This window comes from Mustela putorius, unplaced genomic scaffold, assembly GCF_011764305.1.
Source record: "Mustela putorius furo isolate JIRA1106 unplaced genomic scaffold, ASM1176430v1.1 tig00003869_pilon_pilon_pilon, whole genome shotgun sequence".
In the NCBI taxonomy this organism is placed as follows: Eukaryota; Metazoa; Chordata; class Mammalia; order Carnivora; family Mustelidae; genus Mustela; species Mustela putorius.
The window spans coordinates 2,547,257-2,649,752 of NW_025422021.1; the positions used below are offsets into that span (position 1 = coordinate 2,547,257).

At 36.3% G+C, this 102,496-nt stretch overlaps 1 protein-coding gene across 2 annotated transcripts; it reads left to right on the forward strand.

Moving 5' to 3' along the window:
- Positions 1 to 31,464: 31,464 nt before the first annotated feature.
- On the forward strand, positions 31,465 to 90,986 carry CWC22 (CWC22 spliceosome associated protein homolog). Of its 2 annotated transcripts, none has more exons than XM_004768957.3 (20): positions 31,465 to 31,597; positions 49,615 to 49,755; positions 54,284 to 54,351; positions 56,126 to 56,236; positions 59,033 to 59,278; positions 62,129 to 62,257; positions 63,177 to 63,345; positions 63,740 to 63,793; positions 65,776 to 65,911; positions 66,008 to 66,214; positions 66,313 to 66,375; positions 70,589 to 70,693; positions 72,203 to 72,284; positions 76,110 to 76,170; positions 79,797 to 79,874; positions 80,542 to 80,694; positions 82,119 to 82,246; positions 84,574 to 84,675; positions 84,771 to 84,988; positions 89,495 to 90,986. In XM_004768957.3, exons 2-20 carry the CDS (start codon positions 49,729 to 49,731, stop codon positions 90,079 to 90,081), a joined length of 2,724 nt encoding a protein of 907 aa, XP_004769014.1. In that variant the 5' UTR covers positions 31,465 to 31,597; positions 49,615 to 49,728; the 3' UTR covers positions 90,082 to 90,986. The 2 variants fall into 2 exon arrangements, with proteins under 2 accessions (XP_004769014.1, XP_004769015.1); XM_004768958.3 differs by lacking the exon at positions 31,465 to 31,597 and adding an exon at positions 31,649 to 31,868.
- Positions 90,987 to 102,496: the final 11,510 nt, after the last annotated feature.

Genomic DNA, 102,496 nt, shown 5'->3' on the forward strand with positions numbered 1-102,496 from the left:
CCTCCACCCTAGCCCCCTGATGACCCCCACTCTACTTTCTGTTTCTATGAATTCTATTATTTTAGATACCTCATATAGAAGGAACTGATTTTATGTGTCTTTTTGTGACTGGCTTATCCCACTTAACATAATGTCCTTAAGGTCCATCATATTGTAGCATGTGAAAAAAATGTAAAAAGGATCCCCTTGCTCTTTAAGGCTGAGTAATGTTCCATTGTATGTATATACCACATTTTGTTTATCCATTCTTCTGTTGATAAACATTGGGTTGCTTCTACTCTTAGGTACTGTGAATAGTTCTGCTGTGAACATGGAAATGTAAATACCTCTTGAATAGCTGCTTTGAATTCTTTTGGATATACAGCCAAAAGTAGGATTATTGGCTCATATGGCAGTTCTGTTTTTAACTTTTGAGTAACTGCCATACTGTTTTCCACAGCAGTTGCATCGTTTTACAATCCCATAGTGTACAAGGGTTCCAATTTCTCCACATATTCAACCAACATTAATTACTCCCTGTGTTATTTTAATAGTAGGCACGTTAATGAGTACAAGGTAATAAGTCATTATGGTTTTGATTTGCATTTTTCAGATAATTACTAATGTTGACCATCTTTTCAAATGGTTGTTGGTCATTTGTATTTCTTCTTTAGAAAATGTCTATTCAAGGCCTTTGCTTATTTTTAATCAGGTCATCTTTTGTTATTGTTGAGTTGTAGCAATTCTTCACTTATTCTGGATATATTAATCACTTATCACATACGTAATTTGCAAATATTTTCTCTCATTCTGCAAATATTTTCTCTCATTTTCGCTTGCCATTTCATTCTGTTGATTGAGCCCCTGATACCCAAAAGTATTTCGGCTTAATGTAGTCATATTTTTCTTTCCATTTTGCTTGTGTTTTCTGTGTTTTTGATGTCATATTCCAAGAAAACACTATCAAACTCTACATGATTAATTTTTCCCTCTTTGTTTTCTTGTAGGAGTTTTATAGTCTTAGATCTTTAAGATGTCGTTAATCTAGTTTAATTTTTGTATATGGTAAAAGATAAGGGGCCCACTTAACTCTTGCGTACATATACCCAGTTTTACCAAAAATATTTGTGGAGGAGTTTCCTCCCCACACACACTGGGTAGTCTTGGCATGCTTTGCAAAGAACATTTGACTATATAGGTAAGAATTTACTTCTGGGCTCTCTATTCCATTGATGTAGTTGACTGTCTTTATAAAAATGCCACACTGATTTGATTACTGTGGCTTTGTGATATGTTTTAAGGAAAGGTGAATTGGGGGAATCGAAGGGGAGATGAACCATGGGAGACTGAGGACAGAAACAAGCTGAGGGTTTTAGAGGGGAGGGAGGTAGAGAGATGGATGAGCCTGGTAGTGCGTATTAAGGAGGGCATGTATTGCATGGAGCACTGGTTGGGGTACATAAACAATGAACCTTGGAACACTGAAAAAATAAAATAAAGTTTTTAAGAAATAAACAAAAAAATAAAATAAAATCAAGACCTATGAGTCCTCCAACCTTTTTTTTTTAAATCTCAAAGTTGTTTTGGCTATTCAAAGTCCATTGAGAATCCATTAAAATCTTAGGATAAATTTTTGTATTTCTTCAAAAAATTCTGTTGGAATTTTGATAGAGATTGCATTGAACAAGTAGATCAGTTTTAGTACGGACATGTAGTATGGACATGTTAACAATATTAAATCTTCCAATCCATGAGGATGAGATGTCTTTCCATTTATTTGTGTTCTTTTAAATTTCTTTTAGCAGTGTTTTGTGGTTTTCACTGTACAAGTCTTTCACCTCCTTGGTTAGATTTATTCCTAAGTATTTTATTCTTTTTTTTTTTTTAAAGATTTTATTTATTTACTTGACAGAGAGAAATCACAAGTAGATGGAGAGGCAGGCAAAGAGAGAGAGAGGGAAGCAGGCTCCCTGCTGAGCAGAGAGCCCGATGCGGGCCTCGATCCCAGGACCCTGAGATCATGACCTGAGCCAAAGGCAGCGGCTTAACCCACTGAGCCACCCAGGCACCCTATTTTATTCTTTTTGATGCTATTGTAAATATAATTGTTTTCTTATTTTCCTTTTTTTTTTGAACTCTTCATTTTTAAATCTGATAGATTTTTAAATAATTTGCCATTAACTGTCTTCCTTCTTTGCCATGATTCTTTTTTATAGTAATTCCACTTATTCATGAGGCAGAACAGGATGCTAGGGTATGTGTTCCTCTGATGTGTACCCATTTCACTGTCAGTATTCTCCATGTTTCCAACTACAGTAACTTCAGTACTTCAGGAGAACAGAATCAAAACACAGAGTCAATCAACATAGTAACATAGGAGGCTCCTAAGATTTGTTCCTCCCATAGATATACCAAATATACAGTTACACATGGAGGAATTCCTCATGAAAAAGATCCAGAAACCAGCTGAGTTACTTCAGTGAAAATACACTGAAATGGGCAGGAAAGGCTGAGACACTCTTTTGTCATAAAACCCATGCCATATGATCAGAATGCAACTCCCAACTGCCAAATTCTTCTTGAGGAGGAAAGGGAGTTGGGACCCATATCTAACACTCCAGTCTTTCAACACTCCCACATTTAAGACAGGTTCCCAAACACCTAGTTCTGAAAGTCAGTGAGGTTTTCATCCATAAGACTCACAAGAATTATATCAAACAGAAAAGCAGTTCTTAACTGGCTATCTCGGTGAAGGTACAACATAGAGGAAACAGGCAAAAAATATCCATCTCCCATTTTTTTTTTCCCTGAAAGGACTTTATCTGTACATGTCAAAAGCTGCTGCCTGAATGTCAGCAGGCACCAACGGGCTCTGATCCTCCTCACAGACTAGGAAAGTTGGCACACATTTCCCCCATCTTCTTCCTCAGGCCTACTCCAAGTCAACAGTGATTCCCTGAAATAAGCTTGTATATACATCTGTACCTCATTTTTTGCTGCTGCTGATGAAGGAATGGGTCTCTGGACTGCCTGGCTCTGACAGCCAATGGAGTTTACATTCATGAGTTCCACAGGGATACAGCAAATAAAGAGGCAAATGTTAACTAGCTATCATCCCAGAGCTCAACATAAAAAAAGCAGGCAAAAATGCCCACGTTCCAGTCTTTCTCTGAAAGGGATTTACTTGCATATTTTGAGATCTGCTGCTTGAGGGCCAGGTTTCTAATTTAGCATGTCTCTTGTGGCTGGCAGCCATCATCTCCAGATACTGGGAAAACCAACAGATACCTCCCGTCTTCTCTCTCCAGCCTGCTCCAAGTAACTCACCAGTGTATCTCCCTGGAAGAAGCTTGTATACATGTCTGCACTCCAACTTTCACAGCTGTCTCCAGGGATAGATTCACAATAACCTCGCTCTCATAGCCAGTGGGGCTACCTTTCGCCAAGTCCCACAGAAGTATAGGAAATAAAAAAGAGGTCTTAACTGACTATCCCTCCAGGGCTCAACACAGAAGAAGCAGGCAAAAATGCTGCTCTCCAAGTTTTCCTTGAAAGGGATATAGCTGCAAACCTTAAAAGCTCATGACTCAGGCTTCTAATTTTAATACATATCTAGGTCCTGACTGTGAAAAAAATACATACTTTCTCAGTTTCGGCCTGAGATTCCAGCTTCTAATTAATCTACATCTAGGTCCCAACTGTAATCCTTCCTTTTGGAACACTGATGGCCTTTCCCACTGGGAGCCGCTAAAACAAAGAAAGCATATTGGTGAATCACAAATGTTTGAGAGAAAACCAAGAGCTTGGCTGGGCTGATTTAACAAGGTTGATATCCTACATGAGATATTATGTCAAGAGTGCAAGAGGTGTTGCCAAAAATAGTCTCTATTTTCCTATAGCCCAATGTGAAGGTATCTGAGGTCATAACATAATGAGCCCCTTCATGTCATCTCACCAACCTCAATCATTTTTTTTTCAGCTAGTATTTACTTAATGCTTTATATTTGTCAGCTATATGATCAACCAGGAAACATTAATAAATTGACCATCAAATTTTTAAGTAATCTAAAATAAAAAATTGTATGCCTAGCTCTGTTAGATATTCTAAGTGGGAGATACAAAGGCCATGTAAGATTTGGCCCTGAAATATCTTTGAACATACAGACATATATATGTAGGTCTGTATAAGGTTAGTAGAATCTTGTAGAATACAATCTAAGGCAATATATAATTCTGTGGTCCAGAAAATGCATACCATGAGAAATAAGAGTTATGATTTTTGAACACCTTCACAGATTGTGATTGTGTGAGGACTAAAAGTTCTACTTTGGTGACTACCAAAATTCTGCTTTAACCAGTGAAGAAATTTGACTTTTTTGAGTGAAATAAGTCAAGCAGAGAGAGTCAATTATCATATGATTTCACTAACTTGTGGAGCATAAGTAATAACACAGAAGATATTGGAAGATGGAGTGGAGAAGTGAGTTGAGAAATCAGAGGGAGAGACTGTGGACTTTAAGAAATAAACTGAGGGTTTTGGTGGGGACGGAGGTGGGAGATTGGGTGAGCCTGGTGGTGGGTATTATGGAGGGCATGTATTACATGGAGCACTGGGTGTGGTGCATAAACAACAAACTTTGGAACATTGAAATAAAATAAAATATTTTTTTTTTAAATAGTGCAACAGGTGGCTCTTTTATGTAATATACAGAAACCAACAGAGTCTAAGGAAATGAAGAACAGAAAAAAAACGTACCAAACAATAGTACAAGATAAAACTCCAGAAACAGACTTTAATGATATGAATATAAGTGATTAACCAGATAAGGAGTTCAAAATACTGGTCATAAAGCTGCTCACTTCATTCAGAAGAACAATTCAGTGAAAATTTTGACAAATAGAAAATATAACAGTGTCAATCAAAAATCACAGAGCTGAAGAACATGATAACTGACCTGAAAATTTCAACAGAGGGACCCAAAAGCAGAGTAGATGAAGCATAAAATAGATTAATAGGGGCACCTGGGTGGCTCAGTGGGTTACGCATCTGCCTTGGGCTCAGGTCATGATTTCAAGGTCCTAGGATCAAGCCCCAGCATTGGGCGCTCTGCTCAGCAGGGAGCCTGCTTCCTCCTCTCTCTCTCTGCCTACCTCTCTGCCTACTTGTGATCTCTCCTTCTCTCTCTGTCAAATAAATAAAATCTTAAAAAAAAATAGATGAGGGAGGAGTCAAGATAGCAGAGAAGTAGCAGGCTGAGACTACATCAGGTAGCAGGAGATCAGCTAGATAGCTTATCTAAACATTGCAAACACCTACAAATCCAATGGGAGACTGAAGAGAAGAAGAACAGCAATTCTAGAAACAGAAAATCAACCACTTTCTGAAAGGTAGGACTGGTGGAGAAGTGAATCCAAAGCGACGGGAAAATAGACCAGCCTCTCCCGGCCAGCAGCGGAGCAATGGAGCACAAAATCAGGACTTTTAAAAGTCTGTTCCGCTGAGGGACATCGCTCCAGAGGCTAAGCCGGGGTGAAGCCCAAGCGGGGTCAGCATGGCCCCAGGTCCCGCAGGGTCACAGAAGGATCTGGAGTGTCTGAGTGTCACAGACCTTGCAGGTATTAGAACGGGGAAGCCGGCTACACAGACAGAGCAGAGGAGTAAGCTCTCAGCTCAGGGTTACTTTGAACTGGTCGCAGACTGGGTGAGCTCAGAGCGTGGCCGGAGGCCAGGGAGATGGGAGTTATTGGGTGCTATTCTCTGAGGGTGCACTGAGGAGTGGGGCCCTGGGCTCTCGGCTCCTCTGGGCCAGAGACTAGGAGGCCGCCATTTTGATTCCTGTCCTCCAGAATTCTACAGAAAGCGTTCAGGGAACAAAAGCTCCTGAAAGCAAACCCAAGCTGATTACTCAGCCCAGCCCCTGATAAGGGTGGTGCAACTCCACCTGGGACAAAGACACTTGAGAGTCACTACAATAGGCCCCTCCCCCAGAGGATAAACAAGAAATCCAGCCAGGACCAAGTTCACCTACCAAGGAATGCAGGTTCAATACCAATGACAGCAGAAGAATTCCAGAGGAGGAGAAAGCAAAGAACTGGACTCATGGCTTTCTCCCCATGATTCACTAGTCTTGCAGTTAATTTAATTTGGTTTTGTTTTTTCAATTTTTTTTTCTTCTGCTAAATATTTTTAACTTTCACCCTTTTCTTTTTTAACGTTTTTTAACTAGTTTATCTAATATACATATTTTATCATTTTTGTATTTTTTCTTTATTTGTTTTCTTTTTTTAATTGTTTCTTTTTTTTTTTCTGAACCTCTTTTCATCCCCTTTCTCCCCCCCAAGATTTGGAGTGTCTTCTGATTTGGTTAAAGCATATGTTCCTGGGGTCTTTGCCACCTTTTTAGTATTTTACTTGCTCCATCATATACTCTTATCTGGACAAAATGACAAGGCAGAAAAATTCACCACAAAAAAAAAGAACAAGAGGCAGTACCGAAGGCTAGGGACCTAATCAATACAGACATTGGTAATATGTCAGATCTAGAATTCAGAATGACAATTCTCAAGGTTCTAGCTGGGCTCAAAAAAGGCACAGAAGATATTAGAGAAACCCTCTCAGGAGATATAAAAGCCCTTTCTGGAGAAATAAAAGAACTAAAATCTAACCAAGTTGAAATTTTTAAAAAAAGCTATTAATGAGGTGCAATCAAAAATGGAGGATCTCACTGCTAGGATAAATGAGGCAGAAGAAAGAATTAGCGATACAGAAGACCAAATGACAGAGAATAAAGAAGCTGAGCAAAAGAGGAACAAACAGCTACTGGACCATGAGGGGAGAATTCGAGAGATAAGTGACACCAAAAGACAAAACAACATTAGAATAATTGGTATTCCAGAAGAAGAAGAGAGAGAGAGAGTGGAGCAGAAGGTATATTGGAGAGAATGATTGGAGAGAATTTCCCTAATATGGCAAAGGGAACAAACATCAAAATCTAGGAGGCGCAGAGAACTCCCCTCAAAATCAACAAGAATAGGTAGACACTCTGTCACCTAATACTAAAATTTACAAGTCTTAGTGACAAAGAGAAAATCCTGAAAGCAGCCCAGGAAAAGAAGCCTGTAACATATAATGGTAAAAATATTAGACTGGCAGCAGACTTATCCACAGAGACCTGGCAGGCCAGAAAGAACTGGCATGATATATTCAGAGCACTAAACGAGAAAAACATGCAGCCAAGAATAGTATATCCAGCTAGACTATCTTTGAAAATAGAAGGAGAGATAAAAAGCTTCTACAACAAACAAAAACTGAAAGGATTTGCAAACACCAAACTAGCTCTACAGGAAATATTGAAAGGGGTCCTCTAAGCAAAGAGAGAGCCTAAAAGTAGTAGATCAGAAAGGAACAGAGACAATATACAGTAACAGTCACCTTACAGGCAATACAATGGCACTAAACTCATATCTTTCATTAGTTACCCTGAATGTTAATGGGCTAAATGCCCCAATCAAAAGACACAGGGTATCAGAATGGATAAAAAAACAAAACCCATCTATATGTTGCCTACAAGAAACTCATTTCAGACCCAAAGACACCTCCAGATTTAAAGTGAGGGGGTGGAAAAGAATTTACCATGCTAATAGACATCAGAAAAAAGCAGGAGTGGCAATCCTTATATCAGATCAATTAGATTTTAAGCCAAAGACTATAATAAGAGATGAGGAAGGACACTACATCATACTCAAAGGATCTGTCCAAAAGAAGATCTAACAATTTTAAATATCTATGCCCTTAACATGGGAGCAGCCAACAATATAAACCAATTAATAACAAAATCAAAGAAACACATCAACAATAATACAATAATAGTAGGGGACTTTAACACTCCCCTCACTGAAATGGAGAGATCATGCAAGCAAAAAATCAACAAGGAAATAAAGGCCTTAAATGACACACTGGACCAGATGGACATCACAGATATACTCAGAACATTTCATCCCAAAGCAACAGAGTACACATTCTTCTCTGGTGCACATGGAACATTCTCCAGAATAGATCACATCCTGGGTCATAAATCAGGTCTCAACCAGAATCAAAAGACTGGGATAATTCCCTGCATATTTTCAGACCACAATGCTCTGAAGCTAGAAGTCAATCACAAGAGGAAAGTTGGAAAGAACTCAAATACATGGAGACTAAACAGCATCCTTCTAAAGAATGAATGGGTCAACCAGGAAATTAAAGAAGAATTGAAAAAATTCATGGAAAATGATAATGAAATGATAATGAAAACACAACGGTTCAAAATCTGTGGGACACAGCAAAGGCAGTCCTGAAAGGAAAATATATAACAGTATAAGCCTTTCTCAAGAAACAAGAAAGGTCTCAAGTACACAATCTAACCCTACACCTAAAGGAGCTAGAGAAAGAGCAACAAAGAAAGCTTAAACCCAGAAGGAGAAGAGAAATCATAAAGATCAGAGCAGAAATCAATGAAATAGAAACAAAAACAATAGTAGAACAAATCAATGAAACTAGGAGCTGGTTCTTTGGAAGAATTAATAAGATTGATAAACCCCTGAACAGACTTATGAAAAAGAAAAGAGAAAGTACCCAAATAAATAAAATCATGAATGAAAGAGGAGAGATCACAACTAACACCAAAGAAATACAAAGAATTATAAGAACATACTATGAGCAACTCTACGCAAACAAATTTGACAATCTGGAAGAAATGGATGCATTTCTAGAGACATATAAACTACCACAACTGAACCAGGAAGAAATAGAAAACCTGAACAGACCCATAACCAGGAAGGAGTTTGAAACAGTCATCAAAAATCTCCAAACAAACAAAAGCCCAGTGCCAGAGGGCTTCCCAGGGGAACTCTACCAAATGTTTAAAGAAGAACTAATTACTATTCTCCTAAAACTGTTCCAAAAAATAGAAATGGAACGAAAACTTCCAAACTTATTTTATGAGGCCAGCATTACCTTGATCCCCAAAGCAGAAAAGATCCCCTCAAAGAAGAGAACTACAGACCAATATCCTTGATAAACACAGTTGCAAAAATTCTTACCAAAATTCTAGCCAATAGAATTCAACAGTACATTAAAAGGATTATTTACCACAACCAAGTGGGATTTATTCCAGGGCTTCAAGGTTGGTTCAACATCTGCAAATCAATCAATGTGATACAATACATTAATAAAAGGAAGAACAAGAACCATATGATACTCTCAATAGATGCTGAAAAAACATTTGACAAAGTACAGCATCCATTCCTGATCAAAACTCTTCAAAGTGTAGGGATAGAAGGCACATACATCAATATCATCAAATTCATCTAAAAAACCCACCACAAATATCATTCTCAATGGAGAAAAACTGAAAGCTTTTCTGCTAAGGTCAGGAGCACAGGAGGAATGTCCATTATCACCACTGCTATTCAACATAGTACTAGAAGTCTAGCCTCAGCAATCAGACAACAAAAGGAAATTAAAGGCATCCAAATCGGCAAAGAAGAAGTCAAACCATCACTCTTTGCAGATGACATGATACTATATATGGAAAACCTGAAAGATTCCACTCCAAATCTGCTAGAACTTGTACAGGAATTCAGTAAAGTGTAAGGATATAAAATCAATGCACATAAATCAGTTGCATTTCTCTACACCAACAACAAGACAGAAGAAAGGGAAATTAAGGAGTCAATCACATTTATAATTGAACCCAAAACCAAAAGATACCTAGGAATAAACCTAACCAAAAAGGCAAAGAATCTATACTCAGAAAACTATAAAGTGCTCATGACAGAAATTTAGGAAGACACAAAGAAATGGAAAAATGTTCCATGCTCATGGATTGGAAGAACAAATATTGTGATAATGTCTATGCTACCTAAAGCAATCTACACATTCAATGCAATCCCTATCAAAATCCCATCCACTTTTTTCAAAAAAATGGAACAAATAATCCTAAAATTTATATGGAACCAGAAAAGACCTCAAATAGCCAGAGGAATATTGAAAAAGAAAGCCAAAGTTGGTGGCATCACAATTCCGGACTTCAAGCTCTATTACAAAGCTGTCATCATCAAGACACTATGGTACTGACAGAAGAACAGACACATAGATCAATGGAACAGAATAGAGAGCCCAGAAATAGACCCTCAACTCTATGGTCAACCAATCTTCGATAAAGCAGGAAAGAATGTCTAATGGAAAAGACAGTCTCTTCAACAAATGGTGCTGGGAAAATTGGAGGGCCACATGCAGAAAAATGAAATTGGGCCATTTCTTCAAACCACACATAAAAATAAACTCAAAATGGATAAAGGACCTCAATGTGAGAAAAGAATCCATCAAAATCCTTGAGGAAAACACAGGCAGCAACTTCTTTGACCTCAGCCGCAGCAACTTCTTCCTGGAACCATTGCCAAACGCAAGGAAAGCAAGGGCAAAAATGAACTATTGGGACTTCATTAAGATCAAAGGCTTTTGCACAGCAAAGGAAACAGTTAACAAAACCAAAAGACAACTGACAGAATGGGAGAAGATATTTGCAAACAACATACCAGATAAAGGGCTAGTATCCAAAATCTATAAAGAACTTAGCAAACTCAACACCCAAAGAACAAATAATCCAATCAAGAAATGGGAAGAAGACATGAACAGACATTTCTGCAAAGAAGACATCCAGATGGCCAACAGACACATGAAAAAAATGCTCCACATCACTCAGCCTCAGGGAAGTACAAAATCAAAACCACAATGAGATATCACCTCACACCAGTCAGAATGGCTAAAATTGACAAGTCAGGAAACGACAGATACTGGTGAGGATGTGGAGAAAGGGGAGCCCTCCTACTCTGTTGGTGGGAATGCAAGCAACCACTCTGGAAAGCAGCATGGAGGTTCCTCAAAAAGTTGAAAATAGAGCTACCCTATGACCCAGCAATTTTACTACTGTGTATTTACCCTAAAGATATAAACGTAGTGATCCGAAGGGGCATGTGCACCCAAATGTTTATAGCAGCAATGTCCACAAAAGCCAAACTATGGAAAGAACCTAGATGTCCATCAACAGATGAATAGATAAAGAAGGTATGAGATACACACACACACACACACACACACACACACACACACACAATGGAATACTATGCAGCCATCAAAAGAAACAAAACCTTGCGATTTGTGACGATGTGGATGGTACTAGAGGTTATTATGCTTAGTGAAATAAGTCAATCAGAGAAAGACAACTATCATATGATCTCCCTGATATGAGGAAGTTGAGATGCAACATGGGGGGTTTCAGGCGTAGGAGAAGAATAAATGAAAAAAGATGGGATCAGGAGGGAGACAAACAATAAGAGACTCTTAATCTCACAAAATAAACTGAGGGTTGCTGGGCAGAGCGGGGTAGGGAGAGGGTGGTAGGGTTATGGACATTGGGGAGGGTATGTGCTATGGTGAGTGCTGTGGAGTGCATAAACCTGGCAATTCACAGACCTGTACCCCCTCGGGCTAATAATACATCATATGTTAATTAAAAAAAAATTCAACGTCCTTCCATGATGATAACACTCAATAAACTGGGTACAGAGGAAACATACATGAACATAATAAAGGCCTACATGACAAGCCCGCAACTAACATCATATTCAACAGTGAAATGCTAAAAACTTTTCCTTCCAGATCAGAAATAAGACAAGAATGCCAATTTTATTCAATATAGTACTAGAAATACTAGCCAGAGCAAGTAGGAAAGAAAAAAAAAGATATTCAAATTAGAAAAGGAAAAAGTAAAATCATTTCTATTTGCAGATAACATTATATCATATATATAAAAAAAAAACTTGAAGAATCTACCAAGAGCCTGTTAGAATAAACAAATTAAGTAAAGTTGTAGGTTACAAAATCAATACACAAAAATAAGTTTCATTTCTCTAATCAACTATCAAAAAGAGAAATTAATCCCATTTATAATAACATCACAAAGAATAAAATACTTAGGAATAAATTTAATGATGGAGGTAAAAGATCTACACACTGAAAACCAGAAGACACTGATGAAAGAAACTGAAGTCATAAATAAATGGAAAGATATCCTACATTCATTGATGGCAAGAATCACTAATATTAAAATGTGACTACTACTCAAAGCAATCTACACTTTCAGTGCAATCCATATCAAAATGCCAATGAAATTTTCTACAGAAATAGAAAAAATAATATTAAAATTTATATGAAACTGCAAAAGACCCTGGATAGCCAATGTACCTCGAGGAAGAAGAACAAAGTGTACTGCTGGAGGCATCACATTTTTTTTTTTATTTCAAACTAGATTACAAAGCCATAGTACTGAACACAGAACAGTACCGGCATAAAACCAGACACATAGATCAGTGAAACAGAATAGAGCATCCAGAAATAAACAATTACATAGATGGTCAATTAATTTCTGATAAAGGAGTCAAGAATATACAATAGTCTTTTCATTAAAAAGATGTTGGGAAAACTGGATAGCCACATATAAATGAAAAAAACTCTATCTCTTATACTGTACACAAAAATCAGCTGAAATGGATTAAAGACTTGAACATAGACTTGAAATCCTAAAACTCCTAGAAAACAATATAGGTGTGTAAACTCCTTAACTCTGGATGTGGTAACAGTTTTTTGGATTTCACACCAAAAGCAAAGGGAAAAAAAAGCAAAAATAAGAAAGTAGGACTATATCACACTAAAGTGTCTGCATAGCAGAAGAAACCATCAGTAAAAACAAAAAGTTAGGGGTGCCTAGGTGGCTCAGTCAGTTGTGTCTAACTCTTCATCTCACCCTAGGTCTTGATCTCAGGGTCCTAAGTTCAATCTCCACATTGGACTCCATGATTACTATGGAACCTAAATAAATAAATAAATGTAAGCTACAGAATAGGGTGGAAGAAAATATTTTCAAATCATATAGCCAATAAGCAGTTAATATCGGAGATATCCAAGAAACTCACACAATTCAATAGCAAAGGAAGGAAGGAGGAAATGGGTAAAAGACAGAATAGATATTTTTCCCAAAGAAGACATATGAATGGACTGTAGGTCCATTTCATGTAGGTACATGAAAAGGTGCTGAATACCATTAAACATCAGGGAAATGCAAACCAAACCATAATGAGCTAATAACCTCATACCTGCTAGGGTAGCTATTATCAAAAAGATAAGAATACTGACTCCAGGAGAATGCAATGCTTCATTGACCTTGCTCACATGCTCCTCTGGTTGGGTAAATAGATAGAGTTTCCTCAGGTAGAGAAGCAACCCCAAAGAGAAAATTAAAGTCTTCTATGAAAAGGACAAGTTGAGAAATTGACACTGGAAATATAATCAATAAATGAACACTCTAAAAATGCCACTCAAAATCACTGCCCGAGTTGTTTGTTACCAATTAAGGACGACATAACAAAAGTTGTACTATAATAGAAATCACTATGACACTAGATTAAACATAGTTTAGCTTATATTTATTTTATAATAAGACTCAGTGAAACTGACATCATGTGCCTCCTAACATAATGAACTGGGCAGGGGAGCACATCCTTACTTCTGGGGATTTCCTACAAAAATGCACACATTACCTAAATCTCATCATGAGAAAACATCAGACAAACCCAAATCAAAGGGCATTCTAGAAAATAACTGGCCCATACTCTTCAAAAATGTCAATGTTATAAAAGGCAAAAACAAAACAAAACAAAACAAAACACCTGAGTAACTATTCTAGACCTAAAAAGACAAAAGAGACAAAGCAACATGTGCTCCAGGACATCATTTTGCCATCAAGGATTGGTAAATTTGCAAAAGTTGCCTAAGATCTATAGATTAGACAGTAGTATTCTGAGAATGTTAATTTCCTGATTCTAATTATGTTATGGATACATAAGAGAATATCTTTGTCTTTAGAAAATAAAAGCCAATCATTAAAGGTAAATACACAATTTTTATAGCTTCTTCTCAAATTATTCACACACATACATACACACACACACACGCACGTACACAAGAGGGAGGTGGTGAAGACAGAGAAATATTTGTGCATATGCTTGTGTAGTGGAGAGAAAGGATGATAAAGTGTTAAATGTGAGAAATCTTGTTTAAACACATACACAAATTTGTTGCACTATTCTTATAAATTCCCTGTAAGACTGAAAGTATATTTACTTAAAATTAAAGGAAAATAAAATTTTAGAATTCATAAATAGCAGCAACAATACAGATGCTTCTATTTAAATATTCACTCAACTTGCTTAAAATGCACATGTAATTTTTTAGCTACTGCCTCAATGTCTTATATTTCTGGAGTATATAATTCAATATACATGTGAGCATATGTAAGAATATGAACTATTTGAAATAAAAATGTTTTTTTAAATAGGAAGCCAGAAAAACAGATATATAGGGACAGTCTTAGAGTGTGAAAAGTGAAATTTTAATACTGATTTCATGAAATTGGGGATTTTTAAAAAATTGTTTAATTTTTCAAAATTAAAAAAAAAATGAAATCCTGCCTATACCTCCAGAAAACCTCCTGAAAGCTTTTTAAAGATAATGTTGAAAATTTTAAATATCAAATCCAGAAGAAAAAAAAAATGAGTGCAGATTTACTTGGGCCCAGGGCCCTGCAGATGTCCAAAAGTCTCACCCAGAGCAATCTCCAGAAAGGCCCCATCTAATCTTCGGTCCATCACTGTAGAGATGCCCACAGGTACTTGACTTCTGTGCCAGACTTAAAGGCAATGAAATACTGGCAAACCTGGGGTCCTGCCACTTTAGCTGTCCCAGCAATCATTTTTTGCAATCCTGCCATCTTACTTTTTCTCCCAAAACAAGGCACCACCATTGGATGGGACCTAATTTCCTCATGCTTACAGATATTCACCTCCAACTTTCTCCCTATCTTACTATGTGAGCCTCTCTTCCCCCTCCACTACCCATTCTCCCCTCCGGGTATAACTGCCTGCAGAAAACAAAAGCCAGCAAAAATCTTAGGCCAAGGGGTTTCTATTTCCAGACCTATCACTAACTTTCCCTGAGGAAGGTGGTCTCTATCTACCTGCAGGCTTGAAATGGGGGAAGTAGAGAGTATAAGGAGAACAAATTCAGTACATTTTCATTTCATATTCATGAGCCTAGCAAGACCCATTTTTGTTGCAGAGAAGAATGAACATTTGTTCAGTAATCTTCCTGATATGCAGTTTAGCCATTTTTAACTCGCCCTGGAATAGAACAGTGCCAGTGACTGTTTCAAATGGTTAGAGCAAATACTGTTGACACTGTGACCATGTACCTGGGCCTCTGCAGAGTCTACCTTTATGAACTGTTCCCCTAAAGGATTTTTAGCACAAGCACTGGCATCTTTCTGCCTGAGTCCCTTCTCTGGCTACAGAAGCATGCTTAGCTGGAATGCAAGCCAGCGTGCCAGAAGAAATTAACTCCCTCAGGAGCAACTCTTAGTCAATAAAGGATCACACTGTCCCATTAGGGGCAATTACTAAGTATGTTCTCTATGCTGTCCAATACAGTAGCTGCCAACAAATGTGCTTATTGAGCCCTCAAAGTGTAGCTGGTCAAACAGATAGCCACTTTAAATGTAAAATATACACTGGACTTCTAAGACATAGCATGAAAAAAGATAAACTATATCATTAATATTTTTATTGATTAAATGCTGAAATTACAATATTTTGAACATATTTTTTGAAATAAAATATAACATCAAAATTAATTTTACCTTTTTTCTCACTTTACTTCTTACTAGAAAATTTAAAATTACGTATGTGGCTTATACTACATTTCTGTTGGACAGTGCTATATATAGTTTATTAAAGTTCTTTTGCAGAGATGAGCTGTAAATGCCCACACTAACAGCCCAACCATTTTGATTTGATATCTCCCCCACTTTTGTCTGCACTGAAAACATTAATTTAGAAACTGTGACATACTATAAAACGGTGGGGGGTTTTTGGATGGAGTCTTGCATAGATGAAATCAGATTTAAATCTATGCCCGTTGTAGGCATGGCAGAAAATTTGTATTTGGGGAAAGACAGCTCCATGGTAAAATAATATATTTTTATACCCCTTTAGGTTTAGCAAAGCAAAGGAGAAAATGATAATGGAATCCACGAGACAATGAGAAAGGAATCTGCTCTATTTTCCTTGCGGCTATGTGTTATCCCTGAAGAGATTATGATGATGTTGGCTGGTTTTTTGTCTTCCTTGAGAAAGCTTGAGACAGAGCAAGTGGGGGACCTTCACTCCTGAGAGGGGAAAGCAGGAGTGAAGGCACATCCATCCGGGGAAAATGAGTCAAGCCCAGAGCCACAGAGACAAAGCAGGGGAAAGGAAGGAGAACTAAGAGAGGTTCTTTGGAAGGCAACTCTATGAGAAATAGCACCCAGTGTTTCAACTTAGGTTTCTTTTCCTGAATTGCATTATCATCTCTTGAATGCTTTAGTAAAGTTTTATAAAATGCAAAAGCTGTGTGCTTTGGGCAATTAAGGGTTAGGAGCCATGTCTGTCTTTGGGGCAATAACTAGTCTTGTAAGAAAACTAGATGGAGTATGCATATGATGGTGATAAGCAGAAAAGCCTGAAGCAGTGATTTTGTGGGGAAAAGTGAGCAACACTTTTCCAGCTAATAATAATAATAGATTCATGTTTTTTAAGCCAGACACCTTTGAACTACTAGGTTCCAAGTATTTTCATAGATTATCTCATTCCATTCTCGCAATAACTATGTACACAATATTATTATTTTTCCTGTTTTATAGATAGGAAAACTGAGGTACAGAGATACTAAGTAACTTGATTGGGATCAAACAGCTAGCAAGTCAGGTACAAAGACAGAGTCAAGGTACAAATTCTGGTAGTAATGTTGTCTTAGGGCCTTAACCACTGTGATATTCTATCTCTTGGGACAGGTTTGTGAAATAAATACCTACTCCCTGTGGATTTTCAGAAATCAGGAGGGAAATCTTCTAAGAGAACTGTATGGCAAATCAAGCCCTTCACAGATGCTCTCAAGTAGATGGGAAAAAAATCAATTTTCACAAAAATCCTCAAAGAGAAAATTTGAAAGGAGAACACCAAGTTCCTAAACTTCACATACATAGTAATTCCTAGTTAGTGATCAAACACACAAATGTGGAGATGTCCTTTATTTCCTTTTATACCTAAACGTCCCAATATATTGAACATTGACTTTTAAGCTGCCCATCCAGTTAGAATTTTTTCCTAGTACAGCTTTGAGTGTATGACACAGTATCTGTAGTATTCAAATACAGTGTTCACTAATTTGCTAACTATAGATATATGACTTTAAAAATACTACCACGTGATATTAAATTTTAACTCAATATAAGCCTCAACTTCAGGCAGTGAAATCCCCATTATTGCTTTTCCAGGGTACTTTCATTCTACTTAATGCAAGGATTATCAAGCACATGCTGCAGGACTGAATGAGACTGTAGAGACTCTCCCTCTTCATTATTATAGTCTGGCCATTTTCCTTCACTGAATTGCTTATTCAGATGTCCACAATTTTTTTTTACCAAATTCCTTATTCAAAAGACTTAGAAAAAAAAGACCTTTTCAATATGCTATATACAATTTAAGCAGGAGAAAGCGCAGCCATACCACCCTTCCGTCCTTGGACCTGCTCTTTCCCTATGATTTTTCCCATGTATCTGTTCTCCATCCCAAACTTTCTGCTTCTGTAAGGATCTAGGCTTTTGGAAATCAGACCAGGAAGACCAGCAGGCCTGTAGCGTCCCATTTTGTCATATTTTACTGCTCAGGAATGAGCCAAGAAAACCAACAGCTTCCATGGTAGAAAGGAAAGGGAAATCCCTAGGAGCAAGAAACTGTCAATATTTCAAAATCATTATTCTGCATAAGGTACCACTTCACCTTTTTACATACATTATCATAGTTCATCCTTAACCCTAATGTTGTTTATCGTGTTGTTTAATGTTACTATTATTATTTATGCTATTATTGGCATTATTTATCTATCCTCATTATTGCTATTATTTATCCTCATTTTAGAGTGAAGGAAACTGAGACGTGGTAGTTTGGGCTACCTAGCTGCAGTGTAAGGCAGCCTCTGAGATGACCTCTGGACTTCACACCCTTAGGTCATCCCCTCCCACTGAGTTTCAGATGATCCTAGCGACTTGATTCTAACCAAAGGAAGATGGTCAAAATAATGAGATGTCACTTTTGAGATAAGTTGTGCCTTCTCACATCCTTTCTCATTTGTTTGCTTTGATGGAAGTCAGCCACCATATTGTGAGCTGTCCTAGGGAGAGATCCACAAAAATGTCAGGGAGCTGATGCCACCAGTCAACAGCCAGTGGGAAGCTGAGGTCTGCCAACCACCACACGAGTGAGCCTGGAAGGGATCCTCTCCCACACTGGGCCTTGAGTTGACTGAAGCTCTGGCTAACACCTTGACCACAGTCTTGTGAGAGACCAAGCCAGAGGACGCAATTAAACTGCACCCAACCCCTATCTTGCAGAAAATGTGAGATAATAAATGTTGTTTTATGCATTAAGGCATAAGGCATAGTGCACTAAGGCACTAAGGCTTACTTTTAAGCCTTAAAGTAATATATTATATGACAATAAATAACTAGGATAGCTGGTAAATTTAAACTCCAGTGATCTGGCTCTGGACATCATGCTTTAGCCAGCATGCTCTTCTGCTCCCTAGGAATTGTGATTGGTTCTCTCAGCTTCTGTCACGGAGGCCACCATGTGCAGCCAGTCCCAGTATGTTCCCTCCTGTCTCCCAAAGGCCCGAGCAGTGCCAAGGTGCCAGCACAGAGCACACACCACCCTCAACTCCTTCTCTTGTACTAAAGAAAGATTCCTCTCCTTTTGCTTGAACTAAAAAGTCACTGGTGGGGCGCCTGGGTGGCTCAGTGGGTTAAAGCCTCTGCCTTTGGCTCAGGTCATGATCTCAGGGTCCTGGGATCGAGCCCCGACTCGGCCTCTCTGCACAGCGGGGAGCCTGCTTCCCCCGCTCCCCACCTCTCTGCCTACTGTGATCTCTGTCAAATAAATAAATAAAAATCTTTATTAAAAAATTACTTAAAAAAAAAAGTCATTGGTAATGCCGGTTGGATTCTTGTATCCATTCTCATCACATTTCAGTTATTTCCCTCCTATTCCCTACTTTCTTTTTTTCACTGTTTTTCTGCTCCCTTTTTTGTTCTTCTTCAGTCTTAGACCTTATTTTCCTCTTTATTTCTACATTCTTCTGTAAACTCTCTTCTCCTGCTTCTATTTTCACTTACAGAAAAAGGCACTATTTGCCACCTGGAAACTTTACTACTTGTTTGAAAAGAACAGCTTTCTGGAAACATCAACAGAAAGAAAAACACAGGTGGAGGGTGGGCTTGGGAGGATGGTGCAAGAGAACCCTCTTTAGTGGGTTTTTTTGTTTTTGTTGCCACCCGTCTCTTTTATCAAAACATCCCTTAGGGCAGTTAAAAGCTGCTGGCCAGCCCAATTAAAGTGTTTTCAAAGAAACTTTCAGAAATAGTTCCAAGAGCACTTTTAACTTATTACATGTGGGTTACATAAGCACTGGAAGCTTGTTAAAACATTCAAAATATGATATGAATTGAGTCATACAACAGCGGGGTCAAAGCTTTAGCTTTTCAGTGTGACTAACATGATCGTCTGGGACTCAGGCACCCTGGACAAAAACAGATATTAAAGAAAATCAATTAAAGGATATCTTTTGCTCCTTCCAAGAACCTACATTGTAACTTTAAAAATATGCCTGTAATTCCTTTGTATTTGGGTTAACTATGCTTTTAAGCATAGCTGTAACAGGACTGCTCATATTACAAATCAGATAGGGGAAACAAAGGTCAATCTTTGATTTAAACGAATTTTACCTTCCTCAAGAGGTAGATTGTGTGGAAAGAAAAAACAAACAAAACAAAATAAAAACAAGCTGTAAGTTGCTCCTCTGAATCCAAATGAAGAGTGAGATTTAAACAGCCCCTTTCCTATTTCTCATGATAACTCAAGGGTCATTCTGGGTAGGACAGTTCTGCTTAGAGCTTGGCAGGCACTTACCACCCCCTCTCCCTCTCATCACCTCCTTCTACATAATGCCAGTAGCAGCCCTTCTTGGCATGCTGACAATCTTAACCATCCTTACACACTTCCAAACCACCACCATCTGGGTCAGTAAAGGGAGGGTCTGCCCTCCCTTTAAAAAATAACAAATCTATATGAGGAAGTGGAGATGCAACATGGGGAGTTAAGGGGGAAGGAGAAGAATAAATGAAACAAGATGGGATTGGGAGGGAGACAAACCATAAGTGACTCTTAATCTCACAAAACAAACTGAGAGTTGCTGGGGGAAGGGGGGTTAGGAGAAGGGGGGTGGGTTATGGACATTGGGGAGGGTATGTGCTATGGTGAGTGCTGTGAAGTGTGTAAACCTGGCAATTCACAGACCTGTACCCCTGGGGATAAAAATATATGTTCATAAAAAAAAAAATCTAAGTAGCGCTCAGAATTGGGTACATTACTTAGTGTACGAGACCCTTAACTTTCCCACCTCCTCCCCAAGATAGCATCTGGGCTTTACACAAAAAGGAACTAGCCAGGACCTTTAAATCAGTGTAGTGTTCCCAGGTCCTCATGTCTCCAAGACAACGGTCATTACTCAGCTGGCTGGCCTCCATAGTTAAAGTCAACAGCTAGTGTCATTCCTGAGCTGGTCTCCATATATAGTCAACCCTTGTTGATACATGATTAAAGGAGAATTATTCTCAAATGTAACACTTCAAGTATGACCCTGTTGCACAATTGATTTGTCCAATCATACCATGGTACAAGGAAGGAAATATTCTTTTTGATCCTATGTAAAAAATCACATTTTTGTGAAAGTAAAGAGACTCAGTAAAAATATTTGTTTCTCAATTCTTAGAAGTCAGTGAGCATCAGATCCCAAAGGCAGAGTCTATTGAAGATTTGAAATAGCTTAAAAAAAAGGAAAGGACTCTCTTATGTGTATGAGAAATACATTAATACCAATAATATTCTGAATAAAATAATATTCTGAATAAATTATCACATTAAAATTTTCCTCATTAATTGATTAAGTCCACTGTAATTAATATTTATTTTAGGGGTAGCTGGGTGGCTCAGTAGGTTAAGTGTCTGCCTTTGGCTCAGGTCACAATATTGGGGCCCTGAGATGGAGGCCTGTTGGACTCCCTTGCTCAGCACGGAGTCTGCTTCTCCCTCTTCCTCTGCCCTTCTTCCTGCCTATGTGCACTCTCTCTCTCTCAAATTAATAAAATCTTTCTAAAAAAACACTTTACTCTGTTTTGGATCAAGCAATTAGCTTTGATAAATTGCATCATCAGCTTTTGGACAGAAAAGAGTATTGCAAATTCTGACTTGGTCTACGGGTACAGACTGAAAGTTTCCTAAGCAATGTTACCTTGGAAGATTGTACCCAAGTCTCTATTCTTTGAACTGGCCATAGTTCAGAGTACTGACTCCAGTCTCTTTCCATGGAGCCCTGAGACTGTCTCTTTTTAAAAACATAATCACTAGCTTGTTACCTAAACTGAAATCTCAGGCAAGCTCCAAAGGGAAGCAGACACCTGTTTAACGATGAGACTGAATTGCTATAGACAACTGATTAGAGTACCAGCAAAATCAGAATGAAGCACAGTAAAATTCTGTATTGCCTATTTTGTAAGGGTTTAATCAATGTTTCCCATGAACTAAGAACCTCTTGTGGACAATACAGACAGTGAGAAATTTCCAAAGCCTTCCTTTAAAATCTGCCACCTCTGAGATTTTTACATAAACTTATTCTAGGGAAGGCTGAGATCTCTTCTGCTCTGACAATTCTTCCCATGCAATTATTACAATAGTAATACAGAACATACCAAACAAACCTAATGACATCTAGCATCTTTCCAGTAGTACCAGTTGTGTAAGATATAGAAATGCAGCATTCAGACATTCACATCCCTCTTCAAGAAAAGACTTATGGCCTCCAACTATTAACTCCTTTGGTTGTCTTCTGCTTTTGAGCTCAGGTCACAGTCCCTAGCTAATGGCCAATAAAGATGTGTCACAAGGTTCTAGAGTTTCACCCAATGCAAGATTCTTTTTCCTTTTTTTTTTTTTTTAAGATTTTATTTATTTATTTGTCAGAGAGGGAGAGAGAGTGCAAAAGCAGGGGGAGCAGCAGGCAGAGGGAGGAGCAGGCTCCCCACTGAGCAAGGACCCCAATGTGGGACTCAATCCCAGTACCCTGGAATCATGACCTGAGCTGAAGGCAGATGCTTAACCGATTGAGCCACCCAGGCATCCCTGGCAAGTCTATTCTATTAAGCAATCTTTACTCTAGACCTCTCTGTTGAGGTTTCAGACCCCTTGTCAGATCTGCATCATAGTACAGTTGACTCTTCCCACTCAGTCCTATTTCCTGTCTTCTTCCTTTCTCAGGTGTTACTATTGCATAAACCATTTATATGCCTGTCTTCATCTCAGTGTCAACTTCTCAGAAGATCTGACACCTGACACAGTGGTACCAAGAATGACACCCCCCCCCGAAAAAAAAGCAAGTGGTAAGTTGGAATTTTGAGACTGTATCCCTAACTGCTTAACTGGCAAAGAGGAGCCCATCCCAGATGGTATGTGCAGCACAATTAGTCTTTGGCACAGTACCTTAGCACAACTGTTAAGCATAACACTAGATAAAAAGAGTTTATTGATTTGGGGGTACTTTCTTGGAATACAGAATTGAACACTCTGGAAAGGATCCAAGGGTACAGAGCAAATTCACTGGTAGGGTGACTCCCAGACACCTGGAGAAACCAATGACTTGTCTTGAGTAAAAAATGAAATACCTAAATTGTCACAGCTGACCCCAGAGAAAGGAAATAAAAAGCCCAGTCAAGTGGGTATGGGAGAGTGAACATAGGAGGCCAGAAAACCTACCAGAAAAGTATTTTCCACAGGAGGGAAGAGAGAACATATCATTCCACAAGGCGAACAGGAATGTGCTAGCTACAGGGATATTAGTGTCATGAGGATGTCCACTGCTGGCTCCTCTTTACAGGTAAGAGCTGACAATAGAAAAGGCTGTCTCGCCATGTATGAAAGAAACCAAAGATAGCATCATCCTCAATAGTGAAATACTAAGAGCTTTTCCCCTAACATCAGAAACAATACAAGGATATCCACTCTCAAAACCATTATGCACCATAGTACTAAAGTCCTAGCCATAGGAATCAGACAACAAAAAGAAATAAAAGGCATCCAAATTGGTAAGGAAGAAGTAAAACTTTCAATATTTGCAAATGACATGATACTATACATGGAAACCCCTAAAATCTCCACCAAAAGTCTACTAAAACTGGTAATAAGTTCAATAAGGTTGCAGGATACAAAATCAATGCACAGAAATCCATCGCATTTCTCTACACTAATAATGAAACAGCAAAGCAGAAATTAAGAGAACGATCTCATTTACAATTACACCAAAAATAATAAAATACCTAGGAATAAACTGAACCAATGAGGTGAAATGTCTATATTCTGAAAACTACAGATATTGAAGAAGACACAAAAAGATGGAAGACCATTCCATGTTCTTGAATCAGAAGAATAAACATTGTTAAAATGTCTATACTGCCTAGAGCAATCTATACTTTTAATGCCATTCCGATCAAAATTCCACCAGTATTTTTCAAAGAGCTGGAGCAAATAATCCAAAAGTTTGTATGGAATCAGAAGAGACCCCGAACTGCTAAGGAAATGTTGAAAAAGAAAAAGAAAACTGGCGGCATCATGTTACCTGATTTCAAGCTTTACTACAAAGCTGTGATCACCAAGACAGCATGGTATTGGCATAAAAACAGACACATAGACCAGTGGAACAGAGTAGAGAGCCCAGATATGGACCCTCAACTCTATGGTCAAATAATCTTCAATAAAGCAGGAAAAAATATACAGTGGAAAAAAAGACAGGCTCTTCAATAAATGGCGCTGGGAAAATTGGATAGCTATATGTAGAAGAATGAAACTCAACCATTCTCTTACACTGTACACAAAGATAAACTCAAAATGGATAAAAGACCTCAACGTGAGACAGGAATACATCAGAATCCTAGAGGAAAATATAGGCAGTAACCTCTTTGATATCAGCCACAGTAACTTCTTTCAAGATATGTCTCCAAAGGCAAAGAAACAAAAGCAAAGATGAACATTTGGGACTTCATCAAGATCAAAAGCTTCTGCACAGCAAAGGAAACACTCAACAAAACAAAGAGGCAACCCATGGAATGGGAGAAGATATTTGCAAATGACAGTACAGACAAAAGGTTGATATCCAGGACTTATAAAGAACTTCTCAAACTCAACACACACAAAACAGATAATCATATCAAAAAATGGGCAAAGGATATGAACAGACACTTCTCCAATGAAGACATACAAATGGCTATCAGACACATAAAAAAATGTTCATCATCATTAGCCATCAGGGAGATTCAAATCAAAACCACATTGAGATACCTCCTTACACCAGTTAGAAAGGCCAAAATTAGCAAGACAGGAAACAACGTGTGTTGGAGAGGATGTGGAGAAAGGGGAACCTTCTTACACTGTTGGTGGGAATGCAAGCCACTTTGGAGAACAGTGTGGAGATTCCTTAAGAAATTAAAAATAGAGCTTCCCTATGACCCTGCAATTGCACTACTGGGTATTTACCCCAAAGATACAGATGTAGTGAAAAGAAGGGCCATCTGTACCCCAATGTTTATAACAGCAATGGCCACAGTCGCCAGACTGTGGGAAGAACCAAGTTGCCCTTCAACGGATGAATGGAAAAGGAAGATTTGGTCCATATACACTATGGAGTATTATGCCTCCATCAAAAGGATGAATACCCAACTTTTGTAGCAACATGGATGGGACTGGAAGAGATTATGCTGAGTGAAATAAGTCAAGCAGAGAGAGTCAATTATCATATGGTTTCACTTATTTGTGGAGCATAACAAATAACATGGAGGACATAAGGAGATATAGAGGAGAAGGGAGTTGGGGGAAATTGGAAGGGAAGGTGAACCATGAGAGGCTATGGACTCTGAAAAACAATCTGAGGGGTTTGATGTGGTGGGGGGGGGGGTGGGAGGTTGGGGAAGCCAGTTGGTGGGTATTAAGGAGGGCACGTATTGCATGGAGCACTGGGTGTGGTGCAAAAACAATGAATTCTGTTACACTGAAAAGAAATTAAAAAAGAAAAGACATTGATGAAAGAAATGTAAAACAACACAAATGGAAAGGCATTCCATGTTCATAGACTAGTAGTACAAATATTGTTAAAATATCCATACTACCCAACAATGTAATCCTTATCAAAATACCAACATTTTCATAGAACCAGAATAAATAACCCTAAAATTTGTATGGAACCAGAGAAGACCCCAAATAGTCAAAGAAATCTTAAAAAAGAAGAAAAAAATCAAAGGTATTACAATTCTAAATTTCAAGGTGTACTACAAAGTTGTAGTAATCAAAACAGTATGGTACTGTCACAAAAACACACAAAGAGCAATTAAACAGAATAGAGGTCCCAAAATAAACTCACTAATTGTATGGTCAATTAATCTTTGACAAAGAAGGCAAGAATATTCAATGGGAAAAAAGACAGTCTCTTCAACAAATGCTATAGGGAATACTGGACAGCTACACACAAGAGAATGAAACTGGACCACTTTATTACACCTTACACAAAAAAAAACTCAAAATGGGTTAAGGATCTAAATGTGAGACCCGAAACCATAAAATCCTACAAGACAGCACAGGCAGTAATATGTCTGACATCGTCCATAGCAAGATTTTTCTAGATATGTCTCCTTAGGCAATGGAAACAAAAGCAAAAATAAACTATTGGGATTACAACAAAATAAAAATCTTCTGTACAGCAAAAGAAACAACCAACAAATTTAAAAAACAACCTACTAATTGGAAGAATATATTTGCAAATGACATATCCAATAAAGGGTTAATATCCAAATATATAAAGAATTTATATAATTCAACACCATAAAGACAAATAATCTCATCAAAAATGGGTAGACGACAGAAACTTCTCCAAAGAAGACACAGAAATGGTCAAAAGACAAATGAAAAGATAACCAACATCACTCATCATCAGGGAAATGCAAATTAAAACCACATGAGATATCATTTTGCACCTGATAGAATGGCTAAAATCAAAAACACAAGAAACCACAAGTTCTGGTGAGGCTGTGAAGGAAAAAGGAAGCCTCTTGAACTGTTGGTGGGAATGTAAATTGGTGAAGCCACCATAGTAAACAGGATGGAGGTTCCTGAAAAAATTAAAAAATAAAATTACCACATGACTAGTAATTCTACTCCTGGGAATTTACCAAACAATATAAAAACACTAGTTTTAAAAAATGTATGTACCCCTACCTACATTTACTGTAGCATTACTTAAAATAGCCAAATTATCTACCATCAGAATGGAATCATATGCAGGCCAAGTAACAAATGGAGTTATGGCCAAAATGTGGCTCACACCGTGTCGACTGGGTTCACAGATCAACTCAGTGGTCATTTACCCAACCCCATGTGTATAATTAGAATATATATACCTCACATTTGGAGTCATTTCCATTTATTGTCCTTGGCCTATGGAGTAAGAGCTGTCACAGTGGGAAAGACCAAGCAGACATCTTTGAAACTGTCTCTCCTGGCTAAGAGAGTGTATCTAAAATAATATCACAATGCCAGAAGATGGTGGAAATTAACAACACCCTTAAAGATATAAAGGATGCAGGAACAGTAGTTCCCATCACACCTTCATTTAATTTGATACTCTGGCCTGTAGAAACCAGGTAAATTAGTAGAAAGACTGTTGACTACTGGAAGCTAAACAATGTAGCAATCCCAACTGCAGCTGCCATGCTGAGCTATCATTTTTAAAGCAGGATAATATGGCCTGAGGTACACAACCACCAATTTTGATAGTGGATTCTTTTATATGGCCATCAATAAATACAATCAGAAATATTAATATACAAATGCAATAAACAGGCAACAATATGCATTGACAGTTTAGCCCTGGGGCTATTTTAACTCTTCTTTCTCTCTCATAATATAGTCCAAAGAGATGTGGATCACCTGAAAATCCTGTGGGGTATCATAATGATCCATTACATCAATGACATCATGCTGATTAAACAGGCTAAGCAAGAAGTGGCTAGCATGCTGGAGGTTCGTGCTCCAAAAAGTAGGAAATTAAACTTATGAAGAATCAGGGATCTGTCCCTTCATCAAAGGGTTTAAATGTCCAGGGTTCTGAGGAGTGCTAGAACATCTCCTTCTAAGTAAAACACAAATTGCTGCCTCTTGTATCCCCTACAAGAAAGAAAAAAGCATAGTGCCTAAGAGGGTGCTTTGAGTTCTGTAAGCAACATACTCCACATCTAGTAATATTTTTTGGGCCTTCATGCCAAGTGACATAAAAACCTGCCAGCTTTACAACATGGCAAAAGAGCTCTACAGCAGGTCTGAAGTGGTGGCACAAGCGGCCTTGACACTTGTGGTGTAGGATCTGGCACACTCTAGGGTGTTAAGAGTTGCCACTTTTAGAAAAAGACCCATTGTGGAGTTTATAGAAATCATAGTAGGAGAATCACAGTTCAGGAGCCCAGAATTCCTAAAAAAAAAAAAAAAAAAATTAGATCTCAGCATGCTACTGGGAAAAGAAAAGGGAATATTTGACCATGGGACACTAAATGATACAAAATGAAATTTGTGTTGTTGAACCCATCATGTCATAAATTCTGCAAGGTCCCGCCATAATTCTTCATAAGATGAAAGTATTCTATTTGGGATAGAGTGCAAAGAAGATGAGAAGGCACAAACAATTCACATCAACAGACAGTCCAGACCTTGATGTTACCCTTCAGTTGCATCAACACCCCTCTCTCAGCTTGCAATGATGGCTGTATGGGGTAGGGATGGTGTCTTGAACAATAAGCTGAAGAAAGAAAATGTCTGAGCTTAGCTTACAGCTGAATCAGTTGAGTCTGTGGATGAAACCTGAAACTGGACAGCAGCTATAACATAGCCTCACTCTCAAATTGCCTCGAAGACAGCAGTGGGACAAGCTTCCTAACGGGTAGAGCCTCAGGGGGTGCAACTGGTAATCCACTTTGTATGAGAAGGAAAAATGGCTTGATGTCAGAGTATAAATAGATTAACAGGAAATGGCAAAAAGTTTGGCTGGCTGGTCAGAGGTCTGAAAAGAAAGAGATTTTAAAAATTGCAGACAAAGCGATCTTAAAGGGCTACATGTATGTGGATATGAGTATTGTTGTGGGTCAAAAGTGTGAAGATATTTTGAACACACATCAATATCCACAAGAAAGCATACATTATGGAATAAGCATTAAACAACCAAATAAACCAAATTACTCATCTAGTTGATGTTAGCCTGTCTTTGTTTGTGGCCACTCCAGTGATGGCACAATAAACAATTGAGTGAAATGGTCATGGTGACAAAAATGGAGTGTATGTATGGAACCCATGAGCATGAAGCCCATTTACTATAGGTGACCTACCTACTGCCTCATTTGCACATTCTGGCAGCAAAAGAATGCAATGTTGAGCTTCTAATACGTCTTCACTCCTTTAGGAGATGAACTAGCCGTTCCACGGCAAGTTGACCACGTTGAAGACTTTCATCCTGGAAGCGGCAGGAGTTCCAACCCATGGGAATAGATTAGCTATATTGGGTATGAGTTTACACTTCATACCCACCAGTCTATCCAGCACCACTATTTGGGAACTTATACAATGCTGGATTCACAGACGTGGAATACAATACAATATAGCATCCAACCAGGTAATCACTTCACAGTAAAGGTAGCGTAGGAGGGTGCCTGTGACCATGGGTTCCACATGCTGCATTTTCCAGAAGTTGGAGGCCTAAGAACACTGCTGAGGGTAAAATTCAAGCACCTAACAGGAGACAATACAAGGAAGAGGTGCTGTTCCCCAGGATGCAGGAGACTCTGATATGGGCTAAAGTCCCCAGTAGGAACAATACATGGGTCAACATGACAAGGGATTAAAACGGGATTAGCCCCATTTACGATCAATCCCACTAACCCATTCCTGCAATTTTGCACTTTGTGGAATTAGAGGTCCTAGTCCCCAAAGATGTTATATTCTTGTTATATGAAAGGACACAGCAAGATGAAATAAGCTTCATCATCTGCTGCATAGGCACTCTGAACTTCCAGAGTTCAGAGACAAATAGGCAAAAAGAGGACTCAACACCCTGGTAGGAGAGGTTAACACTGATCAGGAGGAGAATGTAGGCTTGATGTTACATAACAGGAACAGGTAAGAAGAATTTTGTGGCACACAGGTGATCCACTTGGGCATCTCTTAGTGCTACCTTGCCCAATAGCAACTATAAATAGGCAAGTACAGCAACACCTGCATGAGAAGACAGTTATTAATAGGGGCTCAAATTTCTCAGGAACTAGGGTTTTCACACCACCAGTTTAACTACTGAGACCAGCAGAACTGGTAGCTAAGGGAGGAATTTAGAATGAATAGTGGAGGAGAAAGGTTCAGCGACGGCTCAAGGCCACCTGCAAAGATGGGGACTGTAGTTTGTTCTACTAACTTTTCTAAGTTTCTCTTCAGGAAGAGAGGACACTGGAATTCTGGAGGAATTACTCTCTAAGTGTATATGCAGAGTGGATCTGAATGATGCAAGCAGTGGACTGTGACAGTTGAAAAGAGATACTCGGCTCAGATACCTTTTCAAGAAAAAACTCTGCTAGGAGTGTGGTTAGGTGACCCATTTCAACTGCTAACACTTCCAAGCACATCTCAGGTTTTGAATTGAGGCCACATTTTTCTTAAGGGGGCTCCAGCCAATGACTGAACAAAGAATGTGTTACGAGAGCTGAGCCATTTTATCACAGTGTAGGACTCTTCATCTTTGCTCTGGAGTTACCCGTGTCCAATTCCATTTCCTCCCTTTTCCTTTTACCATCTGACATTCTGAAACCTGTATCACAGTTTGCTTCCTGAAGCACATTCTGAAAGGACAAACTTGTCTTGTCCAGCTCCATATAACTCCCCTAGTTTCAACTCTAACTTTCTTATATCTATTGATAATTGTAAGGGTGGTATTATGCTTTTTATTGAGATACAGATACAAATGTTTATCAGATTCAGCTCCTGTGTCCTGTGTTGGTACAACTGAAATCTATTCACTTAAATATTTAAAGACACAAAAATGTGCTTTAACTATGGTCAAATATGTTAAATATGAAAAAGAATAGATAATACTGTTATGTAGTAGGAATTAAGTCACATACAACAAGCGTATCAACTAATTCAATTCTTGAAAGTATTCTATGGGGTAGGTACTAATTTTTTTCCCTACCTAACAGAAAATTGGGCACACAGTGTTGCCCAAGAAAAAATTATCCAGGAGTACCTAAGTAGAAAGAGTTAAACATAAGTAGGCCCACTCCAGTGTCTTTATCCGTAATTGCGATACTCTTCCCACTCAAAGAAAGGGTCAGTAACCTAAGTTCTCTAAGATTCTAATAGAGAAATATTCGGAGAAACCAGGCCTGATGTATACAGTTGCTATAGCAAAAGATAATTTTTAAAACAGTAAGAAATAGTTGAGCTTTGATTTTGTTACTACTGTAAAGACTAAGAAAACTATTTCACTGATTACCTCTGATCTCTGCACCGTCTGCTATTTCCAAGTTGGCAGGCCAGTCTCCTTACCCTTGGGATGTCTTGCCCCCTGGTACCGTAACCCAAACAGAGGCATCATCCTCTCTACAAAATTAGCTTCTCCTCATTACTTCACTTTGTTTGTGGTCCAATATTCTTCCATTCCCGTAGGCTTGAAATCTTGGAACATTAAAGATACTTAACACTTCTGACATTTTCTCTTATATAGATTCTTCATATAACTATTGAAGAGTCTGAAAAAGGTGTGTTACTTAATATTTTCACAGAAAAGTGACTAGAAAGGTCTATTTTTTGCCAACTGTAGAGAACTAGCTTTAGAGTAAATTTTGCCAGAACTTCATCATTACCAGTCTTCAAAGGAGTGCCAGGATGTCCCCGGCTCCTATCAAGAACTACAATTCCCGCCGTACATTGCGATCTTCACAGCCAGGGGAGGGGGGGGAGATTACAATTGTGACGTCATTTCCGCCCTCCCAGGCGGTGAATGCCGGACTTTGTAGTTTGAGTTAACTTCTCTTTTGTCGCAATCTTGGAAAGAGAAAATTAAGGCCAGACCAGCTGCTCTAAATTTGGTATCACGAAAGAACATTTAAAGTAAGTTAATAGGATAACGTTTTGAAGTGAATTTAGCGTCAGGTTTTTAATGTATTTCACGTACCGCCTTCCTCGTACGCCGGACCGGGAAGGGGAAGTGACGTGAATCCGGTGTAATGGCGGCGCGGTGTAGCTCCAGGTAATTACCGAACTCTAGACTCGCCTCAGGCAGCCAACCGAAGTGGGGTTGACGGGTTGTCGGTACGGGTGGGAATTTAAAGGGGACCAGGAGTGGATGCCGCCTGGCTGGGACCGCCGTCGGCAGCGCCAGGATATGCGTGGCTTTCCTCTAGGCGCCTGGGGGCCCGCGAGGCCGAGGTGTGAGAGCCGGTCGGGCGGAGGAGTCTGAGCGGGTGGGAAGTGCGAGCGTGAACTGCGGCCCTGACTGCGCGGACGAACCTAGCTCCCTGGTGAGGCTCCTGGAGGTGTCTCTCCGCGGTGTCTTTGTTGCGGAAGTCTAGCGCTTAGCTGGGCCTCTTGTCCTGTCGGCGCGGATTACTTAGAGCTTCTCCAGTCGTTTGGCCTTCCCAAGGCCCTTCTTTAGTGTCCGGTCTCCAGGCGGTGGGAGTGGGAGTAATGAACTGTAGTTAATTAGAAAATAGCGGAAGTTCCGCTCTTATGCCCCTTTCCAGCGTAATATACCTGTACAGCTTCTTTGGAATTTCATTAGTCGTTTCTTTTCCATTCATTTGCCCCATGAAGATGCTTTCTAGTATTTAGTCTTGGGGCTTTTCGTTCCTTTTTAAATGAGCTCTCTGCCCTCTTTTATCCTTCCATAAATTGATCTATTTCCAGTAAGGTGATACTCCCCAAGTTGGGTCTCCAATGTGTCCAGCCATCGAGCTTCGGATCCTACTATACACTTGTACATGTCGGTAATAGTTCATTTCGCTGAGTCTAACTCTAGTAACCACTTGACTTATTTTGACTTAATCCTCACAACGACTTTTTGAGATTGAGAAGGAAAAACTTTGAGAAAGAATATTCCAGATGCAAGACATAAGTGGTGGTTGAAAGCATAGTAAGAGTTCCTTTTACATTTTTAGGTGTCCCACAGACTGGCAATAGCAGATAGAAAAACGAGAAGATTTGGCCTTCAGAAAACTAGTTAACCTACCTCCTCCTTCTCCTATTTAAGTTTGTTTTAGGATTGTCTGTGAACTTGGGAGTTAACGTCAATTATGGTCCTACTGAGAAAAGCGGGTTTTTTTAGAATTGGCATTGAAAATGTGACTTCGTTCGCAGAAGCGTTGTGACAAGCATCATCTGTAGGAGAAGGAGACCTACTTGTGTTGATGCTGGATGATGGACTAGGAAGCCAAGACTTACTAGCCCTTACTAGGTCTGTCACTTGGGGCACCTTACCTAACATCTCTAGTCTCAGCTTCTTCATCTGAAAAATGTGAATGATAATATCTAACTTAGTGAGTTGTTTTGAGGATAAAGGAAAATGATGTGTATAAGGCACTGTGCACAGTGCCTGACATAGTGTAGCTATTATTGTTACTACTGTGATATAGTTGATGAGTTCTCTTGCCTCAGTTCTTGTCCTTTGGTTTTGAATGTTGCCCTTCCACTTTTAAGTGCTCATGCTGCTTTAATGGAGCATTTCCCACCTCATTTGGCTGGGATCTAGTTAACTGTTCTCCCTGATGATTGTACGTTGCCAGGTAGTATACATTAACTTTTTGTACCTGTGACCATCTCAGAGCGCACACATTTATAATGTTTGTGCCCTAACTTAAATATTATCTTCTGTTTGTTACCCACTTGTATCTAGAGACTGAATTTTGTACTACCTGATATGTCCCTAACTTGGTATAAGTTATGGCTGGCCTAGAGCTAGTTTAAGAAAGAGTTGGTTATTTGCAATATGCTGATCCTACTGATGACTCTGTGGGCTTCCTTGTGGCATTTCTCTACCATCTAAACTTTGAAAATTTTAGCATGGGAAGGTGATAAAACAAAAAGGCCTCTGGCATGTTAGTTTCAGCAAATTTCTGGACTTACTAAATGTGTAGCCTAAATATTTTATCCGTGTATACATTTCCCAAGTGGACAGTGGAAGAGATAATTCATTGCCTACAAGAAAGTGCAAATTTTCAAAGCATTTTCTTCAAAAATAATACATCAGGAGAGGAAGTGGTGGATTAAAGCAAGCCTTTGCTATTTGTAGCCAAGTTAGTAAGTCTTTTCCCAGAGAACAAATACCAAAAAGATAGCATAAGCTGCCTTGGTCTGGAGACATTAGGGCTCTTTGATTATAGAAGCTAATGGGAGCAAAATTATAAAAGAGCCCAAATGTCCACTGAGTGATGAATGGATAAAGAGGATGTATTATATATATTATATTGTGGTATATATATTACTCAGCCATCAAAAGGAATGAAACTTGGCATTTGCCATGACATGGGTGGAGCTAGAGTGCAATATACTAAGCAGAATAAGTCAGAGAGGGACACCTGGGTGGCTCAGTCGGTTAAGCCTGTGCCTTCAGCTTAGGTCATGATCCCAGGGTCCTGGGATCAAGTCCCACCTTGGGTTCCTTGCTCAGCAGGGAGCCTGCTTCTCCTTCTGCCTGTCCCCACTGCTCCTGCTCTCTCCCTCTCTCTCTCTCTCTCACAAATAAATAAATAAAATCTTTTTTTTTTAATATTTTATTTATTTATTCCTCAGAGAGAGAGAGAGAGTGCGCGAGCACATGCAGTCAGAATGGCAGGAAGAGACAGAGAGAGAAGCAGGCTCCCTGCCGAGGAAGGAGCCCGATGTGGGACTCGATCCCAGGAGGCTGGGATCATGACCTGAGCTGAAAGCAGCCGCTTAACCAACTGAGCCACCCAGGCATCCCATAAATAAAATCTTAAAAAAAAAAAAAAAAAAAGACAAATACCATATGATTTCACTCATATGTAGTATTTAAGAACCAAAACAGGAACATAGGGGAAGGAAGGTAAAATTTTATAAGACAAAAAGAGAGAGGGAGACATAGTTAAGAGATGCTTAACTATAGAAAAAAGCTGAGGCTTGGTAGAGGGGAGGTGGGCAGGATAATGGGCCAAATAGGTGATGGGCATTAAGGAGGACACTTGTAATGAGCACTGGGTGTTATATGTAAGTGATAAATCACTGAATTCTACTTTTGAAACAAATACTACACTGTGTGTTAACTAACTTGAATTTAAATAAAAACTTGGAATAAAATAAAATGAAACTCATCTTGAGGGAGAAATGAGGGAGGAAGAAACTCAGTGAAGATTCATATTTTTCTTAACTTTGGGCCTAATTCAAATGAATCAGGATAGACAGAGTGTAGCTCTTCCAGGTGAAAAGTCACCCTGTGACTTCTTCACTCAATTATTTTATCAAGACAGTTTTATTCTAGATTTGGTGACAGTTGCCTCAGTGATGGAATATAGTGTTTTGTATCTGGGGGCTTTGTATCAGTGGAGGCCACCACTTCCAGGCTTTCTTTAAAAACTTAGATTGTGGTTGACTAAATGGCCCTTTAATTAATAATCAGGCCACTTTCAAAGCTCTGCTATGAGTGTTGGCAGAATATCAGCCTATATACTTACTTAGGCAAGCAGAGGAACACATTTTTGGGGACAAGGAATAAAGTGGTATGAATGTTTGAAGGCGTGAAGTATACTCTATTTAGACATGGTTTCGTAAGTTGAAGTAACTGTATATTCAGGGCCAGATTTCCTCTTGCGGTGCCTTAAAAGGAACTGGTTTGGTTTTTGGTTTTTGTTTGTTTTGTTTTTTTTTTTGTTTTTTTGTTTTCATCTCAATAGGGAAGTTTATTCAGGGAGCTCTCCAGGTTAACATGGAGTAAAGACAAGGGATGATGCTTGATAATAGTGCTGTCTTGATGCAGTTGATGGCAAACATTTTGGGGGTTCCTCGAAATCAGGGTTGATAGGTGAGACAATTCTGTTGTATTCTTTGGTAAAGCATCTGTCAAAATACCATTATAGGAGTTCTGTGTAGGAAACAATAGGGATAATCATTAGAAGTCGACACGCTCTCCCCCCATATTTAATTTTAGAATTGGAACCTATTAAGTGGCAAGCACAGTCTTAGGTTCTCGATACACAGTAGTGACCAAGAACCTCAGAATCCAGGGGTCTCATGCAAGGTCTTTCCATGCTTTAGCTTTTTGAATCTCATGCTCCATCTCATTTCTGCTCAATCTTCTGTGTATACTCTGTACTCTGCTCAAACAGCTGAGAATCCCCTAAACTCTTTTATGTCTGGAGTCTTTACACATGCGGACTTTTCCCCTTTCCATATGGGAAGTGACCTTTCTTCTCCCCCACCCATGCTCCTACTTGTTCTTCAGGTTTCATCTTCTAGAACCACTTCTTTCTGTATGCCCTAGATCCACTTGGTTTCACTTCCTCTTTTCCAGAAGTACTATGTCTCTAACATTGCTACAGCACTTGGACTTTTCTTCTCTGCCTGAGGATAGGAACTTTCATCTCTTAGACATCAGTACCTTGTGTGCAGCATAATGTACGTATCTCCTCACTATTCACAGACACTGCCTTTAATCTCTATTCTTTTTTTTTTTTTTAAAGATTTTATTTATTTATTTGACAGAGAGAGATCACAGTAGACAGAGAGGCAGGCAGAGAGAGAGAGAGGGAAGCAGGCTCCCTGCTAGGCAGGGAGCCTGATGAGGGACTCAATCCCAGGACCCTGATGACCTGGGCCGAAGGCAGTGGCTTAACCCACTGAGCCACCCAGGTGCCCAATCTCTATTCTTGATTCCAAAGAATAGGGGATAAAGTAAACTAGAAAGAAAAAGACCATGACCATACTGCTCTTTCTCTTAACCTTATATGTTCTTATCTTTTTCTGTAAGTACTTTACTGTACAACTTCTCAAGGTGTCAGTTTTCACTCCATCCTCATCGTTTTTGTAGTCCTGTTTACCTGTTTGTGTTATAAAGTTTCTCAATTTTTATGACCTCACGGAAGAGTCTCTTCTGAACAAACTCGAACTTTAACACAAAATGAACAAGGAAGGATTCAGTGGCTAAAAAGAAACACTAGAGCTATTTCTTGACTACAAGTCTGTTCCTTTACTATTAAGTGGTGAGGGTTACAGTATAGATTTGAAATTTAAGGTTTTGTCTCTTTTTTGTATTGCTGAAAATTGATATAAACTTAGTTTGGTCACTAGACCAAGAAAACCCAGAATGATAATATTTGTTCAGTGAATGAAGATGCTGGAGTTAGTGAGGAAAGTTAAATCCTGTTGCCATGCAGTTGAATTGTGAACCAAGGGGTATATGGGCAAGATGAGGTGGGCTTTGGAGAATATAAGTACAAGTGATTAAGGGTACTGTAGGTGCAGAGAACTCCCTTAGGATTTGTTTTTATTCAATAATTAGAGGAGTGCTACTGAACAATAATTATATGTAGAAATAGATTGTTGGTAATTGGTCCATTGAGACAGAATTTCCATTTAAAAGCTTAAAAGGTAACTTGAAAAGCATGAAATAATATTGAATATATTGTGGTGGAATGTGCTTTTACTTTAAGGACAAGGTTTCCCTGTGGGCAGCTTTGCAGATATTTAAAGGAAACTTTTGTCCTGAATGGGTGAAATACAATGGAAATGGACAAGTTTGATGGATACATAAATAATTAATATTTTAGAAGCAAGTTGGAAAAGTTCTTACAACCTAGACATAAAGAAGACCTTGTGAGAAATGTTACTAGAAAGGTCAAAAAAAATTTGCCTTCCTCTGAAATGAGATTGAGGTTGTCTAATTATGGAAGCGTTTGAAACCGAGCCTTCCCCATATCTTCTTCTGTATACAGTAGCAGAGAAAATGAGGAGGGGGAGTAGATTTGATTCTATGTCCTATTTATAAACTTGAAGGTAGAAATATTAAGATTTGGTACTAATTGGGAGGAAGGAAAAGGAAATTGTCACTTAGCTGGCTTTGTAGGTAGTATCTTAGAGGAAGAGAGGTGGTTTGAGAAGAAGAGGAAATGATAATTACCAAAACTTCCCTAGTTCTGAGGGCCTTTGAGTCGTCCACATGGATTGATTTTTTTTTTTTTTTTTCCTTATAGACATTTGGACGTAAAGGTTTGGAGCTCTGTAGAGAAGAGGAGGCGAAAGTAAAAGTCATTCTTGTAAATGTTAGTTGAAAGTGTGAGGACGGAGATAGTCTTCCAGATACAATATAGAGAAAGAAAATATAAAGACTATTCATTTGTTCATTTAACAAATATAGATTGAGGGCTTTCTGTATTAGGAAAATGGAAATGAGCAAAACAGTCAAAATGCATAAACAAAAAAAGATTAAACTCTACAGGATAGTAAATGTTAGAGGAGTAGACAGGAGAAGAAAGACAAGGAAAACCAGATAAATGTGGTCTTCTCAAGAAGAGAGATTTAGCAGTACCAGTTGCTAGACCAGTGTCAGGTAAAAGAAGGAAGTGGCCCCTGGATTTAGCAAAAGGAAAGTCATTGTGTAACTTTAATAAGTACTGTGGAGTAGTGGGAGTGGAAAAGCAAACTGTGGAGTATAAGAGGGGTTAATGGAAGATTAAGAATTATAGGCATCAAGTGTAGACTCATCTGTCAAATATTAATAAAAATTTGACTCTGTAGGAAAAGAGAAAGAATGGAATTTGAGAGGGAGCAGGATAAAGAAAATTTGCCCCATAGATGTCATAATTTAGATTTAAATGAATCGGTAAAGAAGTTCAGTATGTAGAATTTTTCTTCAAAACCACTAAATTGGAAAATAAAGAAAAAGCCTATGGAAATTTTGAAACAAAAAAAATTGACAAATTCCTGTTCTTAAAGAACCTACATTCTGGTAAAAAGGAGCACATTAGAGAATCTTCCATGTACCAACAAAAGAATTTTTTTTTTAATTAAGTAGCATGCTGAAATGGTCATCTCACTTTTCGATTTATTTGGTTAAGTACAGACCATTTTGTGCCAGCTTCATGATACTGGGAAATGAATGAAGGATAATAACTCCTCATTTTATAATGAATAATTTTAGTATGGCTGTTGGTATCACTGAGTTCATTAAAATGTTAAGAAATTCTATATTTCTCTACACAGAGTCAGAAACTAATCAAAGTCTTTTATATTTTGTCCATTCCTATATAAAGAAAAACAGTAATGCGGGTGCTGTCTCCACAACTTTCATCCCTGTACTTGAACATGGGAATCTTCAGTCATTCAAATGGTTCTAAGTCAAAAAGCACACCTGATTTATTCATTGGCTAGGAAGCAAACAACAGAGAGTACAGGTCTCCAAATTCTTTATTTATAATTCTTGGAGCCCGAACTATTTTGACATTCAGAGTTTTTCAGATTTTAAAGAAATATAATGCACATGTGTTTATGAAGTAATCACTCTTTTGAGATCCAGGGTAACATCTTCTAATCAAACACATTAGTATTTCTGGGAAGAGTCACCTTAAGTCTCAGGTTGGTACCAGATGAGTTTCACTTGAGCTTAAGAAAAATCTTTGGAAGTTGTGCTGACCACAGCATAATGTATAGAGTTGTTAAGTCTATATGTTATACACCTGAAACTAATATAACATTGTGTGTCAACTATACTTCTATTTTAAAAAGGATAAAGAAAAACCTTTGTGTTCTCAGAGCTTTTCAGATTTTGTAATTGCAGGTAAGGGATTGTTACTTGTACCTGGTGACTTTTTCTCAAAATGATAATAGTGTTTGGGGGCTTTTATTTTCTTGAAATTGTAGAACTATGCTGAATCAAATCACAAAATCATTTTTCCTTATGTGACTTATTATGGGGCATATTTCTCACTAATATGTGCACATTTTTTAAAATAGCAAGAAAAAACAGTAGGAAAGCTGTTTTCTTACAAGATTTTTTTGTTCAATAAAGATATGTAAAGGCCAGAGCAATCTTGTCATAGTTATAACATATATAAGTTAAGAAATGTGGCCAACCTGTTTTCATATCTGTTGCCTGGGAAGGAAAATCACCATGTGGAAGGGCCAGGGGCTTGGGTCCTATTTGGGGATTTTCTTGAGGATCCCATTGCCACCTCCTACCCCCATTCAGTTTTGCATTTAGAACATATTCAAACTAGTTTTTCTTTTGAATACTGTTTAATTTTATCATTTTCCCAGTTGAACAACTAAGTTGGGTTTGTTTGTTTTTTTTTTTTTAACTCTTTTACAATGGTTGAAGTTTGCCAAGTGTGCTGCTATGTAGAATGCAGGAGAGCAAACTAAAGGGAATCTACTTTGTTGGCTCCCTTTTAATTTTTGATAGTAAGTTACAGCAAGTTCCTTTAACATTGATTGAGGACACCTAAGGGCCAATGGTAAGAGTATTCAACCAAAGTCTTTGAGAAATCAGTGCATTTCAACTATCAGTTGAGTATGAATTTTTGAGATAATTGCAGAATTTACAATTTCATAGTTTCCAGTTAACAGCCTAAATTGCATCCTACAGTTGTTATGAAATATTTTGCATTCTGATGCTTGCTGAACTGATAGGAAAATTATTTCTAAACTTCATCTCCTTATTATAAAATACCCTTGTTCAGGGGAGCAGGTGTGGTTTTGCTGAGTTGCTTACTTGTGACAGGAGAGAGAAATTTAATAATTCATCATAAAATCCACACAATGATACTAGGAAGAGCAGTGAGAGCTATAAACTCTAGATAAATTGCTCTCATTGCTGGAATTTCCAATTAGTCTAAGTATCAAGCATGCACATGTTGAACTCTCAGAATTTCCCTATGGGCATATTCTATATAAATCTGGACGATGATAGGACTTTATGCATTTTGTGTTAGAACTGTAGTAGCAGTCTACTTTATAATATTGTCAATTTCACAGTTACATTTTGGGACATGGAAATCTAACAGATTGTGTTTGATTACCAGAAAATTACTTGCTGATGATGGGTGAAGGATAGAAAGGGAGAGACGATACACACTGATCAGAAAGAAAACTCACCAAGTTTAGATAAGTAAGGTAATTTGAAATAAAATACACAGAAGATTGCTGTGTGTATATATGTTTAGGTAAGTTGAGAAGAGAAGCCAGGTTTCAGAACCAAGGAAAATTAAATTTTACACAATAGAGTTAAACTTATTTGCTTAAAGAGTAAATTCTAGCTATGTTGATTAAATAAAGGGAATCTTTAAAATATTATTTCGCATGTTTAAAAAGAAGTAGGTAGGGCCTTATATTAATATCAATACCTTTGCTCTCTAGAACTTTGGACAAATGGATCAGTTTAGGATAGGAAAATTTTCTGTATCTGTTTACATTGTGTAGTTTACCAATTTGGTGTCAGTATATTAATGTTACCATTTTCTTTTTTTTTTTCTTTAAGATTTTTATTTATTTATTTGACAGAGAGAAAGAGATTTCAAATAGGCAGAGCAGCAGGCAGAGAGGGGGAAGCAGGCTCCCTGCTGAGCAGAGAGCCCGATGCTGGGTTTGATCCCAGGACCTCAGGATCAGGACCTGAGCCACCCAGGTGCCCCATTGTTACCATTTTCATTGGGTTGCAATATCAGATGGTTTGGGCATCAGAAAAACCTTTTGGATTTTAGCTCTGCCATTTACTAGCTATAATTGACTTGGACACGTTGTTTTAAATCTTCCAACCTCAGTTCTCCCATTGAAAAATGAGGTTAAGGGGCACCTGGGTGGCTCAGTGGGTTAAAGCCTCTGCCTTCAGCTTAGGTCATGATCTCGGGGGTCCTGGGATCGAGCCCCACATGGGGCTCAGCAGGGAGCCTGCTTCCCCTCTCTCTCTCTGCCTATCTCTCTGCCTACTTGTGATCTCTGTCAATAAATAAAATCTTTAAAAAAATAGAAAAATGAGGTTTAAAAATAAACAAAGCAAGATAATTATGAAGATTGAATAAGAAGATACAAATGAAATGCTTAGTGTTATATCTTTGTTGCTGCAGTAATTTATCATTCTTTATTGTTGCTGTTATTATCTTAATATAAATTATACATTTCAGAATTCTAAAATGGGAAGTATATGTACTTAATTGGTTAATCTCTAGATATCTCAGGAATCTTACTGTAATATGCTTTATAGTGTCAATGGTAACTTAGTTTGTTGAAGAGCTACTGTATACATTACAGCTCTCCTATTGTCTGGTTTTGAGCAGTAATGGTTAGCCTACATTCACCAGTGCACATCAGCTTTGGGACACCAACCATTTTATTATTTTTAATTGACTTTTGTATCAATGGAACACGTTTATATAGTTGAGGAAAATACTTTAAAAAATTTTTTTAAATTTATTCATATTAGAGAGCCCCCATGCGTGAGAGTGGGGCAGGGGCAGAGAGAGAATCAGCCAGACACCCCCTGAGCATGGAGCCTGATGTGGGGCTTCATCTTACAACCCATGAGATCACAACCTGAGCCAAAACCAAGAGCCAGATGTTTAACTGACTGAGCTATCCAGGCGCTCCAGAAAATACTTTTTAAAAGTTTGCATATTATTGGCATTAGAGCTGAAAGTATCTCCATTATCAACTTGGGCACAGTACTTAGGTAGCAGGTGATTTTAAAATGAGCCTTATTTCACATACATACTAAGATAAGTCCTCACAAATAGAAAATATGTAATAAGGATTTAAATAATGCCAAGAGTCCATATCCAACCCTATCTTTTCTTCCCCAAAAAACCATGATGCGAATATGCTAATAATTTCAGCAAGTTCACAATCAAGTTGGATTAGAAAATGTTCATTCTTTATGCAGAAATAAGAACTTCAGCTAATCCCCCATTTTAAAAGGAAAGTTGGGTAGAGTTTATTAGTTCTTTGAGTTAGTACTGAATTCAAGTTAGTAACTTGGGTTCTACATATAAGTACATCCCATTTTAGAGAAGGGAAATTGTTCAACTCGGGATCTAAACAAAGGCCGCACATTACATTAACTCTGTTAAGTCTCTTTTGTTCTGTAATAACTATCCTGCTTTTTTTCCTTCTTTTTCTTCTTTTGTCCCCCTAGCATTGAATTGTTTGAGAAACTGGGTCATTTGTCATATATGTTAAAGCTCATCAGTGAGTAATCACCAGTAACATACCTAATTAGTAATCAAAGTCAAATTTATTAATTTGATGCAGCAAGGGAGACAACAAACATACTCTTAGGGACCATGGGGTACCTCAAAAAGGGGGTTTAAGAAGGGAACTACACTTTGGAGAGTAGAGGTAGTTATCAGAAACTCCCGTGGACAGTGAGTTACTGATTAATTTATGTGATAATATTAGAATATTAGAGAATAGAGTCCTCCATGGAAGTATAATATAGTATCAGTTTTATAAGGACTTAGTAATTGATTATCCTGGACATAAGAACAAATTAAGGACACTGACAATTCTCCAGGCTTTTAATTTGTCCATAAAGTATTAGGAAGAAATTGTAAACTAATGAGTTGCTAGAACAGTAGATGGTCATATCTTTAGAACATGCAGGTTCTTGCAGACATTTCACAATCTTACTTTGGAACAGATGCATCTAAAGTAACTAGAATTAAGAACTTGACCATAGATAATCCATGATAAGTATATAATGACTTAAACTGGCATATTTCTGATTTGCAGATTAGTGGAATCCATTTTACAAGTAGTGATTTACATTTCTTTTGTTAGTTCTCTCTTCATAGCTGTCATCAGGGTTATTTTAAAATTTTATTAGTACCCCTGTTTACTCAGCCTAAGCTGCAGAGTAGACCATTATCTTCTGGAGATGCAATCAGGCCATATCTACACTGTTTTTCAGTAGGTCATGATCATGTATCATGTTTGTGATTGTCATAATATCTCTAGTGGCAGATTTTCTTGGTGTTTATGTTAAATGATCATTTGACATTATGGTGACTGCACTGCATTTAAGACTCTGGAGATCCCATATTGGTGATTGCAACATATACCAACTGTACCGGGATTATTATATTGTCTCTTATTTTCCAAAATCTGAACCTTTTAGAAAATAACCAAGTGACTTTTCCTGTAAATTGGGTATGAGTTATTTTGCTTTGTCAGTATCTGAAGAATTAACACCAAATCTGGAGATTGTCAAGGACAAGGATCTTGAAGTACCATGAGGAAAAGGCCTAAATGTCTAGTAATCATTTAGAAATATGTTGTCCAGTATATAAAACTCTTACAAAAATGATTTTCTCAAATCCATTGGACACATTTGGAGTGCTCAATAGCCACATGTGGCTAGTAGCTGTTGTGTTAATGAAGTGGTGACTGACGGTGTAGAATATGAATTTTCCATCAATGCAGAAAGTTCTGTTGTACAGATTTAGAAGCATCAACCAGCAGAAAGGGAAAAAATAAATAAACAAGAGGACGAAAACCAAAAATATGCAAAGAAATAGAATTGCTAGTGTCAGGGGAGGGAGAGCCTTATTCTGATAGTGTTAGGCAGTAGTAGTTTTCAGTGTTTTCTGCTTCGGGACCCAAAAAGTCCTGGAAATCAGTCATGGGTGATGTGTGGTGGTGATCACAGCAGCAGTGTCCATCAGGTTATTTCCTGTAAATAGTGAACAGTACTGAGTAGAGTCTTTCACACAAATCTGTATATACGCTGTATATATATATACGTATATATCTGTATATACGCTTTGATGTTCCTTCTGCATAATTCAATTCTTAATGTTAGTTTATAGAAGAAGTATTTAGGTGAATGTAGGGAAGCAGAAACTCCTGTGGACAATAAGTAACTAATTTGTCTGATAATAGGATATAAGAGAGTGGAATCCTCCATGGACGTAAAATATAGTATCAATCTTATAAGGACTTAGCACTGATTATCCTGGACATAAGAAAAAATTAAGGACACTAACAATTCTGTAGGCTTTTAATTTGTCTATAAAGTATATTCCAGATCTCACTAATTAATAAGTATATTTAAACCTATAGGCAAAAAAAAATTTTACAGGAATTTTTTCAGTCCTTATATATGAATATATGTGAAATTTGTATCAAGTTTACCTAGGAAGGTAGTTAATATAGGTTTTTTTCTCTTGTCTCAATTTTTCATGTCTTACATTCATTTTAAGAATAATAAAAGCACTTTATAAACATATTTTGTCATCTAAATTACTCCATTTCAGTGCTTAAATTTGTGCTCTTGCCCATGTTGCAGTAGATAATGTTACTTAATTATTATGGCGTATATCTTAAACTCCCAAAGAACCTGTGCTGTGGTTGTCATTGCATAACCAGTGAGAATTTTCCCCCTATGAGTTGTTGCCAGAATGTCTCAGATTTAAAAATCACTGATACTGATACTCTTCTGCATCCATATATACGCTTCTTACTAGTGAGTTAGTATGGATTTATACATTTGGAATGTATGTGTCCCTTTCCAAATGATTGTTGACTTTGTATTTCACTGTTAGGTAGGCTATGAAGTCTCTGTATTTTATCTAACTAGTTCATTGTTTACAACAAATTGAGAACCAAGATTTCTCATCCAAAATTGGAAAGCTGAGGAAACCTGGGGAAGAGATGGATACTGGAAATACCTTGGCGATGCTTTCATAGAATCAGCGTGCCTAGGCATGCCCTCTGCCCACGCATATGTATATGCATACACACCTGATGTAGTAAGTCAGTTGAGCCCCCATATAGGTACTAGTACTTATATCAAACAAATGTTCATGATGTGATATAATGACTTAGGGAACCAGCTTTACATTAAGTAATGATTTGAAACTTGCATGTGCACCAAAAAAAACAAAACAAAACAAAAACAAACAAACAAAAAAACCCACAAGCCACTGTGCTTGAGCAGGCTTAATTAAGCTTTACTTATCAATATAGATTTACTTTTTATAACTAGAATATAAGCTCCATGTAGGGTGGGGATTTTGTTATGATTGCTCACCACTGTCTACCCCGTATCTAGGAGATGCCTGGCAAAATAATAGAAGTGTAGTAAATATTACTTGTTGAATGAGTGTATATAGAAATAATATTGGTTGATAAACATGATAAGGATTTGTTAGACATGATATGGTGATTGTGGTGGTAGGGGTAAAAAAAATAACCATTACCTTTAGGCAAGAGTTAATTGAGTAAAATTTTGAATTTTATGGCTCTGTACATTCATAGCCATAAAAATAGGACCTTTGAAGAAAGTCATGTAAAAAATGAAGAGTCCTGTGATTTGTATAATTTGGCACAAAGTCATCTTGTTGTGGCACATGGGATCTAAAACCCATCCCAGACAAGGTCTGTGCCTTTGGGGTTGCCTCCACCTGAGAGGAGGGAGAACTAGCTTCTGTTTGTTAGACATGTTTGTTTATTAATATTTCATATAATTAGCAGCTAGATTTAGGTCTGCCATCCTTTTTTTTATTTGTCCCTTCTGTTTTTTTGTTCCTTCTATCCTGTCCTTTGAAAATATTTAAATATATTTTTTTAATTCCGTTTTAATTTATCTACAGAATTTTTGACATTACTTTTTTAATCATTGCTTTAGGAAACACAATATGTATCCTTAACTTCCCACAAGTGTCTTAGAGTTGATATCATCACTTCACAAAAAATTTAGAAACTTTAGATCATGTAGGCCTATTTTACCTTGTCTTCCTATATGCTACATATCATGTATACTCCCGTGTACATACACTGTACCCCTCAAGATACTAATTTTTGCTTTAAAGAGACCACCATATTTTTTTTAACTTTATTTTTTTATTTGACAGAGAGAGATCACAAGTAGGCAGAGAGACAGGCAGAGAGAAGAGTGGGGGGGAAGCAGGCTCCAGCTGAGCAGAGAGCCCGATGCAGGGCTCGATCCCAGGATCCTGGGATCATAACCTGAGCTGAAGGCAGAGGCTTAACCTACTGAGCCACCCAGGCGCCCCAAGACCACCATATTTTAAGTGAAGGAAAAAGTTAGCCTTTTATGCTTCCTGAGAAAGTTACTGTTTCTTCGTTCCTTTTTCAAGTCTCCAACTGGTTCTTTTACCTACAGCTTGAGAACTCTTGCATTTCTTGTAGTACAGTTCTGCTAGTGATACATTCTCTTATTACTTTTTCTTAGTTTTCTTTTGTTTCTTTTAATTAGTAAATGTCTATTTTCATTCTTAAAATTTATTTTTGCTGGAATTGTAGGGTAACGAGTTTTTTATCTTCAGCACTTTTAAGATTGTTTGTCTTCTGGTCTCCCTAGTTTCTGATGAGAAGTCAGCAGTAATTTGAATAGTTATTTCCTTGTATGTAATGCATTTTTGCCCCTCTTGCTGCTCTCAGGATTTTCTGTTTATCTTTGATTTTCAGCAGTTTGACTATTGACCATTATCTACGACCATGTCCGTAGGTGTGGTTTTCTCTGTATTTTTTCTACCTAGGATTCTCTGAGCTTCATGAGTCTGTAAATTTAGGTACTTTGCCAAATATGGGAGAAATTCCCTATTTTTTGAAATTTTTTTTAATTCCATTTTTCCTCTCTTTCCTTCTTGGACTTCAGTTACACAGGTATTATGTCCTTTGATATTGTCCCACATGTCCCTGATATTGTTCATTAAATTTTTTTGTCTCTCTGTTTTTAGATTGGTTAATTTCTTTTGATTTTACTTCACATTCATTGACTTTTTTTTTATCTCCATTTTGCTTTAAGTTTTTAACCAGAGAATTTTTCACTTCATGTATTTTTCAGTTTTAGAAATTCATTTTGGTTGTATTTTCTTTTTCTTTTTGTTTTCTTTTGCTTTGTTTTTGCTAAACTTTCTTATTTTTATTCCTTGCAAGCATGTTTTCCTTTGCACTTTTGAATAAACTGTAAAAACCTTGTGTGCCAATTCCAACATCTGGGTCATGTCAGTGTTGGTCTTTGTCTTTTTTTCTTAAGTTTAGACCACAGTTTTCTGATAAGTTATTTTTAATTGTATCCTGGGCATTGTTACTATTACGTTAAGTCTGTAGATTCTGTTATATTCCTCTGAGGAGTGGTGACTTTTTAGGTAATTAACTTGGTTAGTCTTAAATTGTAAGTTCTCTTAGGTGGGTGTTCATATCACAGTTCACTTCTTTGATCCTTAGTAATACTCTTGCACATGTGTTGGTTTAGAGGTGGTCAGAGATTTGGGCACCTTGGGTTCCTCTCCTCTGGCTATTTCCCTGATGGGCATGCCCTATGGGCATGTTAGTCTGACTGTAGCTACAAATAAAGAAGTGGTAATGTGCTTTAGATTGCAACTATCTTTTATAGATTATTTGTAAATAATCTCATATATATTGTTTGTAAGAACTTTGATGCCTTGCCAACTGCTGTAATAGAAATTTTTCTTAACCTAATGATTTGTGTACTTCCCTATCTGCATTAAATGGTAGTTGCTCTATGTCACTTCATAGTATCAAGATTATTTGTGTATGTGATCTAATGGGAAAAAAATTTGAGTATCTTTAGGCTAAGTTTCTAATTATAGGTTCACCACTAACTGGTAGTATAGCTTAGGACAGTGAAAGGGCTTACCCAACCTTCAGTATTTTTGTCTTTAAAAAGGAATTGCCACTTTGGAGAACAGTGTGGAGATTCCTCAAGAAATTAAAAATAGAACTTCCCTATGACCCTGCAATTGCACTACTGGGTATTTACCCCAAAGATACAGATGTAGTGAAAAGAAGGGCCATCTGTACCCCAGTGTTTATAGCAGCAATGGCCACGGTCACCAAACTGTGGAAAGAACCAAGATGCCCTTCAACGGACGAATGGATAAGGAAGATGTGGTCCATATACACTATGGAGTATTATTGCCTCCATCAGAAAGGATGAATACCCAACTTTTGTAGCAACATGGACGGGACTGGAAGAGATTATGCTGAGTGAAATAAGTCAAGCAGAGAGAGTCAATTATCATATGGTTTCACTTATTTGTGGAGCATAACAAATAGCATGGAGGACAAGGGGTGTTAGAGAGGAGAAGGGAGTTGAGGGAAATTGGAAGGGGAGGTGAACCATGAGAGACTATGGACTCTGAAAAACAATCTGAGGGTTTTGAAGGGGCGGGGGGGTGGGAAGTTGGGGGAACCAGGTGGTGGGTATTAGGGCACGGATTGCATGGAGCACTGGGTGTGGTGCAAAAACAAGGAATACTGTTATGCTGAAAATAAAAAATTAAATTAAATTAAAAATTAAAAAAAAAAGAATTGAACTGGATCTATAATCCTTATCCTATAGATAAAGGATCTATAATCCTTTCTGGCATTCAAATACAAACATTTTCCTAGTTGTATTCAGTTATTTTGGTACTAGGGACAGTTCTTTCTGTATATTCTCTACCTCTTTTACTTCTCTTATTTTCTTCTATCTCATTTGATTTTTGTGATTTCATTATGGTACACCAAACCATAAACCACTTAGATATGCAATTACAATTAAGTACTCAAATGGTAGTTCTCTGTTAACATAAGTAGCTATTCAGCATTTTTCAAAAATTCCTAAAATATTAACAGATGGATACTGAAAAAATTTTTGTTTTAGCATTTAATGTTGATGACTAGGTTTATTCTGAGCCAAATAACTTAGTTCTCACACCTGCATCACTAAAGTCATGTGCCTTTGATAGATTATGTTAAAATTGAATTATTTTAATTTAATACCTTATATTTTTACTCAGCATATTTATTTTTGAGTGATCGTTATAAGAACATGGGATAATTCATTCTTAGTTTATATAGAAGCATGGGGTATTTTATACTCAGTTTATATAGATTTTATCTTATGTACTTATTCTGTTCACTTATTTTTTTATAATATCACAGTACTCTTTTATAATGTGGGTTTAGGTGTCCCTCACTGAAAGCAATTTGAATAAAGTTATCTGACTTCAGTTACTAAATTAATTTTGTTCCTCTCAGTCATTAGACTAAAATACCTTATGGTGCTTAATAAGCCCTTATTTGCTCTCTTATGCAGAGTCTTTTCTGTGATTGTGTTCTTTATACACTGGTATGTGAAACTGTTTAAGGAATTTTTGAATTTTTATTTAATTATTGATTATATATCTGTGCCTACTAATTAAGAAAAATGGTCAAATGTTCATTGTGTGTAAATAATAAGCTGTTATGTCACATACGTTTTATCACTGTTAACAAAGCTTTCTTTGGTATACCTTTCAGGTGACATTTGCAGACAAAAAAAGTTAAACTGTCAAGGAATTCATACCATTTTGTACCTGTTACTTGGAACAACTTAAGGAGTCTTTGATTTATCAGATCAGTTGGCAACAGAAAATGAAAAGTAGCGTGGCACAGATAAAAGTAAGTGTTTGAAATTTATAATGAAGAACATAAACTTGTACCTGTCCTTTAATCAAAAAATGCATTTCATAGAATTAGGACATTAGAACCAGGCAGTAGAAAGGCATCATACACATATCTAACTTACACAATTCCAGGTGTAGCCACATGGTCACATAGAAGCAGTAGTGTGCAAGAGGGCAGGTGAGAGAACATGGAAGATGTATGATGTGTGTGTATCCATGTACATGTATGCATGTATGTGTATCATTGCCTCCACAAATCAAGAAAGTGCATGTGAGTGAGCACCTGCAAAAGAATAATTAACAGGGCAGGGAATTCCGCCATTCTTCTTAAAGATTATACTTCCCTGAATGAGCATGAAATGGAAGACCGGCATCTCCTTCCTTAGTTAATCATAGTTCCTGCATGTCTATCTACAGGGGAGACTCTTATTGCATTTCTAGTGCATAAACAAGCTCTTTATTCTGTGCTCTCCGTTAGACATTATACACTCATTTATTCAACAAATATTCACTGAATTCTTATGTCCTAGTGACTATTCTAAGCACTTTACATAAAATGGTGGACAAAACAAATCCAGTGGTCTCATGGAGTTCGTGTTTTAGTGTGGGAAGACAGAAAATAAATTATAAACTTAATCCATAAGTAAATGGTGTAGGATAGTGGTATTAAGAGCTAGACTTATGCTCCAGACAAAAGATATGGGGTAATGTTGATCATTAGCATTGGGGGTTGCAATTTTGGATAGGGAGGGCCCACTGAATAGGTAGTCATTTGAGCAGACTCTTGAAGGATATGAGGAAGTTAGCCATGTAAATAACTGGGAAAAGAGTATGCCAAGCAGGTGGAACAGCAAGTATAAAGACAAAGAGTCTAGTGTGGCTGAGGCAGGTTATAAGAAAGGGAGAATAGTAGATGCAGTCAGAGCAGTAACAGGAACCAATAACTCCATCTACTCAGAACTGTTCCTCTGCCTGTCAGTGGACTTAGCAGGAGAGCAAACCATTCCACTTCTATTCAACTGCACAGATCTATAAACAGACACATCACGCGTTGGATCTTGAAATCAGTAAAGGGGAAGGTATATTTTTATTTAATTACAGATCTAGGCCCTGCTCCCTTCCTCTCTCCTCCACCAGTTCTGCACCCCTGAACCTCCTTCTTTAAAGAGAAACAGTAAACTGAGCTTAGCAGGGGACACTAGGAACTAGCCCTGGTGCCTGGTAAGTGTTTAATAAACAGAATTGATGGACTTACAGACTGGGGCAGGCTCTGCCACCATCTTTGCTAAATTCTGTAGGGTATAAGGCTTGGTAGACACCCAGCCCATGCTTGCATATCTCTTTTGGTGGGAGTTCACTATCTCAAGCTAGACCCATCTGTCAGTAGATACTTTAATATATTCTGAAATCTGCCTCTTTGGGGCTTGTACTCATTGGTCCAATGGCACTTAAGCAGTTAATTAATTGTGGACCTAGTAGCTGGTAGACTGTGCTGAAAGTTGGCGACATAAAGAAAGCAGAGAACTGGTGTGGAACTGGCTCTTGATTGAACCATGTTAGACGAGAGCACTCAGATTTAGCCGGATACCGTCCATAGAGGGAGATGTGTCTAGTCTTTTCAGAATCCTCTTCCTGCTCCTCTTACACTGTGCTTTCTCCACCTTTACCTCCTGTGGTGGGTCTTCAATGGCACCGTCCCATCCTAGGAGTGGGTATCTTCTTCAGTCAGCATGCCCTCCAAGCTTAGTGGCTCAGCTCTATCTACCAGTTTGTAGCACAGTCTGCCTCCTTTTCTCTATCCTGTTAGCCACAGGCAAGTCTGCTAGCTGGGTGGGGCCCATTTTTACCTCAGGTAAAGCTCACATCTTCCCTTCAATGTTCTCAGGAGTCATTTGCTAGGTTCAGGAGGATTCAGCTGAGGATCTTTGTTTTTCCACTGATCCTTAGCTATCAAGAACCAAGTTTCCTACTTGTTTCAGCCCTTCCTTTCCTTGCTCTTAAAGACTGGTTCCTGAGCCTAGTGGTTGCTCAGAGGTCTGGACTCAGGCTCCCTGCTCCACTCACCTTTTCATACTGCTGTCTTTATATTGTTATATAGGAAACCACATGGTATAAACATTTGTTTTGCTTAATGAACAATTTGGAGAATTTTTAAAGTAATTTTGACAATATATTATTTTCAGTGCCTACTCTGATTTATAACCTGGACACTATGATTAAGAAAAGAGGAAAATTCAAGTTATTATTTGAATCTCATCTCAAAATGATATTTTACATAGTGAAATCCTGTTCATCTACCAAAACCTAGTTCAAATCCCCCTCTACCCACTGTCATTCCTCAATATTCAGTTATTGTTCCCTACTCAGGATGTCCTGTTAGCACGTCTAACAGGACACGTTAACGTGCCAGTCACGTTAACTTAATCATATTTACAAAATCCTGATTCACGACTTCAATATTTTTGGTTTCCCCCCTTGCTTACAACAGATGTTGCGGAGATGTGTTAAAAATCATTAGCACAGAACTGAGGCCTTCTCCCTAATGTAATCAAAATAATTGCTGTGCCTTGTAAAAGAAAAAGTAGACTGCAGTTTTGTTCTGTCTCTCCCCTTCCCCCTCTCCTTCCCCTCTTCCTTCTCTTCCTCCTCCTCTTCTTTTCTCTCTTGCTCTCTCAGGAACACATAATCTGATACGTTTAATTGTGGAAATCTTTATAGCCATCTTTCCACTGTAAGATCATAAATTCCTTGAGGGTTTTTCCTAACTTGTATCCTCCAGATTGTCTACGCAAGACAGGCTGTGTCTTACAATAAATGATCGGTAAATACTCTGTTTGGTGTTGCTATGGATCGGATGAGTCTTGTATTCCATATTTGTTTTGGAATCTTGAAGTCAAGTTTTATAGAAAACTAGGTGATACATTTTGAACAATTTTACCTCATTTGGTTGCTAAGTGAAGTAATTTTTAAAACTTTGTTATATACATGAGAAACAGGATTTTAAGGTGGTTGCATTCAGTATAAAATAGCATCCAAACTTTGGCTACCGTAAATTACAAATTTTGACCACATGCTTATTACTCATCTAAATAGATTAGTCTAGTTTGTATATACTATTAGAAAAATTCAATAGTTGATGAGGCTGTTTGGCAGTTTACTTGTGATAAAGTTAGACTCAAACTGCTGTTAATTAGTCATAAAATAAGAGGAAGTTGGAGCTTGTTTATATTTCTGTGCAGTATAATTTTCTATCCTTAAACGTTTCTTTTTCCCATTAAGGAGGCAAGCATCTAAATGTGCAGAACAAGTTGTTCATTATTTTATTTCCTTCTTCTTAGCTTTTAAAGTAAAGCTACTTTTAAAAAACATACTGTTTTTCCTTTCTTATAGTTCAGGTTAGTTAAAATGGTTTTAATCGTTTAAAAAAAAACTGGACAATATGAATATTCAACAGTGATGTAAAAATGTTACCTATTTACAGAGATAAATATTTCGCTTTTTAACTGTATTTGGATTTTTAAATTAGGATTTGTTCTCCAACTGGATAGTTCATATCTCTGTCTATGTGACATTTCTCTTCAGTTTCATGTTATAGTGAGTTACTTATTTGTATGTCTTGCTATTTTTCAAAGGACTTGGCATAGGATCTCTCTCTCACAAATCATGTTTTTCAAATCTGTAGAATCTAACATCGTGCCATATAGGTCAGACATTTGAACAGTGTTTCCTGAAAGTAAAAATGAATTTTCATAAATATATTAGAGTCGGTTTCTAGAACTAAAGTTTTTTTTTTATTGTTTTTTTATAAAAATATAATGTATTATTAGCCCCAGAGGTAAAGGTCTGTGAATCACCTGGTTTACATACTTCACAGCTTTCACCATAGCACATACTCTCCCCAATGTCCATAACTCCAACACCCTCTCTCTACCCCCCACCGGCCCCCTCAGTTTGTTTTGTGAGATTAAGAATCTCTTATGGTTTATCTCCCTCCCAATTCCCTCTTGTTCTAAAGTGGTTTTTATAAACCAAAGTGGATTCAGGGAGATAAGTGCAATATTATAAGACTTTGATATAACCACAAGAGTGAACTCTTCCTGCTAGAAGACCTCTGGCCCTTAGTCATGTTTTTCACCAAGAAAAAACTTTGGTCTTGCTTTTCATCAAAAGGTGTTTATAAAAGTGATGTTCTTTATATTTAAGACAATATAAAGGAATAAAATATCAACTAAGTGGCATTGAAAATTTGAGAATTATTTTCTTCTACTTTGAATTTTTTTTATTAAAAAAAGTTTGTGGTCCATAGTGAAAACATTATCTGCCACAGATACTCACCTTGGAGGGCCTAAAAATATTGTTTTGTCTTACCTTCTGTTTAGATAACAATCATTCTTATAATAAAAAAAGTTTTGAAAAAATTTGTAAAGCACTACCAATTTTCTGAGATGCATATTTCATTTTCTGTGTGTTTTTAACATTATTTTTTAAAATAACCCCTGCCCCTCATTCTTTTCCTTTGAAAGCATTCTTCTGGTCATGACAGAAGGGAAAATTATAATTCCTATCAGAGAACCTCTTCTCCAGAAGACAGGTAAATAATTTTATGTGCTCCTGCAATTTAAATTTTTTATAATAAGTTTTAAAAAATTATTTAGCTCTTAGGTTCTTCATTTTAGGGTGAACAATTTCTTTTAGATGGTTTTGCAGTATTACTTGAATAAGCTTGAGGACAAATCATTTTTGAATGGCTGTTCTAGGAGTTTCTAGTAGATAATTCTAGATTTTATCTAATTTTGGAGGTGAGAGAGAATAATTTCAGCATGCCCAGTACTCCATAAGTTTTATAAAATGAAATGAATCCTGAATGAAACAATGAATGGAAGTTTGTAAAATGGAAAACTGAGTTGAAATCACCTTACTTTGAAGTGCTGCTTTTATTGTTACTACTATCCGTTACATAGCTCTTTATAGATTTTAGAGTACTTTTACATATATAGCATATCTTATAATTGTGTTAAGATAAAAGATCTAGAAACATTACTATTAATGTTCATCAGGCATTCATAGTAGTACTTCAGTTATTTCACTTAGTGAGCTATGATCATTAAATAATTTTAAATTTTAATAAATGATCATTAAATTTAATTTTTTAAATTCAAATTTTAAATTTTAATAAATCATTAAAATAATTTATGAAGGTAAAAGCATCCTGTAAACTTCCTTCCAATGGTTTTCATTTCTTCCTTACCCCATGTGTACTTCTTATTTCACTCTGTTGTCTCTAAAAACTTTTGTTTCATAGACATTGAGTTAATTGTCATGGTTGCAAGTACTTTGTACCTTTCATCAATCACCTACTTCCTGTCTTTAAAAGAAACAAAAAAACCTCTATACATGCACAGAAAAACATGTATATCTATATGTTATATAAATTACTTACAGATGTATACAGCTGACCTTGAACAGCCTGGGGGTTAGGGGCACTAATGCCCCCCCGCCCGGTTGAAAATCTGACTCTGTAACTTTTAACTCCCTAAAAAGCATAGCTTCTAATATCCTGCTGTTGGTAACATAAACAGTCAACTAATATTTTGTATATGTTACATATATTATATACTCTATTCTTACAGTGAAGTAAGCTAGAGAAAAGAAAATGTCATTAATAAAATCATATGGAAGAGAAAAATACATTTGTAATACTGTGCTGTATTAAGAAAAATTCGGTAAACCCACACAATTCAAACCCGCAACTGTTCAAAAGGTTAGCTGTATATAAAATATGAGTTAGTATATTTATTACTATGTATATTTATTACATGCATACGTATTTAACTTCTCTTAAGGTTCTCTGACTTTATTGATATTTAAGTTCAAATGGCAGATCTTATACTGTCATCCTTGTTTGCTAATCATTTCAATCCTTTCTCACTGCTATTCAGTAAAAGAGGTTCAAGAATAATAGCCAGTGTTTTTTGGATATCTCTTGGAATGAGTTAAACGTGTCTTTTTAAAGGCCAGCCAATGACATTGATCTCATTTGTTCATTGCTTTGATAAAGCATTTGCAGGGTGGGCTTTTTTCATGCCAACTGTATATGATATCCAGATATAGATCTTTTACTTTAGACGGTGTGAATCAGGATGACAGGTTTGGTTATGTGAACTCCAGTAGTTCTTTTGTACACAAGCTGAAAGCTTTTATAATCAAGACTAAATGAATGAGGTCAACAAAATAAGCTGTTGAGAAGTTCGGTAAGACATTGTTCAGTCATAGAGTTGCTTCAGCATTATCAATATATGATTTTCATAGGTATCTATAATATAGCTTTCATCTTATAACTTTGGTTTTCTTATTTTATGTGTTAGATATGCAGAACAAGAAAGATCCCCTCGGGATAGAGATCACTTTGATTACAACAGGTCAGACTATGAGCATTCAAGAAGAGGGCGTTCTTATGATAGTAGTATGGAGTCACGGTTAGTATTGGAAATTTTAACTACAGAAAAATCATATTTGCTTAAATTTTCTTTATGCTTCTTAAAAAACCGTAAAAGTAGCAGCTAGCATTAAATGGATGTTCTTAAGGACCACACTTTCTAATAAGGATTTCATGCAAATTAACTCCTTATTGAAGTATATGAAGTAGTTATTATTGTGTGTTTTATAGATGAAGAAACTGAGGCAGAGAGAATTTAAGTCATTTGTTTTTGTTTTAGAAGCATGTCAGTGGAAAGTCCTGGTCTATCTGACATTGAGCCTAAGCTCTTATTCATTATATGGGACTATATTGCATGAGGAGTTGGCAGTGTGAGTTTTTTAGATTCCTCACTGAATGAAAGTCATTTACATCATATGACATAGAGTGGTCAAAATATACTTTCCTACATGATGGCACTGGGACAGTGAGAATGACGTTACCAGTCTAGTTTTTATCTAAATAGAACTTATTCTTTCTTGAGCCTTGGAGAATTTGGCTACCCACCCTGTCAGTCATCCAGTTTCAGAAACTTGTCTACCAAATGTTATTGTTGACGAAGATCTGTATCCTTTTGATGTCTCCCTCATACTACCCATTCCATGACTATCAAGGCTATACTCCCCACTAAAATTTTGATGAAACTCCTCTGCAGTTTGGAGCTAATCACATTATTTGATATCTGCAACCTAAATTTCCTTCTCACTACTCTAATATATACCTAAAAGTAAAATGTCAGATTAAATTAGCCTCCAAAAGCCAGGCTCATCTGCTGTCACCTTAATGACCCCTTGGGAGAACCAGCTACCGTAATTGGTGAACTAAGCATCTTGCATTCTTTCTCAAATACTTTTAAGACTCTTACAGACTAGATACTATTTTTCACAATTTCGCAAAGAAAAAAAAAAGTGAAGTGGGTTTGGTGATTATGTAACTTACCTGAGTTTGCAGTTGCCTACCTGGTAGACAATGAAAGTGAGATTTGAACTCAATTTTGACTCCCAAAACCCATTTTTTCTTCCATAATCTCTGATTGTATTACTTCATTGTAACTGTGTTTGGTCCAGTGTATGTACATAAGTCTCATTTGATCCATACACTCACACTGTGAATCAAGCAGACTGTGTATTATGTAGAAAATAAAAGCTAATAGTATGAAAGCATTGGAAGAGAAATTTGGACTTGACAAAGACTCTGTTATCTCTGCATTTGACAGGAACAAACAGTGAAATTATAAAGATGCAATTTTATCAGCCAGTTATGTCTTACCTAATGTTTCTTAGAAGAATTGTAACCAATGCCAGTAAATCCCTGCTGTAGTTACTCTCTTGAAGCATTCTGCACTCACAATAAGAAGCAACTCAGTTACAAATCAGTGCCTAGATTGCAGTGCACCTGCCTTTGTAACTAACTGGTTTGTCTATTTGGAACTACTTTTTTCCCCCTTCTGTCTGTCTTCCCGTATACAGTAGTATACTTCAGTTTCAAAACAGCTCCTTTGAATCTACCTGGCTAAGTTACTCCTTCTCTCTTTCTTTGTAAGTTGTATTACTATATATTAAGACAGACTTTCTCAAATACAGACTCCCCAAATCTAGCTAAAATCTATCGAGCGGTTTCCTGGTAATAATGATAAATGACACTTGTTTTTATTTACTGTATTCATTTATCTAATGGTTGCACAAAGCATGAGTAGAATGATCTAAGTTTCCAACGCAGTATAGGTTTAAAAAAAAAAAAAACCAGCTAAGTGGACAAACTCTTCTCTCAGAAATGATAGCAAAAGAGCAAGAATTTACTCTTCCTGTTAGTTCTTGATAGTTTTAGAGAATAGTAACCTTGATTTTTTTAAAAAATGTTACCTTAAGAAAGGATACTCACCTACAAGAAAGAGGATTCTCACGTACAAGTAAGAGTTACAGCAGGAAAACAGTTATTTTTTTCCCATCTCAAATAACCAGATATTTCTGATATTCTGAGGTTTTAAATGCCAGTTCTATCAAAAAGTAATTTCAAATGTTAACAGTTTTTTAGGACATTTTTTATTCCTGAATTGCCATTATTAGAAATACACTCTGGTTTCTTCCTTATACAGTTTATCATGTACATCATGGTCTAAACAGTCTTCTTTAAACATTGTTTCCATGTCACTCTCATACTCAGAAACTATTAATGAGTCTCCATTGACTATTATAAAAAGCTTAAAGTCTGTTATGTCTTAAAATTTCATACCTTAACTCAAGCTCATTTTGCCAACTACCATTATACATGATACTTTATTGTTTCCTGACAGTACTGCTTAATAACTTGAACATCCTACTCCCTTTTCCAGTAGTTACTCTGTTCTCCACTAGTTGCAGAATGCCCTCCTTCATCCTCCACCTTCCCACCCTTGCCCCAGTATAAATTCTGTCAAGCCTTGAAGCCCTCGTTTAAGTTATATTTTTTCTATGAAGCACTTCCTTACCATTTCACACCACTTGCCCTTGTCTGAATTTGTGGCCTGCAAATGGTCTTGCTCATTTGGTATGCAGCTCATTTAAGTATGTAATTTATAGGGCACCTTGGTGGCTTAGTGGGTTAAGCCTCTGCCTTCAGCTCAGGTCATGATCCCAGGGTCCTGGGATCAAGCCCCTCATCAGGCTCCCTGCTCAGCAGAGAGCCTGCTTCTCCCTCTCCCTCTGCCTGCTGCTCTGCCTACTTATGCCCTCTATCAAATAAATAAAAATCTTTGAAAAAATGTAATGTATGTAATTTATATTATCTTTTCTCCATTAAAAAATTTTTAATATTACAGAAGTAGGGACCGAGAAAAACGCAGAGAAAGAGAAAGAGATATGGATCGTAAAAGGTCTCGGAAATCCCCAACTCCTGGGAGAAGAAGCCCAGAACCATCAGTAACCCAGAGTTCCTCTGCTCAGGATGAACCTACTGCAAAGAAGAAGAAAGATGAGCTGGATCCTCTTCTTACTCGCACGGGTGGAGCCTATATTCCTCCTGCAAAGCTCAGGATGATGCAAGAGCAAATTACAGATAAAAACAGGCATGTCAATATCACTGAGTTTATAAAGTAATGATACCCTCACTGAAAAAAGTCAACCATGGTCTAATTAACATGGGCTATTGAGAGTTTACATTATTAGTCCACAGTGGTAGAGACCTCAAATTAGGTTTTTCTTCTTTACTCCATAAGCTCCCTTGGAGCTCTACTTACTGTTTGCCCTGACATTAGCTCAACTTCTTTAAATGAGTGTGGCTCTGTTTGCTATGAAGTTTTCTTTACACAAATGGGCTGTAGGCTGCATTTGAGTCATGGATGTAGTTTTCCAACCCCTATACTAATCTATGAAATGAAGCTGAATCTTCACTACTCCATAGTTTTCTTAGACCATACCATCTCAGACTGTAATTTTTTGCTAAGGCAAACAATCAAAATTCATTTATGAACATTCACCCTCAAAACACCTTCACTTCCTTTTCAAAATGATTGAGATGAGAAGAGCTATACATGAAAATATAGCTAAGTTTTCAGGACCTCTTTCTTTAGCGGTATGAGAAGGTAATTACAGAAAGTGTGGTCCAGGATTGAAATGGTCACTCAGTTGCCAGTTAGGTAACAAAAGATTGGGACTTTGAGAAAAATAGATTTCAAAGTGAGCCAAGAAAGAGTATTCCCACATCTTTCATAGGTATTTTAATGGCAACTTGAAAGTACTTGAGACCCTTATATAAATGAAATCTAAATTTACTTCATGAATTAGTTTGAAGTAGAAATGTCATGTATATAAAGTATAAATATTTGAAATAAAATTTTTAAAATTTATGAGCTAGAAAAGGACATTAGATGACATTAAATTTAAAACTAATTAGTAAGTTTCTCTATATGTGTCATATTCCATTACATGGTAATAATGCCTGCAGTGTTATATTTAGAAGGAGTTTGGAGATGGCTTCTGTGGTTAGCAATAGTTCGTGAGCATATAGACCTTCTGCTATCTGCTCTTAGGAGGAAGCAGTGGTGGCAGCGTTAGTGAGAGAGTCACAATCTCCAATCCAGCCCAAACCAATCCTAATTATAAAAGACCACATGTTATTACATAACCACATGTTATTAAGCCATGTCTTTCTTACTTCCTTATAAATAAAGTGGGTGGAGAAGAGTCCCCAGTACACGTAATTTTACACTGATTCCTGGAAGATAATTTCATACAGTTTAAATCTGCTCATAGTCTTTAAAGGGGACAAGGTGAAGTAGAAGTCTCTTAAGAGAAGTCTATAGACTTTTAGTAGATACTAAGTCAGGAGAATTGTAGGCTTCTTAATTAAGGAAGTGCAGTTGTACTTGATTATAGTTTTTGTTTGTTTGACCAAAGTTTAATAGGAGAGATTGTGATTATATATCAGCAGTCTTACTCATTAGGCTAGTTTTTAAGCCATTGATCTTGCTAGTAGCATACCAAGGGGTTGGGGTTGGGGGCCCCTGGAAGTGTTGCACCCACCTCAAACGCAGGCATTTAGCAAGTACATGATCTATAAGGAATTTAAAAACAATATAATTAACTGCAGATCCCTCTGCATTTTGTCTTCACTGTCTGCTGAGGACAATGTCAGTGATAAAATACCCTTCCCACCAGTGTAGACTGCTCTCCCTTCCTCCTCCCTTAGTATACCACTCCAGAACAGGGATCTTTAATATACATACCTTCAAGAGGCGCATAGGTAGAATTTGGCAACACATGAAAGTAAATGGAAAGAAAAAATTGCGTCTTTATTTTTACTTTCCTCTAACTAAAGTTTAGCATTTCTTTCTTTCTATGAGGAATGTAGGCAGCAGACTGTAGCATTAACAAGAGTATTTGCTGCAAACATATGAAAATATTGCTTATATCCATGCTACTTGGAAATTAAAGAAGTTATTAGTTCTACCACTACTTCTTATTATTTAATGTGTTAAGAACCACATAGAATTCTGTATCAAACTTTTTTTCTTTGCATGCTTTGAAACCTTTTTAAATATGATTGATATCCTTTGTAATTCTATATATTTATATATATTACTCCAAAAAGTCCTTCAGCTTCACGAGACTACCAGAGAAGTATAAGGAAGATGAGAAAGATAAGATGCTCTACAGCTGAAATCATATTCCACGGAGAAATAAATATAAAAACCATAGAATTACAGAGCTTTAGAAGACCTTAGGTGTTACCAGGTTAAACCTAAACAAATCTAGTTAGGCTAAATTATTTGCCTAAGGTCGGAGTTAAAAAACAAGCAATACAGATGTGGGACTACTTGCCTAAATGTGGACATGTTCTTTAAAATACAACAGTCCTTCAGCCCCATGATTTCATGTGACTCCCTTTTCCTGTATTTATTGCCATTTCTTTACAGTTTAAAATATTTAATCTTGTTTTCCTTATCATGCTTTTATAAAAAAGTATATAATAAAAATCTCCTTTTAAGGCTTATACTTGGATACTTCATATTATAATTTAAAATTTTTTAAAGTTGTCATTTTAAAATATTTAAAGACAATTTTAACTGAAGTATTATAATGTAAAATAAGTATGTATTGAATCTTATAATTTCCAATATAATGTTATAATTTCCAATATATGTGGATGTAAAAACAAAACATTATACTTATATATCCTTATATAATTTTATTATGTTATTGAAGAGAAGTGATCTGTAGTTGAGCATTTATCCAGAACATCAAATGTAGGTTTAAGTATTCATATAGTCATTTATTTTATTGCACTTTGAGGTCATTTTGTGAAAATAATGTTAAAAACAAAGGGAGCCTAAGTATTTTTTATGTTCTTATTATAATCTCTGGTTACTGTAATTGTTGACTAAGTTTTCATGTTTATTAAAATCAATTCTTTTTAGCTTAGCATACCAGAGGATGAGCTGGGAGGCCCTAAAGAAGTCAATCAATGGTCTTATCAACAAAGTCAACATCTCTAATATAGGTATTATTATTCAAGAACTTCTTCAAGAAAACATAGTTAGAGGAAGGTAAGCATCAGCTATTTTATTTATAGTATTTCATAGCAGTTTTTCAAAGGAACATAATACCTACATGGACAATAATTGTTGATTTATGGTGCTACTTCAATAGTAGTCGAGAGTAATTATATAAAATGCAGTTCTTTTAAAAATATATGGCCACTAACATAAAACTTGTACTTCACCATTAGAAATTGTGCAGTTTTTGCTTTTGAAAAGGTCTGATGTCACATAATGATTTTTGTGTAGACATTTGTTTACTGAATACTTCCAATAATTTAAACTCATAAGGAATAATGAACATTTTATTTATATATGTATATATAATTTAAATTTCTAATGAAAAGTGGGAAGGTGTAAGAAAAATGAAAGATCAGTGATCAATGTTAGAAAAGCCAAAGGGAATGACAGTCATTTTTTGTGCAGTTTTAATTGGTTGTGATTTTAAAAGGATCAGGAAATAAAAATATGTCATATTTTTTTTTATTTTGAAATCTGAAGGGTATTTTCCTGTGTCATTTCACATGACTCTGATTTATCATTTCCAAAACATTGGTTAGGGAGCAAGTAAAGTAAGATGTAACATGTTGTGGGGATATAGAAAGTTGAGCAAGAGGCAGCTTGTCCTCAAAGGTAGGTAGGTAGAGTGCCCCGTTTTAGTCAGAAAACAGCAGAGGCTATATGGGTTGCTTAAGATCTCACAGTTTATATAAGTTGGGTTTTCTTTTTTCATTTTCTACTCTGTTGATTCCGTTGTCAAAGTTAAACCTGGTAACTATTAAGATAAACTGTTTTCCTGCCTTATTTGTCATTACATTGCTAGAAATAACTTTGCATCTTTCCCTTTATCAAATGCATGTAGAACCATGGTCATTTCAAAATGAATTAGAAGTGGAACCTTGTTGACTTTTTTTTCTTTTATAAACAGAGGCCTGCTGTCCAGATCTGTTTTGCAAGCGCAGAGTGCTTCTCCAATCTTCACCCATGTTTATGCAGCGTTAGTGGCAATTATCAACTCAAAATTTCCACAGATTGGGGAATTAATCCTTAAAAGGTTAATTCTTAATTTCCGAAAAGGCTATCGAAGAAATGATAAGGTATATATGATGGGCGTGTTAAGTCGACAGCTACATAGAAACAGACTAATAATCTAGTATCTATAGTGATAAGCAATGTTGATTGCTACTTAGGAATTCTTTTTAAAAACTGCATTTCATGAGAACATTTTTTTTGTTCCATTAAATATCTCTGGCCACTAACAGTGAGCCACAGAAATGATAGCTATAACTGTAAGATTATACTTATTTAGCCAGAAATGACACTATTTCACATTTAATAGTTTTCGTCTTGTAACTTTCTTACATCATAAAAATTATCCTTGTGTGCTATATATTTTAAATAAAGTATGTAATAAATAAGTTATAGATTTAGTAGTTAAATGAAAATTGATTTTAGTTTATAGTTTAAATTGTCTTTACCTTCACTTTTCAGCAACTATGTCTTACTGCTTCAAAATTTGTGGCACATCTTATTAACCAAAATGTGGTAAGTAATTCTCAAAATTTGGTAACATGCAGTGGCATTAGACATCACATGTTAGATGCCACTTCATTGACACATCTCTATCTTTATTTTTGCCTTGTGGTCTTTCAGAAAAGAATCTTAGATGATATTTTAGTTTTAAAACTGTAATAAATGTGTTTAATATTCTTAAATTTAAAAAGGAACTCAGAACAAATATTTTATCAAATTGATCTGACTCTTAATGTTGTACATGGTTATTCAGCTAAAAATTATTCCTTCAAAGAATGTAATTTAATCATATTTATAAGACAATAAAGTTAATGTTTCCTCTACTCTTTTCTCCCGTACCTATTGTTGAGAATGTACGATCTGATATTCTATAAAAAAATCTTTTATCTGCAATAAGTAGTAATTAGTCATATATTCTTAGAATCAGTTTATAGAGGCACCTGGGTGACTCAGTTAAACGTCTGCATTCGGCTCAGGTCATGATTTCAGGGTCCTGGAATCAAGTCTCACATCAGGCTCCCTGTCTGGCAGGGAGCCTGCTTCTCCCTCTCTGTCTCTCACTGCTTTCTCTCACTCTCACTCTCTGTCTCAAATAAGTAAATAAAATAAAAAAAAGAATCAATTTATAAAATGTAAATGAAATAATTTTAATCTGTTTTAATTGCAAGTAATTTTCTATGTTCAGGTTTTATGTTTATTTTGTATTCATTCATTCACCTATTTGATGGTTTTTTTTTTAATTTGAGAGTTTTGAATTAGCTTCTATTTAAACTAAAGAAAAATAGGATTTCTCTTATTCACACTCAAAGCTTTCCTTCAGATATATATTATGTTTAATTACATATAAGAGGAAGAATTTTGAAGTCACATTCAATCTTTATTTACCATTATTTTCATTCTTTCCAAATGAAATTCCCATGTTTATTCTTAAAAACCCATTAGATTTTAACGTAATGAGTTAAATTATTATTACAATGATAACTTGTTTCTTAAGACCATGGGGACTTAATTTCACATATCTACGTGAAAGCACAGAAAGTAAGTTTTGGTTTTTGAATGTGTATTCATTTATGTTGAAAATATTTTTGGCATTGCCACAAAACTGTTAAAATGTTAATTATGTTAGGTCTTCCAGCTGTGGTACAGGGCAATATTTTCTTATCACTCTGATACAAGACTAAAACTATTAGACCTCCCCACCATACCACAAAATAAAAGCAATATGTATTTTAGATGTTGTGCTCAATTGAAAGAGGGTCTTCCTAAGTTAAGACTTAGACTATGTACTTCCCCATCTCAAAAAAGTATCTGACCTTAGGAAGACGTAGGTACTGTTGGCTTGAAAATGCTTCCTAGTACATTTCCTTTTCACAGCAAAGCTGCTCAATAGAATTTTATTCCCATCCTACCTGGCATTGTTTTTAAGTATTACATTTTTAACTTGGCCAGTGTCAATTACTTGATTTAGTTTAAAAAAAAAAAAAAGAGAGAGAGAAGTATTTTAAAACCTTCCTTGAGTCCCAGATATTTTCTTTAAGAACTATTTTCTGTATAACAGAATTGCTGATAGAATGAACTAGGAAATGGATATAGAGTTGTGGTTGTGAAGAATGGCATTAGAAAAAGTATAGCGTAATTTTTAACTTCTATTTTGAAATTAATTATGGCATTTCCTGTAGATATTTTATTGTTTCCTATATATAATATATAAGAATTATTTCTTCTGGAGATAAATCAAGTAGTTGTATTTAATGTAATCAATTTAGATTTTTGGAACGGTCATCTGGAAATTTTTAACAGACATAATAAGAGTGAAAGAAAAATTGTATCCCATATTTGGAGTATTTCTGTATGCATTCTAAAACTTTGCTCATCATATGTATAATATTATTGCTGCAAAAACCAGATTTGCCAATTTTTTAAATTACTATCAATAGTAGGTTAATATATGTTAAAGCATTTTCTCAATTCCATATGTCTTCATTCTATTTAAGGCACATGAAGTTTTATGCCTAGAGATGCTCACTTTGCTCCTAGAAAGACCAACAGATGATAGTGTTGAAGTAGCTATTGGTTTTCTCAAGGAATGTGGCCTCAAATTAACACAAGTGTCACCAAGAGGAATCAATGGTAAGTATATTACCTTGGTTTGATATTGAGCTTTTGTTTGAGTATTATAATATCTTTTGCTTATTTTATTGCTTTTTTCTTTCATTTTAACTTTAGCTATATTTGAGCGCCTCCGAAACATTCTCCATGAGTCTGAAATTGACAAAAGAGTTCAGTATATGATTGAAGTGATGTTTGCTGTACGGAAGGATGGATTCAAGGACCACCCGGTTATCCTAGAAGGCCTTGACTTAGTGGAAGAAGATGATCAGTTTACCCATATGCTCCCTTTGGAGGATGACTATAATCCAGAAGATGTTCTTAGTGAGTTAGAGTTGGGGAGGGGCAGGCTACAGGGTGAGTTGGGAAGTAGGGTACCAACAAATGTAAATAGAGAAAAATAATTTTTAATTTTTTTTAAGATGTTTTCAAGATGGATCCTAATTTTATGGAGAATGAAGAGAAGTACAAAGCTATTAAGAAAGGTATGTGGAATTTTATAATCTATTTTGGATCAGTAGAAGCAATTCTTGTAGATATGTAATACTGGTAGGAAAGCTTAAATCACTGACCTAATGAAATCTCTGCTATTATGATGCCATTCTCTTCACTGTTTTCCCATACATTATTTTTCTTTTCATTATTGTTTCTTGTTTGTGGTATTACCTCATTGTCCCCTTCCTCTTTTCCTCTATTTAAATTGTACAGCGCTTAAGTCTCATTCCTCTTAAGAAATGTCCATATTGGGGTGCCTGCGTGGCTCACTCGGTTGAGGGTCTGACTCAGTTTTGGCTCAGGTCATGATCTCAGGGTCCTGAGATTGAGCCCTGTGGCAGACTCCTGTGTTCAGCGGCGAGTTTGGTTGAGATTTTCTCACTCTACTTCTGCCCCTCTATCTGTGCATGCTCTCGCGCTCTCTAAGATAGATAAATAGAATAAATGAATGAATAAATCTAAAATATGTAAATAGATCTTTAAAAAAAAAAGAAATCTTCATATATTACTAGTAGCCCTTATTTTAACTTCACTACCACTTAAGAATTGGTGCTTAAATTGATGTCTGATTTAAGATTCAACTAGATGCTATACTTTTATTATAAAGTGCTATACTTCATTATTTCTTGAGAGCAGATTGATAATCCTGATAAAATCACTCATAATTCCAGATAGGCTATCAGTGCTCAATAAATTAGTGAATTGATTATTATTATCATATGTACATCATCAGTATATTACAAGCACTAACTTTGGACAGATTTTGATTTGTATTTTGTCTGTGCCATTACTAGAGAAGTGACCTGGTACACATTACTTGTTTGATATAAAGTTACTTGCTTGTTTAAGGATAAATAAAATATAGTGCTTTGTATTATCATAGAGCAAGGATTTAGGCAATGCTTTTTTTAATTTTTGGACATTTGTATGGTTTTTCTTCTAAAGCTAATTTTCAGGGCTACCTATATAATTATAATTATGATTTTATGAGTGCATTTCCCTTGAGTTGTGATTTTTTTTTTTATGTGAGAAGTACTTACTGTTCTGAAAGCTCAGGAAGACAGTAGGAGGCCTAGAGCTCTGTCATTTCCTGCATTCTGGCTTTAGTCAGACTTGGAAGTAGAATGAAGTAGAAGTAAGGTATAAGCAGCTTTCCATTTCTATACATTATTCTAAAAATCTGGTATAATAAGTAGATTGCTCTCGTTAGGTGCCAATTTCCTAGGGGCATTTCACTGCGTTAGCCAGATTCCTTTTGCTATTACAATTTAGTTTCCAAACATGGAGAATTCCCTAGACCCATTTTGCCTTCTTATGAACTTCTTTTTCTACAGTATCACTCAAAGATTCTAAATGGTTTTATGGAATTTTTATCATACCTAGTAGGATTATTTTTTAACTTGGAAACTCCACATCCATTTGTTTAGGATATCTGTGGTTGAGCAATGCCAGGAACGTAGTACTCTTCTTTATTGTAGCACTTAAACTCTTTGAACTTAAGTTCCCTTTATACTTTTGAAAATTATTTAGGACCCCAAAGAGCCTTTGTTTGTGTGAGTTACATCTGTCGACATTTACTTTATTAGAAATTAAAACTGAGAATATCAAAATCATTTCAAAGAGTAATAAACAGTGTTATACATTACATACTTTTATGAAAATAACTACTCGATGAAACAAATTTAAGAAAAATGCCATGTTTTGTATATTTTATACAGTTTAATGTCTGACTTAATAGAAATGGATTTTCATATTGTTGGTGATTTCAATCTTTTGCAATAGGTTGTTTTCATTGAAGTATATGAAGAAAATTGAGCTTCATAGATAATATATATTTGGAAAAGAGAGAAGCATTTTAATAACCTTTTCAGATAGTATGTATATTCTTCCTTAATACTGTGCCAGTATTTAAAAGCTAATTGTTTCTTCAAGATTAATTGCAGTGTGAAACCTGAAACAATATTCATGAATTTTCATACTCTGTTACCTTAAAATCCATTGGCCTGTCACTTTGAGTGCATCTTTTACCCATGTATGATTTTGCAGCATGTTCCATTGGTCATTTAGAAAATACCCATTCATCAGTTATGCATATCTTCTAAGTGTTAACGTTTTAACATTATCAAAATTAAATTAACACATTAACACAGTATCAAGAAATCACATTTATTAGTATTCCCACCTACCTCATCAGAGAAGTCTAAGTATTAGGAAACTATTAAGCTCACAGGAATGGATCCAAGTTCTCCAAAATTCTAATTTTCTCTTGAGAACTCGTATTTTATAATGGTAGTAAGTACTGTTAATTATTTTCTTTGAAGTGACAATCTCACTTTGTTTATTTTTGAGAAAATGTCTGCCAAATGCCTAACAATTCTAGTTTGCCAGCCATTCTTTCACTAATTGACCTTACAAGTCAAAGAGTCACACAAGTGCTTTTCTTTGAGGAAAACATTACCATTGTGCATCTGTCTTTAACAGAAAGGCTGTGTATGAATTCATGTTTTGCTACTCAGATTATTTGTGCTTACCCTTCAGAACTGAGATTCAGTGAAATTAGTGGTTTTCTATTTCCTCCTCGAGGGCATCCTCAGGTCAAACTGGCTCTTTTCCCGCCTCCAACAGCATGGCAGTAAAGAGCACAGTGACGGCTGGTGCAGTCTGGTGCCTTGATTTGTGCTCAGGTTGCAGTGGTTTCAACTCCCATTGCTTTCAGACCCTTGTAGATGGCAACACAGAGAAAAGGCAGATAATGTCCGGGTGTTGTTAGGAAAATAATTGTGACCTCACAGACCACCTGACAGGCCTAACCAATCCCCCAGGGACTCACAGACCACAGCTTGAAAGTGCTGCTTCATTCAGTTAGTGAAATACAGTTGTCATTGCCTAAGTGATTTCAGTAAGTAGATTCTTAAGTGGAGAGATGAGGAGAGGATGATGTAAATGACTAGACAATTCATTTGACCTTCATTCTTTCATAAAATGTTCTTCTAGAACTGGCATTAAAAAAATGGCCACAGCAGGAAGCGGGCACAGCTTTAGTAATTAGCACCTTAGCGTGACCCAGGTGCATTTGTGTTTTAGGTTTTACAGCATTTGGGAAGACAGCAGGAGTGCCTGTCTTCCTACTATTGAATACTAAATAGTTTCCTCTCTTGTCTGAGCCACATTATGTAATAGGAAACTAGACACTTCAGATTATTTCTTGAGGTCTCATTTGTTAGAGATATTCCTGGGATTTTTGTGTCAGCTAAGGGCTGAATGACAGCTCTTTGTTTGAATAAAATGTTTTTTTTTTTCATGGTATGATGTTTTCTGATAGCATTAAATATTATATGTGTCTCCTGATTTATAATGCTTAGTTAAATATAAGAAATTAGAATTTCTCTAAAAGTAAGTTCACCCTAAAACTTTATTTTAGAAACTCCGATTTTAAAAGAAATGCAGAAGTGAAGTGTTAGACGGGTTTGTAAAATCTTTTATCAGATCAACAGAGTACACACCATTGGGCAAAATATAACTAGTTTTTTTCATTTGTTTATTATTAATGTGAGGACTAGCCTTAGGTAGTCTCTTATTTACATCACTGTTTTCACCCAGTTCTATTGTAAGCTGTATTTTAAGAAGTGATTTTCCAGTGAAGTGCTCATCTTACCAATTTTTTTTAAAGTTTTTAGACTTCTGTTTCTGATATGGAAAGTTGTAAGATTAATTATAATATTCTATTTAATAGGTACACATTAGAATAAAAATCTCATTACTGTTTAAAGTAAACACTAAATTATGCAATTATTTTTTCTCCCTTTGTCTTTCATAGCCTAAATTCTTGTTTTCTATATCTACCTTAGTTTTGTATAACAGACTGTCTTCTTTCTGATGCTGAACTAATAATATTTTGACTCCAGTGTACTAGTTTCCAATCTTAACTTGTTTTTCTGGTGCTCTTGCTCTTTCGGAAAACTTCATCTACTTGTTTTTGTTCTTGTTTTCCTGCCCTTATTTTATGACCATTTTCTGCTTGGCAGAAGAATGATACAGATGGCTCTCTGACCACCTAAACAATACCACAGGCCCGTGTGCTCACTTTGTTGGGTGATAAACTATAGCCACTGTGGATTTTGGTGAACTGAGAATTATCTTCTCAGAATGAGATTCACGTGTATCACTTGCTCATTAATATTTTCCCATACTTTGTTCTGATAGAAATTCTTGATGAGGGAGATAGTGACTCAAACACAGACCAAGATGCTGGAAGTAGTGAAGAGGAAGAGGAAGAAGAAGATGAAGAGGGAGAAGAAGATGAAGAAGGTAAAAGTATAGCTCATTCAAGTAATATTGTGAAATACTCTGAAATTAAATTAATTCTAAAGTAGTCCTCTAAAATAGTGGTTCCCAATCTGTGGAGTGCTGGGGGCTGCTCCTGGCCTCTAGTGGGTGAAAGCTAGGGATGCTGTTCAACATCCTACAAATCACAAGACTGCCCTCACCACAACAGAGTGTTCTGTAGCCCAGAATGTCAGTATTGCTCAGGTTGAAAAACTCTGTTCTAAAAGTATTAAACAAGGAAATCATTTTGTAATATCAGCATAATTTTAATTTCACATTTTATGCCTTTGAGTATAAGTGCCTGTGAAAAAGATGCATTCGTGTTGAGTGCATGTGATTCTGTAACCCAGACATGAATGTGACCAATGAAAATGGCCAAGTATTTATTTGCTGTTCATTTTGGCAAAATAGAGTGGGGAGGCCAAAAGCTGTGTCTGCACAAAGCAGGCATGATGTTCTTCTTCAGCTTCGATTGCTTTAGTTCACAGAAAAATAAGCTCAGAACTTTATTTTAGTTAAATCTTAGTTAAAACATCAGAACATACATAAGACTGGCCATTATTTACTTAAATTACATATTTGAAAATATTAAAAGTATGTCTCTCCCTTTTAGGGCAAAACACATTTTAGTTCTGTCCTAAGATGTAATTATTCTTCTACAACATATTTTATAAAAATAAGTTCAATTTTTTTCTGGTGTCTTTCTTACTTAAAACATTTCCTGTGTACTATATTTAGTTTTAGAATTTCTTTACGTGAAAATACTGTTCAAATAAGAAATACTAAATATAGGAGAAGTTGTCATGCATTAGATAAGAGAAAATTTTGACAAATACGCATATTTATACTGGACCCATCTAGTCTGTCATGATGATCCAGTGTTTTCTGAGACTAAATTTCTAACCATAAATTACAGTTCTTCCAAATTATCAGGCTACTGTTTATAATTCTGGAAATAATATTTTGCCAAACAACAGGATGAGTGCTGCCTTTTATGTCTACATGAGCAAATGACACAGAAACAAAAATAATATTTCTGGCTTGATTTTGGACTTCTTTGAACTGACAAAAGTTGTTAAAATACTTTAAGATATAGCAGAAGACTAGAAATGTCTACTTTGAGCACGCAAATACTATTTCACACTGTAGAAAATAGCATTACTGTTAAACTCATAGATTCTAAATACTTATGAAAAATTAGGGGCGCCTCGGTGGCTCAGTGGGTTAAGCCTCTGCCTTCAGCTCAGGCCATGATCCCAAGATCCTGGGATCAAGCCCCGCATCGGGCTCTCTGCTCAGCAGGTAGCCTGCTTTCCCCTCTCTCTCTGCCTGCCTCTCTGCCTACTTGTGATCTCTCTCTCTGTGTCAAATAAATAAATAAAATCTTTATTTAAAAAAAAGGAAAGAAAGATTATTATCTGGAGATACATTTTTAGTCCTTCACATTTGTTTTTGTAGTTTCATAATTTTGTTATGTTTAATTTCTTTCAGGACAGAAAGTAACCATTCATGACAAAACAGAAATTAATCTAGTCTCATTTCGTCGTACAATTTATCTTGCTATTCAGTCAAGGTAAGATGCTATAGCTCAGTTCATTTTTATTTTTGAAAGAGGATGGACAAGAAGATGGGATTTTTTACAATCTGATGACAGAAAACTAGATGGCACTTTAGGGATTCTCAGACTACCTGCCCAACTTCATAGATCCCATAGATCCCTGCTGTTGATTCTTTGTTTCAAGAGAAAATTATCTTTATTTGTTTGGAAGGTCTAATTGTATCACAGAATTTAACGTTTTTTTCTTTTTTTTTTTTTTAACTTTGTCATTCCTTATAGTTAAATATCACTAATAAAAACCTGAAGACAGCTTAGTGTTACAGAGCTGGCACAGTATTAATTGTAGTGGAAATTTAATATTTTTAAATTTGGTTTCTAATTCTGATTCTAAGCAGAGAAGCACTGTTATGATAACTTTTGGACACTGATTTTTTTGTGTGTGCAGATGGAAATGAATATATATGGAAATAGGAATTAGGAAGGTTTTGAGGACCCTTTGAAGTAATGTTAAGTAAGAACTACTGTGATGTCTTATGAATATCTTATTCCCTTTGAAGGCTATGAGTTTGATTTGGAAGAGAAATAAATGAAATATTAAATGCTTAGTACATCTGTTGTTTTTTATGCAAATGAGCCTATTGATTTAATGGCACAGTGTTTACATTTTGCACCGGAGGAGGAATGTTTTCTCAGTTTTGTTTTCTTATTAGGTTTTGTATATTTCCATTTAGTATGATGTAATAGCAAAAATGATTCATACGTAGGAGTCATCCTGTTTTTATTCTGTCTGAAAACTTTTTGGCTTAGATTCATCTTCAGAAAGAGAAATGTTACAAAGCAAAACATTGGCTAGAAATATTTTTGGTTTATCCTTACCTATTTCTTTGCCTTTTGCATGGAAGAAAAATCTATTAACTATGTTTTCATACAAACTTAAAGTGGAAAATGAAAATTTTTTGTTATAGGTAAAAATTCTTACAGTTTGACCTTTCATTTATCCTTTTTTAGAAATTCAACAGTAATCTATTGTAAACAGCAGATACATGTTTTAATATTGGTGTTAAGATTAACTTTGAAGAGTTACAGTGGAGCTGTTTGGATAATTACTTAAAGGAAACTGTTTTTGTTTTTTTGTTTTTTTTTAATTAACCAAACCTTAATAGTCCTTGAACCACAGAAAATATTTAAAAAATGAAAGCAATAGACAGGTGACAGTCAGAATTACAGAGTGATACCAACTCTAGTAACGGCAATACCATTTCATGTGTTGGTATTTGTTAAGCGTTTTGAACCCCTAAATGTCTGGTAAGAATGACTTATATGTGACAAAGTTTACTATACTTAAAATCTCATACATATTTTAGAAAGAACCACAAAGACTTTGGTAGACCAGATGTTTAAAGGACATGGTTGAGGGATTCATGTAATGGGATCCTGAATCATAAAGTTACTAAACAAATATCACTCTAGACTAAGAAGTGCTATTATTGGTCATTAAAACAGCTGAAGTGATTTACTGTGTGTTGTTTTTTTTTCTTCAAAGCAACAGCACTCAATATTAATGACTTTAAGGAGATACAGGTAGACATTGGTGGGAATTTAAATTGATATGCTCTTTATGGAAAGCCTTTTAGTAACATGAATTAAGGGCTTAATGTTGATGCCATTTGACCATTTTTCAAAATTGACAGAATTATATAGAGTTGTTCAGTACAAAAAAGAAAAAGACTATCTTGTCCAATAGAAATAATCAAATGTCTAGTTTATGCCACTAGTGAAAGTTAGGCTAATGGGGAATTATTATTGGTATGGTCGAGTGGTCTGATTTAATGTGAAATGGGGCAAAAACGGTATAGACTATATAGTACTGTACCAGTAGTATTTTTTTATTAATTTTTTAAAATTTTTTTATAAACATATAATCCAGTAGTATTATCTTAAGTGTTTAGATAGGTAGACAGATTCTAGAAGTGACACATTAACATACCAACCATGGTTGCCTGGAGAAGAGATTGGGTTTTTTGTGTCTGTGTTTTCCAGTTTTTTTGTATTTTTCAAAAGTCTTATGTTTACAATACACCAGTCTCTACCAAATATAATATAAATCAAGAATGGAATATAATCATCTAGTCAGATGGCAGTGAGGGCATTTTATACAGTTTGCTTTTGGAAATCTTGCAGACAGAACTAAGGTCTGACAACTGAACTGTGTGGTAATTTTATTTTTTTACTTTCTTTTCTTTTATATTTGTTGACTGATCTCATCAGTACTCTTCTTACTATTCTGGCTCTTTAATGACCCTCATTTACATAAAACATAAAATTATGTTGGTTTTGTTATTGAAACAGATTTGTTATTGAAAAGTAAACATTCCTGTTTATTCTTGCTTTCAAATGATGCTCCACTCTGATTTTTCATTATTGAAGCTCTAGCATCAGAGGGTGGTGGGTCTATCATTTTCCCACCAAACCTTCTTAGATTGGAAACATCAATAAAACCATTTATAAACACAGCTGGAAAACTAACATCACGTAAAATCATTTTTCTTTACTCTTCCCCTCAGTCACTCTTTATTTGTATTAAACCTGAAATTTATTTGACTTAGCAACCTAAGATAACTGAAATATCAATATTAATTCATTTAATATTTACAGTTAGTGCAACTTCAAAACAGTCTTGTGTAAGGTGTTACCAGATACTTCTCAAATAAAACAAGAACAAGGAGAAGAGACTGCCATACAGCTAACTTTCTCACTGGTACTTATTAGATAAACAGAAAGTTGTAAAGTATTTTTCTTAATTAATTGACTCATTTTTCAGATTTTGCAGGGTTTTTTCCTGCATACTAATTCTGTTTTTAAATCAAAACTGGGAAAGAAAGTGTCACATCTTTCAAAATACTTTTTGGTAATATTGCTGTATTGTTGAAGTTTATCAACTACAGTTTAATATTTTAATCTTAGTGTCAGATATTGTTTAATATTACCTGTTGCAGAAGTGCTTTCTGATATATTTCTTTCTTCGTTTTAGGTTTTTTTTTTTTTTTTTAATTCCTATACATTGTACCATCTTGGGTTATTACTCTGTTATGCTTACAGAAACTCAGTATCAGAAGCTGAGGAATTAGATGAACCATAAAACTAAATTCATAGTCATTCTATTTCAGTGACTATTTATTTTATACTGCTGATATCAAAAGAATGAAGATTTGAACATTCTACGCAAAGTACAAATACATTAGCATTATTCATGTATTGAGCTCACATTAAATTTGGTAATCCTCTTAAGTATATTGGAAATATTTTTAATGAAACTTAATGAATGTTATATAAAAGCAAATTTTTTTTCCTTGTAAGTGATTTTGATTATTTACTATTTTTATACTTAGTTTTTGAAAATGTAGAAGCACTGTGGTTGGGTATGAATCAAGATAACTTGTAAATGTGGTGATTAAGTACTAGATGTCAGGCTGGGCTCTGGAACATTTCCCTCTTCCTGTCTTGGGTCAGAGATAAGTGGAAATATTTAGCAACATCATAAAAATTTGTCTACTTTCTATGTATTTGCCCATTCTGGACATCTTAAATAAATGGAACCATACTTTATGTGGCCTTTATTTCTGACTTTTTCACTTCACGTAAATCAGAGTTCATCCATGTTGTAGTACGTCTCAGTACTTCATTCTTTGTAGAATTAAGAGCTATGTCTTTTCTACACACACGATGCAGTACTGTAAAGTTATAGTTAAAAAGTTATTTTAAACAATTGTTAAAGTAAGATCCTTATTTATGAAAGAGCAAGTTTTTAACCTAACTGTTGTGACCACTTTGTCTCTACAGTTTAGATTTTGAAGAATGTGCACACAAATTGCTGAAAATGGAGTTCCCTGAAAGCCAAACAGTAAGTCACAATAATATTGTTTATAAAAATGTTTAAGACAGTTAATATAGGTTTTATGAATTGAAATAATAACTCAGTATTGAATATTCATTTTTAATGTAGATATTCTAAAATTTTAAAATAACTTAAAAATTAGTTCTGGAATGCTTCATAAATGCTCCTCATTGCAGTGAATTAAATGGGCTGCTTAAACGGGATGTAGGAAAAGGAGGAAGTCTCTTTGATCCATTGCACTTTACAGAAAATTTTGAGTGGTTGCCTGTAAATCAAATGGTAGCTTAAAATACAATAGGAAATTTGTTCCTTAATGAATTGCCTACTCTATCTACTTACTGTACTCTATATCTACTCTATCTACTTACTGTACTAAAGTATCTTTTGTGGTAGAAATTATACTGATCACCATACATGTTTTATATCACTTAAATTGGATATAGAAGACTCTGTCATTTTTTTCATTCATTAATGCAACAAAATATATTCAGCGTATACTACATGTCAGACTCTACAGGATACCAGGGATTCAATGATCCAGTACATGTTAGCCCCCCCGCCCCTTAGTCCATGGACTCATAATCTTACAACTTAGAATATACTTCACTGTTCAAAGTATCATAGAACCCTAATGCCAAAAATCATAAAGACTGGATTGAGTAGATTATCTTCGATGTTTTTTCTAATTGCATTTTTATTTAGATTGTTCCCTGCCCATCTCCATTGAGCCAAGGCTTTGGGGGTTTTGTTTTTCACACCCTGGTTTACACATGGTAGACCCAGCAGAGATGCTAGAGTGAATATATCAACTCTAGGCTGTTTTTATTTCTAAAAGATTTTGACTATCTGAGCTGTTACCGTTAGGTGTGAGTGCTTTGTCTTAAGGCTCTTAATATGATCTGTTATGGGGATTGGCAGACTATCATTTTTGTAAACAAAATTTTATTGGAATACAGCCATGCCCATTGATTGGTATATTGTGTATAGTTGTTTTCACCTTATGACAACAGAATTGACTGGTTGCAACAGGCACTTTATGGCCTCTAAATCCTGAAGTATTTACTATCTGGCCTTTGAAAAAGTTTACCAATCTTTTTCTAGATTATAAATTTCTTCTTGAAATGCCATGGTATGTAATTTTGAGAAGAAATTATTCTTTTCAAATTTAAAAAGTTCTTTTTCCCCCTCTTAAAGTTTGTTTATTAGTATATTAGTAATAGTGTACCTATTTGTATCCTGGGTGCACTTGATTTGTTCACTTTTGAAAGGAAATAAATTAGTGAATTGACCTTTAAAATACTAATTGAAACTGAAATTACTATATGATCTTGTCACATTATTAGAGAAGTATAATTAAGTCATTTTAAGTTTTATTAATATTAATTCAGAGGGTAGTTGTTCTAGAATTAACCTCAACATATTTTGATAGCATTTGGAAGAATGTCTTAGTGCATCTATTTTCATTCACTCAAAAGACTCCTAAAATTGCTGTAATATTTAATTAAAATGTTAAAATATTTAATTATTATAAGCCACAGGGAATAACTCTTATAATTGCATTTAGTCTAGGGAAGAAAGTAATTTGTTTTGCAAGTAGCATTGGCTTATTTACCAATGCTCTCAGCATATTACCATGTTATATTGTTTAAAACCTGATTAACTGTTATGTTATTGTAAAATACAATGTTAGTAGAAAGAGTTGAAAATGCATTTTAATACATCAAATTAACATAATGTGGCAGAACTCAGAAAACCTCATTTTAACTTTTTAGTACTATATTAAATTTTGACATAGTACATCTTTTCAGAATTTATGCATTAATAAGCATTTTCTTTAATTGAGGTGACTTGTGATTAATCATAAAAAAATAATAATTTAGTAATGTAATGATATCTGAAAACAACTTCAAATTGTGAATTAAGGCCTTTTAAGTAGATTGTTTTATAAGAAGATTATCAACTTCCAGAACAGCGCTATCGAATAGAACTTTTGCAATGATGAAAATGTTTGTGTTCTACACTGTCTAGTATGGTAGCCACTGGTCACATGTGGTTTTTGAGTACTGAAAATGTGGCTAGGATGACAAAAGAATGAAAATTTTAATTTTATATAATGGTATTTAATTAATTAGCTAGGGGCTAGCATGCTAGACAGCACAGTTCTAGAGTATCTGTTCTGTGCTTCTTTAGGACCCTTTTCAGCCTCTTGCACATGGATATATGCAGTAAATATAGATAGACCTAAGTTTTAAAAATAGTTACAGTAGGGTGCCTGGGTAGCTTAGATGGTCAAGTGTCTGCCCTCCGCTCAGGTCATGATCCCAGCGGCGTGGGATTGAGCCCAACATTGAGCTTTTGGCTCAGCAGGGAATCTGCTCCTCCCTCTCCCACTGTCTCTCCCCCTGCTCATGCTCTCTCTCCCTATATCTCTGTCTCAAATAAATAAAAGAAAATATATTTACATATTTACTTAGGTTGCATCTCACATTGTTAAATATGACAAAATGTCAAAATTGCTAATTGAAAATACTAAGGTGAAATTAAATAGAAGTAAAAATGAACTGAAAGGGTATATATTGTATTTTATATAATAAATATATTATTATATTTATATTTTCCATTTATAGAACACAAATCCATTGCAGTTACTATATTTGGAAAAAGACTAATTTTTAACTTTTTGGTAAATGTTTTGTAGAAAAATATATACTTAGTCAATTCTACAGCAGTGGTCAAAGAATGAATTTAGGCCTTTTAAAATTTTGTCTCCATTGAGCTGTCCATGTTGTCTGAGTTTCTTTGTCTTTGAAATTGATATAATCAACACATACTTCATTATAGTATTTTAAAATTATAAATCATTTGTGATGATGGTATTTCTGGTCCTGGATTAACTCTTGCATTTATTAGCTCAACAGAATTTTTGCACAGGAGTTGTGAAGGCCCAAAAATAGCTGATTAGACAGTATATTACTCCAGTAGTTATGGAATGATTTGATCTATTTGTATAGATTTATCAGTAGATCTATATGTGTAACATTTATTTTGAGGCTAGAAAATCCAGCCACAGAGGTGTTTATTTCCTTTGTTCTTTTAAAAAGACCTTACAACATTTAAGTTAATGTTGTAACTATGCTTATTTATGCTTCTATGAAGACTCATGTTCTACCTTTTCCATACTAATTAAATATATTCCTTAATAATTGAGTTTAAAGGTATATAACTGAATTATTAGGTGGCATATGGATGAGCTGTATTTTTAAAGATTTTGTGTAGACTCTTTTTAGAATATAGTCTATTCAGTAGTCTCTTCATGGTATATCTGTTTCATATAGTAGATATCTTGAGGTGGTTCATACGTAATATAAATTTATAATTTTCTAATCAATCTAATTAGCATGGATGACTATGGAAACTATCAGCCAGGCTGAAGGCTTTGAAAAACTAAACAGGTTGACATAGATTGAATTTCTTAATTTTGTCCTGATAACTTAAGCTCACAAAGCTTTGGAAGTTTTGTGTATTTAAACCCTTATTTAAAAATTCAAACTGTCTCTATCATATTGATAAATTATCATACAGCATGGATTCATTGTTTTATGAATCACTAATGCAATTTTTTTTCCAAATAGAAAGAACTCTGCAACATGATACTTGACTGTTGTGCCCAACAAAGGACATATGAGAAATTTTTTGGCTTATTAGCTGGGGTAAGTTACAGCCTCATTTTTCTTGTTGGAATTTAGTAGAATCACTAGGGTAATCCATAATATGAATATTGTGAATTAACGTGTCTGCTTTTTGGTCTTGTCTAATATAAGAGCAAGTCTTCCCTAAGAGCTTGTTGCTCTTCCCTCCCTCGGGTTTCCCATCCTCTGTAGTTTCCTCCTTTCCTACTTCATTTTGCAGTGCCTTATTAACATTGCTTATAACTCTTCCAGAACTTTTTGAAATTCTTTATGCTTTGTAACAGTTTCCCAAAGAGGACAATTAAATGTTGCCTTTTCAAAATGTCAAAGCATTTTCTGAAGTCAAGTACATGTTCAGGCAACACAAATAGAGCATGAGCTAAAATAAGTTTTTAAATCTAAACTCTACCCACAGAGAAATATATTTGCATGGTATATAAATGTATGTGTCTATGATAAGCTACTTGTATAATTTTGTTTTAGTGTATAAATCCCAGGTAAATAGGGATGATATACATTACCTTCTTTTTTAAGCATTCCATCATATAGCACAAAAAGATTGAATGATATGATATGCAAAATATTTACTAATTTTTGATTCAGTAAATTTAGAAGGATCTAATATGCTGGTAATGGTATTGAGAGTCAGTTTTTAGTGCTACTGACCTTCAGTTTTTTTATTCATTAGCGATTTTGCATGCTAAAAAAAGAATACATGGAATCCTTTGAAAGTATATTCAAAGAACAATATGATACCATCCATCGCTTGGAAACAAACAAATTGAGAAATGTTGCCAAGATGTTTGCTCACCTTTTATACACTGATTCACTTCCATGGAGTGTAAGTAGATGAACCGATATTTATTCTTCCTTCCTCATCCCATTATTCTCGAATAGGTATTAAGTATAATATAACCATAGTTTTCCTATGTAGGAAATGTACTTTAAAATGAAATGTATAGCAAACTTTTATCGTAATGGCTATCTTTGAGGTTATATTCATACAGCGTGGGATTGAGAAGTTAGGTAAATAACGTGAGTGTAAGAAATACCACCTGTGATGATTTTAACAGCCCTTTTTAATAGTGATTTTTACTAGTGATGGCTAATGGTCTTTTCAGGGGAAAATAGAGATTTTCCTCTTCTCTGTGTGTGCACACGTGCATATATACTCATACCCATGTACACGAATAGCTTTATGGTCCATGCATCATGTAGTCAGTTCTTTAGAACAAGATAAGATATCCTTGATACACAAATGAATACTGGATTGGAATTTAAAATACATTCGTGACACTGGAATTTATTGTACAACTGCTGTTCATCCAACAGCCATTCATTAAATTACCAGCTCTGTGTCCAGTCACTTGAGAGAGATACTGGGCATCCAAAGTGAACTATATATGATCTCTGCTTTAAAGGAACATACCATATAAGAAATACATAAGGTAAGATAGGCCCATAGCGCCAGTACAAAATAACAAGTGATAGGTTATAAGAAAAGTGAAGTTGAAAGAAAGAAATTACATCCAAGAGGAAAGAAAGAAAGAAGAGGATCACATTGTACTATACCACAACCTGATAGTAGAATGAGGCAGCAAAGTGACCTTATAAATGTTAAATAGATTCTTGTAATATTGTAAGTACTAAGTATGTCTAGCTGCATTAATAGGTACTTTTTAAGCTGGCCTAGGAGCCTGATTATAATAATATTTTTACTACTTTTTTCCCTCTGGGAATGAAAATGAAATCAAGGTTTTAAACAATCGAAGCAAATGGGTTCCTGGAACATAGAAACTGGAGGTTACTTTTAGTTTTATTTGTCCTAAAACATCTCTATGGCTTCAGTTTTTAAGGCTTAATCTTGGTATTCAGAACAAACCATCACTCTTCCTGTCTTTACCCTTACTGTATATGTACTATACAAAACTGTAGCCTAATGCATTAAGTGGCATTTTGCCCCAAACCCCTATATATATCCACATTTTGATGAGTGAGTTTTAGGAGCTAGTAATCTTTGCTTCAGCATTATATACTTACAGCAGAATATAAAAGCACATTACTCAAGAAAGAATGAACTCTATTTCTGTAGTGTCTTAGCATTATGAAAATTAGCATAGAGAGACAGTCTTAAACTTTGCCAAGAAATAATACTTACTAGGACAAAGAAAGATACAGATAATTCTTTAGAGATGCTTAAAGTTATAAGTGTTGGTCATTTTGTCTTATCTTTAGAACAAAATAAAATTGTCTTTTAATTTTCAGGTTCTTGAATGTATAAAGCTAAGTGAAGAAACCACTACATCATCCAGTAGAATTTTTGTTAAAATATTTTTCCAAGAACTGTGTGAATATATGGGTCTTCCTAAGCTTAATGCAAGATTAAAGGATGAGTAAGTTTATCATTATGCACGTTTTATTCTTACTGTCCTCAGGAATCTTCCAACCTAAATCCACACTTGGTTGTAAAAACAAGAGTTAAGTCCCTAGGTCTTTCTTTCTTTCTTTTTTTTTTTTTTTTAAAGATTTTATTTATTTACTTGAGAGAGAGACAGTGAGAGAGAGCATTAACGAGGAGAAGGTCAGAGAGAGAAGCAGACTCCCCATGGAGCTGGGAGCCTGATGCGGGACTCGATCCCGGGACTCCAGGATCATGACCTGAGCCGAAGGCAGTCGTCCAACCAACTGAGCCACCCAGGCGTCCCTAGGTCTTTCTTCTCCCATTAATTACTACTCTGAATCTCATGTTCTGTGGCACAGGACAACATGCAGGGGTTTTTTTTGTTTTGTTTTGTTTTGTTTTTTAAAGATTTTTATTTATTTATTTGACAGAGAGAGATCACAAGCAGGCAGAGAGAGAGGAGGAAGCAGGCTCCCTGCTGAGCAGAGAGCCTGATGCGGGACTCGATCCCAGGACCCTGAGATCACAACCTGAGCCGAAGGCAGTGGCTCAACCCACTGAGCCACCCAGGCGCCCCCAACATGCAGTTTTTTAATGTTGGATTTTAGTTGCAGGAGAGTAAACACAGAATCAGTGCCTCTTTTAATTTAGTTAGAACACACAATTATTTTGCATGTTCATTGGAGTTTTCTAATGAGTACTACTTAGTCTTATTTTCTTTTTTTTCTTATGATTTTATTTATTTATTTGACAGACGGAGATCACAAGTAGGCAGAGAGGCAGGCAGAGAGAGAGGAGGAAGAAGGCTCCCTGCTGAGCAGAGTACCCGATGCGGGGCTCGATCCCAGGACTCTGGGATCATGACCTGAGCTGAAGGCAGAGGCTTTAACCCACTGAGCCACCCAGCCACCCCTTTATTTTCATTTTTAACCCAAATTTTGAACCTTAGAAAATTAATTAATTTTTGTTATCAATGGTAATTATAAATGTATTTAGATGACTCGGTCATGTAGTTGTTCAAATTATTACACTGAATGAGAATCGTGTTCCAGGACTATCATGTAATCCCTACACCAGCTTTCTTATTTCCAATTTATTCAGATTACTGTTGACTTCTACTTCATTCACACTGCTGAATCATCCTTTCAGATTTCTTAGTGACTGCCTGCCAAGTCAAGTACTTTTTCTCAATCCTCCTGCCCCCGGATTTTCCGGCCTTACTAATGCAGTTGGCCACTTGCTCACTGTGGCTCCTCACTTTCTTTTCATTCTGCCTCACTCTTCATGGTCTCTACTCTTCAGCCTACCTCTCCTCTTTGCCACAGTTTCCATTCTGGCTTCAACATGCCCTCTCTGGGCTAGTCCCTCTCTCCTCTTGGTTTCATAGACTAACCTTACCGGTCCCTGTCTACTTCACCTCTCCTTAGACTTCACCAACATTGCTCAGCTTGTTCGTGCTTCCTTACCTCCATTTCCAGAGCTAGAAATCCCCTCTTTTGGTCTATCCAGCAAAACTCTTAATTATTTTTCCTGTATGTCACTTTTTTCTGTGTAACAGTTTGTCTTGACCCTGCTGGTTAGTCATTCAGTGTGGCACTCAGAACAACATGTCCAGACCACCTTGTATTGTTCCCATCCCTGGAAATAATGATTGTATGCAGTCTTCATCCATGATTTCGCCCTTTTGTTGACTGTTTTTTCCCATCCCCCAGTGCTGTGCACAGTGCTGTGTGTGCATGTGTGTGTATATATATAAAACAGAGATTTGTTTTTACTTTATTGTATACATTCACAGATGTGTGTGTATGTGTGTGTGTGATTGTGTATGTTATAAAATATGTATGTATGTGTGATGTATAAAAAAGTTTTTAAAAACTTCTGTGGGGCGCCTGGGTGGCTCAGTCAGTTAAGCATCCAACTCTTGGTTTCCACTCGGGTCATGATCTCAGGGTTGTGAGATCAAGCCCAGTGTTGAGCTCCGCACTCCTTGAGGAGTGTGCTTGAGATTCTTTTCCCCCTCTCTCCCTTAGGCCCCACACCCTGCACGCCCGTGTGCCTAGGCTCTCTCTCAAATAAATAAATCTTTTTTTAAAAAAACCTCCTCTGTTGTAAGTTTAGTAAATTATGACTTGACCCTACTTATTTCATTTAAATAGCATGTAGCCTAATCTAATAAATTATATAAATCTCTTACTTAATTGTTTTTCATTTACCAATTTAAAAATACATAGAAAATCTGAAAAGTGATTATATAAGAAATTTGCCTTTTTATCTTTAAGCAATGTGTTCTCTTTTGTTCATTTTCTTTTCTTGTTTTAGAACCCTACAGCCATTTTTTGAAGGGTTATTACCCCGAGATAATCCAAGAAACACTCGGTTTGCCATCAACTTCTTTACTTCGATAGGTCTTGGAGGTTTAACGTAAGGATAGTTTTCAAAATTTTATTTTCATCTTATAAAATTATGTCATAGGTGCCTTTAAAGCAGAAACTAACAGAGATTATATCTTTAATTAGGGATGAATTGCGTGAGCATCTCAAAAACACACCGAAGGTCATTGTGGCACAGAAACCAGATGTTGAGGCAAATAAATCCCCTTCCTCTTCCTCTTCCGCGTCCTCCTCTTCAGAGTCGGCCTCCTCTGCCTCTGACTCGGACAGCAGTGACAGTAGTTCAGAGTCTTCCAGCGAAGACAGTGGGTCTTCATCCAGCAGTAGTCAGAGCTCTGCCTCAGGTATGGAAACTCACTTCTAATGGATTGGGCTCTCTTTTCTAACAAGTATATTGCTGGTGATGTTTACAGCAAGGGAAGAAAATAATTTGATTGCTTGATTATTTTAGAGTTCAGTTGTTTAAAAGCCACAATTAATAATATAAATGATCATCTATCCCTGCTGGAGCCTGTAGTGAATTGCATCATTTATAATGCTAAGATTACCTATTGGAATCCTCTTCATAGAAATGAAGATATTTCATTGCAAATACTTATTTGAGTGACGACTGAAATGCCATTCATTCATAGTGCCTATAGTCCAGTTTATAGCTTTTCTAGTAGTTCTATTTTTTAAAAAAATTTTTAAAGAGTTTTTTACTGTAGTGAGGTCATGTTAGCTACTGATAAATGCCATGCGTTCATTGCACACATTGTAAGTGTAAATGTTCATGAAGAGAACACATCCACATGCTAGCTACCCATTACCAGAGTTACTAGCTACTGCTGCTCCTCCCATCCACTGCCTCAGGGCAGCTACTACTCTCATTTGTAATTCCGTAATTCATTGTGCCTGTTTTTAACTTTATAACTGTGTTTTGTGAACTCCTTTGTGTCTGGCTTATCTTTCACAATTACTTTTGTGAGCTTCATCTGTAATACTGCATTTAGTTATAGTTCCTTCAGTCTTATTGCTGTATAGTTTTCCACTGTATGAATATGCTACAGTCTATTTAACATCCCTTTTACTCAGAAGCAATTGAGATATATAAATAGTATTCCTATGAATATCCTTATTCATACTCGGTAGGTATGTACATATATGTAAATGCACATATATGTACCTATCTGCATTTCCGTTAGGTTTGTCCTGGGAATCTCTGGGTTGTAGGTTGTGTGTATATTTAGCTCTAGTAGTTACTGCCAGCTTGACAAGTCAGTATTTCAGTTTAGATCCCTATCCGTCATGTTTGAGAGTTCCAGTAGCTCCCATCCTCTCAGCGCTTTGGTTGGATATCTTCTTCATTTTAACTGTTCTGGTAGATATGTAATGGTATTGCATTGTGGTTTTAATTTGCATTTTCTTGATCATTAATGAAGTTGAACACTATTTTATAATGTTATTGGTCATTTGGGTATTTTCCTTTTTGTGAATGTCTTTTCAAATCTTTTGCTACCTTTCCCCCCTTTTTGTTGTTTTATGAAGTTGTCTCTTCTATAAATTTGTTGTTCTTTAGGTTTTGTGGATATGTATCTTTTGTCACATGTATGTATTGCAGATAGCTAGTTCCATTCCATTCTTGTCTCTCCCAGCCTGTGCAGCTGCCAGAGCTCTGTTGGTCTCTCTGTCCCTCAGCAGTAACCCTGGATCAGCAGATGCTCATAGGGAGAAAGTGGCTGTAGAATGTCAGCTTACTTCTCCATGGTTCCACCCTCTCTAGAAGCTGGCCCTTTTTTTTTTTTTTTAAAGATTTTATTTATTTATTTGACAGAGAGAGATCACAAGCAGGCAGAGAGGCAGGCAGAGAGAGATGAAGGGAAGCAGGCCCCCTGCTGAGCAGAGAGCCCCATGCGGGACTTGATCCCAGGACCCCAGGATCATGACCTGAGCCGAAGGCAGTGGCTTAACCCACTGAGCCACCCAGGCGCCCCTAGAATGCTGGCCCTTAATCAACTTAAAAGAAAGTTGCAAATAGTACAGAAAATTCCCATATAGCCTTCACTCAACTTTTCCTAGTGTTAGTATTGTATGTAACCAGAGTTCCATTACCGAAGCCAGGAAATTAACATTGTAACAATACATTAAACATATTCTTACTTGAATTTCACCAGTTTTTCCATTAATGTCCTTTTTCTTATTCCGGGTTCCTACTTGGATTGAACTGAGTTTCTTCTTAGTCCTCTATAACCTATTACTCTCAGGTTTTCTTGGCTTTAATGGCTCTGAGACTTTTGAAGTCCTCTGGTCACTTAGATTTTAGAATTGGTCCCTCAACTTGGATATCTGTCTGATATTTTTACATGATTAGAATGAGGTTATGCATTTTTGGACAGAATACCATAGAAATAATGTATTCTTAATGCATCTTATCTTGGAGTTCATAATATTGATATGTCTTATTGGTGACATTAACTTTGATCACTTGGTTAAAGAGATATCTGCTCAATTTCTTTTGAGCAGGAAAAGACAGAAACTCCTTTTCTCTATAAATTAATGTCTTGTAGGGAGATAATTTGATACTATGCAAATCTTCTCTTTCTCCTCTACCTTTTGCTCTTTAATTTTAGCATCCATCTTTGGGTCTTGTCTGCAATACTTAACTACTGTGGTGTTTGCCGAATGTGATTTTTCCATTTGTCTTTTTCTTCTGCATTTAGTGATTGAATTTCTTCTGCAAGAAAGAATTATCCCTCTCCCCCACCCCCACTTACTTGTTAACTTTACATTTTATCAGTGTGGACTCTTGGGTATTTATCTGAATTAGTTAAAATCCATTACTATAATTTATTTTGTTGTTCAGGTCATTTCAGCTTTGGCAGTTAGGACTCCTTGAAGTTGACCCTCTGTTCTTTCAACATACACTATCCTGTCCCTTTTTTTTTTTTTTTTTTGAGCACTGCCTTTCTTTATAATATCTCAAGCTGTTCAAGATCTTTAGTGCCTTTAAGCACAAGATTTTAAATTTGCATCTGGCGTTTCTAGTTGTTTTCAGCAGGGGCACTGGTCTTCCACAGCTTTTTCCATCCTTCCTAGAAGTAGAAATAGAGTAGTAAAGGATTTTTTTAAATGTGCCATTTTCTGAGAAGGTCTGTTTCGTTTTCCCCAGGATCAACTCTGTTTTCTTCCATCACAGTGTCTTAGTCTGAATGAGAGATAGTCTTATTGGCCAAAATGCATATCATTTCTTACTTTTTAATGCATATTTAGTGGCAGGATAAAGTAGTTGGAACTTTACACTCTTGTTCTCTGGCTTATTGCACTTAAAAGAGTGTGTGTGGCAGCCAGAATTGTGGGACTCTCAGTATTTTATATTATTAGAGCAAGATTGCATTTGCCCACAGGAAGTCTTATTCTTGAATTAAAATACGTTAACATTGTTCATTTAATATTCACCTCTTAATTCTAAAGAATTTATTATTTCATGATATCTGTTTTGAGAACAGATGATAACACAGCTTGAATTGCTGCAGTAAGGAATCTTGCTGATTCAAAATAAATTTGCCTCATCATACAATTTCAGTAGAGAGCTTTCTGTTTTATTAGTAAAATATTAAGTAGCATAAAAGCAATATGAACTGTCCCAAAATTAGAAAATTATAAAGCAAACACCCAACAGTGGGTTGGTTGCCTATTATGGTAGGGCTCAGGGTTTTTTGTCAGCACTGCCCTGAGAGTGGTGAATAGTAGGGACAGAGAGACGTTGATTTAGCACGCAGCCAGATGGTTTCTGCTTGGGTAGCTGCAGCTCAGTTGAGCTGCTTGGTAGGAACCAGAGAAATAAATCCTTAGTGGCAAACCAATGGACTATGCCAAGGGTAGGCATTTGGCAGAAGAAATACAGGTTGGTACAGTGAAATTTAGGTGGAGACAGGACGAAGGTAGGCAGTTTTCTACCATATGTTCTTTCTGTATATGTATGAATTTGACAGAACTTTTGTTCTTCTCAGCACCTTTGATTTATGTACGCAAAGGAAATAACAGATAAACTGATTAAATTTGTTTTATAGCTTAAAATTTCACTGTGATTATTTAATATTTGTGATTGTATCAGTAAGATTGAATTGTTCTCCGCCATTTCAAAAGACTTTTCTCAGAAATCAAGATAAGGCCTATGATTATATGTCTTTTTTTTTTTTAAAAGATTTTATTTATTTATTTGACAAAGAGAGAGATCACAAGTAGGCAGAGAGGCAGGCAGGGCGGGTGGGGGGGAAGCAGGCTCCCCACTGAGCAGAGAGCCCGATGCGGGGCTTGAAGCTTCTCTTCCCGGTGTAGATACTGCTTCTCTGATAGCACTGGAGAGCAGAACTATTGTTTTTGTAGGAAGAGGTTTTTATTTGAAAAATACATATTCATGCTGTTAAACACAGTAACCCCACTTCCCCAGCTTTAGAAGTGATGTCGCTCACATGTGTGCTCACTGTGTTTTTATTAACATGTCAGATCTGATTACTATTCCATATGACATAATGCACAGGGCTGGAATTTCTGTTTTTGAATAAAATTTGTAAGTGGAAATGTACCTGTTAGTCACTTTATAAAAAATTTTACATTTGCTATAGTTTATTTAAAGTTTCTGTTTATAGCTTTGAGTCTAAGGATCAAAACAGTACTTTGGTGATAAAATACATATTCTTAAAAATTACTCATCTTGTAAAATATCCTGTTGTAAGACTTTCCATTCAATTTAGTTTTGCATCCAGTTTGTCTGAATTAATAAACCTACAGTAGATTAATAAATGTAATTGTTAAATTATTAAAGTAAAGATTAAAATTTAAAAAGCTAACGATTTCTTTTACGTATGCAGATAAAGATAGAAGAAAGAAGGGACAAGGAAACACCAGAAGTAAGGAAGTAGATAAATTGATCAGGAAACAACAGAGCCATGATAGGAAACAAGAAGAAATAAGGCCAGAGCAAAGGCATCGGGAAGCACGGACTGAAAGAGAAAGAAGGTCAGAAAAACATAAAGATAAAAATTCAAGGGATCCAAATTGGAGAGATCCCATAACAAAGTACACTTCAGACAGAGGTGTTCCTTCTGAACGAAATAGTTACAGTAGAATCATGAATGACAGAGACCAAGAAGCACACACAGATTTGGAAAATAAGTATGGTGATCCCAAGAAGAAGAGAGGAGAGAGAAGAAACTCTTTTTCTGAAAATGAGCACAGACACCGAAATAAAGACTGTGAAAATATTATAAGAAAAGATAGATCAAAGTCAAGAGAAAAGAATAGAAAACATTCAGGTTCTAGAAGTGATGAAGATAGGTATCAGAATGGTGCCGAAAGGCGATGGGAAAAATCTAGCAGATACTCTAAACAATCCAGAGAATCAAACAAACATCAGGACTGGCGAAGAGAAAAGTCTCCAACAAAGCAAAAAAAATAGTTCTACAAAATTACAGAAACTGAACATGCCTTATATTCAGTTGAAACAAATTATTTTTTACATTAACGAACTTTATAAGAATTCTTGTATAAAGTACTGGTTTGTATTTGTACATTTAAAAAAATTTTTTCATTTTAACATGTTTTATAATTGATACATCTCAAGGCCCTCCACATAAAATTATTTGAGAAGTTTCACCAGAGAGGGATGTAATTCTTGCTTATATTTTGTTAATAAAATGATGAAATGCTCATTGAATCAGTGATTTTTTTTTCATTGACCAAATTTTTTTTTCCTGATAATGTTTCCAGTTGTTTATAGAATTATTATAATGAATTATCAGTGGCTTTTTTTTTCTTTTTTAATAACTAGAGACCAAAATAGATGAACCATTTCAATGTAATATTTTTGCTTTGTCAGTGAGATGCTATGAACCTTTTTAGGAGTCACTTTTTTTTAAAATAGGAATTATTTCAAGTTTCATATTACTTCTTGAACAAAGTAGATATGTATAATTTTTTTAACAAGTGTTTTGATGAAGCTAAGGGTGTATTAGTCTCTTAAACAGATGCATAGCTATATTATTTAGGATTAGGACTTCTCTCATCAGTAACATTTCTTCTCTTTGGACTGCTAGATTAATGTTTAATTGAAATTCTTTGTGATTAGTGCTTTTTCTCAGCCTTGAAGTTATATCGTTGGTAAGGTAATGTGTATTTAACTTTTAATTTAGGTTAATAGGTCATTGGAAACATATAGTCATGAGAAATGTGAACAGCCTAACTGTGAAATAATTCCAATTTTTTAAAGAATTTTGAAGGTTTCCTTCATTGTAACTCTCACCAGTTAACATGTGACCATATTATTTATTACTTTTGAAATAAAATATTGCCTCTGAAATTTTAGATTTGCTGACATTTAACCTACTTACCAAATAAGACTGCTTATGCTTGTTCACTTTTAAAGTACATAAAGTCCATTTTAGCTGATGTCTGGTTTCAAGAATAATGGGACCACCATCTTCAATGTTTGACTTTTAGGCATTCTCTGATTCAAAATGTTTTTTATTTTTGTTAAAAACTTGAGTATAAATAACAATAAAATCCATATAAATAAATAAATACTATCCTCTCCTCCTATCCTCCTACCCCTGCAAGAGGGGAAAGAAAAAAAAAAAGAAGAGCATTAATTGAATATGACAGCCTGAAAAAATTCTTCTTAGTGTTTTCTCCTACTGTGGTGGTTAGAAGATGCTGAGTTGTCATTAGAAGGTACTGTCATGGACGCAGTGCATTTCACAAAACTATGAAGCTCAGCAAATCGGATTTATTTACACGTAGGCTATGAGCCCTAAAGGAAAATAAATGAGAGTTTATTTTTGTAACCGAACACTGGTCTTTGGGGGTGGTAAAAAGGAATAAAAATGGAATAGAAGTTTTAGCTTATTTTCTTCACTTTAAGTTTATAATTTCTAAATGTAGAAATGGGAAATCGTTTGATTTATTAAGTCGTTAAGACCTTAAAGATTTGTTAAAATAAATAATTTTTTAAATGCAACAAATATTGAGCTTCTGTTATGTACACAGACCTATTCTAGGAATATAAATAAACCATGAAGAAAACATGGGGGGTTTGGGGTGGTTGGTAATTTTCCATAGGAAGGTCAGAGATCTCTGATAAGGTGATGTTTGCCCAGATTGTTGAAGGAAGTAAGGCCTTGAACCATGTGGATTACTGTGGGGAGAACCCAGGCAGAAGGAATTCCTGAAGTATAGATGTTTATTTATAACAAATATTGCCTGGGAATTTATGTTAACGTTTCCTATCCAACTAGTTGTTACTTTTAACAAAAGCAGTTAACAACTAACTCCAAGCAGAAAAATATCTGAGTATAACTGAGTCATATCAGGGCACAATCAGTAGAGGCCTGGAGCAGAAATGGACTTTTTTTTTTTGCCTTCAGGGTGCATTTCTAGCACATCAAATGTGATAGGCTCAGATGCCCCGCCCTGCCATTTGGGCAGGTTTTCCCACTTTCATCCTTTTAAAATGCAGATAAGAAACATGTTGACTATGTCTGCTGTTTCTGAATTTTTACTTCTTAGGATTAACATTTTTTGAGGATCAGCTGAGTCCTGTGTATTTTGCGTGCCATTGCTCACTGTTTTTCAGTTTCTCAACTTCTCGGCATCCAAGGTTTCTCTATCCCTACTGTATCCCCAACCACTTGCACCCATGGTCATTCACCTTATGTTGACTTCAAAATCCACACCATCTCGGAAAGCTCTTCTTCAAGCATCGTACTTTGACCACTGCCCATCCCACTCACTCGCTCTAGTAGTGCTAGTCTAGGAATCCGATCATTTCATCAAAATTTCAGATGTACTGACTTTGTTAAAATTTATCATTGCCCCCCCCCCCCGATTCTTTCCCTTGCTTTTAGGAAAAGACTCAGGTTCATATTGAGTAATTTATTACCATTTCATTTGAAAACTCTTTGGCTAACTGCACATTTAAGTCTTACTAGGTTTTTATCTGATCTATACCACTTGCTGGCTGTTGCCTTGGGCAAGTCCTTTACCTTTGGTGTCTCCATTTGTGTCCATTTCCTCCTGTAGACAGTGGTAGAATGGTAACTCCCTTAAATAGTGAACAGTCTCTGTGGCATGAACAGGGCCTGGAGTTAAATGCTCAGTGTTACGGTTTTGGGGTTTTTTTTGCTTTGTTTTGTTTTTTGTTGTACCAGTAGACCAGGAATTGCAAACTTGAATACAGGGGATAACACAAATAAGATAAATCAGCTTGGGGAATGAACTGGAGTGACTGAAAGGCAGCAGTAGTTACTCAGCTCCATCCAGTTTTGCCTATAAAAAAGACCAAAGATTGACAAAGCTGCCTGATTCTCAAGAGAATTGAAGAAGATTTTTATATGACTCCTGATTTTTAAATGTTGACAGCGATTTTTTTTAAAGATCAAAACGGCCCAAAGTTGTTAAAAGTCCAAACAAAATGATCCCTTCAGGTGAATTGTCTTTTGAATAGATAGTTTGTGATTCCACTGTAGTTCCTCAAAAGCTATTTATTATTTAATCTTGAAATGACAGTGTTCGTTATACAAACCTCATCACAGTTTCATTTTCTGCTCTTCATTAGAGTGGGAGGATAAGTCCTATCATCTTTCTTAAGAAAACTCATTTACTTTGCTAACCTCTTGCTCTAAAACTTTTGCCAAGTTTTAGTTCTGTATTTCATTGGCCTACTCCTTAAAATTTCGTATATCCAAAATATAATTCATTTTTCCTCAGATCCTCAGCCTTTCTAACTGCAGCTGATTCCACTAATCTCCCATCACTTTTGAGTTCTCCTTTCCCCAAACCACCAAACTGCAACAGTATCTTTTTAAAAGATCTGTTATTTATGTTAGAGAGGGAGAAAGGGAGGAAAGGGCAGAGGCAGAGGGAGAGAATCTTTAAGCAGATTCCCGGCTGAATGTGGAGCCCTCTGTGGGCGGGCTCTCCTCTCAGGATCCATGAGATCACGACCTGAGCCAAAACCAAGAGTCTGATGCTTAACCAACTGAGCCAACCAGACACCCCTGGATTTGGACAGTAGTTTATGCATCATCCTCCTGTGTACCAAGTACAGAGCAAAAAGCAAACAGGCCCTGTCTTTTTTTTTTTTTTAAAGATTTTATTTATTTATTTGACAGAGAGAGAGATCAGAAGTAGGCAGAGAAGCAGGCAGAAAAAGAGGAAGGGAAGCAGGCTCCCCGCTGACCAGAGAGTCCGAAGTGGGGCTCGATCCCAGAACTCTGGGATCATGACCTGAGCTGAAGGCAGAGGCTTTAACCCACTGAGCCACCTAGGTGCCCCCAGGCCCTGTCTTCAATTGACCCTAAATCTTCACAAGGGAAAACAAAGCTTAAAAAATAAAAACTTGGGGCATCTGGGTGGCTCAGTGGGTTTAAGCCTATGCCTTCGGCTCCAGTCATGATTCTAGAGTCCTGGGATCCAGCCTCAAATAGGGCTTCTGCTCAGCAGGGAGCCTACTTCCCTTCTTCTCTCTCTGCCTGCCTCTGCTTACTTGTGATCTCTGTCAAATAAATAAATTCTTAAATAAATAAATAAAAACTTAACACTTTGAAAAATGTTAGCTATTTAGAAAAACCAAAACAGTAGTGCAGTGACCACCTATAAACTACCTCGATTCTGATTTCAATAATCTAAAGCCTTTATTTCCATCCTGTTACTGTCTTCTACACGGAAGTTCAATGACTCCTCCAGCTTAAGGATAAATGTAAACTCCCAGCCTGTTATTCTAGTTTCTTTTAAGTTCAAGTGTTGTAGATAAACAATGAATCTTGGAACACGGCATCAAAAACTAATGATTTATTTTATGGTGACTAACGTAACAATAAAAAAAAAATTTTTTAAGTTCAAGTTCACCCTGTCTTAATGATTGTTCTAGGAGCTGCCATCCTTTGATCACTACTACATTGTAGAATGTTTAGCGGCATCCCTGACCTTAGCTGGTAGATACTAGTAGCACCAGTTTCCCAGTCCTGACAAGGTCAATCCATTGTCTCCTGACATTGCCAACTATGCCCTCCAAGGCAAAGTATCCCTAGTTGACCACTGTAACTATAGACCTAGCACTTAGGAAATACTCTTCAGTGGATCACAATGTTAGTGTTTGTTCTGGATGAACCATTGTGCCTATTCATTTAAAGCTATGTCTATTACACTGCCCTCTTCTTTTTGCAAGGGCAAGATTTGTTTTAAGAGACTATTTAATACTCATTTAATTGAGTGGACAGTAATATTCCAATTGTTTTTGTTTAGCAAAATTTTCTGATATTCTAGGGAAGACATTCTAGTTGACATTTTAAAAGGTTTTCTGCAAACAGTAGCATGATTATTAGCCTGTTAATATGATTGAGTCCTATAGGTTCTGGTTTCTCACTGTAACTACTTATAACCAACACATTTCAGAAATGGAAAACAATGAGCTGTGACTATTTTATTATTTTTAATCCTACAATAGAGAATTAGATTATCCAGTATCCAAACACCTTAATTTTTGATCAAACACTTCAGTGACCATCAAATGGTTGCTGAAGTGAATTAACTGGACATTTAATCAGTAATTTCATGCCTTATAAGGCCTAAAAGATTAGCCAAATGAGATTTTATCTCCGCCAAGTAAGACTATTTCCTGGAACAAGTATCTGGTATGAATTAAAAGTCCTTATGAGTCCCATACTCTATATAGCACTGTAACCAGAGATCTTTCCCCACTATTTCTGTGACCAATACATGAGAAGTCCCTGTGAAGGCTGTACTGAATATTTGCTGTTTCTGTCAGAGGATGATTTCTTCTCTCTGATCCAATAATTTTGGGAACTTGCCAACAAAATCCCTCCCTGGCTGGGCCATACAGAATATCCAACTCCCTGAACAATGGAATTGGTTCAGGAATGAGCATGTGACCCAAGCTGGTCCACTCAGAATCCTTGCCCAATTATTCTTTACTTCGGAGCATGAAACACAGGACCATGTCTAAGGTTACACAGAGCAAGAAGGGTGGTTATTAAAGCTGGAGCAACCATAGTCCTGTGGAAAAGGCCAGTCCACAGACCAGTGCACTTAAGAGCAAGCAACCCCCCACTGGATGAGGAAACCATTCTGTTTGAGTCCACAGATAAACTGAACTGTGGCAGAAGCTACACTTCCCAGGTATGAGTTAATGAAGCCTTTTTCTATTTAAACTACTTTGATTCCGATTTATACCACTTGTGATAAAAACATCTGTATTAATTCATTGTGATTCCTCTTGATGGACAAGATGGAATCATTTGGGCAGCTATTCTCACCTCACCATATTTTTGCTTGCATACTTTTACTTACAGAAGGCTAGAAGGAAATAAATGTATACCCACTAAAGATGACCTTGGGAAAAAATACAACAAAGTACCTGTGGGTGGCTCTTAATACTTCACAGAAATATCTAAATGAGTGATTTAAATGAGGTTAATTTTATTACCAGTGATTTTAAATGAGGTTAATTTTATTACTAGTGACCTATTTTTATAAATAACAGAACCTCACTTTTCCTACAGGACTCTCCTCGGGCTTTAAAATGTATTGCACAGATGCAACAGGTCAATTCACAAACAAAAATTGGTTTCAGATTACCAATGAAAAGGACTAACTGCAGCTATTTTGAGGGCTACATTACCTCCCTTAAGCCGCAAAAATACTTTACCTTAACAACTAATGTATCCTCCTGATCTTTTTACAATATGAAATACTGAACAGTAAGAACACTGCAAACATTTGCAATCTTACACATAAGCAGCCTGAAAATCCCATTATATACAAATACCTGCAGACTCTTCCTTGAAATACAGGAAAAAATGTGAAAAGTCAATATTGCCACCATTCCTCAAGTTTGGGGGACAATTTTGCTTGTGTCCTTATATTATTAATTTTTATCTAAAAATGGAGAAGATGAAACTCCTAGGGGTATTTAGCCCTAAGAGGGAAAAGAGAGGAGGAAAAATTGTGTTTGCGCTTAATGAAAAATCCTGAATTGCTCATCTAGGTTAGAGGTAAGTATTGGAGAAGTGATAGGAGAGGTGGGAAGCACTGGGAAGGAGCTGGTAGCTGCTGATAAAAAAGAGTCATCTTTTACTGTACATATTTCTCAGAGGTCAGAAGTTCAATCTTACATTCCTTTGTATCTCCAGATTCAAATCTAAAAATCTCCTGTAGATGCTCAATGAGCATTTGAAGAAGGAATGAGGAAGCAGAATATTTTGGTTTATTGCTAAGCAGAATAATCTTATGCACTTGGGGGTTCTTGGGGTTTTGTGAAATTTTAAATGCAGATCAACTACTGTTAACTCAATTGGATGAGCAATTTAGGGTTTTTCATTAAGCGCAAACACAATGTAACTATTTTGTCATAGACCATGAGAAACTAAAACTCAAGAACATATAAGTCAAAACCTGGGACACCAAAATGAAGGTAAAATTTATGCATGAGAGTGTATTAGAGGTAAAATATATAAAATGCAGAGGGAGTATAAATGAGTAGAATCACTTTAGAAAATTGTTTGACAGTATCAGCTAATTTTGAATGTACATGTTCCCTATTTACCAGCAATTGTGGAATTGGAACACCTATGTGTTCAACAATATAGTAGAACACACATGGCAAGTGGAGAGAGGTTGGTGAAAGGGTACACACTTTCAGTTATAAGATGAATGAGGTCTGAAGGTCTAATGTAGAACCTGGTGACAATAGGTGAAGTTTGCTAAAAAGGTAGAACTTAAATATTCTCCCACAAAAAAGTGAGAAGCAGGATGATAGATAGGTTAATGATCTGTGAGGAGGTACTCACAATGTAGACATACATCAAATCATCATTTTGTATACTTTAAATACCTCATGATTTTATTTGTCAATTGTCAATTATACCTCCATAAAATTTAAAAAAAAAAAAACAAAACAAGAAAAAAACACTGCATCTTGGGTACCTAGATACACAAACAGTAAAAAACACTGTGAACATTTTCAACCTTTTTCTTCCTAACAGAAATGTGTACACATGTTCACCAAAAAATGTTTACAAGAATGTTCATAATAACATTATTCTTAATAGCAAAAAAATGGAAACAGCTCAAATGTACAACTACAGTATACTGGATAAATAAATTAGTAGCTAATTCATGCAGTGGAATACTGTACAGAAATAAAAATGAGACCATAGCTACATCCAACAACACAGATAAATCAAAAGAGCATACATGGTGAACCAAAGAAGTCAAACACAAAGGAGCACACACTATATGTTCTCAACTATATGAAGTAAGAAAACAGGAAATTGAATCTAGTCAGAATAGTGGTTACTTTTGGGGAGAAGGGTAGGACATGTTGAAAGAAAGAATAAATGGGACTACGGAGATGCTGGCATTGCTCTAATTCCAGACATAGGTGTGAGTGTCACATTGTCTTTATTTTGTGCAGTGCATTGACTTGTAAATGCTTAAGATTTGTGCACTTTTTTCACAGTAGCAAAAGCAAGCTAAAAGAAAAAAGATATAGATGTATAAAATCTCCTGTAGTAAGCTGTGCTTTTGACCTTCTTCCCAACTCAAATACAATAGCAATTATGGCCTGATATTTACTATAAACAAAGGTGTGTGATGTGGGAGATTGCATCATAGCCATTTCTCTAACCCCTTTCTTCGTGTCCCTTACCATCAAGAGGTATGTTCTATTACTGCTCTGTTGAGACTAAATGAGATGCCCAACACTGAAGCTGAGTTTTTAATCAGATCCTAGTTACAGTTTTAGCCTTTTTACACTAAGAATCTAATTTACACTAAGAATCTACACCTCTGCAAGAGGTTTGAATGTAGGTATATGACTTGCTCTGGCCGGTGGATTATTACCAAACATGGTGCACAGGGAAACGTGAATAGTCTTAGGCACTGGGGCTGATCCTCTCCTGATGCTAGAAATCGTTCCTCTATCAAGTGCATGAGCCCAGGCTAAGCTTGCTGGATGATGAGCAGCTATGGCCATCCTGTTAGCTGACACTGAGCCAACTGTCACACATAAAAGTGAGCTCTGCCCCGCCACCAGCCCCTGTGCAGATCAACCAACCTGCCAAGCACCAAACATGAGTGGGCCCTGACCTGGCTGGCACAAAACAGAAAGTGACACTCAGAGCTTTAAGAATTAATCAGTGTTTCCTCTTTTAAATCATCGGTTTTAGAGTAGTTGGCTATAAAACAAAAGATAACTGATGTATGCAATAATGATCCCTGAACTTTTTTAAAAAAAGATTTTATATATTTATTTGAGTTAGAGAGTGTGAGGGGGAGAAGATCAGAGGGAGAAGCAGACTCCCTGCTGAGCAGGGCGCTCAATGCTGGACTTGATCCTGGAACTCCAGGATCATGACCTGAGCCAAAGGAGCTGTTTAACCAACTGAGCCACCCAGGCACCCCGATCCCTGAACTTTTTGCACAGAAATTAATATAATACCTACCACACCACTATTACACATTTAACAAAGGTTCTTTTTTTGCAAATTTTTAAAATTTTATTAATTATTTTTATTAACATATAATGTATTATTTGCCCAAGGGATACAGGTCTGTGAATCGCCAAGTTTATACACTTCACAGCACATACCATTTCACATACCCTCCCCAATGTCTATAACCCAACCACCCTCTCCATCCCTCCCTCCCCCCCCAGCAATCCTCAGTTTTGTTTTGTTTTTTTTCTAAAGATTTTATTTATTTATTTGACAGACAGATACCACAAGTAGACAGAGAGGCAGGCAGAGAGAAAAGGGAAGCAAGCTCCCTGCTGAGCACAGAGCCAATGCAGGGCTTGATCCCGGGATCCTGAGATCATAACCTGAGACAAAGACAGAGGCTTAACCCACTAAGCCACGCAGGTGCCCCAACCCTCAGTTTGTTCTGTGATATTAAGAGTCTCTTATGGTTTCTCTCCCTCCTGAACGCATCTTGTTTGATTTTTTTCCTTCCTTACCCCTCAACCCCCCACTCTTGTCTCTCAAATTCCTCATATCAGGGAGATCATGTGATAATTGTCTTTCTCTGATTGACTTATTTTGCTCAGCATAATACCCTCTAGTTCCATCCACATCGTTGCAAATGGCAAGATATCATTTCTTTTGATGGCTGCATTATATATATATACATATATATATACGTGTATATATATACATCATCTTTTTTATCCATTCATCTGTTGATGGACATCTAGGTTCTTTCCATAGTTTGGCTATTGTGGACATTGCTGCTATAAATATTTGGGTGCACATGCCCCTTCGGACATTTGTATCTTTAGGGTAAATATCCTGTATTGCTGGGTCATAGGGTAGCTCTATTTTCAACTTTTTGAGGAAACTCCTTGCTGTTTTCCAGAGTGGCTGCACCAGCTTGCATTCCCACCAACAGTGTAGGAGGGTTCCCCTTTCTCCGCATCCTCGCCAGCATCTGTCATTTCCTGACTTGTTAATTTTAGCCATTCTAACTGGTGTGAGGTGGTCTCTCTCACTGTGGTTTTGGTTTGTATTTCCCTGATACCGAGTGATGTTGAGCACTTTTTCATGTTTCTGTTGGCCACCTGGATGTCTTCTTTCCAGAAATGTCTGTTCATATCCTCTGCCCATTTCTTGATTGGATTATTTGTTCTTTAGGTGTTGAGTTTGATATTAGCCCTTTATCTGATATGTCACTGGCGAATATGTTCTCCCATTCTGTCAGCTGTCTTCTGGTTTTGTTGACTGTTTCCTTTGCTGTGCAAAAGCTTTTGATCTTGACAAAGTCCCATTAGTTCATTTTTGCCCTTACTTCCCTTGCCCTTGGTGATGTTTCTAGGAAGAATTTGCTGTGGCTAAGGTCAAAGAGCTTGCTACCTGTGTTCTCCTCAAGGATTTTGACAGATTCCTGTCTCACATTGAGGTCTTTCATCCATTTTGAATCTATTCTTGTGTGTGGTATAAGGAAATGGTCCAGTTTCATTCTTCTGCATGTGGCTGTCCAATTTTCCCAATACCATTTGTTGAAGAGACTGTCTTTTTTCCATTGGATATTCTTTCCTGCTTTGTTGAAGATTACTTGACCATAGAGTTAAGGATCTATTTCTGGGCTCTCTATTCTGTTCCATTGATCTATGTGTCTGTTCTTCTGCCAGTACCATACTGTATTGATGATGACAGCTTTGTAATACAGCTAGAAGTCTGGAATTGTGATGCCACCAACTTTGGCTTTCTTTTTCAACATTCCCCTGGCTATTCTGGGTCTTTTCTGGTTCCATATAAATTTTAAGATTATTTGTTCCATTTCTTTGAAAAAAATTGATGGTATTTTGATAGGGATTGCATTAAATGTATAGATTACTTTAGGTAGCACAGACATTTTCACAATATTTGTTCTTCCAGTCCATGAGCATGGAACATTTTCCCATTTCTTTGTGTCTTCCTTCATTTCTTTTATGAGTACTTTATAGTTTTCTAAGTACAGATTCTTTTCCTCTTTGGTAAGGTTTATTCCAAGGTATCTTATGGTTTTGGGTGCAATTGTAAATGGGATTGACTCCTTAATTTCTCTTTCTTCTGTCTTATTATTGGTGAATAGAAATGCAACTGATTTCTGTGCATTGATTTTATATCCTGACACTTTACTGAATTCCTGTGCAAGTTCTAGCAGATTTGGAGTGGAGTCTTTTGGTTTTCCACATAAAGTATCATATCATCTGCAAAGAGTGATAGTTTGACTTCTTCTTTACTGATTAGGATGCCTTTAATTTATTTTTGTTGTTTGTCTGCTGAGGCTAGGACTTCTAGTAGTATGTTGAATAGCAGTGATAACAGTGGTGATAGAGGACATCCCTGCTGTTTTCCTGATCTTAGCAGAAAAGCTCGCGGGTTTTCCCCATTGAGAATGATATTTGCGGTGGGTTTTTCATAGATGGCTTTGATGATATTGAGGATTGTACCCGCTATCCTTACACTTTGAAGAGTTTTGATCAAGAAAGTATGCTGTACATTGTCAAATTTTTTTTTAAAACATCTATTGAGAGTATCATATGGTTCTTGTTCTTTCTTTTATTAATGTATTATATCACATTGATTGATTTGTGGATGTTGAACCAACCTTGCAGCCCCAGGAATAAATCCCACTTGGTGTGGTAAATAATCCCTTTAATGTACTGTTGGATCCTATTGGCTAGTATTTTGGTGAGAATTTTTGCATCCATGTTCATCAAAGATATTGGTCTGTAATTCTCCTTTTTGTTGGGGTCTTTGTCTGGTTTTGGGATCAAGGTAATGTTGGCCTCATAAAATGAGTTTTGAAGTTTTCCTTCCCTTTCTAATTTTTGGAACAGTTTCAGGAGAACAGGTATTAATTCCTCTTTAAATGTTTGGTAGAAGTTCCCTGGGCTCTTTTTTTTTTTTTAAGATTTTATTTATTTATTTGACAGACAGAGATCACAAGTAGGCAGAAAGACAGGCAGAGAGAGAGGAGGAAGCAGGGCAGAGCTGGGCTCTTTTTTGTTGGGAGACTTTTGATGACTGCTTCAATCTCCTTCCTGGTTGTGGGCCTGTTCAGGTTTTCTATTTCTTCCTGTTTCAGTTGTGGTATTTTATATGTCTCTAGGAATGCATCCATTTCGTCCAGATTGTCAAATTTGCTGGCGTATAGTTGCTCATAATATGTTCTTATAATTGTTTGTATTTCTTTGGTGTTGGTTGTGATCTTTCCTCTGTCATTCATGATTTTATTTATTTGGGTCATTTCTCTTCTCTTTTTGGTAAGTCTGGCCAGGGGTTTATCAATCTTATTAATTCTTCCAAAGAACCAGC

Bases quoted from the DNA above. Each gene is read 5' to 3' on its own strand.
- CWC22 (XM_004768957.3), top strand. From the start codon at position 49,729: ATGAAAAGTAGCGTGGCACAGATAAAA. The intron at 56,237-59,032 runs GTTAGTATTGGA...TTAATATTACAG, and splicing joins GATAGTAGTATGGAGTCACG to AAGTAGGGACCGAGAAAAAC. The intron at 59,279-62,128 runs GCATGTCAATAT...AATTCTTTTTAG, and splicing joins CAAATTACAGATAAAAACAG to CTTAGCATACCAGAGGATGA.